At 43.7% G+C, this 120984-nt stretch overlaps 3 protein-coding genes across 5 annotated transcripts; 2 read left to right on the top strand and 1 right to left on the bottom strand.

Annotated features, from left to right (window-relative positions):
- The first annotated feature begins 2407 nt into the window (after positions 1-2407).
- TTLL12 (tubulin tyrosine ligase like 12) lies at positions 2408-61992 on the top strand. The gene is made up of 14 exons (XM_044994569.1): positions 2408-2552; positions 22659-22855; positions 35639-35837; positions 36894-37053; positions 37749-37882; positions 41891-41967; positions 52623-52739; positions 52839-53033; positions 54008-54119; positions 55732-55883; positions 55994-56075; positions 56588-56656; positions 60059-60197; positions 61256-61992. The coding sequence occupies exons 1-14, from the start codon at positions 2433-2435 to the stop codon at positions 61405-61407; spliced, it is 1905 nt and encodes a 634-aa protein (XP_044850504.1). The 5' UTR covers positions 2408-2432; the 3' UTR covers positions 61408-61992.
- Positions 61993-64361: 2369 nt separating this feature from the next.
- On the bottom strand, positions 64362-90521 carry TSPO (translocator protein). 3 transcript variants are annotated; one of them, XM_044994596.1, is made up of 4 exons: positions 90390-90521; positions 70604-70808; positions 65723-65861; positions 64362-64617 (listed from the first exon to the last, which is right to left on the bottom strand). In XM_044994596.1, exons 2-4 carry the CDS (start codon positions 70783-70785, stop codon positions 64444-64446), a joined length of 495 nt encoding a protein of 164 aa, XP_044850531.1. In that variant the 5' UTR covers positions 70786-70808; positions 90390-90521; the 3' UTR covers positions 64362-64443. The 3 variants fall into 3 exon arrangements, with proteins under 3 accessions (XP_044850531.1, XP_044850539.1, XP_044850522.1); XM_044994604.1 differs by lacking the exon at positions 90390-90521 and adding an exon at positions 90125-90223 and having other exon boundaries at positions 70604-70805; XM_044994587.1 differs by lacking the exon at positions 90390-90521 and adding an exon at positions 77406-77425 and having other exon boundaries at positions 70604-70805.
- Positions 90522-94430: 3909 nt separating this feature from the next.
- MCAT (malonyl-CoA-acyl carrier protein transacylase) lies at positions 94431-98501 on the top strand. The gene is made up of 4 exons (XM_044994575.1): positions 94431-94997; positions 95740-95827; positions 96692-96909; positions 97223-98501. The coding sequence occupies exons 1-4, from the start codon at positions 94566-94568 to the stop codon at positions 97643-97645; spliced, it is 1161 nt and encodes a 386-aa protein (XP_044850510.1). The 5' UTR covers positions 94431-94565; the 3' UTR covers positions 97646-98501.
- Positions 98502-120984: the final 22483 nt, after the last annotated feature.

The raw sequence follows: 120984 nt of genomic DNA, 5'->3' as shown, positions 1-120984 counted from the left end.
CACTTCATTTGAGAGGAGGCTTGGCGGTACCACATACCCTGTGAGCTCTGAAACAAACTCCTCCACCTGATCTAAAAATGACGGACTTTCAGAGCATGCTTCAAGGTGCATCTGTTTGCAAGGGTGGGGTTTAATGAGGGGTTACATCAATGTGGGGGTAGAGGAGTTTGGTGTATTAAGTTCTGTAGGGGATTCAGTGCTGTTGGCTATCAAGGGTAAGCTGCTATTTAAGTTTATTTTTGGTTTTGTAACTTATGCTGGGGGTACCTTGAGCTTTTGGACATACTGCCTTTTTTATTATGGTATGTAGGTAGGTAGGTATAGGGCCAGATCCACAGTTTCCAGCCCTTGTGATTTTACCATGCAACTCACAATACTTTATGGGGTTGCCATGAGTGCTTGCATCAAATTTGGGAATTTTCCCTTACTCCCTATGGCTGCCATCTCCCATTGTTTTCTATAAGACTAAAGTCAGGCTGCCCTCAAGGAAGAGGGCCGCCACTCTATGGCGAGGATGCTGGCCAGGAAACTGAGACAGAGGAATGTAGAGAGGATGGGTGAGGGAGTGCCAGGGAATATAGGGGGATTGGGGGCTAGAGACTGACAGGGAAACTGGGGAATGTGCGGAGAGCAGGAAGGCTAATGTAAAGAGTGGGAGGGGTGGGGGGAATGTGGGGCAGATGAATGTAGGTGGTCGACTTGTGACAAGAGAATGGATGACCATGGAAGGAGAATGTTAGGGGTCATTGAGACTGGATGGAAAAGTGAGAGAGACAGGATAATGATAGGGAAGGGGGATGGAGAAGGACACATGGAAGCTCCCCTTCCCAGGGATTAGGAGACGGTAGGTAGAGTTCCCTCCAACCATCCACCCGAGAGGCCTACATTTTGCATGTATATTAAATGTTGAATCTCGAACCGGAAATGTTTGTGTACACTTGGGGAGGTGGGGGGGAACTTGCCCCAATGGCTCAAAAAACAGAAGGCAAAGACAAAAACTACCAACTTTTTTTTACAAAATCATGATTTTAAAGCAAATTCATGATGATTTATGATTTTTACTGCTCAGTGTTGGCAATCCTGGCTCCATCACCTCTTGTATATTGAGCTGCTGGAGCAGACATAGGTGCTTACTCTATCTGTGGAAAATCCAGTGAGAGGAGATTGCAGCTGTACAAGGCATCCATAACTCCTGGAGAGATCCCAGGTAGCAAGAGGAGCTTAAAAAGGTGGACAGCTCTGGCCTGAGAAGAGTCTTAGCTACAGCAGCCAGGGGTTGCATGGACTCACGACATGACTGCAGCTTCATAACCTACTTCTCACTTTAGGTCAATTCCATCCACAAAGCAGTGCCTCAAGCAAAACTGAATTAAGCAGCTCCATCCCATATTAAATCAGAACATGTACAGATATAGCAGGAATTATTTCAACTAACAAACTGAAAACTTGGGGAATTTGCTTCCCTGCAAGAAGTGCCACCAAAAGCACATAATTTGCCTATCACATTAGTAAACAGAGACCTCCATAAAGGGAGATGTGAAGATTAAAAAAAAAATCACATTATGTATTTCCACAATCATTTAAAAAACAAATGTGTTTTATAGCATTGGTGGTGTCTCTTTGGTTTCTCCCTGGTTGGACAATGAAAATAGATTACTCAGTTTCACTATGGTTACAGTTAGGTTCCAGTCTTACACTTACTTCCAGATGGAGCTGATTGCAGGATTTTGGGGGGCCTTTCTGGAAAACTTATTAAAACCAGTAATTTGAAAAAGTTGCTCTAGTGTGATCAAGGTGTGGCTGGCACCATCTGGACTATGGAGAAGCATCTAAAAAACAACGCAAGAGGCTGTAGTGAAGTTAAATTGAATGTATGTGTTAAACATGGCCACATTGGCATATCTGCCCCTGAACCAACAGCCTGGCCCCAAACCCACCAGATCTTTGGACATTCAGATCTATATACCTATTTCACAAGGAGCCCTGCTGCCTTTGTAATGAGCCAAACCAAAACACCCTCCAAACCCTCCCCCACCCAAAAAAAACCCCCTACCACGCAGGTGTGGCTGAAATCTGGAGGTGATTTTTGCCGGTTGAATATTTGCCAGCCAGCGAAAGGGCTATTGCAGCAGGCGGGTGTATTCCTGCTCTTCCTTCACCCTCAGGCTGCTGCGCTCACAGCTCCGTGGCCGGCAGAGGCCCGAGGGCCGCGCTGCACGGAGGCGCGTGGGGAGGAAAACCCGCAGCGCCCCCCGCCCCCACGGTGCAAACAACCCTGCAGCGGAGGGGCCCGGGCGGCGGGAGCTCTGTGGTTTCCAGCCCCCGCGAGCGGCCCAGGAAGCCCTTTCCCTTTAAAGCGAGTCCCCGCCCAGCAGGCTGTGGTGTCGCGCTACCGGACTCTCGCAGAGAGACGCCCCAGGGGCGGCGGCAACATGGAGGGGGAGAGCCCCGAGGAGCACAAGGCGTTCGTGGCCCTGCACGGGGCGGCGCTGAGCGCCTCGGGGCTGCCCCCGCTGTACTGGGAGCGCCTGCGGCACAAGCTGGAGAACGAGGTGGGTGCGCGCGTCTGGCCGCGCCGGGCCGAGGCTCGGGGTGGGGGGTTCCCGGGAACACCTGGCACCGCCAGAGCCTCCGAGCCAAGAGGCGCTGCCTGCTGCCCTCTCCCGCGCCTCCCGCACATGCTCCCTGAGGCGGGTACTTTAGTGCGAGTGTTTCGTTAAAAGAGCCCCTGGCTGCAAGGGCTTTTCTCCCAGGTGCGGGTCCCAGGGAGCCTGTTTAACATCTCCCCGGCTTGTTTGGGCTGGTTTGAATCTTAACTCTCCCTTGTTCAGGCTGGCTTGGAAACGAAACTTGGCTCGTTTGGGTGCTTTAAAGTTAATGAAAGTGGTGGGTGGGTGGTCTTAAATCCTAGGGGGAAAACAGGAAGTGTGTGGAGAGCAGTTACTGAGGGATGTTTTTCTCTGGATTCTTTCTACAAGTGTATTAAAAATAATAATGATGATGATGATATTTGGCATGATCACACCTCTCTAGCATGTGAAATGCACCTGAAGTTATTCTTCCTTTGTCAGTATAGTTTGGCTTTTATTGGCCGGGGGGGAAGGGGGAGCAGTGACAAAAGAAAAACTCCAAAAATATTAAACCACACAGCAAATGCTCCTTGAGCCCATAACAAAATAATAGTATTTTCTGTATTTATATGATTTATATTGCAGTAGTGCATAGAGGCCCCAGTAAGGATTGTGGCCCCTTAGGTACTGTACAAACATACAAAGACAATGTCCTTGGAAAGCTTAAAATACAGACCTGTGCAGAGGAGGTTCCCCTACAACTTTGAAAAAATATGAATGGATGTATTGCTCCATAGCATGCGAGAGAGTGGAATTTTTTGTCAGCAGTGTTAATGAAGCTAAATATTAAGGTAGAACTAGGAGAGAAGTATTACTGGAAATATATCTGTAACATCACAATCATTAATAGAAGGCTTTAGGGGGGTTGGAAGTTGACGGGTGATGCTATGCAATAAATCAGATTTAAAGAACATTGGGGAGAGGGCCTCTCTATATCATGTAGCCCCCAACACATGGAACTAAAGGGGACATTAAGAAAACAGTGAGTGGTTATATCTAAATGTTGGTGTTTTCAGTACTTTAATGTATCATACTTTGGCTTGGCTTTTTAAAACAAACTTCCCCCCAACCCCTCCTTTACCCATTTGACCTCCAGATTTGCCCACTTGGCTTTCTGGTTAAGAACAGCTCTATTGACTGTAAGTGCCATCCTTTGAATTGGCTCCTGCTCTGGAGATCAGAGTACCGAACACTCTGTCCATATCCACTGTGGGAACATGTACTGCCACTTGACCAGTGGACTTTTCCCCTTCATGTTTTCTTATTAGAGACTGGTAGTAGCCACTTCAAAGTTACAACAGGAAAACTAACTTCAATTTTATGCTTAACTTGACCTTTTTAAGACAAACTGGGAGGGGTGGGAGATCCACCACATCTTCATTTACACAATTTCCCCCAAAATAATGTAGTGCCTGATAGCTCATCTGCTCATCTTATCCATGGGTATTAACTTCCTATGAAGTTCAAAAAATACAAAGAAAAAAGAGGTTCTAAATTGATGAGATTTAAATAATTTCTTATTGATGACTTTCTTAAAACATCACTTTTTTGTTTTGTTTTATCATATGTCCAAAATGGTTTGGCCTAAAAACTCAAAATTCTATCCCAGTCCTGAAAAGACTTGCACATGAGTTACTTCATACACACATGCTTAAGAGTCCTGTTTACAAGTCTTGTTTTGTTGGCCTTGCTGGGGAGAAATTCATGTACATGTTTTAGGGGGAATTAGTGGGGGAAATTGTAATCCTATTATAGGCAAGTCTGATAACGCTGCTGCTGCTAAGCTTGCCAGACATTTCTCTTTATAAGACCCTGTTTCAGATTGCTTATGACTTTGCCAAACTTTAAACATTTGGGCTGAAATTTTCCATGCTGGTGTCTGCCTCAAGCTGAACTTTGTGGAAAATTTTAGTCAAAACTGTTCATCTGTTTCAAACTCTCTTACACACACAATTTGCCCATGTTAACAAAAAAAGGGTGACTTTCCCATGATTGGAGCATGATCTGGAGCAGGGACTTGACATGGTTGGGGACCTTCATAAGTGGGGTGTGCCTGTGGAAAATCTGCCCCAAAATGGTATTTCACCTATACTCATTAGCCGCTTGTTAGATTTAACATCTAAATCTCTAAAGATTCTGTTTCCACTCAGCCCACTTGAGCATCTCATACCTCCTAGAGCTGACTTGCCTTTTCAGTGCCATCTGAGCATGCTCCCTCCAGCCCATGGCTACAGGGCTGAAGCTGGAATTTCCCTGTAGTGGCTGCTCTGGTCTGAGGTGGGGCTGGATACCAGAACTGAGAGCAGGGAATAAGTCTGCCCTGCAGGGGCGACTCTAGACATTTTGCCGCCCCAAGCAGGGTGGCATGCCGCGGGAGGCGCTCTGCTGGTCGCCGGTCTCGCGGCTCCGGTGGACGCGGGAGGTCCACCGAAGCCCCAGGACCAGCGGACCCTCCACAGGCATGCCACAGGAGGTGGCCTGCCTGCTGCCCTCCCGGCGACCGGCAGAGCGCCCCCCGCGGCATGCCACCCCAAGCACGCGCTTGGCGTGCTGGAGTCTGGAGCCGCCCCTGCTGCCCTGTGCTCTTGATGACCCCCTTACAGGGACCCAGGCAGCATGAAGGAGGAAGCTGTCTGTCTGATTCTAATGCAGAGGGGACAAAAGCCACACCAGAGGGGACAAAAGCCACACCAGAGTAGTGAAAGGAGTAGACTGAGACAAGGAGTCTGAGTCTGGAGGAGGGGGGAGAAACTGTGCCTGGGAGTTAGAGACAGGGGCGGCTCTAGACACCAGCAAAACAAGCAGGTGCTGGGGCGGCAAATTACCAGGGGCAGCATAATGCTGGGGCCCCAGCTCCGACCCGAGGCAGTGTCCTGGGCTGGATCCTGACTGCCCTGTTGTTCTCTGACTGGGTGCCGCCAGGGCTGTGCAATGGGGCAAGGCCAGCCCCCTCAGGTAGGAGCCGGTAGCGTGGCCCTGCCCTGGTCACGGAGCGTAGGGGGTGGCAGCGGAACATGGTGGCCAGGCGGGCTGCTCCTCCAGCGCCGGCTGCGGGCTTCTCTGGCTTGTCCCAGCCGCCTCCACCTCCTCCCTCCTTCACCGCCTCCTGCCCAAACTCGTGCTGCTGCACAGGCTGAGCCCGCGGCTGGCTCATGGGGATCCTGGGGAGCAGGAGGTCCAAGCACACTGCCCTGTAATTGCTGGCTACTCTACCCTGGGCCCCGGCAGCCGAACCCTGCAGCCGCCCCAGCTCACTCCGTGTGAGAGCTACAGGCAGTGCCCCCTGCCTGGCTGGCTCTGTCCCCAGCCACGCCGCGGGGTAACCGCCTGGAACTCTGGGGTGTTGCTGAGGTGCTCCAAGCCAGGCTTCCCGGGGTCTGCTGTCCCTCCAGCCACGGGGGGCCCGAGGCCAGTGTGGGAGCCAGGCTGCAGCCCTGCTCTCAGAGCCTCCTCCCCTTCCTTCCCCTCTCCCCCTCCCCTCCCATAGCAAGACGTGGGACCATGGGCAGGGCTGCTACAGCCATTTCAGACTGGGATTGGTGCCGGGGGTGTGGAGGTGCTTGTACCCTGGCTGGAGGGACAAGGCAGCCCACCCACCCCACCTCACCCTCCCAACGCCCACTGCTTGCTCCTGCCGGCACGGGTCTGTGACGCCCAGCTCTGGAGGGCAGCGCCAAGCCCCCGGGCGTGCTTGCAGGGAAGGAGAGACAGGAGGCAGAGCTGTTCGGTGTCTCCTATGCAGCTTCAGGCCCCTCTGGCTACTCTGCAGCAACAGCCAGGCTGGGTAGCCCGCCAGCAACGTGGCTTGGTCCGACCCACATGGACCACATGAGCCCTGGAGTTGGTGCTGACATCCTGCCTATGCCAAGGCCTCTGGCGCAGGGGCAGCCCTAGCTCTGCCCAAGCAGACACAGCCCAGCTCACTCCATGGCCGACCCAGTGAGTAAATGAGTACACGAGTCGGAAATTGTTTTATTTCACTAACTACAAATTCTGTTTTCATTTTTTTTAATTTTAAACAGTCAAAAACAAGACAAAACCACCAAAAAACATTGAAAAGTGCAAACGTGTAAAAGCCAAAAAAAAAGGGGGGGTGTTTGCTTGGGGCAGCAAAAAACCTAGAGCTGGCCCTGGTTAGAGAGAGAGAGAGAGAGAGACTAGCTTGGCAAAGAGGCTGGGAGCTAGGTGGAATGGCTGGGAGGGCAAGCGTTGGAGGGTAGGCTGTGGGTGGGAGCGCTTGGCAGGGAGGGGCAGTTACAGGCCTTATTGAATTCTGGGAGGCAACACTGAGATTGGATAAAGGAGACCAGGACTGACTAGACAAGCTAGGAACCAGTGGGAGGAACTGGGGTGGGACAGGGGAGGAGAGGTGACAAGGAAACGCAGTGGAAAGGGAGACTGGGATTGGCTGGACAAGGAGAGGGGGATGGGCGGGGTCAGGAGAGAGACAGACTAGATGAGGGAGCGGGAGGAGGAACTGGGACTGCTGGGCTAGGAGATTGGGACTGAGACAAGGAGCCAGGGGTGGGAAAGAGAGAGAACTGGGACAAGGACAAAGGGGACAGAGCAGAAGGTTGAGCAGGAGTGTCTGAGTCGACTAGAAAATGCTTCCCTGGAATGGAACCCAAATATCTGTGAACCCCCACCAGCAACGTGTCACATCTCCCTCCAGTGCTGGTCCACTCAGAGACTGACTGCTCTTGCTACAAGTTACTCCATTAGCCTAAGTGGCAGAGATCTGTACAGTGTATCTAATGGTTTCAGCCCTGCTGATGTGTCAATATGATGCCACTTGATGGAATTTCATTTTTTTTCCCCAATTTGCCTTTTTAAAAACCTAGGAAATAAAACACACAAAACTATGATAAAAGAATATTATTAAGGGCGCAAAGTCAAACACTTAAAAGTTAAGAAATTCCAGAATTAGGACCTGTGCAACCTTAATTTGTTCCTCTTGAACATATGGATTATGAGTAAGGCTACAATTTAGTCACGGGGATTGCGAAAGTCACAGAATACGTGACTTCCAGCGACCTCATTGACAGGGGCAGGGAGCTGCGTGGTACCCCCCACCACCTCTAGTGGCTCCTGGAGCTCCAAGCTGCCATGGGCGACAGGGTGTCCCGCAGCTCAGGGGTGGTGGAGGAACCTCCCTGAACTCAGAGGCAGCAGGGGGGAACCCCCCCCCCCGACTCGCAGCTGCTGCAGGCCCCCAGAGCTGCAGGTGGCAGGGGTACTCTGCAGCCCCCAGCTTCTGCAGGCATCTCCTAGTCCCTGCAAAGCAGCCTGCTTCCGGTGGTGTGGGGACTCACAGATCCCCATTTTGTCATGGATATTTTTAGTAAAAGTCATGGACGGGTCATGGCTTTCGTGAATTTTTCTCTTTTGCCTGTGACCTCTTTGTGACTTTTACTAAAAATATCCGTCACAAAATCTTAGTCTTGATTATGATTGTCTTTATATGATCACATTCTCTCTCACTCCCTCCACCCTCCCAGACCCCTGCCTCATTCAGTACATAGTCCTGAGGGGAAAAATAGTATGTGCTCATAGTAATTAAAGACTTTATCCTAATACATGTGCACAATGGAACTGAATTAAGTTTCCAAAGACAGCCTTAATTCTGGCATCTCCTAACTTTTGAGTGCTTGACTTTGCAGCCTTAATAATATTCTTCTATCATATTCACTCCCTATCACAAACTGTTCCTGTACAAAAATGCATATATGTGTGTGAGAGAGTGTGGAAAGAATAATAAAAATAAGAAGGCAAAGGAATGAGTTAAGTAGGAGAAGGATATAAACAGAAGGCAGTAAAAAACTGGTTAAGAGGCTCTGAATGCTAAGTGGTTGCCTTGTCATGCTCCATGTCAGGAAGCCAGGAGGAACTCATAAACTGACTGTTCTGTTAAAAGCAGACTGTGGCTTTTTGATTTTTGTTTTGTTTTTTTGCTAAAGAATGTCTGGTCCTGACCCCTTGTCTATTAGGACAGGGTTGAGAAATGCTTTGTGCAGAGAGCTGCTGTATGGTAGCAGGATGCTGTACTTGTTTCTCTGTTCCTTTTGCTCATGGTTGTGGTCCAGATCACTCTGTTTGTGTGTATACAGAGCAATGTTCAACATTTTTAATAAATGTATACATGGAAATTGGCCTGCTGCTGATACCAGGCTCTACTGCTGAAGATGCTAATGCTGCCATAGAACTAGAGCAAAGGGTCATCTGGGGGAGGGCTAGACATTCAGAAAGAATTATGGTGAGAAGGCAGTGGACTGGGACAGACATGTAGGGAAAAGAGTGACACTGAGTTATGTTTCCTTATGTAGACTGGGGAGCTCTCAGAGAGGCAGGATTAGGAGGGGCAGGAGAAATGGCAGGCCTGGGAAGGGTGGAGTGAAAGGGATTGTGGGGTTTTCTTGGGGCAGAAGTTAAAGAAAACCTGTTCCACTCCAGTGAGTCATAGAGTAGAACAGGGGAAAGTCCCCTGTGTTTAGTTGGGTGGAAGAAACCTTTTCTCTATGTTAACTTAAGCAAGGCCTAAAATTTTCTAGCAATATAGAATATTGAGTGTTTTAATGTAGATAAAAGTTCCCCTCTCCCCGTCGGTATCTCTACAACTCATCCAAATAGAGCTCTTTCCCAACATAACCCTCAAACACATGTGCATACGCACACATTCCTACCTTTGCTGAATGTGCCAAAACATGCAGGACCTCTGTTTTAATGGTTGTCATAAGACATGTTTGGAGCAGGTTTCCTTTCCTGTGAGTCATATGTGTCATTTGGACTTAAGTTGTTGATTTTTCTCATTTAAAAAAAAAAAAAACTTTTAAGAGTTTAGAAGTGTTCCCATGGGCTCTGCCAACAGCCAAAAACCATGTCACACTTAATTACAAAAATTCTACACTTCAAAACGTTGTTCCCTGAAAAGGTAAGATTGTCTTTTCGAAATAAACCATTTTCCCATCCCCATGTGAGAGTCTGTGAGTTCCCTACTGCTATATAATATTTCATCCTTTCCCCTCCTAAAATTTGCCTCTTATTACTAGAACATCATAAAATCCCATTTCCAATATATTGTAATGCACAACATTTTGGTACTGCAAAAAAGTTACGTCTAGCTGTTACGCAATATAGTTCAGTACAGACTTGCATGACTTACATAAGCCTATGAACCCCCACAGAGCAATCCAATTATATTTATAATCATTTTGCTACCACATGCTACCCTATGAAGAAGTCCTGTGTGTTCTATAGCAAGCTGAACTTCTGTTCTGTGGTAAGGCCACTAGATTTTGGGGCATTCATTTGTGGCAGACAGAATCTTTTGCAATAGTTTCATTTCAGCTAGAAATTGAGGCTATGATGAAGCAGGAAAAAGAACAATACAGCCAGTACTAACAGCCTTTGTCATTGAGATATTATTGAATGTATTGTACAGGGCTCCTGCACTTTCAATACGCTGAAAACTTCTGTGTTGGTTGGCAGCACAACTGCATTATGGAAATTGTCAGGGATGCTGGAAGCTTTGGCAGCTGGATAGAGGACAGTTAGGGGACATGCTTACATGAGGAAATAGGTTGGAATTGTGGGGTAAGCATGTTAACTAGATGTTTCTGCCAAGGTAATATCCAGTTAAATGCTTAAAAGTGTCATCTTTAGTTTTCCGAGGTTAAAACCCCAATTGTGATGAATGCAGATTACCTTGAAAATATGAATGAGGTGTAAACCAGTCAAGTGTGGCTTTCCTCACTTGGGAGCAAATCACACATCTCAGCCTTGAACATGGCTCTATCTTCACAAATATGGAGACTACAAGGGGTCATACTGAAAGGTGAACAGTCAGGCTGGGGGGAAGTTACTAATGGAGTTCCTCTGGGATCCATCTTGGGGCCAATCTTATTTAACATCTTTATTATCGACAGTGCAAAAAGTGGGATTGTGGTAATAAATTTACAGAGGACATCATTTTGGCAATACCTTCCAACTTTGAGGAGGACTGGTATATCATACAAAAGAATTTGGATGACCCTGAAAACTGGAGCAATAGAAATGGAATAAAATCTAAGAGTGCAAAGTCATGTACATAGGGCCTAACAACAAGATTTTGGTATAAACTGGGGACTTCTTAGTTAGAATCAACAGTAGAGGAGAAAATCCTGTGATCAACCAATATGCCCTCAACTATGAGCCGCCAATGTGATGTGGCCTTCAGAAAGGCTAATTCAGTCCTAGGATGCTTCAAGCGAGGTATTTCCAGTAGAGACAGGGAAGTGTTAGCTCTGTTATATAAGGCACTGGTCAGACCTCATCTGGAATACTGTGTTCAGCTCTGGCCTCCCATGTTTTAAAAAAGATGAATCCAAACTGAACAGGTGCAGAGAAGGGCTAATAAGGTGGTCAGTGGAATTGAGAACCTACTTTATAAAAGGAGACTTAAGAATCTTGGTTTTTTTAGCCTAACTAAACAAAGACTGATGGGAGATGCAATTGTTCTGTATAAATACATCAGAGAGCGAAACAATTGGGGGTGAGAGGAGTTATTTAAGTTAAGGGCTAATGCTGGTACAAGAACAAATGGATATAAACTGGCCATCAACAAGTTTAGGCTTGAAATCAGATGATGGGTTTCCAACCATCCGAGGAGTGACGTTCCGGAACAGCCTTCCAAGGAGAGTAGTCGAGGCAAAAAAACCTAAGTGGTTTGAGGGCTGAGCTTGATAAGTTTATGGATGATAGGATGAGATTGCCTACAATAGCATTTGGTCCATCTGCGACTGCTAATAGCAAATACCTCTGTTGGCCAGAGAGGGGACACTAGATAGGAAGGGCTCTGAGTTACTGCAGTGAGTACTTTCCCAGGTGTCTGGGTGGGATTTGCCGACATCCTCCATGTCCAACTGATCACCATATTTGGGATCAGAAAGGAATTTTCCCCCAGCTCATATTGGCAGAGACTCTGGGATATTCTTTTTATTTTTATTTTTTTGTCTTCCTGGCATTGGCCACTATCGGAAAACAGGATACTGGGCTAGATGGACCATTGGCCTGACCTAGTATGGCCGTTCTTATGTTCTCTTCAGCATGGGGCACACGTCATTTGCTAGTTTTAACTGGAGTAATTGGTGGATTCTCTGTAACTTTAAATCACAATTTGAGGACTTCCATACCTCACCTAGAGGTTATGCATCTATTACAGGAGTAGGTGGGTCAAGTTCTGTGGCCTGTGATGTGCAGGAGGTCAGACTAGACAATCAAGATGGTCTCATAGACTTAAAGGCCAGAAGAGGGATAGGAACTTTTTCAATGCAAAAAGCTTAGATTTTGGGGCAGACTTTGGTGTGCAAGGGTTGGTTGCCACAGAATCTCAGTTACATGGGGCCTCAACTATGCAAGAACCTAAAATGTTTACATCACTTAATGTACCCTGGGGTTATTTTCCTTTTGGATATTTAAGAAACAAAACAGAACATCAACACTTCTGTTAATTGTAGGGCAAAAAGCAGATGTAAAATTAACTGTAGGTGGGTTGGGTAAGCAGTTAAGGTGATAGCGAGTGATGAGGGATAATATTGCAGCGAGGAAGTGGATGGAATCCTTAACTTTTCACTTCCAGACATCTTAATATCTTGTCATTTAAAAAAAAATGCGTAAAGTTGTTTTGGGTGTTAGCTGGTTTCATTCTTAATTCACAATGAGTTTACACCAGGGGTCTCAAACACGCGGCCCGCGGGCCGCATGCGGCCCGCGGAGCTCTTCCCTGCGGCCCGCGGAGCTCCCCCACCAGGGCCGGCTCTAGAGTGGGGAGCCCAGAGCCTTTTAACTCCCAGCCGCGGCTGGGAATCGGAAGGCTCCGAGCTGCCCGCCGCGGCGGGGAGCCCAGAGCCTTTTAACTCCCAGCCGCGGTTGGGAATCGGAAGGCTCCGAGCTGCCCGCCGCGGCGGGGAGCCCAGAGCCTTTTAACTCCCAGCCGCGGCTGGGAATCGGAAGGCTCCGAGCTGCCCGCCGCGGCGGGGAGCCCAGAGCCTTTTAACTCCCAGCCGCGGCTGGGAATCGGAAGGCTCCGAGCTGCCCGCCGCGGCGGGGAGCCCAGAGCCTTTTAACTCCCAGACGCGGCTGGGAAACTGAAGGCTCCCAGCTGCCCGCCGCGGCGGGGAGCCCAGAGCCTTTTAACTCCCAGCCGCGGCTGGGAATCGGAAGGCGCCGAGCGGCCCGCGGCGGCGGGGAGCCCAGAGCCTTTTAACTCCCAGCCGCGGCTGGGAATCGGAAGGCTCCGAGCTGCCCGCCGCGGCGGGGAGCCCAGAGCCCTTTAACTCCCAGCCCCGGCAGGCTCCGAGCTGCCCGCCGCGGCGGGGAGCCCAGAGCCTTTTAACTCCCAGCCGCGGCTGGGAATCAGAAGGCTCCGAGCTGCCCGCGGCGGCGGGGAGCCCAGAGCCTTTTAACTCCCAGCCGCGGCAGGCTCCGAGCTGCCCGCGGTGGCGGGGAGCCCAGAGCCTTTTAACTCCCAGCCGCGGCTGGGAATCAGAAGGCTCCGAGCTGCCCGCCGCGGCGGGGAGCCCAGTGCCTTTTAACTCCCAGCCGCGGCTGGGACTCGGACCGCTCCGCGCTGCCCGCCGCGGCGGGGAGCCCAGAGCCTTTTAACTCCCAGCCGCGGCTGGGAATCCGAAGGCTCCGAGCTGCCCGCCGCGGCGGGGAGCCCAGAGCCCTTTAACTCCCAGCCCCGGCAGGCTCCGAGCTGCCCGCCGCGGCGGGGAGCCCAGAGCCTTTTAACTCCCAGCCGCGGCTGGGAATCAGAAGGCTCCGAGCTGCCCGCGGCGGCGGGGAGCCCAGAGCCTTTTAACTCCCAGCCGCGGCAGGCTCCGAGCTGCCCGCGGTGGCGGGGAGCCCAGAGCCTTTTAACTCCCAGCCGCGGCTGGGAATCAGAAGGCTCCGAGCTGCCCCCCGCGGCGGGGAGCCCAGAGCCCTTTAACTCCCAGCCGCGGCTGGGAATCAGAAGGCTCCGAGCTGCCCGCAGCGGCTGGCGCTTCCCGCCGCCAAGCCGCCAAACAGCTGTTGGTGGTGCTTAGCACTTTCCAGGAGGGAGGGGGGAGGAGCGGGGAGCCCCGCACTTAGGGGAGGAGGTGGAGAAGAGACAGGGCAGGGGCGGAGCCTCATGGAAGGGGTGGATTGGGGGTGGGGCCAGGGGCAGCAAGGGGGCGTGTCAGTGATGCGGCCCTCGGGCCAATGCACTAGTCCTCATGCGGCCCTCGGGGTCATTTGAGTTTGAGACCCCTGGTTTACACTGTGTGAGTTTATTGAGCTGGGGAGTAAGCTAATGAGCAGATCAGGAAAACGCTGGTCTAAGGAAAACTGCTGCAGGAGGAACAAAGCTTTAAGTGTGAAATGTAATCCCTTCTCAGTTACCAGGTAACACAGTGAACTACAAAATATTGACCTATATACACACAAAAAATTGGCATGTTGGGAGTTTCTCTTCTTTTATTAATACTGGTTAAACAAGGTTACAACCTCTTGCTAAACAACTGTATCTTCCACTGTGATCCAAACTACAACAGTGATTATCAGCATTAAAGGGAAACGGAAATTACTAGCTCTCTGGTCCTGGGGAACATGTAACAGCAAATGTACTCCTAATTAAAATATAACTTCAGTAATATTGCTTTAAAAACTCTAGTCGTCTTTACTCCAATAGTATGTATGTAATTCTAGCCAACACATCACTAATACCCTATCCCTCAACCCTACCCGAAGCAGAGTTCTGAGCCCATAGAGGGGAAGTGCCAGAGACTCCATTAAATCCACGAGGGATTTTGCTATTCCTATTGATTTTGCATGGATGGTGCTCAGATACTCCAGTGACGGGCTATACTATAAAACCCTTGGATATTTTTCCATCTTCGTCTTCCCATCTTTCCACCATAGCAGCCCACCCACTATTCCTTTTCCTGTAAACTTTGATCTACATTCTAGGGCAGGGGTGGGCAAACTACAGCCTGCAGGCCACATCCAGCCCACAAGACTGTCCTGCCCGGCCCCTGAGCTCCTGGCCTGGGAGGTTCGCCCCCAGCCCCTCCTCTGCTGTCTCCCCTCCCCCGCAGCCTCATCTCGCTCCCTCTGCTGCCAGCACAATGCCCTGGGCAGCAGGGCTGTGAGCTCCTGGGGCAACTCAGCTGCGGAGCCCGGCCTGACCCGGTCTCTGTGCTGCATGGCGGCAGCAGCAGTGGCGTGGCCTGTCTCCAGCACCGCCAGTCACTGGTGCTCCAGGCAGCGCAGTAAGGGGGCCCGGGGCAGGGGGGGTTGGATAGAGGGCCAGGAGTTCGGGGTGGTGGTCGAGGGTGGGGGTGTGGATAGGGGTCGGGGGGGGCAAAATAAGGGGTTGAATTGGGCCGGGGTTCCAGCGGGGCAGTCAGGAAGGAGGGGGGATGAGGTGGCAGGGGGCAGTCAGGGGCAGGGGTTCCGGGGGCAGTCGGGACAGGGAGCGGCATGTGTGTGGATGGGGCACGGGTCCCCGGGGGGGCCATCAGGGAACAGGGAGGATTGGATGGCGAAGGAGTCCTGGGGGGGAGGGAGGGGCAGATAGGAGGTGTGGGCCGGGCCACGACTCCCTACCCTAACTGGCCCTCAATACAGTTTCCGAAACCTGGTGTGGCCCTCAGGCCACAAAGTTTGCCTGCCCCTGTTCTAGGGTAAGTCTGGTTCCTGACTAGTTTTGCTTCACAGGTGCTTAGTTGGTTTTCCCTAGTTCTCCTGCTAGTAGGATTAATAGAAATAATTACCTTGAAGCAACACTGGTTTTTGAGGTGTAAAGAAAAACTCTTTGCTTAAGGGGAATTCACTCAGGTAGGAAACTGTTGGTGCTTAGAATTAGTGAGACTTTTGGGGGCTTGGTATTATTCCCAGACTTGACATGTTAAACCAATAATTCTTCAGTTTTTTCCACATATATTTTTTTCTCAATCAGATTAGCTTTGTGCGAGTAATTCTAATGCCTTCTTAAACAATGTGGAGAGAACTAGTGATCTACCTGATCCTGCCTGGTCACAGTGGCTTACAGAAGTAGCAGCTTTTGTACTAAGTCTCTGTCAGATTTGAAATCTCTTATGTTTTCCTTTATAAAAGTATATGTTGGCCTTGGAAACTATAAAAGCAGATCTATTTGAGACATTTCATGGTTGTGCAACAGACGTACAAGTTCACATCAGCTAGGATCTCAGGCTACGTCTACACTACCCGCCGTATCGGCGGGTAGCGATCGATTTTTCAGGGATCGATATATCGCGTCTCATCTAGACGCGATATATCGATCCCCGAACGCGCTTATATCGATTCCGGAACTCCACCACCGCGAACGGCGGTGGCGGCGTCGATATGGAGAGCCCCGGAGATCGATCCCACGCCGTGAGGACGGGTAAGTTATCGATATAAGATACTTCGACTTCAGCTACGTTATTCACGTAGCTGAAGTTGCGTATCTTATATCGATTTTTCCCCTTAGTGTAGACCAGCCCTCAGAGAAGACTTATCTCGTAAGCTATGTAATTAGTCTAGACCAGGGGTCAGCAACCTTTCAGAAGTGGTGTGCTGAGTCTTCATTTATTCACTCTAATTTAAGGTTTCGCGTGCCAGTAATACATTTTAACGTTTTTAGAAGGTCTCTTTCTATGTCTATAATATATAACTAAACTACTGTTGTGTGTAAAGTAAATAAGGTTTTTAAAATGTTTAAGAAGCTTCATTTAAAATTAAATTAAAATGCAAAGCCCCCCCAGACCAGTGGCCAGGACCCGGGCAGTGTGAGTGCCACGAATATGAGCTCGCGTGCTGCCTTCGGCACCCATGCCATAGGTTGCCTACCCCTGGTCTAGACTCTATATCATGATCCTGCAGCTGTGATAGGAAGGATTGAAAACAAACCCCAGAGAATCTCTGACCATAGTAATAGAGGTAAGTGCATAGAAATTAACTAGCAGCACTGCATGAAATCCTTCTGAATGCCCAAGGGTGAGTAAACGTGCATTTCACCAAGTTAGCCTACAATGTAAAATGCATTTTTATTAATAATATAACTTGTAAAAAGAAGCCAAGCTGAAAACTTTCTTACCACTTGAGAGCTGACTGTAAAGGCAGACTTCCTCTTGGACTAAATCAGGGCCCCTGTTATGCATCAACACCATCAAGAGCCTAGGGAACAAATTGCATTGATTGGTCTTGTATCCTATACCCAGACAGGTTAGGGCAGGGGTTCTCAAACTGGGGGTTGGGACCACTCGGGGTCGTGAGGTTATTACATGGGGGGTCGTGAGTTGTCAGCCTCTGCCCCAAACCCCACTTTTCCTCCAGCATTTATAATGGGTTAAATATATTTTAAGTGTTTAATTCATAAGGGGGGGTTGCACTCAGAGGTTTGCTATTTGAAAGGGGTCACCAGTTCAGAAGTTTGTGAACCACTGGGTTAGGGCTAGGTTCATGGCAGACTTAAATCTGTTGGATTTAATGGAGTTAAATCACAAGTGAATTTGGCCCTGTATTTTCAGCTTCTAAAAAGAGTTTTGTAACGTGGGACAAAGGGACAGAACTATTAATGACTGTGGAACAAAAACTTCCTGTCTATGGCCATGTCCACACTACAAACTTTGGTCCATGCAAGTTACTTACATTAACTGCTGTGGCTTTAAGTCGATCACTTGTGTGTGCGCACACTTGGCTCCCTACGTCGGCGTTGTGCATACTCCTCAGGAGTACTTGTGTCAATGCACAGTGCAGTGCACCATGGGTAGGTAGCCCAATATCCAACCTGCCATTTTATGATGCATTGTTTTTTGGGAAGTTTTGGCAATGCATGGTGGGACAAACAAGTAGTGCAGTGGTGACTGGGAGCCAGGGGTCAACTTCTAAGCATGCAACTGCCTCCATCCTGTACTGTCATTTTATATTCCATAACTTTTGCACCTTTAAAAAAAAAAAAATCCGATGAACGTATACAGCCCTCCTTGTTGGCCGCCATCTCTGATAGAAGCATGGATCCTGCACGGCTCTGCACTATTCTCATAAGCGTTTCAAAAGCACAGGATGCACAATCCTACTGTATTTGCTGAGCCAAGAAGAATCAAATCAGCGTGGAACACAGCAAGAACCAATTCAAGATGTTTGGTGGAGTTCATGGAGCAGCTGCTGATGGTGGAGTGCTGCTTCTGGGCCCAAGAAACTGGCATTGACTGGAGGGATCACATCGTACTGCAGGCTTGGGATGACAAGCAGTAGCTGCAGAACTTTCAGATGTGCCAGGTCACATTCCTGGAGCTGTGTGCCGAGCCTTCCAGGGCAGGGACACCAGAATGAGAGATGCACTGACAGTGGGGAAGTGAGTGGCGATCGCACTGTGGAAACTTGCAATGCCAGATTGCTACCAGTCAGTGGGAAATCATTTTGAAGTTGAAAAATCCGCTGTGGGGGGCTGTTATCATGGAGGTGTGCAGGGCCATTAATCGTCTCCCTCTGTCCAGGCTTGTGACTCTGCAATATGCAGGCCAGAGCAGATGGATTTGCAGCAGTGGGGTTCTGCACTGTGGTGAGGCAATAGATGGCATGTGTATCTCTATTTTGGCCCCAGACGACCTTGCACAAAGTACATCAACGAAGGGGCTACTTTTCTGTGGTTATGGAGGCATTGATGGATTCCTGGGACATTTCACTGACATCAATGTGGGCTGGTAAGGGAAGGTATGTGTCACTTGCCTCTTTAAGAACACAGGCCTGTTCAGAAAGCTACAAGCAGGGGCTTTCTTTCCCAACTAGCAGATTACCATTGGTGATGTTGAAATGCCAATAGTGATCATGGGGGACCCAGCCTTCCCGTGGCTCGTGAAGCCATACGCTGGCCACCTCGACAGCACCAAGGAAAGATTCAACTACCAGCTCAGCAGGTGCAGAATGACAGTTGAATGTGCTTTTGGTAGACTGGAGGGATGCTGATATTTATTTACTCACAAGATTAGATCTCAGTGTGAAAAAACATTCCAGTGGTTGTAGTCCCCTGCTGTGTCCTGCATAATATCTGTGAAGCAAAGGAGGAAAAATTGCTGGCAGCGTGGAGGGCAGAGGTAGAGCAGGTGTCTGCTGAGTTTGAACAGGTTGACGCAAGGGCTGTTAGAAAAGCTCAACGCAGATCTGTGTTGGCCAGGGAGGCATTGAAAGAGTACTTTAACAGTGAACCACAGTAATGCATTGTGGCATACTGTGCCCAACCTGGCCTGGCTGCTTTGGGGTCTGTTAAGAGTTGTGTGGTGCTTGGTGTACATCTGGGAATATAACACTGTCCATGCACCTATTAATTTTGCGGTGTTTGCTATACACTTATTATTACAATCAGTGACAGTGTATGAGTTGTTACATTGTAACAAGTGTTTTTTCAGAACTGCTTGGCACTCCGCTGCATATGTTGTAAACTAATAATGAATTTTTATTTTTAAAAGAATAGAATTTTATTCAGTAACTGACATACCCAGGGTACAGTCTGGACTGTAGAACAGCTGTGTCTCCTCAGCTCTCTAACCTGGGGTGCCTCTTATACTGCTTTGCTGTGAGAGCTGTCACTTCTGGTCTGCCCACACACAGCCTCCAGCATGTAAGTTACTCTCAGTTATAGTGTGTGAGTGCTGTAGCCAGCCACTCTTGAATTACACTGGAGAGTGACACTAGCAAACTCCCAGTCCCAGACTTTCCCCAGAAATGTACATCTTGTACTACCCAGATCTCTCCTGGACAATACAAGCTCATATAAAGTCCATTATTTTAGAAAATGAGATGCACAAATCCTGTTATCCCAAATGGAGTTTCCCAAACACTTCAATTCAAACACACTGGTTTAGATCAAACAAGTTTATTAGCTATAAAAGGATTGGTTTTAAGTGAATACAAGTAATGAGGCATAAAAGTCACAATTGGTTACAAGAAACATAAAACTCAACTAATGCTTAACTTAACAAACTAGAATAAAGCCAAGTCACTCACCCCACATGTTTCGGCAGCCCTACTAGCTGAACTTCTTTCAGTCAGGATCCCTCCCCCAGTGCAATGCTGCTTCCTTTGTTCTTCAGGTCTCACGGATGCTGTAGGTAGAGAGAAAGGCAGGAATGATTTGGGGCATCTGCCTTCCCTTCTTATAGTTCTTTCCTTGTGTTCAAGAAGCATTTCCAGTTGAGGTTCAGGAGATAAAAAGTCTTTGTGGACGAGAACCCCAAGCTGTTTCTTTTTAATATGTAGATTTTTTTCAACCCATGTCCCTATTCCTGCATATGAATACCCACTTAAACATGTGTTGGCCCATTTGACCTGCTGACACCTGGCTGAGGCATCCGCTTGTCTTTTGTCTCTGAGGAATTGGTTTGGCCACTCCCCAGACTCGGAATATGTCTTAGTAACACCATACTGTGGAATCTGATAACTTACAATGCTGCCCCACACATTTTCACTGGACAGTATTGACCAGCAAGTTATGAGTTTTCAAATGATACCTCAAAGGCATACTTGTACAAAGATTATCATAATAGAATGCACAGGGTGAATACACGGATACAGACCATCACAGTCATAAAACCAGTGCAAAGAAAAATCTGTGCAATTTTAAAAGCAAATATATTAAAAACTTAATGGAACAGACTTTAACAAGGGGAAAGAACTTTCACATCCATTTTGCCTACACATACGCTGACCTGTGAGAGCCATTGTTGCTGTATGTGACGCTGTGATGTTCCTGACAGGAGTGGAAGGGGTAGGGATATGACCCCTGATGCCATGTGGAATATTGAGGAAAGGTGTAGGGAGGTGCCATAATGGAGTTCATCATGGACTGCAAATGGAGGCAAGCCCACGATTGTTGAACCTGTATGTCCAGAAGAGTTTGCAGCATCCGTGTTTGCTGCTGTTGAAGCCCATTTGTGTCCTGGTGCATCTCCCTCTTCTTTTCCTGCTGGGACTCCTGGGCCTTTCTCCTGCCCACTCTTTCCTTCTCCGGGCTATCTGGAGATTAGGTTCATCCTCCAGGTGCTGTGCTCAGTCTGATGCAGCACTGTCTTGCAGGATCTCATTGAACACATCATCCCAAAGCCTCTTCTTTCTCCTCCTTATCTGACTCAGGCGTTCCATGGGTGTGGAGGGGGAAAACCCTCAAGGCCACGATGGCAGCAGCTGCAGATAAAACATACAGATAAAATGTCAGTGGAATGCAATGGAAAGCAAAACTTAAGATTCAGAACTCCCTTCCTTGGCTCCCATAAAGTTTTAAACAAGACGAGCTCATTGACATGCGTGCTTGTGTATGCACAACTCCATGGTGAGTACAGCCAGCCAGGGGTGAGGGAAACGAGGAGGGAATTTCTTGGTTGCATGAAACTATGAGTATAGGGCAATAGCACTGGATACTGGCACCATTTTTCACAGGCAAGGGTGATTTTTAGCTGATGCCTCTCTCCAGAGGGTAACAAAGGCACAAGAGAATAGAGCTGCTGCTGGTGTCCCAAAGCCCACTGGGCCCATGTGCTGCCTGCTTCCGTACTGCAGTGGTGCCTGCTGAAGTTATCGTGGACTGAAGTTATCACATACAGAAAGTGTCCTGCTGTGGAGGAAGAAATAAGGCAGCCCTCCCTAGAACCCTTCGGAGGAACTTTGCAGTGTACTTCTATGAAAATTTCATTAAGATATCCCAGGAGGATTCAAGGGATATAAACAAACTGCTTCCCATGGTGCCCCTCTCCCCTTGTCTGACTCTATAGGGAACCAAAAGCCGATAACTATGCTATGTCTCTTTGTTGTATCGCTTCCTCTTCTGGTACGAGAAAATTAATGCAAGTCAATAGCTGTGTCCTGTTAAGTTGGGATTGCCATCTCTGTAACGAGAAATAAATTTACACACTTATGCAGAGGAAGGAACCTCAGATTCAGCTCGCTCATGCTTGACTAGACTGCATTGGAGTCTCAAACAGATCCTGGTTCATGACAAAGCAGGACCACCCAATTACATCTTCCCCATCCTCGTCCTTGTGCTCATTGTTCACGCCAGGGGCCTGTGATATGAGCTTCTTGGAGGTATGCAGGGTGGTCTGTGGCATGGTAGTGGGGTCTCCACAAAATATGGCATACAGCTCTTTTTGTAAAAGCCACTAGTTTACAGCTCAGCATCAGATTGACTGTTGGCCTCCCTGGCCTTCTGATACACCTGGTGCAATTCCTTTGCTTTCACGTGGCACTGCTGCTCATGCCTGTCATACCCTTTCTCCTGCGCAATCTGCTCATAGATGTCCATGTTTCTGTGGCTGGTCAGTAGCTGTTTGCACAGCCCCTTCTCCCCATAGACCCAGGAGATCCTGTCTACTCCACGCTGGTGTGCATTGGGAACATGGGGCTGGCATGGTCAGCTGGGCAGTTGCACACAACAATGGAGAGCTGGTAGGTGTGCTCGCCAAGCTGGACAATCAGGGAAAAGGTGAGGGTCTTCAAAGGGGAGTGCAGCCTTCTGGTTTCCATGACCGTTGGGCAGTGGAGTTCACAACTGTGACTGGAGCAGACAGCGCCTGGCATTGTGGGACAGCTGCTAGAGGGCTGTTAGGGTTGACCTAAGTAATGAAGTGTCTGCCCTGAGGTCAATGCAGTGCAAGTACATTGACCATGGCTCAACGCTGCTCGAGGCGATGGTGTTACTGTGTCACTGTAATGGGGCCGTTACATCAGTGGGAGGCATGCACAACTATGTTGATGCAAAGCTGCTTACGTTGACCTAACTTTGTAGTGTAGACCAGGCCTATGTAAACTAAGGAATATTTTTAATAAACCCCCTCAAAATGAGAGAGAATAAGTATTGCTGTAGACTTTCCACCTCTTCCTTTCCAAACACAAAATGTTTATTGAATCACAGGCCAAACTTGACTAGCCAGAACCTATAAACGTTGAGCTATGTATGTCAGGTAACTTCAGGATAGATTGTAGTGCTACCACTTCAACTGAATGCTTCTGGTTATATGGTGCTTTCATTCTCAGGTGTTTGATGCTGGTGAGTTTTTTGGAATAATGCAAGTAGAGGAGGTAGTGGAGGAGGAGGAGGAGGAGGAGGAAGAAGACGATGATGATGAAGAAATTGAAGACGAATTGAAAAAGAAACCAAATCCCGGAAACGAACTCTGTTACAAAGTTATCGTAACAAACGAGAATGGGCTACAAGCAGCAAATCCCAATAGGTAGGTTCTGGTCTTAGATGTTATGCCAGATCTCCTTATTTGAATAACCTGAACTCCTGACGTGATTAAGTGTCACTCATTCTGAAACTTGTTGGTTTAACTGCCTTTCCGTAATGAATCTTTACTGAAAAATTTAGTTGTCTCAGAAAGATGAACTGGCCACATCTTGTAAAATGAGCCTCACAAATGGTATTTGGTTTGTGATCCCCTGTTTCATACCTTACACCAGGGTTCGGCAACCTTTCAGAAGTGGTGTGCCGAGTATTCATTTATTCACTCTAATTTAAGGTTTTGCGTGCCGGTAATACATTTTAACCTTTTTAGAAGGTCTCTCTCTATAAGTCTATAAACTATTGTTGTATGTAAAATAAACAAGTTTTTTAAAATGTTTAAGAAGCTTCATTTAAAATTAAATGAAAATGCAGATCTTATCAGTTTGGTGCAGTGGTTCTTAACCTGGGGTTCACGCACCCCCTGGGGCAGGGCCGGTGCAAGGATATTTTTGCCACCTAGGCGAAACTACCACCTTGCGCCCCCCCCCCACCTCATCAGTTCAGTTCATTGAGGGGCAAATCCTTTATAGACCCCAGGGGCCAGCCGTGCCTGGGGGCTGCTCCTCAGACCAGGTTCCCCCCCGTCCCTGCCACCTGAACTCCCCTGGAGGGTGCACAGCCCTCCCCACCCCACCAGCCCCTACCCCAAGTCCACTCACTGGCTTTGCTGGGCTTGGGCCGCTGCAGCAGCTCGGCAGGGAGGAGCCGCCTTCCGGCGGCACCAGAGAGCCAGAGTGTCCTGCTTGCGGCCCCAGTGAGCCCCAGCCATGGAGGAGCCTGCGCAGTGCAGAGGGGCAGCAGCCCTGCAAAGGCGGCGGTGCCCCTAGCGGGGAGCAGCCATGCCCTGCCGCCCCTCCTGCCCAGGCTGCAGCCCGGTGCGCGCCCCCTCCCCCCCGAGCTCCTGCAGGCTGCACTGGATGTATGTGGGTGCCAGCCCCCATGTGCTCCACTTGGCTCTCCCCTTGCCTAGGGTTACCATATTTCAACAATCAAAAAAGAGGGGAGAACCCTGCCCCCATCCACTCCCTCCCAGTTCCCACCCCGACTGCCCCTGCTCCTTGTCCCCTGACTGCCCCAACCTTTGTTCACACCCCCACCCCCAGACAGACCTCCGGGATTCCAACGCCCCATCCAACCACTCCCCGCCTCCTGACAGGACCCCCAGAACTCTGGACCCATCCAACCCTCCCCCTGCTCCCTGACTGCTTCTGGGGACTCCCCTTACCATGCCCATGCAGGTCAAACGCTGGCTCCACGTGGAGTGCTGAGGCAGTGGTGGGGAGGAGCTGCAGGAGGGGCAGCAGAAGCGGCGGCTCACACTCCCAGGAGCTGCAGAACCCGAGTGCGGTGAGGGGGGAGCCGGGGGGCGCTCCTGCCACCGGTCTGGGGTCCTGGCCGCTGGCCCCACTCAGCCTCCTGCCGGCCTGGGGTTCCGTTCACTCAGCTGGCAGCGGGCTGAGCGGGGGCCGGTGGCCGGGACCCCAGCTGGCAGCCGTGTGCCAGGCAAAATCGGCACACGTGCCACCTTTGGCACGCATGCTATAGGTTGCTGACCCCTGCCTTACACACTACTTCAATGATACCTCCCAAGGCATATATTGTCCAGGTATCCTTTAAAAACTAATAACCCACTGGTCAGTAACATCACTGTGAAATGTATGTGAGAATGCTCTATGTGGAATTATGTATAATCATAGATATTTTGGAGAAATCCTAACATCTGACACCAGGGTGTGGCCAAATTCAGTGTGTTATTCCTTTGTATCAAAGATTGCAGGAAGAAATCATTGCATTGTAAAACTCATCAGTGGGGGCGGGGGAGACAGCATGGTGCCCACACCCAGCAGAGACAAGCAACTTCATCTTGGGGGTGTATTTCAAAGATTTACTGGACTATACACAGAGAGGGAACAAATCCTTAAGTTATCCCTCACCCGAGAAAAGCCAGCAACTTGGACTGTGTGAGGATCCTGACTAAGAGCTAGTCAGCTGTTGCTAGAAAAGGAAGATAGTTTCCTCACCATCTCGAACAAAGACTGAAACTTATTAATTTAGGTCTTGGCTATTAGAAAACGTGTTTTTACTCATTTGTAACCCTTTCTGTCTTAACTCCTTATACTTGGTATCACTGAAACCTATGACTTCTTGTTTAATAAGCTTGTCTAACTTTTAATATAAACTAATTCAGTATTGTGATTGAAACAAGTGTTTGTCAAACCGCAATTAAATTAATGAGCTGCAGTGTATTGACTCTTTAAAGGAGTAACAACCTTAGTATATTCTGGGAATGTACAGTTATGGAGCTGTGCATTGCAGGGAGACATCTCTACAGAGCTCTGGGGCTGGAATTCAGTGACTGTTACTGTTAACCTAGGAAAGGTTAAGATTGGTAGAGTTCAGAGGAATTTTCTAGTGAGAGAGACTGGTGTGGCAGGGAGGTGACACACAGTTCACTCTTGGGCCTGGTCTATACTAGCCTGTTATTTCGGAATTAGCCGAGTTATTTCAGAGAAAAAAAAGATTCCGTCCACATGACCAAATGTTTTTTTTTCGAATTAAAGGACTCTTTAATTCGATTTCTGTACTCCACCTCGGCAAGTGGAGTAGCGCTTAAATCAAGATCTCAATCCCAAGTTAAAGGTATTGAGGATGCAGTTCGATGTTATTGACCTCCGGGAGCTATCCCAGGATGCTCCCTTGTGACCGCTCTGGTCAACACTCTCAACTCCAATGCACTAGCCAGATGGGCAGGAAAAGCCCCGGGAACTTTCAAATTTCATTTCCTGTTTGGTCACCAACATCACAGGTGACCATCAGCACAGTCCACCATCACAGGTGACCATGCAGAGATCACGCAGCCCCAGATTCGCAGACGAGCCCCAGCATGGTCCGAACGGGAGGTACTGGATCTCATCGCACGGGAAGATGAGTCTGTTATGGCAGAACTATGTTCCAAAAAAAGAATGCAAATATCTATGCTAAAGTTTCCAGGGCCATGATGGAAAGAGGCTACTCCAGGGACACAGAGCAGTGTCGTACAAAAATCAAGGAGCTCAGGCAAGCATACCAAAAAGCCAGGGAGGCAAATGAGCGCTCTGGGTCACAGCCCCATACAGTCCACTTTTACCGTGAGCTCCATGCAATTATGGGGGGGTGACACCACCACTACCCCACCACTGTCCGTGGACACCTGCAAGGGGGGAGTTGCACGGAGCAAGGAGGAGAGACATTGGAGGACGAAGAGGAGGAGGAGGACAGTGCATAGGCGGCAAGTGAGGAATCCGCTTTTCCCCCCCAGCCAAGAACTCAACGCTGGATTCAGTAGCCTCCCCTCACTCCCCAGGCGGGCTCCTGTTCCATGACCCTGGAGAAGGAACTTCTGGTGAGTGAGAGCCTGATCAGAGCCACGCAGTGGGGCAGGGGGGGACCCAGCCATGCTGGGTTCTTCGCGTTTAGAGTAAATGGCTCATTCCTGCTCTGAGCCTGACCAGAGCCGAGGGGGAGGGCTGTGGTTGTTGTGTGCAGTGATCATCCCAGAGAGCCCGCAGGCCCTCCTTTTATATGGCAAACCCACCAGGCATTGCTTGCTGTGGGAAAGGGGGCCCAGCAGTTTGAAAGCATTGAAATGAATGTAGAAGAAGCAGAACCCCACGTGCTCCTAGGGGCTGCCTGCAAGATTAATTCTGTTGCCTGGCCGTGTGTGATGGCTTATTCATATCAAAGTGCCCCCTTTGTTCTCTGCAATGTATCTTTTAAAATACAACCCTCCCTTTTTCTCCTCCTGCAGGTGCAAAAGTTTCAACGTGGCCCCCCCATCTACTCCGTCCCAGAGGCGGGTCCAGATTAGAAGGCAGAAAAAACGAACTCGGGACGACATGTTCGCCGAGCTCATGCAGTCCTCCCGCACTGATTGCCTCCACGCATTCAGCTGGGCCCTAACAATTGCGGAGTCCCGTAAAGCGTTACAGGAACACGAAGAGAGGAGGGAGGTGCGCAATGGGAGCAGGCAGGACGCTATGGTCAAGCTCATGGGGGAGCAAACTGACATGCTCCGCTGTATGGTGGATCTAATGCGGGAAAGACAACAAGACCACATACTGCTGCTGCAGCCCCTGTATAACCGCCCTCCCTCCTCCCCAAGTTCCATAGCCTCCTCACCCAGACACCCAAGAACACGAGGGGGGAGGCTATGGGGACCCACACACTCCACCCCCAAGGATCGCCCAAGCAGTAGAAAACTGGCATATTCGAACTTCTGATTTGGTTTCTGGACTTGTCCTTCCCTCCTCCTCCACACCCCTAACCCAACCCCTCCTGTCTACCTTCTAATTTCTCTCAATGTGTTGTGCATCAAATAATAAAGAACAGTTTTTAAACGATTCTGACTTAATTTTCCTTTTATATATATATAATATGGTGCGGGTAACTTCAAGAGAAACAAACACAACTGTCACACCCTGGCCAGTCATGAAACTGGCTTTCAAAGTTTCTCTGATGCACAGCGCGCCCTGCTGCGCTCTTCTAATCGCCCTGTTGTCTGGCTGTGCAAAATTGGCAGCCAGGCGAGTTGTCTCAACCTCCCACCCCGCCATAAAAGTCTCCCCCTTACTCTCACAGAGATTGTGGAGCACACAACAAGCAGCAATTACAATTGGAATCTTGGTTGCGCTGAGATCTAACCAAGTCAGTAAACTGCGCCAATGCCCTTTCAAACGTCCAAAAGCACATTCTGTCACCATTCTGCACTTACTCAGCCTATAGTTTGAACTGCTCCTTACTACTGTCAGGGTGCCTGTGTAGGGCTTCATGAGCCATGGCATTAAGGGGTAGGCTGGGTCCCCGAGGATAACTATAGGCATTTCAACATCCCCAACAGTAATTTTCTGGTCTGGGAAGTAAGTCCCTTTCTGCAGCTGTTCAAACAGACCAGAGTTCCTGAAGATGCGAGCATCATGCACCTTTCCTGGCCATCTCACACTGAAGTTGGAGAAACGTCCCTTGTGATCCACCAGTGCTTGCAGCACCATGGAAAAGTATCCCTTGCGGTTTATGTACTGGCCGCCACGGTGTGCCGGGGCCAAGTTGGGGATATGCATTCCATCTGTCGCCCCGCCACAGTTAGGGAACCCCAGCGCCTTAAAGCCATCCACAGTGGTCTGCACATTTCCCAAAGTCACTACCGTTGATAGCAGCTGCTCAATGATTGCGTTGGCTACTTGCAGCACAGCAGCCCCTACAGTAGATTTGCCCACTCCAAACTGATTCCCGACTGACCGGTAGCTGTCAGGCGTTGCAAGCTTCCACAGTGCTATGGCCACTCACTTCTCAACGGTGCAGGCTGCTCTCATTTTGGTGTCTGCGCTTCAGGGCAGGGGACAGCAAGTCACAAAGTTCCATGAAAGTGGCCCTACGCATACGAAAGTTTCGCAGTCACTGGGAATCATCCCAGACCTGCAACACTATGCGATCCCACCAGTCTCTGCTTGTTTCCCGGGCCCAGATTTGGCGTTCCCTGGCATGAACCTGGCCCAATGCCACCATGATCTCCCAATCGCCACATGCCGTGCTTCTAGGAATGTCTGTCCATGTCCTCATCAGTATAGTAATTGCACTGTCGTCACTTCCTCGCTCAGTTTTGCAGGTACTGAACAGACTGCTGGATAATGCGCGAGGTACTAACAATGGTCAAAACTGCAGCAGAGATCTGAGTGGGCTCCATGTTTGCCGTGCAATGGTGCCTGCACGGGTAATCCTTGAAAAAGGGTGCAAAATGAGCTGTTTGGTTCAAGATGGCCGATAAAAGGCGGTAAATGGTTGTCTTCTGTAGCTTCCATGGGAGCCCAGGACTGACAACATGGAAAAAGCAGCGTGAGCAGAGTTTGCCAAGAAACGGCAGGAAATGGTTAGATGAAAGAGTAGATAGAAAGAGGAGAGGACATTCGAAGTAGATTCAACATACCAGGAGACAGGCGGTGCACCGTCTGCTGGCAGCATCGCATCTACCGTAGCTTTCACGGAGGGAGGAGCGAGTGACAGCACACACCCAGAAAAACCTGCGAGAATGTTTTTGCCCCATCATGTACTGGGAGCTTTGCCGCCCATTGGAATTGTGGGTTGAGACTGCAGGAACTGTGGGATAGCTACCACAGTGCAACGCTCCGCCATGTGATGCTAGCCTCGGTACTATGGACGCACGCCGCTGAATTCACGTGCTTTAGTGGGGACAGATAACATCTAATGTATGAACTCGATTCAGGAAATTCGAATAAAATAACTTTGAATTAATTTCGTACTGTAGACGTACCCTTGCTGAGACAGAGAGGTAGCACGGTGGCCCAAAGCTCTGTGTGTTCCCAACAGAGTGTGTTACAGGTTGCAAGTGTCACTGTTGTCTCTCTTTAGAACTCAGGAGGATGTGATCAGAAATCAGTGTTTGCAAACTGGGGAGCAGAGACTATTGGATGGCTCGTTGGTGGTCTCTATTCAGTTATGAATAGTAGATGGCTGTAACTGATTAGTTACAGTTGCCTTATCAGCAGTTTCATCATTAGAGCCCTGCAAATCCGTGGATATCCATTTTATATCTGTGGACCATTTTTGCAGATTGTGGATCGAATACAGATACAAATTTTGTATCCATGCAGGGCTCTAAATATAGGATCTCAATGGCTATATTTCCCCCATGCTGACTTACTCTGCAGAAGCAGCAGCAGCCTTCCTCTCCAACTGACCTGATATGGCAATGAAGTCAGGAGAGGTTTCCTAAATCGCTTGGCTGCTTAAAACCCCATAATAGGAGCGGGGGGAGGAGGGAGGTTGCTGCCTGTCTTAATCTATCATCTCCCCTTTCTCCGTATGGAGAGGGGAAGAGGGAATGTACGATCTCTAAGGGCTTGTCTACACTTGCACATTTTGTTGCCCAAAACTGGCTTTTGGCGACAAAACAGCGATAGCGTACATACTTCAAGGTCATTTGAAAAAAAACAAAAACCACCTAATTTTGACGACACAAAACTTCCACTCCTGCAAGAGACTTTTGTCTTTTCCCCTCCCTTTATCGTCGACAAACAGCCACGTGTTTTTTTTAATAGCCTGCAGAAAGTATCCCACGATTCCCTTGCTGCCGCTCTGGTCAGCAGTTTGAACTCCACTGCCCTGCAGCCAACCCACCCCTCCTCCTTGCAAGCCTCTGGACTTTTACATCTCTTTTCCTGTTTGCTGGCTTCCCAAGTGAGCATGGCTGACTATCACCCCAAAAGCACTCCCACTTGGACCACCGCTGAGTGGTTGGATCTGATCATAGATGGGGAGAGGAGTCTGTTCAGTCACAGCTGCGAGTGACCCATAGGAATCGGGACACATATGGGCAAACTTCTCGAGGCTTGTGGGAAAAGGGCTATGATCGGGACACGCAGCAGTGCAGAGCGAAGAGGAAAGGAGCTGAGGCAGGTGTATCATAAGGCGCGGAAGGCGAGCCATTGCTCCGGTGGTGCACCTAAGACCTGCCGCTTCTATAAGGAGCTGAATGCTATCTTCGGTGGTGACCCCACCTCCATTGCCAATTGCCCTGTGGATACCTCGCAGGCTGCTGAAAGAAGGGGTAACCCTAAGGCTGAAATTGTGGATGAAGAAGTCGAGCTAGACGAGGCTGCGGTGCTCCCAGTGGGGTCGCCCGGTGGGGCATGCAGCCAGGAACTTTCCTCAACTCCAGAAGTGCTCAACAGGAAGCAGATGAGACTCGAGGTAAATTGCTGTGGCTTGTGTAGGGAATCGAAAAGTGGGAGGCAGGTAGTGTGTAACTAATCTTCATGGCTGGCAGGGTGTCAGTGGACGTAGAAACCTGGAGGGAATCCTCCAGAGAGGCTCTGGAAAGTTTCCAAGAGGTACTTGTTAATCCTCTTCCCCAGATTCCAAGGGATTTCAGCCTTGTTAGGTCCCCCATTGTAGGAAACTAGGGCGACCAGATAATAAGAAAAAAATATTGGGACACGTGGGGAGGCAGGGCGCCACTGAAGCAAAAAAACAAAACAAAAAACAGGAGTGCTGCCGAAGCCAAATATCGGGACCAATGGTGTCCCGACCATACATCCGTCGGGACGCGGGACAAACAGATGAATATCAGGACAGTCCTGATTTTTATCGGGACATCTGGTCACCCTATAGGAAACTGTACCATGCTGTTTAACAGTCACTGGAGCGGGGACTGAAGCGGCACATAGCTGAGCTGCAAAGAGACCGAGGTGAAAGCTGCAAGCGTTCAGCTACTGAGCCCTGGTTTCCCTAGTCACCCTCATCAGCGAGATGTCAGCCAACAGGTTGGCAGCCTGTGAAAAATTGTGGGATAATTTTATAATGAGTTCCCTGCAAAGGTCCTCTGCATGCCGAGACCTTTTTGTCCCTACTCACAACCGCCTTCCCCCCCATTCCTGAAACTCGCACTGATTGGGGTGCTCGCGGAGCTGTGTCCCTGCCTAGAGACTCAGAGAGAAAGTGATTTCTACTAGCAAAATGCCCTTTTTACTAAAATGCTTCAATCGTTTGCTGGAATGTAACAATCTCTCTTCTGTTCAGCACAGACCTTGAACACATCTCTCTCTCTCTCTCTCTCTCTCTCTCTCTCAGGCTGTGACAGATAAGAAAAAATTCTAGGCGTAGCAAAGAGGAGATGTTTTGCCAGGTGCTGCAGCATGATAAGAGACAGACCAGGGCACGGAAAGAGTGCTGGGAAGCCGAAAGGCAGGACAGAAGGGAGAATGCTGTATTTGCTAGGCAAGCGACAGAGCGGATGATAAGTTATGGAGGATCACACAAAGTTGCTCAAGTCCTTCATACAGCTGCAGACTGAGTAGATTAGTGGTCGAACTCCACTGCAGCACATGCAGATGCACAATTCTTTGCCAACCCTACTCCTCTATGCCCACACATTCCTTTTCACTCCACAGCACTCCGGAGTTTTCCCCATCACTCCACCCCCCTCTCACCGCTCGCACAATGATAGCTGGAGCTATACACAGTTGTGAGGTTTTACCCTTTTTAACAATAAATAAATGCTAAGGTATTTAATGGTACAGCGTTTTTATTCTGTGTTCTACAAAAGTGTATAGCTATCAATTCACTCAGGGAAAGGCTTCGAAAGCAAAAATTAGATGCAACAGGGAAGCAGCTCCAAAGCAGACGTGTTACTGCCCCTCATTGTCAAAGTGGTTCCTCAAAGCCTCTCTGATGTTAATAACAGCCCTCTCGGCTCCTCTGACAGCTCTAGCATCTGGCTGTTCAAACTGTGCAGCCAAGGGCTCTGCCTCAGTGCTCCACACCTGAGCTAACATTTCACCCTTCGATTCACACAGATAATGCAAAGTGCAGCACTCAGCTATGACCACAGGAATATTATCCTTGGTAAGGTCTCGCCTGCCATTTAAACACTTCCAGCAAGCTTTCAAACAGCCAAAGGCACGTTTGACTACCATGCCGCACCTGCTCAGCATGTTGTTAAATTGCTCCTTGCTGATGTCCAGAAGCAGCCTAAACTTGCCAAGGCCGCCCCCAGCAAAGTGTATATTTACTTCTGTTACTTTAATTGCCTATTCATTTCTTTAAGTAGCCTGTTGTTTGTTTTGGGGCTTTGCAGGGGGGAAGCTTCTGCTTTAGCAAGCCTATATTGGCTTCTTTGTGGATGTAATTGCCCATTCGTTTAAATTAAGTAGCCTGTTGCTTTTCTTTAAGTAGCTTTGTCATTGAAGTGTTGGCTTGTTTTTGTCTTCGTGATTGCCAGTGCCTCCGAAATGGGATTGGCTTGGTTTGGGCTTGCTGTGAAAAGGCAGTGCAGGTTTTTTTTATCTTGTAGACCTGGGAGATATGAGCTGCAGACAACTGCTTCCCTGCCTTTTGAGATCCCACTTCCAGAAAAGGTGGAAATACAGCAAGTGTAGCATAATGAGAGGTTTGTATCTTGACAAAGCTTTGCAACTGGGAACATACAACCTAGAAACCCATTTAATGCAGCAACCACACCACCACTTCTGCCTAAGGGAAATGAAATCCACTAGCGAGGGATCTCCATAGTACAAGAGAAATTCAGGGCTAAGTTTAGCCCTCACACTTGTGCAAATTGTCCTATGCATCTGTGAAGGCATAATTTGAGCAAGAGCTGACCCTTGACCCTTAAGTTGACAGGATAGGCTCCTTTAATGATGCTTACTGGGTGAACAGAAGAAGGATGACTATCAAGAGGCACTGGTTTATATGACTGCATGAGGCATTCACCTTGCGTGGTGCACTCTGCGGCTTGTAACATGCAATTTGTACCCTATGTACCATGCACCCCATTTATTCAGATTCAGCTAATACCAGTGAAAGTTCACTTGTGGGTTTTTTTTAAATCACATTGTCAGTTCATCAGCTCAAATTGAAATCATCACTGCATCACCCCTCTACACTTCCTTGCTGGTTGCCACCAGAAAAGTTTCCATACTCTGTATTTAAAAAGCCAGTGGTCAATGGAGAAAGAAATTAAGTACTGGTGCATACCGTTTGAAGGGAAATGAGAAAAGCAAATCACCCATTTGGAATACATTCAGATGTTTTCTTGATGAAAAGGGAGATACTGTGGCTGGATATGTTGCATGTGTCGCATGTAAAACATTTTGTACTTTTAGTAGCCATAAAACCGGTACTTCAAAATTACTTAAACATAAATATAGACCAGAATCGGGATCCAGTTTGTTAAAGATATTTACCAAGCAATGTATCACTGTCACACGAGACATGAAGACAAGTGTGACTCAGGAATTATTGAAGTTTATAGCAACAGACATAGTACCTTTCAAGGTAGTCAGGGGCAAGGGCTTCCTTGCATATTCTCAATGTCTGATTAACATGGATGTCGGATATGGTCAAATGGATGTGTGTGCACATTCCACAACATTAGCCCGGTATGCTGCATTTGTGGCATAAGAAAAAAGAAAACAAATTTCCATGGAGCTGAAAAACATTCTTAACACAGTGAGTGAAGGGATTACCCTCAATCTGTGGATGATTACAGAAAGGTTGCCTATTTGGGAGTAACTGTTCATTATATAGTCACAACATGGTGGAGCAGGTGCTTTGACTCTGAGAGCGGGAAACCAAAAACTGCAGAGAACATTCGATTGTCTGTTTTTCAGGTACTCAGAAGATTTGATTTACACAGCAGTACCAACCCAGGGGTTTTCATTACGGACCGGGGAGCGAACGTGGGGACACTGACTTGGAGTCAGGGAGCGCCTGCCGTCATTCTGCATCTAAAGTTAATATTTATAAATGGTATCAGAGGGGTAGCCGTGTTAGTCTGGATCTGTAAAAGCAGCAAAGAGTCCTGTATTCACCCACGAAAGCTCATGCTCCAAAACGTCTGTTAGTCTATAAGGTGCCACAGGACTCTTTGCTATTTATAAATAGAGACTTCTAGCACAGGCTCAAGCAGGCAGATGCATAGTAGAGGAAGGTTACTAAAAGTCTGTCACATTTATAAATCTACTCCCACACCTAAATTCTGATCTGTGAAACCCCAGCTAAAATAGCTTTGTGCTTCTTTTGAGTGTAAACTACCAACCAGTTGAAGTGTGTGTGTGACTGGATTAGGACCAGAACATCCACACATTCGTGACCTAATTAGAGTTTGAAACTAGATTTCTGAGATGTTAGAGCAAGACTTTTTCAAAGCAATCAATGAGATGTGGACACTTTAACACTAGTGGGAATTGGATGTTCATGACTCTTGAGCGGCTTATAAAAATATAGACTGAGATTTTCTAGTAAGTGGGATTGAGGAGTTGTGCTCCTGCATTTCTCTCTTTCTGTAGTGTCTGAGGTTGTTTGAGCAATGTGATCTTACCCAGTAGTTCCGTAATCAGTTATAACAAATAAGTTTATTAAATACTGTGTTCCAATAATATGCATAGGCTTGGGAGAATTCAATTTTTTTAAATAATTTTGAATGATATCAATGTTTATTTTTAAGCATTTTTTTTTCTATTTTAGCTATTGAAATGTTCACAGTTCTGGGACATTGTGGTGTGTTTCGGACAATAGGGTGTCAGCCAGTATTTAATAACAGTAGACACTGGGACTCAAAAAGTTATAGCCGTTAAAACACAGATTGTCAATGTATACAAAATAAATAGCCTTAAATCAAACTAAGTTCCTCAGCAGCGTTTTTCTTACTTTGCTTATCTGTACATTTCAATTATTATAGGAAATTTTTTTTGTTGATTTGTGTGTATATGGTGAAATTGACATTTGCCAATAAAAATCTAATCCTGTCAAGTCTAAATATATAGCACTTTCCTTCTTCAAACATGAATTGCTCTTCACAGGCTCATTGGAAGGTGAGCACTACTAGCTCCACTTTATAGATTGGGGGCAAGGGGGCAGGAAGATTGGTATATCAGAGGCCTCAGAGGAGAGCCAGGATTGTAAACTACGAGTTCCTTTTTCTGTACTTGACCTTTCAACCATACCTTTTATGGAAATTATAGTTACTGAACAGTACACTTTATTCAGCCGAGGATACTACTAGGAAGATAATCCTACTTCTAGCGATGCAAAAAAACCACCTCATTTTGGTGAAGAAATAACTCGGCTGTTGAGCCTTCTACAAGAAAGCATAGCCTTTCTCAACAAATGCATCTTGTTTTGTGTGTGTGTTGACAAGAGGTGTATTGTTGTAACATTACTAAAATTCTGTCCTTAGCATTTTCCTTATCGACCATGCCTGGACATACCGTGTTGAACATGCACGCCAGCAGCTGTTGCATGTTCCCGGTCTGCTTCACAGAATGGCAAACCTCATGGGAATAGACTTTCATGGAGAGGTTGCGGATGAGGGAGCTATTGAGCAGGTGTTGCAAGAAATGTGGAAATACAACCAGACCTACCAGCTGTCTCAAGGGGTAAGTGACTCCTCTAATCAAGGAAATTGAACTGCTCTGCTGGATCCTGAATTTAATCATACCAACACATGGATAACTAATACAGATGTCTCTCTTTAATATAAAAACACTTCTTTTGAGCCATTTAAGAATGGACTGCTGCTCAGAAGAGGGAGAGTAATTGCCTTGCAGTTGTAAAAAGCAGTGACAAGCTGCCAACATTTTAACAAAGGGGGTACCCATAAAGGTTTCCCTGTTAAACTATGATAGTTTCATGTAACAAGGAAGCACATTCAGCAAAGAAGAGGAGTTAGAAGAATGAGAAATCTGTTGGTTGTTTTTCCTTTCTTAAACATTTCCTTTAATTTACAAGAGAATAAACTCTCTCTTAAAACAAAATAAGGCAGCATACAGTTGGCAAGCAAACTTGCATTAAGTGTGTTTTTGTTAGCAATCAGTAGTCATACATTGTTTGTAAACTACAGTGAGTGTAGGTGTTCTGATAGATACTGTGATGAGGTATGCAGACAAACAAAGCTGTGAAAGGGAATCTTAGGATAACTCACTTCTTTAAGTGTTGTTTGTTTTGTTTTTGTTTTTTGTTTTTATTTTTTAAACGTACTCTTCTGGGAGGCAGAGTGGCCTAGAGGATAGAGTAGTGGACTGGAACTCGGGAGAGCTGGGTCTTATTCTTGGTTGGGCCACTGGCCTGCTGGATGACCTTGGGCAAGTCATTTGACCTTTCTGTGCCTTGGTTTCCCCATCTGTAAAATGGGGATGATGATGACCTCCTTTTGTAAAGCACTTCAAGATCTACTGATGAAAGGCACTATATGAGAGCTAGGTATTATTATTACTATTCTACACTTTCTGCTAATCTAAAATTATCTCGACTTTCATACTGTCATCAGTTCTTCCTTCACTGGAAAATCATAAATCTTGGTTAGTTGAAACAGAGCGCAGTAATACAGCTTTAGCATGAGCCCCTAACCCCTTCTGTCTTGCAGCATTCTTTTAACAGCATGCTTGTAAGGGGTGTCTGTCTTCTCTCTTCCCTTCTTCCCCACTCCCTCCCAGACTGCAGAGGAGAAGGTTCCTGTCTGGTATATTATGGATGAATTTGGATCCCGAATTCAGCATTCAGATGAGCCTACCTTTGCAACAGCACCTTTATTTTACATTCCTCAGCAAATTGCTTACACGGTTCTCTGGCCTTTAAGGGACCTTGAAACTGGTGGTAAGTGTGTCAGTACATCAAGTACGTGATCTGTTTTTAACCAAAGTTCAGAACTGAATTTACATACCAAACCCATTCTATCTTATCACAATTCCAGTCTGAGCTTAAACCACCCCCCACCTCTCCAACATCCTGCATGTCTTTAAAACACTTATACCTCTACCTTTTCAGTGGCAAAACATTATATAGCGATAACTTCTCACTCACGTCATGACTCGTATTAAAGAAGATGTGGAGGCCTTCCTCTGCCCAGAAATGTTGTTGTTACACCAAAGGATTGGAGAGTTTCTCTTTGTTGTCCAACTGAACTGCTTTGGTTAGAAAGCAGTGGATACAAAAATTACACAAACTACATTACAGGGACATTATTTAAGCTACAAAGTAAAGCGCTCAAAATAAGGAAATGACACATTTAAAATTGCCCAGGTAGCCTTAATTTGGCGCCCTTCATCTGTCCTGCGCACTGAATGAGGCGGAGCTCCTGGGGGGGAGGAAAATTAAGATTTGAACATGTAGCTAACCCTAAGTTACATTTTTAAATTACACATTTAAAAAAAAATTTTTTTTTTAAATCATTGCAGTTGTCCCATAATTTATGGTTGAATTATGTCATTTGCCTGAATGTGGTGTGGGGAAGGTTGTTAATGGAAAATGACTAGCAACCCTACAATTACGTTTATATCCCCCCCCCGTAGAGGAAGTGACTCGTGACTATGCCTATGGGGAAACTGATCGTTTAATCAGGAAGTGTATGTTGTTGCCATGGGCGCCTACTGAGGTATTGGATGTTAACTATTCTACATCAGAACCGTCAGAAGATCACTACCAGGTATAATTATAATGAATTTTTTCTTTAGGATCTCTCTCATTAGGACGATCTCTTAAAACCTGGAATTACTTTGGTTTTGTTTCTCTTCCTGACTGCAATATGAAGTATCAAGATTTCATAATCTAACAGATTGCCTAATATAAATTTAAATTCTATATAAGACGAAGGAGATGTAGTGAAGTCAGAAATAAAAAATATATAGCAGTTCTAAAACTAAAACAATAGTGACTTGCCACATCTTGCAGTTCCCTTTGCTATCTCACATCAAACAGAGGCACCGAGTAGTCTAGTTCAAAGGCTTCTGACATGCCATAAACCCAAATTATGTGGAATTCATCATGCTAATTCAGAGGTTGGAGCAATTGCTAAATAGGTTCGTCCCTATTGGATTTATTATTACAGAATATTTGGTCAATCCCATAATATAGGAAGATTAATCTTTGAATGCAAGGAACAAAATCTTATTTCCAGCCTCATTATTCATTTTATGTTACAATTCTAAAGCAATTAAATACTACACTGGGGACAGCATTTCCAAGCTGATGACTCTGCTTTTCAGGTATCTTTCCCACAAATACTTCCCTTTTGAGCTTGTGTGCTGTGACAAAGAACTTGGTTATATTTTAAGGGTGTGAAGTGAATGTCGTGTGGTGTCTTCTCTTTTGGCAAATAGGCTACAAAAAATGTGCCAAAACTTTCCAAAACAGGAGACTAACTTTTATGCATCAGTGAAAACTGTTGGTTGCTCATAGGGTGGATTGATTTTAAACATGGTTTAAATCAGCTGTCAGGAAACTTTAAATTTGAATAATTGATTTTAATCGTGTTTTGCATTTACACGGATTTAAGAAAATAACTTACCCCATTTAAGAGAGGCTGAATCTCATTGGTGGATAACAATTAAAAATGCTAATTTGCAACTAAACATAACCTTTACACTAAATTTGGTGCTGCTTTTTGCTAACCAAGAAGATGTGTTTATATCTATGTACATTTATTTAAGCAATTATATAGTTTATCTTTTTACCAGGTGATTAATTTTTTACTTTTTCAAGTTCTATTTGGATGGAAATACTAATTCAATTAAAAATGCACAGAACAGTGTTTTATTTTTTTTTATTAAATAAAGCTACCTTAAATATGGTGGATACATAATCTGTGATAAGAAAAAAAAAAGTTTATCAAAATATGTTTTGCATTTAAAACTAATTTATTAAACAAAGGAATTAATATTGGTAGCTAGTGAACTGAACTGATTGTTTCTGCTCACCGTGTCTGTCAACATTTTAGAACTAGTATATTACATCTGCTTACACCTAGCTTTTATTCATAGTTGGGAAGAAGAAAACAAATTTTCCTGCTTTTTCAACTCCCAGTTGGCATCTTAATTTTGAATGAGCTAATCCAGTGAACTGAATTAGTAGAAAAAACTGAAATTAAGAAAATATTCTCTGTGTACCTTCAGAAGAGGCTACTGCTGTCAAGAACTGATTTAGCACTTCATCAGACTCTGGTACCAGGTGCTTAGCCTGTGACTTCCACCAGTTCACTATATTGATTTTCTTTAAAACTTGGCAGCAAACAGACTGCTTAATATTATTTTTTTAATTTAATTAAATGATGTTAATAGATATAATAAATTTAGGCTTTAACTTGTCAATTTTACAAGTCTAATTTTAAATAGCTTTTAAAAATACAATTTTAATTAAAAAATAAATAGAAATAGGTTTTTGATTTAATCTTCCTCTTTTTTAATCCATGCTGGGTGCTCAGAACTTTCAAAATTCAGGCAGCGCCTTTGAAGGCACCCCTCCTGCACCACAGTGGTCTGCTACTTTGGGGCCATATGGTGAGGGGTGGGATAGCTGTTTAACCCCAGTTACTTTAGTGACTGCAGCCAGTCAGAAACCAGGTTAGCTTGTTTCCACCCAAACAAATGAAAATACCAAAAATAATCAGTCTCTTATTACATATGTCAGACTTTTTTGAGGAGATAGTATTTGTTTTTGGAGGGCTGTATTTTCTTGGTTTAGAGACTGGGAGCAACATTTCACTTTTAATTTTGATCATATGTTTGCTTTTTTGAGCAAAAGTGCCTTGAGCCCAGGATAAGGCATTTCTGTATGTGGTTTAATTCTGTTTTATAATTATCAGGTTAAGTTAGAGAAGTAGTGTTTCTTGCAGCTGGTTTGTCATTTTATCTATGATAACGCAGTACATCTTTACAAGGGAGATGATCTTCAGATCCCAGTTATTCTCTTTTTTGTCTCATTCTGATACCCATAAGAGTTGTCATGGGAACAGTTGGCAGAAGCACCAGCCACCTGAGTGCATGTTGCATTTCCATACCAATCAGTTAGCTGCTGAACTTCCTCAGACTGATGAAATACCAGTGCAAAGTAGCTCTGGGTGCTTGGTGCCATCCTGTACACCAAGATAGGACACCATCTATTTTATGTAGCCAAGCATATTAGAGATGAGTGCAAAATATCTGAAAATCTCCCTGAGCACATTTGCAATTCATATTTTACATAAAAAATATTTTTACAACTCAGTTTCTGCAACTTGAAAATATTTTATTTATAATATGTAACTAACCATTTACAGTTTATTAAACTTTTATGGTATCTTAATTTACTGATGTTTCCTTCAAATTCTGCTGCATAAACTTAAAATAGTAATCTGTCCTGCCTTGAATCAGAAGGCCAATTTCCTCTTACATTGATCTGAAAGGCTTTAATATTTTGTGTAGTAGAGTCACAAACATGATGCTTTGAACACAGAAGCATGTGGCTGCTGGATCACTAATCTCACTGTTACTAACAGTACAACACAGTAAACAGAAAAGCTATAACTTAAACTGGGATCTTATTAACACTGAGTAATTTGATTTCTGCAATAGTATTTTGGAGTATTTTAAGAGCAGAAGATTACAATTTCAAGTGCCGATTTTTTTCTCACTATGTAGTGAAAACAAGAAGTAATTTATATTCCTGCAATCCAATCTCTTTTGGAGATGGCTAGGGTTCTTTTTTAGGCTTTTTGCTTGCACCTTTTAATTATAAGTAATTGAATCTCCAGCAACAATAATTTTAAGGATTGGAATCCTGTATCTGAACTGGATTGCCTGTCCCAGCAGTGTCCTATGTGGGGATAGCGCAAGTGTATGTCACAATGGAATCTCCATTCTCAAGAGCTGCTGTAACCGTATCCAAAGGAACTAATCCATAGGTTCAGATGCTCCAGTTCCATGAGAGACCCTTTGCTTCTCATCCCAGATATCCCACACAGTTCCTTTTGATGCAGACTGTTGCAATGAATGGAGTGTGACAATTTTCCTTTTACAATCAAATATGCCAATGACATCATGGATGGGGTTTTCTAAAGCACTCAGTGTTAGCCTACCACTAATGCCTTTGAAGTCAATGATAAAATTCCCATTTATTTTAATAGGAGCAGAGTTAGGTCAACACCACCTTTTGATATTCTGACTGCCTTCCCAGTTTACAGTACATTAAACCATCATTTATTCAGTTAAGCTATACCTTGGCTGTCTTTTAAAAAAAAAAAATCAATGTAGATTTCTCAAAGTAGAGTCCTAAGGGAGTTTATCTTTTGCTAAAAGACAACGTGATTGCCCAAGTGTGCAAGGGCACTTCTATCTAACCTGATATTTTTCATTTTTTTTTTTTAAATATAGGAGTGGAGAAGGGAGAGAGGATGAACTCTGAAGTGTTTGTGCTTCAGGGAATCTTTCATATACCAACACTAATAAAACACCCAAGCATTGTTGTTTTACGTCCTGTTGAACTTTTTTCTCTCTTGCATTAATTTCTTTTTCACAGCTTCTCTGTTTTCATGCACTTTTGTAAAAAAAAATCAACTCAATTTTGGCCCAAATTACTGTACACGGTCCTTTAACACTTTAAGATTGTGAGGTTTGATAGAAGTTTGCTTGCACTACTTAACATAAACGTGTTTGTTTTTTCTTTGTTTTGTTTTTTTTAGGCTATTTTAGACAAAAACAAGGAGAAACTACCTGTGGCTATAAATCCACCAGTTTATGACAAGAATAAAATTTTCAAGTATGTATCTACAAACAAAATGCCTTTAAAATGCTTCCTGACAGTTGAAACGTATACAACCTGAATAGGAGGCTTATCCTTTCCAGAAGGTTGGCACAGATGCTGCCACTGCACCCCCTGGCTTCAAATGGTTCCTATCATTTACAGGGTTTTCAGTTTGGTTCTGTGGCTCTCAGCATCCCCACTATACAAATTGTTCCAGCACCCCTGCACAGGTGGTATTATATTGATCCATGCTTGGAATTCTGACTGCAGGAGTTACTAGTTCTTTAGTTGGAATCTGTCTAGGAGCAATGGATATTGCCACCTTTATAACTTTTACTCTGCGTTTTAGATTCTTGAAGAGATGCCACTGTCAGGATGAAAGGAATTTAGCACAACATCTTGGTGCTGGGAATCTCTACATTTTATTTATTTTAACTAGTGAATTTAATGTCCATGGGGAAAATTTTAAGTCTTCAGTCTATCCACAGAGCAAGTACAGCAGCAGTGGTACAAGTTTCCCCATGCCGCCTCATTGGATTAGACCATGCACATTCCATTTCTGATCTCTTCAGTTGCCACTGCTACCAAAGGGTCACGTTAAAGCTGGTCAGTATATATATGGGGAGGCAAGGGGAGGACACAGGTAATTCTCTCCCCCCCACCCCTTCCAACTATCTTTGGGATATACTGTATATACTCATTCATAAGCCAAATATTTTTGGTAAAAAAGTGATGCACCAAAGAGTGGGGGTCAGCTTATAAATGGTCTACACCAAAATTTGATGATTTTAAACTCTGTGGAATCATTGAATTAAATATCTAATACATCGTCATTTTGTTTACTTGGAGCGTTCACAGGCACGGAGCCCCTCAGCTCCCAGTGTCTGCGGTTTGCCGTTCCCAGCCAATGGGAGCTATGGGAAGTGGCTGGGAACAGCAAACGGCAGACACTGGGAGCTGAGGGGCTCCGTGCCTGTGAACGCTCCAGGTAAACAAAACGTCCAGGCCTGCTAGCGGCTTACCCTAATGGGCCAGGAGCCAAAGTTTGCCAACCCCTGAAATGTAGGGTCAACTTATGAAAGGGTCATACAGTTTTTGCTGTTTTTACCTAACCATCTTGGGGGTCGGCTTATAAACGAACGGGCTAATGAACGAGTATATACGGTATGCCTTTCTGTACAACAGCAGCAGAATGGCCCTAATCCTTCAGAGGCGGGCTGGAGGAAGGGCCTGGTTGTGAAAGGTAGTTCAATAGGATTTTAAACCAGGATTTTAAACCAGGATCAAAAGGTATGGTAGCATTGGATGCTAGAGGGAATAGCTCTTAGCCATAACCCCCACTCCAGTATGACGTGTGCTACTGCAAGAGATTTGCCATTAAACTTCTTGTATGATTTCAGTATTTGAGGCCAGCCACCCATCCTCAATAGAATGAAAGGATCGTTTCAGTTAAGTTATAGAAGCATATCTCTTAATTAATTAATTAATTAATTATGGACAGTATAGTGGGATACAGAAACCTAAAGTACAAAGATGGCAGTTTTCTTATTTTCAATTAGAAGCCCAGCACCTTATTTTGTGGGTTTTTCTATACGGATCCATAGGTTACCTTTCTTTTCCTGAGGAGAGATGATTATAGAAAGTCTCTTTTTCAAGTTGGGCTTCCCCCAGTTGTTTCAGTTGTCCAGAAACAGTTGAACTATCATGTTGGAAAACCTGCAGAGGTAAGCAAGAGTTTCTTTCTCAGTGGGATTGCTGCTGCATGCAATCACTGAAAATTAGAGGGGCAGAATATGAAGTATAGTTAGGATAGGGACAACAGTAACATTGCTGAGTATACCAGCTGCCTTTTTCCCTATTAGAACTTCCATCCACCACCTCTCTTTCCCCAAGGTAAATATGTCAGTTAAATGCCATTCACAGCAGGAATCCAAAGCCTTGCAGCATTCTTGATACTCCCTGTTTTCTCATTCTTAAGGAACATCATCAGTACTCGTATCTTCCCCCACACAGTCCGTGGTGTGGTCTCTTCTTGACATTAGATAACATCTCAAATAACTTATAACAATCCATTGTAGGATGCAGCTTCTTTCATGGGTGGGATATGCCTGTTGGCGTGACAGACAGCTACGTGGTGTGTATGTGAGAGAACTTTCTCTGCTGTGCAAACTGCTATGTGGGCGCTCTGCTTCATGTTGTAGGGGGTTAAGGGAGCCCAAGAAGGAATCAGAATCCATACCTTGTTGAGCCACTGACATTTCCCCCCCATCTCAGTGGCTTTCAGATGCTGTGGAATGGGTTTATCTCGGGGCTGGTGAGCCCGCAGGTAGTGGCAGCGCTGTATCCATGTACACCTTGATGTTTGTTGCTGGGAGGAAAATCAGGCGGGCATGCAAAAGCAGAGGGACGTGCACAGCCCAGATTTGGAGTTTTATGTTCTGTGCCCCTTTTGTACAGGGAGGGGTAAAGTTCACATCCTGAAATCTGTTTCCAGTCTGAATTTCTAAAAGGTGTATCATAGTCATCTTGCCTCAAAGTAGAGGTAGAACGCAGAGCATGGGGAGGTGACAAATGTATAGAGCAAATTCTAAAACTGTAGAATAAAGGAAACCAAGAACAAATATCTCTAAAGGGGAGGTTAGTGATTACTGTTTTATGTAGCTTGAGCTATTTCTACAGGGAGAATTTTATTCATTGGTGGTTAATGTTGGCTTTTTACTTCCTTTTCAAGCTCGTTACAAATTTCAGAGACAATGCTGTTGCGTAAATTTTTGGCACGTAAAACACTCTTCAATTTGTGTTAGATCTGTTCTTTTTCTCTTTGTGTTAAGATCTTTTTCCAGCATTTCTCATCAGTGCTATCAATCATCCTTAAAGCTTCCAAAAGTGCTTAAAGAGCTGACATAAGAAGAAATCTTTTTTGTCTTGATCAGTCACTTCAGATTTCAGCTGTAGCAATTCACTCTCAACCCCAGACCAGTTCTTGGCATCATAGACCTTCATGGAGACAGTTTAATTTGCTCAGTGTCAGTGTTTTGGTTCAACATTGTTTGCACAACAACATTAGATATATATAAAAAATGCAATCAATCTTATTCCCTACCCCAATTTGTGTTGTGAATATTCAGGCTTCGATATGTTTTGGAGGTGGAAGGGAGGAAATCATTCAGAAAACCCAAATGTATGCTGTTGCTTACTTTCCTTATTGGTTTTGAAGTATAATTATAAAGCTTCTAAATCATTCAGATGTAACTTAGAATCATCGAAATGTAAGGCTGGTAGGACCTTGAGAGGTCATCAAGTCCAGCCCCCTGTGCTGAGTCAGGAGCAAGTAAATTTGTTTCTATGGTGAATTTTAAGACTTGTCCTGTTGATTTTTTATTTTCCCCTCCATGTGTCAGAGTTGCAGTTAGAGACTCTATCATGTATCATAGGCTCTAAAATGAGATTTTGTGCATTTTTACTAAGAGGTTTTAAAAATTCTAATACTTCCCTTTGCATGCAATTCAAATTTGAAGAAAGTACTGTCATGGAGGTCTGTCTAGTCCAGTATCCTGTTTCTAATCCCTGGACCGTTCCAGATGCTTCAGATGGAGGTGCTAGATACCCCCTAGTGGACCTTTGTAGAATAACCTGCTTGTTGGGAAGTGTCTCTTGCAAGCCACAATAATTGGTTATGCCATTAATTGTGAGGCTGTAATACTTTCTGGTGTGAATGAGGGAGAGGATATACTGGAGGTACTGGAAGTCTGTCTCTGGATGTAATATAAACTGTTTGTTATCAGACAAATGTCTGGTTTCTTTTAATCCTGTTACGTTCTTGTCCTCAATGATATCGTGTGGCAGAGGGCTTTATAGTTCAATTATGTATTGTCATATAAAAGTTTCCTTTTCAATCTTAAATGTTTTGCCTTTCAATTTCTTTGCACTTCCCCAGACTTCTAGGGAGTGGGGTGGAGCTTCAGCATCTTAAAAACATGATCCGTTCCACATTTGATGTGAGTGAAAAGGTCCTACTCTTTGTGCAGAATTGTCTCCTCTGCAACTAATAGAAACACAGACTCATTTGAGTTTGCTTACTCTAGTAGGCTTCCTGCAATCATTGTCGTCAAAAGGGAGAAGTCACCTTGAATGTACTTTGGTTCATTCTTTTGTGTGGCTTAGCTAACAAGAAAAGCAGTAGTATAGGACTTGTGGTGCTCTATGCATTGTAACCCATATTTTAAGAACAACTTGTAATTCCTGGGTTAGATAATATGTTCATGAATCTTATGGCTTAGTTTATGCCATTGCCAGAACGATGAGTTAAAACTGCAAGAGTGAATATGGTGGTGTATCCAACAATGGCCCTGACTTCCACCTGCAGTCCTTTCTGCATGGTTCTGGAAAACCATGTTGACTTATGTTTGGGAAAGGAGGTACTGGAAGGCTATCCTCCCTACACAGTTTAAAGATGAGGTTGGTGTGTAGTCTGTAGCCAGTAGATGCCTAACTTTCAACTCCTTGGTAGTATGAATGTCCTTTGGCCCAGCCCAAATTGGACACACAATGTATTGTGCTGGGGTATGAATTTTCCTGGTGTTTTCTTAATCTTAAGAGCCCTGACAAAGCAGAGGCTTTTTTTTCATGAAAGCACCCAGCTGGCTCAGGAGCCCTGGTGCTCATTGAAAGAGACAAGAATGACTTTAAAATAAATGTTAGGAGAGCAGTATTCCTTACAGTTGTATCTTCCATGTGTCTGTAAATGTAGGTCAGTGTGAAGAACTACCGTGACAGTGTTCCTTGATAGCTGGAGATTTTTAGTTTTTTGAAAGGATATTGTTTTTGTGCTTAGAGGATTTTTTTTTTTTAATCCACCTTTTAAATTGTACCTGTGGAGGGGGAGCTTACTCTTTAAACCAGAAGTATAGAATAACCATATTTAGATCAGTACTTGCATTTCCTTGTGATGCAGCGCAGTACAGAGCTTATGCAGACCTCCTACGTGAATTAATGCTCATGAGAAATTGATTTATTAATATGATACCCTGCTGGGAGAAGATGACCCACTTGTCAATTGAATTAATGACTAGCAAAAAGTACATTCAGCTCCTGTGCTGAGGAGAGCAGATGTCTGATGCACAGCTAGCAGCAGAAGTCTATTAAGATTTATTGGAAATGCTAAAAAAAAAAAAAAAGTAATGTAGAGGCGAACAGCCTGACAAAATGATGTCTAGGAGTGACGCGGAATGAAGACTTACCAGAGGCATCAACTGTCACTTGGAAGGGCCAGGCACCTTCTCCCCCCCTCCTTTTGAAGGCCAAATGCCTTGTCTTTTGGCCCAGTATTAGCCACCAAATGGAGGAGTTTCCATCAGGTGGGTTTCCATTAGGGCTGTCAAGTGATTAAAAAAATTAATCGCGTGATTAATTGTGCTGTTGATAATAGAATATCATTTATTTAAATATTTTTGGATGTTTTCTACATTTTCAAATACATTGATTTCAGTTACAACGGAGAATACAAAGTATTCTGCTCACTTTGTATTTATTTTATTATTACAAATAATTTCACTGTAAAACAAAAGAAATATTATTTTTGAATTCACCTAATACAGGTACTGTAGCGCAATCTCTTTATCATGAAAGTTGAACTTACACATGTAGAATTACAAAAAAAAAACCCTCAGTACAATGTAAAACTTTAGAGCCTACAAGTCCACTCAGTCCTACATCTTGTTCAGCCAGTTGCTCAGACAAACAAGTTTGTTTACATTTGCAGAAGATAACGCTGCCTGCTTGTTGTTTACAATGTCACCTGAAAGTGAGAATAGGTATTTGCATGGCACTGTTGTAGCCAGCATTGCAACATTTTTACGTGCCAGATATGCTAAACATTTGTATGCCTCTTCATGCTTCAGCCTCTTCATGCTTCAGCCACCATTCCAGAGGACATCCAAGCTGATGACGCTCATTTAAAAAAAAACGTGTTAATTAAATTTGTGACTGAACTCCTTAGGGGAGAATTGTATGTCTCCTGCTGTTTTACCTGCATTCTGCCATATATTTCATGTTATAGCAGTCTCAGATGATGACCCAGCACATGATGTTCATTTTAAGAACACTTTCACTGCAGATTTGACAAAATGCAAAGAAGGTACCAATGTGAGATTTCTAAAGATAGCTACAGCACTCAACCTAAAGGCTAAGAATCTGAAGTGTCTTCAAAATCTGAGAGGGACAAAGTGTGGAACATGCTTTCAGAAGTCTTAAAAGAGCAACGCTCCGATGCGGAAACTACAGAACCTGAACCACCAAAAAAGAAAATCAGCCTTCTGTTGGTGGCATCTGACTCAATGATGAAAGTGAACATGTGTCAGTCCATGCTGCTTTGGATCACTATCGAGCAGAACCCGTCATAAACATGGATGCATGTCCTCTGGAATGGTGGTTCAAGCATGAAGGGGCATATGAATCTTTAGCACATCTGGTACTGATTAATCCCGTGTGTTAACTGCAGTTAATCGACAGCCGTAGTTTCTTCTTCGAGTGCTTGCTCGTGTCATTTCCATTCTAGGTGTGTGCACCATCCACATGCACAGTTGTCGGAGATTTTTGCTGTAGCAGTATCCATAGGGCCAGCTGTTGCACCCCCTTGAGTGCCATGCTCATGGACTGGAATAGTAGGTGCTTCCAGCTTAACGCACTCTCAGTTCTTTCTTGCTGCCCGTGACTATTGGTCGGAGCGCCTCGTCTTGCTTTGCAAGAGCGTTAGCAGTTCTTTACAACTCATTGGTGATCATCTTTATATATAGTAGATTGGTACTTAATGGCTAACTAAGTTAAGTGTTGGGTTAGTTTGGTAGTAAGGGTCCTGGTTGGGACTTCGCCCCAGAGTAGGGCATTCCCCGTTCCCCTCGGCTTCAAACGATGCTTGTCATGCAACAGGCCAGTGCCTGTTAGTGTCCCCCATGACAGCTAAGTGAAATGCTTGGGGGAGTCCCATAGAAAGGATTAGCGCAGAATCTGTAAAAACTTTCAGCCTAGAACCCAGAAGGAGCGGGATATCCACTTGAGGGCCCTCCTCATGGAGGCTGCCCTTCGTCCTGCATGGGAGCCCTCCCACTCGGGCTCCTATCTTGGCATCAGTGTAGAGCATTCCACCTGGCACCTTGCCGGTGCCCAAGAAGCGGCAAAAGAAGAGGAGCTCCTCCTTTCCCCTCCTCCCCCCCCCGCCTCGGCACCAGAGGGGAAGGGGGCTTCAGGCAAAGGACCTATGTCAGGCCACGTGCCCGCCCCAGAGCTTCACGGGGGTACCACTGTGGTCTGACCCCCTAGCCCAGCCAGTGATCCATCTCCAACTCCTAAGAGTGGCAAGGGACCCTGGCTTCTCCTAGGGCCCTTGTTGCCTGAAGCAGCCCCAGGGGCTAAAGAGCAAGCAGTTCATCTGGCACTGCAGACGCAGTGGGCAGCACAGCAAGTTCCAACACCTAATGAGCCATCCCTGGACAAACAAGGGGAACCGAGCCCTCCCCCTGTGGTGCAGTCATTTTTGTCATCTCCGAGCAAAGCAAGGGCGGGCCCCTCCCAAATGGGCAGTCCCCCTCGATGACTTCAAGGAGCACCAGGCCCTCCTTAAAAAGGTGGCTACCAAATTGAACTTGGAGATTGAGGAGTTGGTGGAGGTTGGACTCCTTCGCCACCACAGCCCGGGTCGTGCTGCCCGTCCACCCAGGGGTCCTTAAGATTGCCAGATCGCTGTGGTAGACCCCCTCTTCCATTCTGCCTACTTTTAAGAAGGTGGAAAAGTACAACGTCGCTGCAAAGGAATTTGAATATCTGTAAGTGCACCCTCCAGCGGAGTCATGGGTCATGTCCACTGTTGTTGAAAGGGACAGGCAGGGGCAAGTCAGTGGCATGCCGAAAAGCAAAGACACCAAGAGACTGGACTTGTTTGGCAGAAAAATTCATTCAACGGCCAGCCTGCAATTTCGGGTGTCTAACCACCAGGCCTTGTTAGGCAGATACAATTTTAATCTGTGGGACTCCCCTTAGCAAATTCAAGGAGACCTTCCCACACGACCAAGTCCAGGAGTTCACCACTTTAAGGAGGAAGGCACAGTGGTGGCGAGAGGGGCCTTCCAGATGGCCTGGGACACTATGGACTCGGCAGCCAGGGTTGTCACCTCTGCGGTGGTCATGAGGTGCAGCTCTTGGTTACGGTCCTCCGGATTACCCCAGGCGATGCAAACCACCATTCAGGACCTCCCGTTTGAGGGAGTGGGGCTCTTCTCTGAGCTCACGAATGCAAGGCTCTACAGCTTTAAAGACTCCCGTGCCACCCTCCACTCATTGGGCCTTCCTAGCCTGCTAAGGAGTATGAAGCCGTTTCATCTTCGTCCACTTCCCCCGTCTAGGTCCTGGGGGACTCCCTGGCTGAGCACCTACAGGAAAAAGGATAGAGACAAGGGGTTTAAGCAGAGACACGCGTTGTCTTCCCATTTGCCTACTCAGCCTGGCCCTTCCAGAAACCGAGGAAGCCTGAAACAGGCATTTTGAGGGTGTATTCGAGGACGGCACCCCAGTCACATCCCAGGATCCACCCTCCTACTCTTTCCTCAACTGCCTGCACCCCTTCCGGTCGGCCTGGTCACAGTTGACCTCGTATTGTTGGGTGCAAGCCTCTTCAGCAGCTTTCATAGCCCAAGTACCAATCCAGGACATCTCAGTCTTATTCTCTATCCCCTTTTTAATGATTCCTAACATCCTGTTTGCTTTTTTGACCGCCTCTGCACACTGCATGGACATCTTCAGAGAACTGTCCACAATGACTCCAAGATCTTTTTCCGGACTCGTTGTCGCTAAATTAGCCCCCATCATATTGTATGTATAGTTGGGGTTATTTTTACCAATGTGCATTACTTTACATTTATCCACATTAAATTTCATTTGCCATTTTGTTACCCAATCACTTAGTTTTTTGAGATCTTTTTGAAGTTCTTCACAGTCTGCTTTGGTCTTAACTATCTTGAGTAGTTTAGTATCATCTGCAAACTTTGCCACCTCACTGTTTACCCCTTTCTCCAGATCATTTATGAATAAATTGAATAGGATTGGTCCTAGGACTGACCCTTGGGGAACACCACTAGTTACCCCTCTCCATTCAGAGAATTTACCATTAATTCCTACCCTTTGTTCCCTGTCTTTTAACTAGTTCTCAATCCATGAAAGGACCTTCCCTTTTATCCCATGACAGCTTAATTTACGTAAGAGCCTTTGGTGAGGGACCTTGTCAAAGGCTTTCTGGAAATCTAAGTACACTATGTCCACCGGATCCCCCTTGTCCACATGTTTGTTGACCCCTTGAAAGAACTCTACTAGATTAGTAAGACACGATTTCCCTTTACAGAATCCATGTTGACTATTGCTCAACAGTTTTTTTTCCTATGTGTCTGACAATTTTATTCTTAACTATTGTTTTGACTAATTTGCCCGGTACTGACATTAGACTTACCGGCCTGTAATTGCCGGGATCACCTCTAGAGCCCTTTTTAAATATTGGCGTTACATTAGCTAACTTCCAGTCATTGGGTACCTAAGCCGATTTAAAGGACAGGTTAAGCTGATACCTTTCACCTGCACTAAACTCACACACCTTTTTAAATTGAATATTAGCATTATGTACAAATACCTTACAACATAAATTGTATAATGTGTTACACTTCGAGTTGCACAAAACTTGGCCGCAATGTATAAACATCTGACATTTTTCTCTCCTGAAGGATGTATTTTTCTCCCCCTTAACAATCATGGAATGTATAAGGGGTCCATTTGCAAAGACACATCCCTTGATGTGTTCTGTAATTATATAGCAGTAGAAAAGATAGAACAAAGTCATATATAGCCTGACTCTGCATCACGAGCCAGTAGAAATGGAGAGGAGATGAAATGCGATGGCTCTTTGAGGAAGTGATTAGCTGTTGTTGACACTCTTTGTCTAAATGTTTGCAAAGGCAATTTTGAACTATTTTTTTGCTTGTCTCCTCCTTCTCTTTAATGTTTTTTCTCTACATCTTGAACTGTTAGTCTCACTTCCAAGCCACTCTAAAATTCTCTCCAGATTGCATTGCTGCTGAATTATTTGGACTTGACAAATAGTGAGGTCACTTGTTAAACTATCAATCTTAAACTGGGATTTTGTGTTGGAAACTCTTAAAAAGTATCAGACTCAAAACATCTCATTTAGTTTTTGTTTATGCTTCATAACTGATTTTTGCTACATTTTAAAAATAGCTCTAAATGTGAACATGTTCATTGAGGGTTTGCTGTGTCCAACCGTACTTGATGCTGCAGTGCTGCTTCTGACTCTGTAAGATCAAATTCACTTCCTCATTAGCAGGACTGTGATGAGGCATGCACTGGAATATGACTTCTCTGCAGGCTTACATTTTTCAGTGTGGAAAATAAAGACCTGATGCTCTGAATAAGAACTGAGGGTGCTCAGCTCTTTCTACTTACCATCAAGTATGTTTGCATAACTAAAAAAAAATGGCCTCTGAAGTTAGTCAATTAACAAGTGTATTATTTTGTGTTGCATGTTTTCTATTGAGATAGCCATTAGTTTTGGTTTCAAGAGGGGACACTGCTCTCACATTGACAAAGCATGTATGTATCTTTTTCCTTTCTCCCAGGGTCTACACAGACCTTCCCCAAATCCTCAACAACTTGAAACACCCACGTTTTGAGTTCACCGAAGATGAGGGAGAAGCAGACATCCTCTACAACTTTTCCCACTTCAAAGATTACAGGTGACAGCTATTTCCTTGCAAGTACAAATTATCTGGCTACCATATAAAAAGCTCTGTTCCATTGGAGTGGTCTTTTTAAGTGACCTCCATCTCTTGTAGGAAACTAAGTGAAGAGAGGCCCCATGTGATGTTGAATCAGTTTCCATGTGAGAACCTCCTGACAGTCAAGGATTGCCTAGCATCCATATCTAGACGAGTTGGAGGGACGGAGGGGCCAAAATGGCTGCCTCGTACTTTTAACCTTCACACAGAATTACCCCAGTTTATCAGCTATTTTCAGCAGCGTGAGAGGAGGTAAGTTATATTATTGCTGCTGCTGCTGCTGCTTGTCTTGCAAATTCCTAACCAACTTTCTCCAAGTACCAGCAAGTGCATGTTTTGGGTTGTTGGATTAAGCAGCTACTCTGCTGCCATTAATTTGTACTAGCTGCATTTCACTTATGTTCTAGAGGATTTTATCTGAAGTGTGGGCTTTACTTATGTTTTTTAACTCCAAAATATATAATGTGACGTACCTTGAAATATATAGGGTGAAATCGTGACTCCATTGAAGTCGGTGGCAAAATTCCATTTTACAAATGTACTAGGATTCCCAACTTTTGTGTGGGCAGATAGCTTTCTCTGTGTGCCAATGTCAATTAAAAGCAATTTAAACTAGGGTAGGGATTGTGCCCAATTTTCTTGGTTAAAACACATTTCTATTTCCAGCCTCTTCAGATCTCTAGGTAGTGGAAAGAGAGTGAGGAGAAGGTATGCTCTCCTGAGCTTGACAGATGCGTTTGGGCAAGGGGTTCATGTTACTACATTCAGTGTTCAGTCCCCAAGAGAATAGCTGTATGTTATGTAACTTGGCTGGCGCAGAGGTGGCCATGGGGAACCTAATTTACAAGTTTTAAAGCACCCACCTAGAATGTTCTCAAACTTCGTGATTGCCTGATCAGAATGATCTCTTGACCTACAAACAAGTACTTATGATGTAGTCATGGTATGTATGAAGGAAAAAGGGATTTACCAGTGGAAGTATGGTAGGCCCTTGCTGAAAAAGAAAGCGAGAGCCCCCAAAATCCTAGCTCAGATCAGCTGTGATCCAGGTGTCCTTGGTTCTTGCACCCTTGCCTGCTGCATCAAAAAACACTGGGATTGGTAATGCATCGGGCAATACCAGCATGTGGTTCAGAGTGGAGGTTTGCCAGTAAAATATGTAAAGATAAATGAGGTGCGCACTGACATGATGTGGCCTTGATTGGGTTGTATTTTTTTTATTGTAGGGGAGAAGACAATCACTGGATATGCAAACCATGGAACTTGGCCAGAAGCCTAGACACCCACATCACCAACAATCTTAACATCATCATCAGGCACAGGGAAAGCAGCCCAAAGGTTAGAGGAAAGTGGGCTTCCCATTTGGTTTGAAGCAAGTTTTTTTTTTAAATGTTTATTCTTACAACAAGCATAAAAAAAAGGGGGGGGTGTAATTTTGTTCAAGAGGTTGTAATGGCTGGTATATGTTTGTGAGCATTTGTACACTAAAAGGGTGAACTCTTGATGAATTCAGATTGAAATCTCTTAGCGTTGTGCAGTGCAGTGTTAGAATATTTTTCTATTTGCTCGTAGTAGACCGTGTCTGTTTCTTTAGGACAGAAATAAAATTTTCCCTGACAGTAATAAATGATTGAATGTGTTGCTGCTTTTATGCTACTCAGTAAGAAATCTAAGATGATGAATTCTCACTTTCATGTAGTTTCTGTTGGCTGTAAATATAAGGAAGTTATTGCTGCTTCCCTCAGGTTGGTCATTTCTAAGTATGACTGTTCATACGCACAAAATGCTTCTTCCACCAATGATGGATGCGTCACGTGGCTTTTTATAGGAAGCCAACAGTGTGTGGTCTTACATCAGACTGTCACATAAGCTTTATGTCCCATGACTTAATAGAATATCTCTTTTGGACTGTATGCCTCCTTTTGAAATTCCAACCTCAAAGAAAAAATGCATGAAGAATTACAGCACCATTTTAGGTCAGAAGAAAGCTGATAATATATAAAGTGAGACTGTTTTGTTTGTTTTTAATAGAATACATCTTTAAAAAATCTGTTTAGTTTTTCTATAAACTAGCCATTATTTTAAAAACCATCTTAGAACTGTGTTTCTATACCAGTAAACCAAAACTAAGCAGTGTGTAGTTAAGATACAAAACAAAATGCTTTGACTCACTATCAAGCATCTTGTAAACAAAGGGAAAATATGTTTTTAACAACATAATCAAGGTCCTAGGTATTATGAATCTGGTTTAATGTGCTGCAGGACATTCTTAACTTTTATAGCATCTCTGGGTAGGGTGCAGGTAGCATTGCTGGCATCCCTTGATGGCTGCCCTTGTTCCTCACCCCATACCCTGAAGGCTCACTATCTCCCCTCCCTCCATACTTACTTTGTCCATTGGTAGCTCTGTCACACACCGCCTCTCCCCCTAGATAAATGAACACCAGCTCATGGGGCTGAGGGAACTGAGGAGTTGGAGCAAAGGTAACTTCAGAGTAATATTAATTATGCTGCCATTTGCATGGCCATATAATTGTATTGCAAGTGAGGGCCTGAATTTTCTTGATGGTGAAAAGTATCCTTGGACAATGGGAAGATGTCCGGTCATCTGAGGAGGGACAAATGTTGGGTTGGATTGGATTTTATGAAAAGGTTTATAATGTAAGCACAGAATTTAAATAGAAGATTTCAATAGAGTGAGGAGGGTAGTACTTTAGTTCTGTATACTGACCTGATAAGAGAGAGCGCGCTCAGGCTATTTGGTTACAAACAAAGGCTACATTGCTAATATTGAGAAACTTTTTAAAAAAGGAAACTTGGCTTAATGTGTGTTTGGTAGAATATCTTGGGACTGTCCAAACCCACTGATAATTGTTTCTGTCATCATCTATTGTGCATCTTCATTCCTTAGGGTTTAATTGTGTTCAATCTCTGTTTGTTTTTGTTTTAGGTAGTGTCTAAGTATATTGAGAGTCCAGTATTGTTTCATCGGGAAGATGTGGGGATGGTTAAATTTGACATTCGTTACGTTGTGCTTCTGCGATCCATAAAGCCACTCAAGCTGTATGCTTATGATGTTTTTTGGCTGCGGTTCTCAAATCGGTAATAACCTTTTTTTTCTAGGAGTGAAGGAGTTAGCGGGGTTAAATTGTGATGCCTTGCTTTTCCAAGATTTTATGTAAGTAACACTGTCGCTTTCCTTTATTTGTTAGCGCATTTTCACTTGATGATTTGGATGACTATGAGAAGCATTTTACTGTCATGAACTATGCTTCTGGTGTAACCTTAAAACAGGTAAGCAAGTGATACATGCAAAGCAAATGTCTTCAGTCAATCAAGATACTGATCCTTTATCTGTGACTGTCACTAGATGCCCTGAAGCATATCCACCCAAACAAACTTGACAGGCTATACCTGTTCTGATGCAACTGTTTTCCCAGATTGGGGATCCAGAGGAAATAGTCATAGATTATGGCACAAATTTTACATCTCTAATCAAATCCATATAAAAAGTATTAAAAGGACATCTTACCACTCCCAAATTGATGGTTTAGTGTAGAGTTTTCACCACATAGTAAAAAGAACTGTCTGGTAGAAATGAGAAAAGCTTGGAACAAATAGTTCTCATTTCTGCACTTTCTAGGCAGTGAAATTTCCCAGGACCTTATTTGGAATTTGTACCATGTGTGTTTATAGGTTCTGCAGCTCATTACTCCTTCCTGTTCCAAAAAAAAAAAAAAAAATCCTAGCTCCTGGTGGGAATAATCTAGCAAATCCCAATCTCTAATGCCATTAAATTATTTTAGGTTCACTATGATGAATTTATTCCTCTGTTTGAGAAGCAATATCCTGAGTATTCCTGGAAAAGTGTGCAAGTAAGTCACCAATCCCTCTTATCCATATTATAAGATGTTGACTAAATTTTTCTTTTAGGCAGAGGTGTTTTTCGAAGGTTCAGGTGTTTTTACCAGGTTAGTGAGTAGTGAGCAAATGTCTCTTCAGTGCAGCAAAAGTCAGTAGTCCCAAAATTTTAAAGTCTGGAAATACAAAATGCTCAGTCATCTATGTTACTATTATCTTAGGGTTTTAAATTTTCTCCATGAAAAGTTGTCATGGTATACTGTGCTTGGGAACAAAATTAGTACTGATGGACAGACAGCGGAAGCAGAATGCTGCATGTTTCCAAAATGTTGCAGAGCTCGTTGGAGGACTCGCCCCTAGTTGCAGAATGGTGCATAGAATCTAAGCTTTCATTTAAAACACTAATTTGTCACAATCTCAAAGGCTGGTAAAACCTGGATTGTAAACAGTCAGTGGCTGCAGTGATCTATTCACAGGAATCTGCATGAAGCCTAAAACAGTACTACTTAACTTGTGGACCAGTCCTTCCATTTCAGTAGGTTAACGCTGGTATTGAAAGATGACAATTTAAATAGTAACATGGTTAACTTTTTTTTTCGCTACTGCACTTTTAAGCAAACTTATTCAGAAACTTTGCTGACCTCAGCCCCTGACTGCTTCCCCAAGATAGGGAAATACAGTAACTCCTCACTTAACATTATAGTTATGTTCCTGAAAAATGCGACTTTAAGTGAAACAATGTTAAGCGAATCCAATTTCCCCATAAGAATTAATGTAACTATGGAGGGGTTAGGTTCCAGGGCAGCTTCCCCTACTCTACAAGCACCAGAGGCGGGAGGTTCAACCTTCAGCCCACCCATTCCACTCCTTCCCCCAAGCCCCCACCCTTGACCTGCCTCTTCTCCCCCCCCCCCACCTCCTCCCCCTTTACTTCGCTCACTGTGTCCTGGCTCCACCCCTCTTCCTCCCCTCCCTTCTAAATGCCAAGCCAGCTGATTGCCGCATAGGGGAGAGGGGGGAGGTGCAGGCTTGCCGTGTTCAGGAGGCAGGGGAGGGAGGGGGAGCCAGTGCACTAAGTCTTCACTCCTCCCCCCTCATTCCTGCCTCCAAAACGCCGCAAGCCAGCTGATTGCCGCTGGCAGGAGAGAGGGTGGAGGTGCGCCAAGTCCTCGCTCCTCTGCCTCCCTCCTGCCCAGGGTAATCAGCTGGCTTGTGGCATTTTGGAAGCAGGAGGGAGGAGCGAGGACTTGGCGCCCCTCCACTCTTCCTCCGCCTCCTACCGGCGGCAATCAGCTGGCTTGCAGCGTTTTGGAGGGAGCGGGGAGGAGCGAGGGCTTGGCGCGCAGGCTCCCCCTGCCTCCCGAACACAGCAAGCCAGCTGATTGCCCTGGGCAGAAGGGAGGGGGGAGGAGTGAGGACTTGGCGCACCTCCCCCCCTCCCTCCCCTGCCTCCCGAACACAGCAAGCCAGCTGATTGCAGCCGGGAGGAGGCGGGGGGAGGAGGGGGAAGTCGCTGTTCCGCAGAGTCTGCCCGTGGGCAGGAGGCACTTGGGGGAGGGGGCCGTAGGGAGGCTGCCAGCTGTGGGGAAAGCAGGCAGCCAAACAACGTAAGAGTGGAGCATTGCACAACTTTAAATGAGTATGCTCCCTAATTGATCAGCAACGTAACAATGTGAAGCGGGTTGACTTTAAGTGAGGAGTTATTGTACAGTAATATCAAAACAACTAAGAGTCTACTGTACTGGCTGAGGTTTTAGTATTTATTCTCATATTTAGTCTCTTAACTACATAACGCTGCTGCTTAATTTGTAGCTGCAGCACTCTAACAAAACAGCTCTGAGGACCTTGTTACAGAATTTTGGTCCTTCTTGCTGTGTAGTATACGCCAGGTTGTTCAGAAGGGTGTGAATGCACATACTAGCCATTCTGGCATAGCAGATGGAAATGAGTACTTTCCAAGTACACCTTTCTGGTTACTGCTCTTGAGGTCATTACGCCAGGTTGGCTAGCAGAGCCTACGTGTGGATGCCTTTGGGGTTTTTTACTACAAGAAAACAAAGGGTAAATGAATAGTTTAAGTCTGTTTCTGTTCTTATAACTCAGACCCTTAGCCAAACTTATTGAACTAAATTTTTTCCTTTTGGGTTGAACTTTCAGTTGCTGTCCAAGCTAACTCTTAATCTTCGCAAGTTTAGAATTCCATGTTATCCGAGCTTAATATAAAAGGCAGAGACCCCTTAATGTCCTGTCACCACAAAAGTGCTCTAACATTGCCAGTTCCCTAGTGCCGAGATATGTTTTAACTATAGAGCTGCACGGAAGCTCCAAATGTGGTAACTCTACAAATGAAAATGAGTAGAAGGTGGATTGTGAAACAGTCACCTAGGGTTATTTTGTGGTGTTGGGTGGCTCTCAAAAGAACAAGTTGAATGCAAAGGTAACTAGTCAATAGTTTGTTTTCCTGTTGATCAAGAGCCAGGAATTACAGAGGTGGTTAACTAAGCACTTGATGCTGCAGACACTTACTCGTGTTTTTTCAGTTGATTTCACTAGAACTACTCACTAAGTAAAGCTATTCAGGGTATGAGAGTGGTTGTAGGATAAGTCTTAAAATTACACAAAGGAAAATCTTTTTTTAAACAGTGGCAGACAAAGTATCCCTCAAGGAGTATTCTGGGTAAAGTACCAAGAATTAGACTTCTTTAATGTTTACAGTAGGTGTATTTTACTCTAATGTGGCTTGGATATTAAAAACTCCATGTACCATAACTCCTTTACATCTCTTTATTTGGTCTCCATATTATATCCCGAAATGTCGTCATAGTGTGTTCAGACTGGAAATTGTTCAGTTTTTTTAAACTTTGGAATCTTCTTTGTATGTTTGTAAAATGGTGAGAGAAAAGTGGATTGATTTGACTGGATGCCAAAACTTCTGAGCTGTAACTGTTGGTATTCACAGAATAACTTTCCTTTCCTTTTTAATTTGCACTCCATGCACTGCGGTAGATTCAGAAGTGTAGTGCTGTACAAAATGACCTAGACATGGATTCAATTCCAGCATTATACTACTTTTTCTTTTTAGGATTTTCTGTAGTATATAGTCATGAGGTAAATTCTGGGTGCTCAGCACTTACAAAAATCAGACCAGGTATTAGGTACATAAATATAGATCTAGCAGCTTAATTTCAGGCCCCTATTTTTGAAAATCTTAGATGTGGGTGGGTGTGAGGGAACAAATATTAAATTATTCCTGAAGAAACTTGACCCCTTTTACTGAAATGCTGAAGGTTCTTGTTGTCTGCAGGCTTGTCATTTCTGACTCATAAATGAAACTTTCACCTACAAAAATCCCTTTTATAGGGTTCTCGCAACTGTTTGCATTTTATTCAGAAACTGACTTTTCTCTTTGGCAATAGGCAGAGATTTTTAAGGCATTTGCTGAATTATTCCAAGCTGCTTCATCTAAACCTGCACCGTTTGGCATCTGTGATTATCCATCATCGCGAGCAGTATATGCCATTGACCTGATGCTTAAGTGGGATGCTACCAGAGATGGTAAGATGCTTCTGTTCCTTGAGAGATTAAATTTATTCTCTTGGGTTTTTTGCTCAAAATTTTTGCTGTTTAAAAAAAAAAAAAAAAAGTAGGCCGGGCTCCATGATATTTATATTTAAACAGATTGTTTTGATGTCCTTTGGGTTGCATATGTGTGAGGGTGGAATCTGGTCTCCTTGTTAGTAATAATAGTGGAGCTGCTGCCATGCATCTGTCTAATTCTTTTTATTGGCTCTATACTGCCATTGTTTCTGCTAAACATTTGAAGTTGGGTGGGCATAATGCTTTGCAGCTATCTGCTCATTCTATCAACGAGCACCCTTTCCTATTGTGGTGGTGGTACACTTATACAAGGAGAGCAGTCTTTACTAAAAGTAATTATAATAAATCCCATGGTTTAATTCACCTATAATCAGTACAGGCAGGAAAGAGAATCTACATTTTTGTCTTTATTTGTACAAAATGCATTTTTCTTACTCTTCAAACATTATTGCAATTCAAAATGGAAACTCAACCTCCTGCCCTTATTTTAGGGGTGAGAGGAAATAGATGGCTAAGTGAGGGGGTTTTGTGGCCTGTGTTGTACAGAAGGTCAGACTAGAATCTTGATCACCATGTCCCCTATAAGTAGGAGATGAGAGATTTTGTGCTGCAGCTGAGAAACCCAGCTCTGTTTCTGTACCAGGTGAACTAGAGAACCATAGAGCAATACAAAGAGCGAAGGAGGCTTGGTGCCTAAAAATAAAGGGGGAAGCAGCCTTTTATGGAAGGTGTATCTCAAAGTTGTGGTTAAATAAGAAAGATGTACTAATTCTGATGTAGTTAAACTGGTGCACCTTTCTCATATGGGCAAGGCCTCAGATTATGGCATTTGCCCTAGAAATGGGTTTGGTGTCTCACTTCCTCATACTGTAGGCCTCAAAAAACCCTACCTGGGTATGTAGTAAGAGTTGACCATCTTCAGCCTCTTTCTACGGTCTCTGCTACAGCAAAGGGAGACGGCTCCCAGCGTCTCATGTATACTTTGTAGTAAAATGTAACGTTTTGTTTCTCTTCAGGGAAAAGAACTATGCAGCCTCAGGTCCTGGAGGTGAACTTCAACCCTGACTGTGATAGAGCCTGCAAATACCACCCTACCTTTTTTAATGATGTCTTCAGCACCCTATTTCTGGATGAAACAAATAATTGTCATGTGACGTACATTGTTTAGGCCTAGAAGGCGTGACTTGGTTATTTGTTTCCTTTACAGATGTGCTTAACAGCAATATTTATATTTCAGTTCTATGAGCTGCTTATGCAACTATTTTCCTATAATGGTAATGAAGAAAAACTTTTATCATCATCTGAATGGGCATATACTGTTCTTGTAATCAATAGTCTGCAGTTTCTTGTCTTGTTCAGTTCTAATAATCAACTTATGTTGACTTACATTTTTCTGGGCTTCAATAAGTCATTTAATAGTAACTAGAGCAATCAGCTGTTGTTTCTTAGGTAGCCTAGTATACCTGATTTGCATAGCAGGAAGTGTTGTACAAATTTTCTGTGTCTGCATTAGAGTAATAATTTCCTGTATCAAAATGTTTGAGGTCATGCATCATCTCTTCCTTTCTGTATAATACCATTGTCTTCCAAGCACTAAAATGCTTTATTCCACAAATTGATGTAAAGCAACTTACTTTAGGGTTGCATCTGATAACTCCAATGAGCGAACATTTATTAAGCTTGTTTGTAATAAAGTATTACAGCAACATTAGAGTTAGTTTTTCAATTAAAGGTCACGATACTTTCTCAAAAACTAGTCATAGCTGCTGTCGTCTTTTTAAAGTTGAATGAGGTCTATGAATATATCCCAATCTAGTAGTTTTGAGCTGTTTTAGCATGCATGGTAATGCTGAAATTAGATTGAAACTGTAGCTCCTCTGTCACATATCAAACAATTCATTCCTTTTTGCAATGCAGTTAAGGTTGAATATCATCTGGCAAAATTCTCATTGAGGTCAATGCCTATCTATGGATTTGATCTCAGATAGCAAAATGAATAAATAAGGAAGAACCACAGTACAATGAGAGAATGGGGAGGTGAGAGGAATGGTTTAGGGGCCATTACCATTGCCAAAGGTCTGAAAAGACATGGAACAGTATTTTATTTTGAGTCAACAATGCAAGAACAAAGGATCCTTTTAATCTTTGGCAATGTCTGTATCAAGAGCTATGGCTCAGAATTTTACCCCTTCCTAGTAGTACTGGCCAAATTAAACTGTTTGTGTGTACTGAGGAACAGTTAGTTCACATTAGTATTATGCTTTAGCCAACACAAGTTACACTATTGTCAAATGAGCTATTGGGCTCACTATGCGGGTAACTGGGTGAAATTTAATGACCTTCAGCCTAGATGATATAAGGGTCTCTTCTAACAAACTCTAAGATTTCAGCATCTTACACTAAACCTTAGAGATGATTTACATTGTATATGTGCATTATTTATTTCTTGAAGTATTATAGCATTATAAAATTTAATATTACCTTTTTTGATAACCATTGTAACACAAACTAATCCATTTCAGATTTTAAGCAAAGTGTAAAGATACAATTTTAATCAATCTTAACCTGCAGCAATCATATATAGCTTCTAGCCTTGCACTGATGTCAAGGAAGCAAGGAATATAACCAGTTATCTTTCAGTCTTCATATAGAAAAGGGTTGATTATGCCATAGAATTTTTTTTTAAAAGCAAATCCTCCTAATGCTCAGTCCGAAGAACTAATGTCTGCCAAGCACTACCACATATTTCAGATTTCTAAGACGCTTAGTTTAAAGTTGCTTGATATACCTAGGAAACATGGCAATGAAGGAGAGAGGCAATTTCAGGGTATCTGGCAATAAAATGGGCAAGTGAAAATCAGTCACTGCTGGAAATTGCTGTGGATCTGGGGCAAAGAGGAAGGTTTTAAATCCTAATAGTGTAAGGGGGGACCGGGAAGAAGGGTCATAAAAGTAATAGTAATGTGCTAGCAATAGAGGAAAGGTAAAACTTCCTGTCCCAGGTACCTTGTACAAAAAGTTCCTGTTTCTAGTTCAGCCATTTACAACTCAGTGTCTTCTGGCTTAAGGCTGCAACACTAATCTTGAAGCAGCAGAAACATCTTGTACCTGTCTCCAAGCAGCTAAAGGAGGAACAGATAATCAGGAACGTAGGTAAGTATTTTAGCAGGATGGTCATAAGATGCCTGTGTATTTAATTGGGGCCACCAGCAGCCAGACATCCCTCCAGGGGAGGCAGCTTGCTCTGATAATAGCTGAGAATACTAGCAATCTGCTAGTGAAGCATCCAGGTTCCAAGCAGGTTAAAGGCACTAATTCCTCTTTTTGTGATTTCCCGCCCCCCGCCCCCCCTTCGGTGCTCATTGGATACTCTTTGGGCGCTGTCATCAGTTCCTGACTGTGTGCTCTGGATTTGATGTTGTCTATTTTTTTTAGCCAAGTAAATTACACTAGTTGTAGTGGCAAGGAAATGGAGCGGGGAGGCAGCTTTCTTCTAGGTTGCAGCATCCTTTTGGCTTTAGCCCTTTAAAAAAATCATACTGTAAGAATAGTAAGTTACTTATTGTTTAATATGTTTGAAACCTTCCCCTACCTCTCAACTATAATGGTCCAGTCTGCAAAGTATACTATGTCCTTAAAGTTTATATGTGCAAGTATGGGAATTCTTCCTCCTAATCGTAAACATTTCTAGGCACAGCGCTTTGAAGACAAGACACTGAAGTCAGTACAACAGCTGACAAGAATAAGCACTATGTCAAGTGGTATATGGCTGAAGGATCAGGCCCATAGTGAGTAAATTAATGTGAGGAACAATCTTCTGAAAGTCATTAATGGACTTTAGTTTCTGGACATAATCAGCCCCCAATTCACATTAATTGCCAGTAGTAGTTAAAAATGCTATCCATTACATTCTTTTTTTATATGTAATCAACTGGACGGGCAATAGGAGAGCATGCAGATTAAACCACTTCATTTACTGTGCTACTAAATTCACTCGTGCACACATTCCATTCGGATTGTGTAGTAAACCAGCATTTGAATGTTGAAATGAACACCATTCTGACTGTATTTAGATGTGACCTATTTTTAACTGTCTAATACAGCAAGTACTTAATGCAACAGTAAAACAAGATTGTAATTTTATTTGAGAAATGCATAAAAAAAAAATCTTCTGCCTTGATATTCTCTTCCAGAAGGTTCTGAATTAAGATTGCTTCTTGTTTTTATTGTCCTTCCAGATGCGGTAATTGAGCACAGAAGCCAAAGTTAACCAAGCTAAATAAGGGAACATCAAATATGCCGCTTTCTTGTTGACATGGTACCAGGTGACAGTTGTAGCTGTGGCTGCACCACTAGTGAGTAGGAGATTGACCAACCCCTGAAATAAAATAAGGTGGTTAGTGTTATTTTACATGCTGCATTTTTGTTCAAGACAGTATGTAGATATTTGCACAAATTCATACTAAACCTTTTTTGTGAAGAGTTCTGAAACACAGTGGAAAGTACATGCAAAAAAAAAACGTAGAATACCTTTTGCTGATACATGAATTTGTGCAGAGTGGAGACCAATGCTTCTTGTGATCAGTTTGGAAAAGGAATCATTTGCTCTTAACAGGGCTGAGGTGACTTTGGAGACATTTTCATACAAATATCGAATAAATGCAAAAAGCTAAAATTAATGCAACATTAAGCCTAAAATGTCGTGTATTAAATTCATAGCATTCACATCAATAATACTAAATTAATGACTCAAAAAATTCCAAAAGTTTAAGTTTGTGTTTTTGAATTTCTTGACTGTTCAGTATTTCAGGGGTGGTGGTTAGGGTGATCTGCAATTTAGGAAACTGCTTCTCAAATCCCTGCAGTGCCGCAGATTTCTTGTGTGACCTTACGCACGCACGTTTAGTGTTCCCATTCCCCATCTGTAAAATGGGGATAATACGGCTTCCCGACCTCACAGGGGCACTGTGCAGGTAAATACATTAAATGCCCCAAGGCGCTCCATTACTATGGTAATGGGGTCATGTAAGTATCTAAGAGAGCTGTGTAGTAAAAGAATCAGTCAAGTGGTTCATAGGGTGGTTTATATCAGAGACTAGCTTTTTCCCCCCAGACAGCAGAGAATTATTAGTGCTATCAATAATAGTAAATTAATTTTCACAAGAATTTGTCTAAAGGACCCCTAGGCATTTTACCTTGGCATAACTGTATTTACTTTAGTCACATGAATTATAACTTCTATTAACAAAGGGTTGGAAAAACACACACTTGAGCTAACACTGTAATTACACTGTAGATAAATTATGCACAATCTCATATGAGAGTATGAAAAATAAAGGAATTTCAAAAATCTGCTGCTCAAGCCAAATTTTACTTTTCTGTATGTACCAAAGTTCATTTTCAGAATAAAAAATGCTAAAGTTGGCACCTTGTAACTGACAGTGCAAGGCTATGACGAGACTTTAAATGTCAATATTACTTACCCATCCTATTTTGTGAGCTCCAAAGAATATGGGAGTCCATGCCCAGTTTAATGCCAGCTGCCCTGCATACAGCCCAAGTGGAACCATTGACTCTTCATTGAAACCTCCTAACTCCTTCCATACCAGGTAAGAACCATATCTGAATAACAAGAACATGACAATGCAAGTATTCTGGCAAATTATACAATATAATATGTAAATAAATACTTTGTCAAACTAGGTGACTTTCATAGGTAGGGCAAGAAAATTTTTCAAAGAAGTCTGTGACTTAGAGCTCTCCATCTTATTTTCAAAAGTCACAAGAGTCTAAGTGCATTCACTTGCAAGAGACTTGGGCTTCCAAGTGATTTTTGAAAATAGGATGGAGGATCGTAAGTCACTTAGGCACTTCTGAAAATGTTACCAAGCATGAACTAGAGCAGGGGTAGGCAACCTATGGCACGCGTGCCGAAGGCGGCACGCGAGCTGATTTTCAGTGGCACTCACACTGCCTGGGTTCTGGCCACCGGTCTGGGGGGGCTCTGCATTTTAATTTAATTTTAAATGAAGTTTCTTAAATATTTTAAAAACCTTATTTACTTTACATACAACAATAGTTTAGTTCTATATTATAGACTTATAGAAAGAGACCTTCTAAAAACATTAACATGTATTACTGGCATGTGAAACCTTAAATTAGAGTGAATAAATGAAGACTTGGCACACCACTTCTGAAAGGTTGCTGACCCCTGAACTAGAGGTAAGAGCAATGGATTTGGGTTAGAATCCAAAATTGAAGTGCTGATTTATTGTGGAACCTTCCAATAAGTGGTTGCACACCCCTATGCTATTCAGGCAAAATGAGAGCATACGTGGTACTGAACCATCCGATAAATGTAGTAAGTAAAAATTGTGCTGTGGCTATTTTCATTCTTGGATATAGGGGAGCAGAAGAACTACTGCATTTTGGACAAATAGAAGTTTGAGTTAAGACCTGAAGACTATAAAGGAAGCAATTGCATTAGTCTAGATGAACAGAATACATTAATGAGTTTCGGTAACAGTGTTCATTGTGTGGAGTACAGAGATGGTTATTTCAGAAGTTATATAGGCAAATTTTCAAAACGGAGAGATAATTTGGGGATCAAGTTGAATGAGTAGGTTCCTAACTGGAGCATGAAGTGTTGGATTTAAATATCGCTTCACCTCCCTCTATTTAATGAAGTGCTTGTCACTTTAAGGTATTAATCTTTTTTAAATAAGTTAACAGAAGTTGAGGCTGAAACAGGCAAGAACTGAGGGGAGAGAGAGCAGTGGTGAATTTGGGTAGCGTCTGCAGAGAAGTGATATTTTTATAACCACATTTGATTTCAGAAAGGAGGTATCAAAAACAATCACCAGCGTGAAGAGAACTAGGGGCGAGGAGTTTTTCTCCTGTCAGTGAAATCCTCTTAGTACTGGTTACTGGAAGATCTTCCAGAATAAATTGCAAACGTACCAGAATTCTCACTGCAATCCATGCCCTTTTAATGCCCATGAGATAGTGCATTCTGGGATAACGTCTTAGTTCACTGAAGGTAAGACAGGATCACTCATAGGTGGGGGATATGAAACTAAAGCTTATTGTGTGCTGAAAGCCTCCCACACAGGGCTGCCAGGTGTCCGGGTTTTCACCCCAAACACCCAGTCAAAAAGGGACCCTGGTGGCTCTGGTTGGCACTGGGGAGCCATGACCAATGGGAGCTGTGGGGGTGGTGCCTATGGGTGCGAGGGCAGCGTGCAGAGCCTCCCTGGATAACCATGTGCCTAGGGGCTGCAGGGACCTGGCGGCCGCTTCCTGGGAGCCGCAGTAAGTGCTGCCAGGACCCCGCTCCCCCAGCCCAGCCCAGAGTCCCCTCCCACATTCAAACTCTCTCCCAGAGCCTGCACCCCAAACTCCTCATCCCTGGCCCCACCCCAGAGACTGTACCCCCCAGCCAGCACCCTCATCCCCCTCCTGCACCCCACCCTCGTGCCCCAGCCTGGTGAAAGTGAGTGAGGGATGGGGAGAGTGAGCAATGGAGGGAGGGGGGATGGAGTGAGCAGGGGCAGGGCCTCGGGGAAGGGGTGGGGTGGGGGTGTTAAGTTTTGTGCCATTAGAAAGTTGGCAACCTTAATCCCACAACCTGGTTAGCTGGATCATTCAGCACAGAAGTCCACTCCTTTTTTACTTTTGCTTTGTAGTTCACTTTTAAGTGTTAGTGGGCGCTTGACTTCAGGGCCAGATGAGTGTGTATTCCAAAAGACAATCTGCTCCTTTGTGTTCGTAATTTGCCAGCTGTTTCAGTGTAGCTTCATATTGAGATGAAATCTACATTCTAGGTAAGAAGGCAAATTGAATTGTGCACCTCGCTGGGCAATGAGGATCTCCATATGCAGGCTCTGCTCCATGAATATTATTGAACTCTTAAAAATTCACCTGCACGTTTTTAAGCAAGATAGATTTTTAATTGTTTAGCTGTAGATACACATCTAAGACAGCCACCTGACTTTACCAGAGTTCAGCTTCACTCACATGTAGCATGAATAAGTTTATTTTGTATGTGGAAGTAAATAACCCAAGCTTGCATACTGGCTGTTCCTTTTCTAAGGGCACAATTTGATCACTATCCCGTCAAACAAATGCTTTAAAAAAAACTTCACATCTCTCCATCACTAGGAGGCACCTAGATACAATTCTACTTCCAGCTGATTTGCAAAAATGTTAACAAGCAATTGCACTTGTACACAGATAACTTTGGCTTCTGCTCTTGATCTAGATTTTCTTGCAAATTTGTAAAGTTCAGGGCCAGACCCTTAGTTACACAACTCTTTGGGAGTGCTCCTGCTCTGCTAGATAATATCAGTATTGCATGGCACCATCCCCAGAATCTTTTGCATGTGTTAAATGCAAATAGAGGAACTGGATTTGTTGGGCACTCTGAGAAATCTCTGTGGCGTTAGGTATACAGAACGTAGTGATCTGTTTTTGAGCATGATTGAGGCTCTGAGAAGAAACACTTAACGCCTCCTGGGATGAGGATCATCATTGTGATTCGTCATCAAGAATAGGTATGAGCAGGACATTAACCACATCTAAGTATCTCAGAATGCACTGTTCTGAAGAGGACATACAGGAGTGTATGAAAAAACCTTCAAAATGTGGATCTTAAATCAAAAAACCTTACCTGGATCTCCTGGTTTATAGTCGGAAACCCAGACACTATTGCATACTGTACAGTTCATTCAAAGGCATACTTCAGGGACAGCCATTTAGTTACATAACTCTTAGGATGTATTTTGCCAGGAAATCATCTGACAGCCTTTCTATGGAAATGCTATCGGGTCTCGCTTCAGCGATCTATTATCCTATTTTTCAACAAAAAGGGTACTTCCTGACTAATCTTACGACGCTGTGATTTCAGAGCTAACTAAATGAGAGACTTTACTGAATACATGGGAGGGAACAGAATAACAAAAAGATACTTTCTGTTTGCATGGAGAGGGGGAAAGGGAAGGACACTGTTCTGAGCTGTAAAAGACTAGAAATTAAGGCAAAGGCAAGAAGAGACATTCAGCATTTATTTTTATGCATATTGCTTCACTACAGTATTTTGCAACAGAGAGCAAGATAATTAAGGAAATCTGTAGCATCCCATCATAACTACTTACTCTTTTCTAAAGTTTTCCTTTTGGGGGCTGAACTTTCCAGATTTAATAGGCCCAAGGAGTGCAAATTTGAGGAAAATCCCTTCTGTTGTAGTTTAGTTATGGCAGAGTTGAGGCATTGTAGTAGGTTTGGGGGCAGAGACACAACTCAGCTTCAAAGAAAAATTACTTTTTGCAGGGATCCACGATAATGCAACTATAGCTGACCAAAAATGAACTAAGCATGGCATAGGGCTAGTCCTGCATAAAGAAGATGTGAAACAAATGGGGGGCGCTGAAAGTCACTTTGGAGCTTGCTCATTGCGCATTTGCTATGGTTCTCATAGCCTCCCCTCATGTGACATCAGTTAAGGGGGCTGGGAGAAAAGCACTCTCTCTTGGCTGGGCTGTTGCTGGGACACTGGGTGTGAGGGAGATCATACATGTCTAACACACACAAAACAGTCCAGAAAAAAAATCTATTTTATAAATAGTTTAGTGGGTTTTTTTTGTTTTTTGTTTTTTTTAAAAGAGCTGTCTATTTTTGTATTACCCTTCAGCTTTTCTTTTAAAGTACCACTAGGTCTGATATTTGGCTCAACACACTTGTGTGACCCTTTCACCACTGCCAATTTCTTTGACAGTAATAATCTAAAATACTGATGACTAAGCTAATTTAGGCTAATTCAGTTAGAGGGCAATAGATTGTACCAGATAATGACACAGTTTAAAAGCAAGGGGTTTTATTACAGTGTTTTATAAGACAAGGGCTCTAGATTCCAGGAAATTTAACTTACTCTTTACTGGGATAGTCCAAATCTCAATCCCTCTTTTTTTTTTTACTAATGCAGTTAATTTTAGCTAGAACTGTAAGAGGACACATGTACGGTGGGGTGGAGGGAATAAGATTAAAAAACTCTTTCAATCAGTCAGCACATTACTTCACAGCTCTATTTCTCTTATTGGGGCGGTCAGAAGCAAATCAAACATTCCTGCATTTAATACACCTCCCTTGTGCATACACATAAAGGGCAGTGTTTCCTAAGCAACTACTTACTTGTTGAACAGTGCAGGAACAACATTAAGTCACTCCTATAATCTAATGTACATACATCTCCAATAACATAGCTAACTAGTGCTATGCAGTATGATTCTTTGGAACAATCCAGCTTTGCTAGTGTACATTAAGCAACCATCAGACTAGTTAAGTGTATATACAAAATATAAAAGACATACCCCATTGATGTATACAGAGTTCCCCAGACAGGGCCAAACATCCAGTTAGGTGGCCGCCAGGATGGCTTTTCAAGAGATTCATACCATATAGGGATCTCTCTCTTTGTTATCATGCCTCCCAAAAACCCTCCTGCATGGGGCAAGAGTGTGAAACCAACAGCCGGGGCCCACGTTGGTACCATTTCCAAGACAGACGCTGAATCTGAAATAAACCCCAAACACCTGAATGTTCATTTGCAAAGTGATTTTTAGAATAAAACTCTGGCAAAACACTTACAGATTAAGCAGACTTATTTAAAAGATAATTATTGTACTACTTAACTCCTCTTCTAGGATCTGAGCTAAAGCCCATTTAAGTTAAAGACTCCTGGCTCACAGACAAGCTGGAACACCTCAAGGATTCTTTGCAGTTTTTCTTTTACAGGCACTTTTAATCTGATGCATTGTTTATGATTCTACCAACAAATATTTCTTGATCAATTATTCAGTCAATCACTGCACCTAATACACTGCTTCCTTACTCATTCATATCTCCTTCCTTGAGCTTGCTTAGCAGAGGTTTCAGGTTCAAAACCAAACATCCATCTTAAATAGTCTCTCCAATTTTCTGGGGCCAATCCTCAGCTAGTGTAAATTGTTTTAGCTCCATTGACACCAGCTGAGGATCTGCCCCTATATGTTTATCTCTCCAGTCAAAAGGCTTCAGTCTTGTCAGGTGCTGAACATCCACAATTCCTTTTGAGCTCAGTGGGAATTGTGGGACATTAGTGCCTCGCGTCACGCGTGATCAGCCTAAAAGAGACTCACAAACCCATATTTGGATGAATTGTCAGTCATTCACCTCTTACCCCAATTACTTGTTTATTGGTGACACTACTAGTTTTTCTTGGCATAGCATTTTACATAGATGGACGGTTTGGTGACAAGATGCAGAACCCTTAAAAAAAAAAGTTTTAGAAGTACAATTTACATCAGGTATCAGAGGGGTAGCCGTGTTAGTCTGGATCTGTAAAAAGCAACAAAGAGTCTTGTGGCACCTTATAGACTAACAGATGTATTGGAGCATGAGCTTTCGTGGGTGAACACCCACTTTATCAGATGCATGTAATGGACATTTCCAGAAGCCAATTACAAAAGCACTTTCTCCTCCCTTGGTGTTCACACCTCAGCTGCTGGAAGAGGGCCTCATCCTCCCTGATTGAATTAACCTCGTTATCTCCAGACCGATTCTGGCATGCGTATTTGTACCTGCCTCTGAAAATTTCCATTACATGCATCTGACGAAGTGAGTATTCACCCATGAAAGCTCATGCTCCAATACATCTGTTAGTCTATAAGGTGCCACAAGACTCTTTGTTGCAATTTACATCAGGGGTCGGCAACCTTTCAGAAGTGGTGTGTCGAGTCTTCATTTATTCACTTTAATTTAAGGTTTCACGTGCCAGTAATACATTTACATGTTTTTAGAAGGTCTCGCTCTCTATAAGTCTATATAGATTCTAGGACTGGAAGGGACCTATAGAGGTCATTGAGTCCGGTCACCTGCCCTCATGGCAGGGCTAAATACTGTCTAGACCATCCCTGATAGACATTTATCTAACCTACTCTTAAATATCTCCAGAGATGGAGATTCCACAATCTCCCTAGGCAATTTATTCCAGTGTTTAACCACCCTGACAGGAACTTTTTCCCTAATGTCCAACCTAAACCTCCCTCGTTGCAGTTTAAGCCCATTGCTTCTTGCTCTATCCTTAGAGGCTAAGGTGAACAAGTTTTCTCCCTCCTCCTGATGACACCTTTTAGATACTTGAAAACTGCTATCATGACCCCCTCAGTCTTCTCTTTTCCAAACTAAACAAACCCAGTTCTTTCAGCCTTTCTTCATAGGTCATGTTCTCAAGACCTTTAATCATTCTTGTTGCTCTTCTCTGGACCCTCTCCAATTTCTCCACATCTTTCTTGAAATGTGGTGCCCAGAAGTGGACACAATACTAAACTATATAATTATATAACTAAACTATTGTTGTATTGTAAAATAAACAAGGTTTTCAAAATGCTCAAGAAGCTTCATTTAAAATTAAATTAAAATGTTGATCTTACGCCGCCGGCCCGCTCAGCCCACTGCCGGTCTGGGGTTCTGTTCACCTAGGCCGGCAGCGGGCTGAGCGGGGCCTGCAGCCGGGACCCTGGCTGGCAAGGGAACGGCAGCCAGAATCCCAGACCGGCAGTGGGCTGAGCGGCTCAGCCCGCTGCTGCTCAGGGGTTCCATCCGCCGGCTCCTGCCAGTCGGGATCCTGGCTGCCGGACCTGCTCACCCCGCTGCTGGTCTGGGGTCCCGGCCCTGCCCACATACAGTGGGTATCTACCTTCTCCCTGGTTCTGGCCCATTCTCTTCCTCTCTCTGCACTGAGCTGAGGGTGGGGGTGCACTGAGCACAGGGCTGGGGGTGCAGGAGCTGGCCAGGAGCTAGAATGAGGGAGGAGGCTCAGGGTTGGGGCAGGAGGTTTGGGTGTGCAACGCTTACCTGGGCAGCTCCCATTTGGTGCGAGGGGTACAGGTGGGAATGTGGGGGTTTTGGGGTTGCAGGAGCTCCCGTTTGGTGCTCAGGGTAGGGGTGGGGATGTGGGGGGTGCATGGGGTGTGGGAGGGCTGGGTATGTGAGGGGGTGCAGGTGTCAGGGCATGGGTATGTGTGGGAGTGCCAGAGTCAGGGCTGGGGTCATGGGGCGGGGAGTGAAGGAGTCAAGCAGAGGGCTGGGTGTGTGTAAGGGGAGCATCAAGGCAGAGGTCTGGAGGTGTGGGCTGGGGATATGCCCGGATTCCACACACACACCCCTTCCCCAAGGCCCTGCCCCCCGTTTCTTCTCTGCCTCCGCAGGGAGCATGCTGACTCTGCTCCACCCCTTCCCCCTCCCTCGCAAGGGCCATCAGCTGATCAGCAGGGAGGGAGGAGGAGGAGGGGCAGGAGCCCAGCACACTGCAGGAAGAGGCAGGGGAGCTGGCAGGACCAAGCTTCTGCCTCCTGCCCCTTGCTCCCGTGGGAGGGGCAGGATGGGCAGGATCTTTAATGGGACCCTGGCAGGCAGCAGCGTGCCATTAAAAATCGGCTCATGTGCCGTCTTTGGCACGCATGCCATAGGTTGCAGACCCCTGATTTACATAGCGCCAAACTGCATTATCCCTCACACAGATTTTCATCCATGGATAAATAAGCTATGTGAAATTCACCCACGTGGAGCGGGTCAGCACAAGGTTCAGGAGCAATATAAGCCCTCCAACCAACAGCGTTGTAGGCATTGGGGGTGAAGTTTGGTTGCCCTAGCTACATTAGCAGAGCAAAGGTAGCATTAAGAATAAATAAATAAACTGGAAAAGCTCTACCCCAAGTTTTGTGGCCATAAACCACCTGCTGTATACAATCCATATATAGGTTGCCAAAATGATAAGGGATTAAACTCATACCAAAAAGGATAAAATAGAAAAGACGGTTTTTGAATGCACAGTAGCCAAGTTCATGCAACCTTTTACTTTTATGATTTGCATAGGACTATAATCTTGCCCAGTGCTTTATGTGACGTAGGGTCAGATATAGTCCGTTGTTGTAGCTGTGTTGGTCCCAGGATATTAGAGAGAAAGGTGGATGAGGCAATATCTTTTACTGGATCAACTTCCATTGATAAGCGAGAGAAGCTTTCGAGTTTACACAGGGTATGTCTACACTGCAATTAGACTCCCTTGGCTGGCCTGTGCCAGCTGCCACGGGCTCAAAGGGCTCTGGCTAAGGGTTGTTTTAATTGTAGTAGAGACATTCAGGGTCGCGCTGCAGCTAGGGTTGCCAGGTGTCTGGTTTTCAACCGGAATGCCCAGTCGAAAAGGGACTCTGGCATCTCTGGCCATTAAAAGACCAGTTGGCTGCCCGCAGTGGGGCAGACAGAGTGCCTGCCGGCTCCACATGGCTCTTGGGAAGCTGCCAGCATCTCCCTCTGGCCCCTGCCCCAAGTGCCGGCTCCACATCTCCCATTGGCCAGAAACTTTTCCTACAACATGCCTTTCAAGATCTAGGAGTTGTGTACACGCCTATCACAACGTGTGCTGTACCTCATCCAGTGCCCTCAATGCCCCAATAACCACTATATGGGTGAAACCAGACAATCAACTGCACTCTCAAATGAACTCTCACAGAAAAATAAGACAAGACAAAAACACCTTATCACTTGTGCATGAACACGTTTCATAAAACAATCGCTCTGTATCTGACCCCTCAGACCTCATTCTGAAAGTAAATCTATGCAACACCTTCAAAGGATTAGCCTGGGAACTTAAATGTGCAACTTTGCTAGACACTAATAACCATGGACTGAATACAGACACTGGATTCATGGCTTTTTACAACAATCTGTAACCCACTAACCCCCCCTCCAGCAGCTTCTCCCCCCCCCCTTCCCTTTTCCTCCCTATGACTGGGAGGCTTCACTTTGAATGGTCCCTTGAAATATGTGTTTACTACTTATGCTAAACAATGTGTTCCACCTTGTCTTTAGTTGTGATATTGAGTATGTTTCCCAGACCGGAAGAGCAGCTCTGTGTAAGCTCGTCTCTCTCACCACCAAAATTGGTCCAATAAAAGATATTACCTCACCAACCTTGTCTCACAAAATAAGAAACTAATCCTGAGGAATAGCTACAGAGTGTAAAAGAGGAGAGACAGATGAATAACAAGAGATACTGAAGATCAGTGAGGTAAGAGGAAAAGGAAGAGCTGTGAAAGTGCGAAAAGGAGAGAAAATAAAGGTGCAGGGGGTGATTAGTTGTTTCAGAGGCAAGTCAAAGAAACGTGGCCCTTCGATTTGTTAGGGACCTTGGTGAACGTGATGTGAATGATTGAGAGCAGAAGCCAGATTGGAGAGGATCAAGGAAAGCCCTGTCAATAGCCGAAGGACATACGGACAAGGATTTTATATGCAAAGGGGAGAGGGAAGGATAGACTGGAAAAGCAGCTGGGATTGAGAGAAGAATTTTTTCATGAGTGGGTAAACAAGAATGTGCCTTTAGCCTGAGAGAGAAGCCAGAGGGGAGAAGATGTTTTGAAGATAAGAGAAGATGGAGAGAGCTGGCATGCCCAGGAATGGATAAGAGTCAGAAAGGAGTGGAAGGGTTGGCGATGGAAAGCAGGAGGAAATCAGAGCCAGAGTCTGTGCACAACAGAAGAGGGGAGAACTGTGGAGAGAAGAAAACATCCTGCTGCACAGTGTCAATTAAGTCTTTGATGGAGGAGGGAAAGCTGGGAGGAGAGTTAAAAACCTGTGTAGCTTGTTCCTACAAGTATTGTTGCCGTGCCTCTTATCTAATATATCCTATATGCAGAGTTCAAAACTTATTTTTACCAGGTCGTGTTTTACATGCAGCGCAAGAATGGCAAGTTCTCACATTCCTGCAATTTTTATATTTTTAAAATACCCCTGTGGAGAAGTATCTCTGTTGAAGCACATACTACTTCTCAGGAGTATTGGCGGCATGAAAGTGACACCGTGCTACTCACTTTCACTATCTACTTCTACTGGGACCCAGGGGAGTGATTACGGATCTGCAGGACCAACAAGCTCTGCTAGGAACAGGAGCGCCTAGTAGTTGTAGAGGATCAGACCTCTGCTGCTTTTACAGAGTAATTTGGAAGGAGTCCACTGAGAAGGTGAAAATGACTGTGATCCTATCACTCCGATGCTCTTATCCTCGTTGCTGGGGAAACATGGGGCCCAGTTCTCCACTACCCTGCAGTTTGTAGAGTCACTTGTACAGTGGATGTAAAATATCAAATCAGAACTGTAATGTTTTGCACCCAAGGTAAGTGAGTACACAAAGGAGAATCTGGCCCAATATATAGAGGAGCAGCAACACAGGGATTATTCTGGAATGGGAGAGAACAGGAAATGAGGGAAGACACAAGACCAGGAAATAGCCACAAAACAGAAAGAGGAAAGAAGTGCACAAGCAGAGGGGGAGGAGGAGAGAAAGGGAAGGGAGCACTGCAGTAGTGGCAGGACATATTTGGGATTGATTTTGGTGCCCTGCCCTTTGGGCTAGTAATACTAATTAGTAATTATATAGCACTTTTCAAACAGAACTCAAAGCTTTTTTGCAAGGGTTAGTAAGCTTCTTTGTCCCTATTTTCAGAGCTGTCCCTAGGGAACGGCCAATCAGGTTCACTGCCCCGGGCCCTGCACTTCATGGGGAGGTAAGAAGGAGCTCTCCTACCAACCTCCCTCCACCCCCCAGCAGCTCCTGCCCACCGATCAGTGCCTCCCCCTCCCTCCTAGTGCCTACCACTGATCAGCTGTTTTGCAGCATCTGGAGGTGCCAGCAGGGAGGGAAGAGGAGTGAGGGCGCAGTGTGCTCGGGGGAGGGCCGGAACTGGGCGGGGAAGGGGCGGAGCACAGGTGGGGCGTTGGGGGAAGGGGATGGAGTTGGGGCAGGGCCTGGGCAGAGCCAAGGGGAGCACCCCCCGGCAGATAGAAACTCGGCACCTATGTCCCAGGCCTTGCACCCCCCTAGGGGCAGCCCTGCCTGTTTCACAAAGGGGATAACTGAAGTACTGTGGCTTGCTCTAAGACCCACACACCAAGTCAGTTGCAGGATTAAGATTAGAATTTAGGTTTCTTAACTCCCAGCTCCAGGCCCTGTCAACTAAACCACAACCATCCCTAGACAGTGGGAGCACTACAATTCAGGTATTCAATCCCTGGGAATTAGCAGCTCGTACCAATCTCTACTGAAAATCAATGGCTGAGTGAAGGAGCAGCACTGACCATGTCCAGCCCTCCATAAATGCTCCATGTGGGCCTTTAGAAAGAGAACAAGTGAGTGAAGAGAGGGATCCACCCAGACGCTGTTCCTGCAAAAAAGAGGAGAGCTGGAAACAAAATGGTAAATAACTAACCAAGGATGAAAGAGGAGAAATGCATAACAAGACAGAGGGGCTAGGAGAAAAGAAGTAATGCATAAAATCCAAACGTGGTGATCAGAGGAGAAAAATATTAAAAGGCCTGATTCCAGAAAACCTTACTCTTAGGTGTATCCCTTACGCAAGTTTTCCAGTTGTAGGAGTTTGTTACATACAAGAGTGTAAAGAAGTAGCTGACACTTAGACCTGAGATGTATAAGCACTGGAATAAATTGCCTAGAGAGGCTGTAGAATCTCCATCACTGGAGGCTTTTAAGAACAGGTTAGACAAACACCTGTCGGGGATGGTCTGGTTATGTAGTCCTGACCTGAGTGCAGGGACTGGACTAGATGACCTATTGAGGTCTCTTCCAGTCCTACACTTCTAGGATTCTATGTTCTCCTACCACACCCCATCCTTGCTCTAGATTTCTTAACACCATGACAAATCACATATAAAAGGAGAACCTGCATTAATTCCAAGCTTTTCTGATTTCACTTTTAGGGGAATTGAATGGTTTTCAGTTGCATTACTTCAGTAGACCTTTATTTTCAGAGAGGGAACCAGTTGTAGAGCTTACAAAATACATTTCATAATAGCTGCTTGATAGGGAGTGTTTTTTCCAACTGTGTGATCGTTAAGGGGACACCAACTAGATATTTTGTCACTTTAAAAAAATGTTCAGAGTGGATTTAGGCACTATACTTGTGTTCTGTGCTGTACAGCACCTAGCACAAGGAGGTTCTGGTCCATGACTAGGGCTCCTAGGTGGCTCCACAATACAAATACTAACAACACACCTGCTTTTAAGTCTACTGTCCTGTTTTTGTAGTTAAACAATCACATTTCCTATTTTGTATGACGTTTTTCTCAGCCCTATTCCTGTGCGAAAGACCCACACAAACAGGGGGAAATGATTAACAGGGTGAGTATTCTCCAGTAAATCATGTTGTTGAAAAAATAAAAAGTTATGGCTGGAAGTGTTTCAAGGGACTCCATCCATCATCACTAAGAATGTTCCATTTTTCTTTACTCCAGGCTTTTGAACTTAAAAAAAAAAATTGTAAACATAGAGGAATCAATCCATTTCCCACACTGCCCTGTAATTTTTCATCCCTAGAACACCAACCACTCTTAACTGTACCCCATTATTTGTTCTGTCCTGGAAATGTGCAGTTAGGTGTATAATGTTTATTAAATGTGTAGTATGTATTTTAAAAAGTAATATACTTGTAGAGTATATAAAACTGTCAGCTCTGACTTGTCAGAGTAGAGTAAAGTATGTTTAATATAATTTGAATGACTGATATTTGCTGTTTTGTATCTAAACCTTGAAAGAGAATGTATCTTTTAACTATGGTGTAGCAACTAAGTTATGTCACCTTTTTGTACTGAATAATACTGTAGAATGGGTTAGTGATTTTATAACCTCCAAGTAAATTTGTTATTTTGACCTTTGTATATATCTTTGCAAACCTTAGAGGATAAAGCTAAGGCTCAGTGGGTGGTGTAAGTTAATTGAGGTGATATTGATGGATGAAAGATTATATAGTAGAGAAAAAGTGAATGGATCTTTTAACTATTCATTTTCTAGACTTAACGTTTTGGGATTATTTTGTACTTGTAGGACTTTATAAATGATATGTGGGTGTCAAGTGAATTCCCCTGAAATACTTTAAACCTGAACAATTTTTTCTTTACTCATTTTTTGTTTGACTGGTGGTGGTTGTTTTTTGTTTTGTTTTGTTTTGTTTGTTTTTTTGGCTTGGGACTTACCCTGTTTTGAATTAGTGCCAAAAGCTTAACCTGGGATGGTATTATATCAATATAAGGAGAGGCCTTCTATAATGGACCCAATGAGAATCACCAAGACAGGGGTCCGTCCCTTCCTTAGACTTTATCTCTAAAGGAGATATGGAGAGTTTGGGGGGGAGGAGGAAGGTATATCTTGGAATAGAGGACATTAGAGGGAAATGCCTCTCATGGTTGCCTTTACCCAGGGGTGAAAGTAACTTAAAGAACTTACCGGTACTCCGGAGTCCTTAAGAGAGGGCGGGGCCTCAACCAGAAGAGGCGGGGCCTTTAAATCCCCAGGTGCTTTAAATCACCCCCGGAGCTCCCAGCTGCAGAGGTGGCTGAGAGCCCCAGGGCTAGGGGTGATTTAAAGGGCCCGGGGCTCCAGCTGCCCTAGCGCAGCAGAGCCCCAGGCACTTTAAATCACCATCGGAGCCTGGGGGGCTCCCAGCTGCCACCCCAGGCTCTGGCAGAGCTTTAAAGGGCCCAGGGCTCCGCTGAAGTAGCAGCAGCCAGGAGCCCCATGCCCTTTAAATCACCACTGGATCCCCGGTGCCGCTACCCCAGGGCTCCAGCAGCCGGACTCGGGTGGAGATTTAAAGGGCCCCAGAAGTAACAGCAGTGGGAGCCCTTTAAATCCTTCAAAAGCCACCGACTGGGCAGGATTTTTGCAGTTTCTTCTCAATTGCATGAAACTAGTCCCTAGATTGCTGGGGAGGGGGGGGGAGGACCCAAACACCTATGAAACATTTAAGATTTTCACTCAAAAACCATCCCTATAGCTATTGAGAGCAAACACCTTGCACGTTCTAGAGTTCTGAAATTTCCTGTATTTCAAATTGCCTTGTGCTGCCCCGCCAGCCGGTCTCCCTACCCCGCGCCCCCAGCAGCTCCCCACCAGCGGCTGGAGCCCCAGCCCTTTAAATAGCCGCCAGGGCCCTGCTGCCGCCTCCCCAGGGATCCGGCAGCAGGGCTCGGGGACAATTTAAAGGGCTGGGGCTCCAGCCACTAGCGGGGAGCTGCTGGGGGCAGGGGGGGGGGGACCGGCTGGCAGGGCGCTGCTGGGAGCGCGGGGTAGGGGAGACCTGTCGGGGCGCTGCTGGAGGCGCGGGGCAGGGAGGACCAGCTGGCGGGGCTCTGCTGAGGGCGCGGGGTAGGGGGCCCGGCTGGCAGGGCAGCACAGGGGAATTTGAAATATAGGAAATTTCAGAACTCTAGAAAGTGCAAGGTGTTTGCTCTCACTAGCTATAGGGATGTTTTTTGAGTTAAAATCTTTAAATGTTTGATAGGTGTTTGGGTCCTCCCCCCCGACCCCAGCAATCTAGGGACTAGTTTCATGCAGCTGAGAAGGAACTGCAAAAATCCTGCCCAGTCAGTGGTTTTTTGAGCAATTTAAAGGGGCCCCAAGCCCTTTAAATGGCTGCCGGGGGAAGCAGATATGCCCCGGTAGAGTGCACCGGCTTACTTTCACCTCTGCCTGTACCTCCCCTTGCATGTATACTTCTATGCCCTTGTTCCCCTATAGCTCTTATCCCTCATCCTCTGTTCCCTACCATTATCCAGGCTCTCCCAAAGCTTCCCCATTCTGAGACCAGGAGCATGGCTCTATGTTACCCTTTCATATCCCCTGTCCCAGTCCAAAAAGGAACCCTACAAAAAGTGAAAACATGGAAAAAGTGCTAAGGAGGAGTACAAAAGAACAGCACAAGCAGGTAGGGACAAAATCAGAAAGGCTAAGACACAAAATGAGTTGCACCTAGCAAGGGACAAAAAAGCAATAAGAAAAGGGTCTTTAAATAAATTAGGAGCAAGAGAAAGACAAAGTATAAGTTGACTACTTAGCGAGGAAGGAGCGCTAATAACTGATGACATCAAAAAAGCTAAGGTTTTTGAATGCCTATTTTGCTTCAGTCTTCACTAAAATGGTTAATGGTGATTTAGATTCTAAACACAATTGATATTAACAACAAGAGGGAAGGAATACAAGCCAAAATTGGGAAAGAGCAGGTTAAAGAATATCTAAATAAGTTAGATATATTCAAGTCACCAGGGCCTGACGAAATTCATCCTAACGTACTTAAGGAACTAGCTGAAGCAAGCTTGGAATCATTAGCAAGTATCTTCGAGAACTCAATGGGTGGGTCCCAAAGGACTGGAGAAGGGCAAGCATAGGACCTATCTTTATAAGGGGGAACAAAGAGGACCTGAGCAACTATAGACCAGTCAGCCTAACTTTGATATCTGGAAAGATACTAGAACAAATTATTAAACATTCCGTTTGTAAGTTCTTAGAGGATAATAAGGTTATAAGCGTAGATTTCTCAAGAACAAATTATGCCAAACCAATCTAATTTCCTTCTTTGACGGGGTATTGTCTTTGGGGAGAAGCAGTAGAGGTGTTATATCTTGATTTTTGTAAGGCTTTTAACACAATCCCATGTGACCTCTTATAAACAAAGTAGGGAAATGTAGTCTAGATGAAATTACTATAAGGTATTGAATAACTGGCTGAAAGACTGTACTCGAAGAGTAGTTATCAATTGTTCACTGTCAAACTGAGAGGACATTGGGACTGGGGTCCCACTATGGTCAATCCTGGATCTGCTTCTAGTCAATATTTTCTTTTATGACTTATGATTTAGAGGGGAGAGCCATTATAAAATGTGTGGATGACATCAAGCTGGAAGGGGTTGCAAGCATTTTGGAGAACAAGATTAGAATACAAAATGACCTTGGGGAGAATTAATCTGGAATCAACAAGATTAAATTCAATGAAGACAAGTGTAAAATACTTCACTTAGGAGGGGAAATTCAAATATACAACTACAAAATAGGGAATAACTGGCTAGGTCGTAGTACTGCTGAAAAGAATCTGGGAGTTATAGGGGGTCACAAATGGAATATGACTCAATAATGTGATGCGGTTCTGAAAAAAGGCTAGTATAGTTTGTAACACACAGGAGGTTGAATTTGTCCTGCTCTACTCAATACTGGTGAGACCTCAGCTGGTGTACTGTGTCCCATTCTGGATGCCACAGTTTAGGAAAGACGTGGACAAGTCAGGGAGAGGCCTAAGAAGAACAAGAAAAATGATAGAAAGTTTAGAAAACCTGACCTGTGAGGAAAGGTTAAAAAAACCTGAATATTTAGTCTTAAGAAAAGAAGACTGAGGGGGGACCTGATAACAATCCTGAAATATGTTAAAGGCTGTTTTAAAGAGGACTGATATCAATTCTTCTCCATGTCCACTGAAGGTAGAACAAAAAGCAATGAGCTAATCTGCAGCACAGGAGATTTGGATTAGATATAAGGAAAAACTTACTAAATATAAGGGGAGTAAGGTTCTGGAACAAGCTTCTGAAGGAGGTTGTGGAATCTCCATTACTGAAGGTTTTTAAGAACACAGTGGATGCGATCATCAGGGATAGCCTAGGTTTACTTAGTCCTGCCTCTGCGCAGGGGGGCTGGACTTGATGACTTCTCAAGGTCTCTTTCCAGCCCTACATTTTTATGATTCTATGTCCCTCCTCATGTCTTCCCAACGAGCACTTCTGCCCCTCAGCATTTCTCCCAGGATCCTACTCATTCACCCATCCCCCCACTTCTGCCAGTTGCAGCAGCACACTCTTAGGCTGCAGCAGGTCAGTTTATACTTTAAAAAACATGTTAAAATAATTAAACTTTTGTGTACTCATGGTAACTGCACTAGAGTGACCCCAGTCATCGCAACAGAAACCAGAAGAAATAAGGAAAAAGAAACAAAATACAACATTCTGCCACTTAAGGCAAAACGCCTCTGTGCAGGGTGTTTCTCCACCATGGTCTAACACATAGGAAGCCATACTCAAGATTTTCTTCAGCCTCTTCCCCCTTCTCTTTGAGTGGAGGCTGGGGGGGAGAGGCAGCAGAAAGGGAGCAAACCACAAAGGAAGGGATGGTTTGCTTCAGCCCAAAGGAAAAGTAAATAGTTAACATAGGCACTGACTCTGCAGGTGCTCAAGGGCTGGAACACCCATGAAAAAAAAATAGTGGGTGCTTAGCACCCCCCGGCAGCCAAGCTCCCCTACCTCCCGCCCACCTGCGGCCCCCGTCTATCAACTCCTCCCCCTCCCTCCCAGTGTCTCCTGCATGCTGTGGAACAGCTGTTCAGCAGTGTGCAAGAGGTGCTGGAAGGAAGGGGGAGGAGCAGGGATGGGGTGCAATGGGGGAGGGAAGAGGCAGGCAGAAACAGGTGGAGTGGGGCCTGGGGCTGAGCGAGGTTTGAGTACTCCCGGGGAAAATTGGAAGCCATTGCCTGTGGTTCTTAACTTAAAAGTCTCTTGTAAACAGTTTAGCCTTTCTGTGGAAGCAAAAGAGCGAGCTTCCCACTTCCCCTTTCTTCCTAGCCTGGGTGTTTCCTGACCCAGTTACCTTCCAGCTCAGGGAGATGAGCAAAAGAGAAAATGACTTGTTGCCTCCTCTTTTAATCCCTGTTTTACTGAGCTACTGGATAACCCCTTCTTTATCTATCTTTGTGCTGGGTATGTATACCCTAGCACAACATCTTTAGATTTTGCCACTAACATTACCCTCATCTAAAATTAAAAACACTAAAGGGCACTTCTTGCAGCATGGCCAACAAAACAAATGGTTTTGGTTTTGTAGGCCTCACCCTTTTGGGGATGTGAGGAGTTGGGAGAGAAAAAAAGCATTAGGAATAGTTTCAGAATATCAACAGCAGGGAATATTTTTCAACATCACAATTTCATAACTGCTTTTCTTGTTCACTCCCTCTCCAAAAAACAACCACCCAAAAACAGAACCAGAAATTCTACCATGGAATGAGATATGGCATGCAAAATCTCAGGGGTGAGGAGGGAGTGATTTTTTTTTCTGAGGTGTTTGCTGGAAGAGTGAATAGTTTGTACTGAGAATCCAGTTTGTTTTAATTATGGAGTGGCTACTACAGCAAGGTAACTCAGAAGAAACCAAGACACTGACTAAACAAAGAAAGTTGTCAAAATACACAAAGTAAAAAAACAAATCTAGAGAAATGTTTTCTTTCACTTGTAATAACCTTAGATGTTATCTGTAACAATAGAAGGAAATAGCACTGTAAATTTAAGTTGGTGGTATTTCTCTAAGGACAAAATGTGTGCAATATGGCTTGGAAGGATTAGATTTTTATTGGTAGTATACTAAACATCGATTTCACTGTGCACACACAAACCAACAAAAAAAATTCTATCAAAATGTACAGATAAAGTAAGAAATACTATCTGAGAACTTATTAGATTTTGATTTAATGATATTTACTTTGTATATTTGGACATGTGATATTGACAATTTGTGTTAACTGTTATAATGCTTTAACTTTTTTAATCTCTCATTTAAATAATTGTCTGAACCTTCCCCATAATTTTCTACAACTGTAAAAATTTAAATCAATAAAAACAAACTCTGAAAACCCATAATTTTGCTCAACAAAATTTAAATCAGTAAAATTTTAAAAAGCTTGGATAATATTGATATTTATAAAAAATATTTACAATAAATTTAAATTCTATCAAGCCTAGGCTCTCAACCTTTCCAGACTCCCTTTCAAGAGTCTGATTTGCCTTGAGTACCTCCAAATTTCCCCTCACTTAAAATCGACAAAGTCAGACATAAAAATACAGAATGTCACATCACACTGTTACTGAAAAATTTCTTATTCCCATTTTTACCATCTAATTATAAAATAAATCAACTGGAAGATAAATATTGTACTTACATTTCAGTGTATAGTATATAGAGCAGTATAAACAAGTCATTGTCTGTATGAAATTTTAGTTTGTACTGACTTCACTAGGGCTTTTTAATGTAGCCTGTTGTAAAACTAGGCAAATATCTAGATGAGCTGACATACCCCTCGAAGACCTCTGGGTACCCCCAGGCTACACCCTTGTTGAGAACCACTGGTTTAGTAGATGTACTTCTGTGACATTTTGTACTAGCTGTCCACTTTCAGGACATACTTCACTCCTAGATTTGAGCTGTACTATTCACACCTGGCAGCAAGGATTTCCCTAGACACCCCCAAACACACCCAAATTTCCCCAACACACACCCCCTCAGTTACATGCAGTGTTGCCAATTTAGTCATTGGTTGGAAATTTTAATTTAAATGGAAACATTCATACACACTTTAAAAGCATACACAGCATATGAGAAAACACTTGAATGTGAGAAAGCATAATGGGTTTGAAAAGTATGAACACAGACTAGCTTCCTCGTATAGCTGTTATTTATGAAATGTCGGCACATTTGTTTCAGCTATTTTGGCCTACCTAACAATTTCAAATTATGATGTGTACACAAGGTATGAATGAGCTCTCCCCTGACAGCTAGTGATGAGCCAGTGGTGGGTGAAAACGCTTCAGGACCAGACTGTATTTACATGAACTCACCTACGCTGCCCAAGTGATCAACTTTGGCTGGGGTTGGGTCACATCACTTAAGTATTAAATGTGGGGGTCATGAAATGTTATTATGAGTAAAGGGCAGCAGAACTGTACTTAGCCTGACTGAATGAGGGGGTCTCCCTCCGTGCTTAATTTGTGCTAGGGCTTGCCAGGGTTGAGCCCCGGCACCTGTAAGCTCGGCAGTTCAAAGCCCAGGGACCTCTGGGCTTGTCACATCAGTTATGAAAGTAACAAACTTGCTTGAGCCTCGGCACCTCTTTCATTACAAATTAAGCACTGGTCACCCTCAACTGAACAGGACTCCCTAAGCAGGAGATTTAGATGCTAGATCTTACTGGGGAGGGGGGATGGGACATGGGTGTTTTGCTTGGTGGTGTGGGCTCTGCCTAGGAGTCACCACAGGCACTATTTGACCTGCCCCTCTCCTGTTTAGAGAGAGAGCTGATTAGGCTTCACAGAAAGTCTTTTGGTTTGTTAAGTGACCACTAGAGCTGAAATCACTGATAATCAGGTTTAAGTGCTTAGACCTGCTGTGGGAGTGTTTCTGTGGAAGAGATAGCCTAGCCTGCACTAGCAGTGAGGTTCCCCCATTGAGAGCTGAAATCACTGAGAGCTGGTGAAACCTCCAGAAACCTACTCACAGAGGTCACAGTGGCAGGTGGCGGCAGCAGGTGACAGTGCAGAGCCATTGGGGACAAAGCGGTAGAGTGAATGCTGGCATAAACAACAGCAGCCAGAGCACTGGACTATGTTTTAGTGACTTCGCTCCAGAATGCTAGATTTGTGACTGTACGCCAAGATTTTTAAAATGCATTATTTGCCAAGGTCATTATCTCACAACATCACTATCTCAAGAGGTCATTATCTTGGGGAGTTTCTGTACTAAAATTTTTTATTATAATAATTATTTTTTATGTAAAAATGGCCATACTGAGTCACACCAATGGTCCATCTAGCCCAGTAGCCAGTCTTCCGACAGTGGCCAATGCCAGGTGCTTCAGAGGGAATTAACAGAACAGGGAATCGAGTGATCCATCCCTTGTCATCCACTCCCAGCTTCTGGCGAACAGAGGCTAGGGACACTCAGAGCATGGTGTTGGATCCCTGCCCATCCTGGCTAATAAGTTCATGGAGGTTAGATCCATCAATATCTATCTAGTTCTTTTTTGAACCCTGTTATAATTTTGGCCTTCACAACATCCCTGGCAAAAACTTCCACAGGTGACTGTGTGTTTTGTGAAGAAATACTTCCTTTTGTTTGTTTTAAACTTACTGCCTATTAATTTCATTGGGTGACCCCTGGTTCTTGTGTTAAGTGAAGAGGTAAATAACACTTCCTTATTCATTTTCTCCACACCAGTCAAGATTTTATAAGCCTCTATCATCTCCCCTCTTAGTTGTCTCTTTTCCAAGCTGAAAAGCCCCAGTCTTTTTAATCTCTCCCCAGATGGAATCTGTTCCATACCCCTAATCATTTTTGTTGCCCTTCTCTGTACCTTTTCCAATTCCAATATATCTTTTTTGAGATGGGGTAATCAGAACTGCATGCAGTATTCAAGATGTGGGCATATCATGGATTTATATAGTAAAAGTGGAGGAGCTTGGTTTGCTCGATCAGCTAAGCCAATACTGACAACCTATATGAAAAAGCTGCAAAACACCATGCCTCTGGACTGCATCAACATGCAGAAAACCTTATAAGCCAGTCACTGTCAAAGCCAATTTTAGAAGAACTTAATGAGACTGTTAAGAATGCTGGAGAGACAACTCAGTTTATGTGAACGAACATGGCTGTTGCATCATACTTTCTATTTAAGCAAGAGATACCACACACTACAAACTGGAGGCCAATGTTAAAGTATCCACCAAGATAGGACAGATATAAGTAGTGAGGCTGGTGGACTACTTTTGTTACTAAGTTCAGAGAGCAAATTCCCTTGATGATGGGGGATGTTATAGGAGAAGCAAGTTACTCAAAGCATTTGCCTTTTCCCACCAGCATTGTCTCAGTAGGGCTTGGGTTCAGCTTTAGCCAGTTGCTCTTCATCCAATTTATCTCAGTTCAGCATTGAGAAAGAGGGGAGAAGATGCTGTTTATATTTCATGAAAAAAAAAAAACAAGCATAAGGCTGGGTGGTATCCCTATACTGTTGTCAGTTCAGCCCATGTTGTCTCACTGACTCCTCCAATGACGTCACTTAGATGTTGAATAAGATGGCGGGGAAGACTGTGATTCCATGGAGGAGGGTTCTGGAGGAAGAGTAATATTTTCCCATAATGACCCTTTGGTCTGAGAAGAAGATCTAGCAGTATTACTTGCTATTCCAATTCATTTTCATTCTACTGAGTTAAATGACCCAATTCCTTTTATTAAACTGCTCTATGAAATGACTCACTGTTTGATGTTTCATAACACCAAACCAACGCCAAATGATTACACAAGTGCAAATCAGGTTTGCATACTTTCACTTCTTTTCTTTGTAATAACTCCATTTGGTGCTCACTTTACTAAAATGTGTTTCACTTTAGCCTTTCATGAATTCACTCCATTTCATTACATATAATCAATCAAGAGAGCAAAAACAAGCATCCTCCTTTTTCCCCTCTAGGTAACAGGTAGAATAAGCTTGAAGTAAATATAGCAATTTAAGAAGTGAGATGTATTAGAGAGGAAATGTCACTAGTTTAAAATCATACTCAAACTAACCGGAAAGAGCAAATATTGACAATATGAGAGGCTGGAATTCAAGGCCCCCATGAAGCCAAATGAGATAGGAACTGGGACAGGGAAGAGGAGTAATGCTGTTACTCTTGTTAAACCACATGCAACAGTCTACTAGCTAGGGCTTGATTCATTGCTGTTGGCACAGGAGCTAAATTGCCCCAGAGATTCTATAGTAGTAGGGCAGCTTAAAACCACTGTGGGTTTTAGCACCAAAGGCTAAATCAGTGAATATTCTGGCTCCCGTGGTCTCATCCTCTCCCTGTGTGACACCACCCACTTTCTGTGCTTTGCTGGCAGCTCCAGGTGCCACAGTAGTGAGCATTTACACTGCTATAAACCCCCTTCTGGAGATATTCTGCCACCATGGTGCTACAATCCAAGTTCCACTAGTGGAAACCTGTATTACGTAAGGGAAGGTTACTAAGCAGTATTTCCCATCCACTGGCTAGAACCAGCAATCCTTCCCAAATGTTTTCTTGCTGTGTTCATATAAAAATAAATGCGAGGGAAAGAAAAGGAAACTTTCCTGAACATTGTAACTGTAATACTTCAAATGACAGCAAGCCCCTATAAATTAATTGCTGATCTAACAGGAGCATTATTAACATACATTTTATAGCATTTTTATTCATAATTATCAAAGTGTCCCTCAAACTGTACTATGTATCTATAAGGAATCATTTAACCCAGCACTGAAATGAAGCCATCTCGGGTCTGTAACTCAGTAACCAGGAAAATGAAAGGTACATAACAGGCAGGGCAACACTGCAGGGTTGGCAAAGAACAGGAGAGAGAATCCCCTTGCAAAGAGGGCTGTGAGAATAGTGTGGAAGTAAGAGCCCCATGGACACACACCTTTCCCCTCCCTGAAAGGGGCATTGCTCCCAGCATTTAAGCAGCATGGTCTGCACCTGCCAATGGAATGAGTGGGGGCAAGACACATTGTAAGGATCTCTCCCCCAGTTCCCATAAGATGGTCAGAAAACACACGGTAAATGTTAAATTCCGTGTAGAATCACAACAGCGCTCTCTCTTTCACCCTGTATAACCAAGCTAAGCTAACATGGACCAAATAAAGTAGCGCTGGTAATAATTAAACTCCCCCCATCTCTGGTGTACCTTATCTGAGAATCTCCACGTGCTTTATCCACAGGTAAAGAGGCCTCCCAGCCAGGGCCGGCTCTAGACCCCAGCGCGCCAAGCAGGCGCGTGGGGCGGCCCTTTCCCTGGGGGGCGGCATTTGGCTCCGGTGGACCTGCCGCAGGCATGCCTGCGGGAGCTCAGCCGGAGCCGCGCGAAGAGGGGACCGGCCGCGGGACCGGGGAAGGGGCGGCGCTGCGCACGGCTGCTTGGGGCAGCCTATTTTCTAGAGCCGCCCCTGCTCCCAGCACTACTATGAAGCAGTCAAGGGTTGTGTTTTACAGATGAACTAACCAGGGTTAAGTGACTGGGTCGAGGCGAGGAATCCCACTCCTTGGCTCTCTCTCACTACTAGGCAGCGCACATAAAAAAGGTGCGGCTGTTACTGCCGTCCCGATGCTGGCTGCAATATGTGACACCAGAAGACACAGCCTCCGTGTTGCCATTCCCAGCGCTGTGTGGCACCCTGGGGCTAACCTTACCCGTCTTGCTGTTACCAGTGTCTCATCGGCCACGAGGTGCGGTACAACGAGGTGCCATTTCCCTCCGCCCCTGCTGCTACAGCCAGGCCGATCGACTAGCACAGGTGACACCCTCCCCTTGCTCTGCTGCAACTGTGGTTACTGAGAGCTGCTTCCCTTTGAAATTAGCAGCTTCCGCCTCCCTGCGCCTTAATTCGGAGCCACTGACTAAAAAGTCTCCGGCAGAAACTCATGTGCAGGGAGGCAGGGAGAGACTCACCTGCTGCTGCTGCTGCAGCCCGAAGTTCGGCGAGGCAGAGGAAAGCTCAGCCCGAAGCCGCAGCTCTATGGACCCAGCAGGGGTGCGGCCTGAACGGGCCTGTCCCTCCTACGCGCACGGGAAGAGCAGTAGTTGCAGCAGCATGGCAATCGGGGGCGGAGCTGGCTGCTTCGGTGGTGGCCCGTCCCTGCCCAGCTCCAGCACGCAGTGGGGGAGAAGGAGCGGGGTGTCTGGTTTGGGGAAAGTCATTATTCACTGTGAGGCTTTTGTTGTCGTTGTTTGTCTCAAGTCTGCCCCGCTGCGAGAGGAGATGGAGGAGTTTGCAGAGACGTTTGCTGTTTGAAATTGCAGCGCACTCATAGGAGTGGCCTACCCTAAAGGATCGCATAGCTCCAAGGTTAAATGGTCTAAGTTACTGAGCCTCTTTGCTTCTGAAATAGTTTAGTGTGTCCACGCTATCAGAGGTAAAAGGTTTCAGAGTAGCAGCCGTGTTAGTCTGTATCCGCAAAAAAAAAAACAGGAGTACTTGTGGCACCTTAAAGACTAACAAATTTATTGTAGCATGAGCTTTCGTGAGCTAAAGCTCACTTCTTCAGATGCATAGAATGGAACACACAGACAGGAGATATTTATACATACAGAGAACATGAAAAGGTGGAAGTATGCATACCAACAGGCAGAGTCTAATCAATTGAGATGAGCTATCGTTAGCAGGAGGAAAAAAAACTTTTTGAAGTGATAATTAAGATGGCCCATAGAAGGTGTGAGGAGAACTTAACATAGGGAAATAGATTCAATTGGTGTAATGACCCAACCATTCCCAGTCTTTATTAAGACCACAGTTAATGGTATCTAGTTTGCATATTAATTCAAGTTCAGCAGTCTCTCTTTGGAGTCTGTTTTTGAAGTTTTTTTGTTGCCGGAAACCCACTGACCGCTATACTTACTTACATGCCTCCAGCTTCCATCCCGGACACACCACACGATCCATTGTCTACAGCCAAGCTCTAAGATACAACCGTATTTGCTCCAATCCCTCGGACAGAGATAAACACCTACAAGATCTCTATCAAGCATTCTTAAACCTACAATACCCACCTGCTGAAGTGAAAAAACAGATTGACAGAGCCAGAAGAGTACCCAGAAGCCACCTACTACAGGACAGGCCTAAAAAAGAAAATAACAGAACACCACTAGCCATTACCTACAACCCCCAACTAAAACCTCTCCAGCGCATCATCAAAGATTTACAACCTATCCTTAAAGATGATCCCTCACTCTCACAGATCTTGGGAGACAGGCCAGTCCTTGCTTATAGACAGCCTCCCAACCTGAAGCAAATACTCACCAGCAACCGCACACCATACAACATAAACACTAACCCAGGAACCTATCCTTGCAATAAAGCCCGATGCCAGCTCTGTCCACATATCCATTCAAGTGACACCATCACAGGACCTAATCACATCAGACACACCATCAGGGGCTCGTACACCTGCACATCTACCAACGTGATATATGCCATCATGTGCCAGCAATGCCCCTCTGCCATGTACATTGGCCAAACCGGACAGTCTCTACGCAAAAGAATAAATGGACACAAATCTGACATCAGGAATCATAACATTCAAAAACCAGTGGGAGAACACTTCAACCTTCCTAACCACTCAGTGACAGACTTGAAGGTGGCAATTTTGCAACAAAAAAACTTCAAAAACAGACTCCAAAGAGAGACTGCTGAACTTGAATTAATATGCAAACTAGATACCATTAACTGTGGTCTTAATAAAGACTGGGAATGGTTGGGTCATTACACCAATTGAATCTATTTCCCTATGTTAAGTTCTCCTCACACCTTCTATGGGCCATCTTAATTATCACTTCAAAAAGTTTTTTTTCCTCCTACTAATGATAGCTCATCTCAATTGATTAGACTCTGCCTGTTGGTATGCATACTTCCACCTTTTCATGTTCTCTGTATGTATAAATATCTCCTGTCTGTGTGTTCCATTCTATGCATCTGAAGAAGTGAGCTTTAGCTCACGAAAGCTCATGCTACAATAAATTTGTTAGTCTTTAAGAGGTAAAAGGGTTCAGCTTGTCCACACCCAGCACTGCCTCCAGCGACTGCTGTGGCTGAAGATTGCAGCAGGCAACAGCTATTCTACTATTCCAGACCTAGTTCTCTCTTCATATTGTGTTTCAGATGGAGGAGACCTGGTGGTTTAAAAAAATGGGGAGAAATTTTATTTCAAAACCAAGTTTTTTAAAAAGTCAAAATAATAAAAATATACAAGTTTTACTTTTAATAGGATTTGCTGGGTCTTTATTGCTGTAAGGGAAGGATGCCAGTCTGAGCCAAGACCAGCCATGTACAACCTGGACTTCTGATAGGTCTGTGTGGAAATGGTATGGGAGGTGTAGGTAGCAAGTGCACGAAGCTGTCACTTAGGGGTGGGCAGTAATATCATGCACCTGCGCTTGGCGGATCACTTGAACTCATAATGTAGTACCTTTACTTCAGTCTAGACTAGCACAAAAATGGTTCAAACTGAACCAATACAGGCTGCAGAGGGTAAAAGACTTTCTTGGATCCACTGTACTTGTAATGGTACTTACAACATTTGTGAAACATTACAAGCGCTTTTGTATGTGCAACCCCCAATCCCCACATGTAAATCTCAACTTATCTCCATGTAGTGTTCCAGCACCTAGTGGATGATACTGCTCCCTCAAGATCCAGTACCTTCCCTACACCCCAATTTATCAATTAAGGGAAGAGGGAATTGAGAGAGACTAGCTGGCCTATCTGAAGTGGACCCTGTCCATTTCCATCTCTGTATCCTAGGAGACATAAAAAAAGAAGACCATTAGTTCACCAATAAAAGACACATCCAATCCCTCCAATATTAAGGGCACAACACCTAAGGCTTATGTAATAAATATTTGGGAAAGAAAAAGAAACTACCTTGCATTTCCTATCAACGATAGGAATATCCCAGAGGATTATGAAAATCAAAACAGCAGCTCTCTTCAGCATTCATTTTCAGTAATGACTATCAATTATTTGAATATAATTCCAGCTACATTTTCTTCTCAGGAAATATATATATATGAATGTAACATATTCCGGCTGATCTCTTTGCTGTTTAGTTTGTCTGCTTACTTTAACCCCTAGCTTATGAGGTATGCAACCATGTATCTCTTAGTAGGCCTGCTTGAATTTGTAAATGTCTTTGGTACAGAACCCACCTAAAAGATTTGCCTAAACTGTTACATTAAGCTGAGTTAAGGTTTGCAGTTACAATCCACTTTTCGGTACATCCGAGAGGAAGGAGTGGATTCGGACAAAGTGCAGCTCCCTTTACTCCTTAGACATCTTAATAGCATGCTATTGGCACTTGGTTGTCAATAGTAGCGAGAGCCACTCAGTGATCTCAAGCAGTATGAGCATGGTATGGTGGTTTCTGTCCAAAACAAGACTATGCAACCCCTCTCTCTGTTTGCATCTTGGCCTGAAGCCTGAGTATGAATTTTAATCATGTTGTAAAGGTTCTGCAGTCATTTGGTAAACAGGTTGCTCCAATAAATAATTTACAGGAACAGTTTAAGAGCGAGGTCAGGGATGGCCCTTAGTGAAGGGTGGGTGGGGAGCCCTTGGTGTGTTATAGCTAGTGCTTACAAGTGGTCTGGAAAAAGTCAGGGGGACTGTCAATTTGGGAGCAGGACTTGGGGAGAGCAGCGCTCACAGTGCATCCCTCAGCTCTATTTCTATTTTATTGTATTGCCTGGGCTGGGAGTTGTGACTCCCACCCACCCCGAAGCACTGTTGTAGGAGACTGACGGGCCTGAGGAGGAGGTGGTGGGACTGAGCGAAAGGCAGCCCCTGTTATGATTACGGAGAGGGGCGGCCCTTGGCAGGGGGAGGGGACGCTCCCGGCGTGTGCGGTGGGGTTCTCCGGTGGTTACAGTGTACGGGGCGGGGGGACTTTTTAGTTGGGCGGAACCTTTCTCTCGCATCCTGTTTCCCGGCGCGGGGAAGCCTTTTCCCAGCGGCCTCAGGCGCGCGCCAGGGGCTCCATGTGGGGCCGCCACAGCCGAGCAGTGCCGAGTCCGGTTGCCGTAGCAACGCAGGCTTCGGTGTGGGCCTGACTGGGCCTCGCCTCCCTCGCGGGACCCGCTATGGGCAGCTGGGCCGCGGCGGGGCGGCTGCTGAGCGGCTGCCGAGCGCGCGCCGCGCTCCCCGGAGCCCCCGGGCGCGGGGGCAGCTCGGGGCCCGGTGGGGGCCGGGCCGTGAACCTGGCCGAGCTGCTGCAGAGCTCGGTGGGGGACGAGGAGCCGGCGGCGGCGCGGCGGCGGCGGCCCCCCCAGGAGGGCACCGTGCTGCTCTTCCCCGGGCAGGGCAGCCAGTTCGTGGGGATGGGCCGGGGGCTCCTGCGCTACCCCAACGTCAGGGACATGTTCCGGGTGGCCGAGAAGGTGCTGGGCTACGACCTGCTCTCGCTGTGTCTGCGGGGGCCGCAGGCCGAGCTGGACCGCACGCTGCACTGCCAGCCCGCCGTCTTCCTGGCCTCCCTGGCCGCCGTGGAGAAGCTCCACCACCAGCAGCCCAGTGTGAGTGGCGGGGGGCGCCGCCCAGCCCCCGCTACCCTCCTCGACTGTAACGTGCCCAGGCCCATCGCAGGGTGCGGGGTCAAGGCGCTGGTGTCCAGAGGTCTCGACCACCGCGGTTTGCATCACTGTTGGGTGGACCAGGGCCAGGTTTCCAATTAGGCATATGCCATGGGGCATCGGTGCTTAGGGTTGCCCGCTGTCTCTAATCACACAAACCCAAACATCCTTGCCCTGCGCCCCTGCCCCCATTTACTCCATCCCCCTCCCTCTGTCACTTGCCCTCCCCCACCCGCACTCATTTTTACCGGGCTGCAGGAATGGGTACAGATCTGGAGATCTGGGAGAGGTGTTGAAGATGCTGTGCCTAGGAGTGCCTAAGGTGTTAATCCGGCACTGATGAGGACTGACAGGAGACATTCGTCCAGGTCCATCGTGTCACTATGAGTTCACTCCGCGCGTGTAAACCTAAATCTTCCCAAGTGACACCTCATTTTAGGTGTCTCTCTTTTTGAGTGTCCAACTCAAAACATGATGTGCCTGTTACTAGTGCTGAGTGACCTCAGCTGCAGTTGAAGTCCATGGGAACTGTACGTGCTTAGCACCTTGAAAAACCAGGCCCAAGGTGTTTAAAGTTGGGCACCCAAAAATGACATGGTTGCTTCTGAAATTTTGGGCTTTGTTTTTTCTCAGGATATCCTGATGTGGTCTAATTTGTTGGCTTGTATTTATTTTATTAATTCAGGTTATTGAGAACTGTGTTGCAGCTGCTGGGTTCAGCGTTGGAGAGTTTGCAGCCTTGGTGTTCGCTGGAGCCTTAGATTATACAGAAGGTACTTAAAGGAATATTTCTAATTTCCCTCCACACATGTACTACCCTTCCAAAACACCCCCTATGGCAACTTTTCCTTGCTGCTTCACCTCATTTCCTTCTGAATATAAATTTCTAAATTCAGTTTCTGCTTAAACTACTTAATACAATATTTCATATTTAAATAGAAATGATTACATATTATATACACTTAGTCATAAAAGAAACATATTTTAAGCTTGATCCTGCAGCTTGTTGCATGTGGATGAAACATTTTTCCCAGTTGGAATGAAGTTGTGAGAACAGAATTGGACCCTCCACTTAAAGCTGGCTTAAATAGTTACTTTAGATATTTGGGTTGTAGCATACAGAAATTGTTTCACGTTGACACTAAAAAACATTTCCTAGATTTATTATTGATGAGGATTATAACTGGTTATAAATAAACTAAATTTATTATAAACCTAGGAAACTTGTAATTTAATACATTACAAGAGGATTATATTCTTAATATTTAAAAAAAAATTAAATTGATCATTTGTGAAAATAAATAAACAATGTTAAATGTTTTCGTTTTTGCCTTAAACTTGCTTTCAGCAAATTCAGAAATGCTAACCTACAGATTTTTAGGAGAACATATGATTACTGACTCTAAACAGTGAGAAATGTAAATTATATGTAACTATTTTGAATTTAATGTTGTGAAGCATGCACTGTTGGACTTCTGTAACAGAAAGAGATGTATATAAGAGGGATATACACAATTTATTTTAATGTTCTTTTTTGAAAGGTTGCTAATACTGGTCTACAATATAACATATTTTAATAAACTTAACCATTTTTCTCTGAGGTTTATGTTTATTTAGAATTTTTGTTCTATCTCTAGCCTTGTATGCAGTGAAAGTGCGTGCTGAAGCTATGCAAAAGGCATCAGAAGCTGTCCCAAGTGGGATGCTATCAGTTATTGGTCAACGTGAGTCAAATTACAACTTTGCCTGCTTGGAAGCTCGTGAACACTGTAAATCATTGGGTATAGAAAATCCTGTGTGTGAAGTTTCAAATTACCTGTTTCCAGATAGCAGAGTCCTTGCAGGACATTTGCAGGTATTACTTCAAAATAAACATCTAAACACATTTTAATAATAGTTTACCATTCTATAGATCTGTAGGAAGGTTAACAATATTGGCACAACTTTGGCCAATGTGAACATGTCAAAACAAAGTATATGGTTTGGGTTTCTGCAGTCTATGTCCAATCGTATGTTGTGGTCAAGTAGTACTTTTCTCTGAACTGCATGATTTAGGACCCTGGGAGAGGATAAATTTAGTGTATGTTTTTGAAAGACAAATCAAATTATTTACTTTACACAATTCAGGGCAAAGTGGTATTAATCAGTGCTTTTTCTTTTTCTTACAGGCTTTGGAATTCTTGCAGGAGAATTCCCGAAAATATTATTTTAAGCGAACAAAAATGCTTCCAGTCAGTGGTGCTTTTCACACAAGACTCATGGAACCAGCAACAGAGCCTTTGGCTGAAGTTCTAAAATCAATTGAGATTCAGAAACCATTCATCTGTGTCTATTCGAACGTTGATAGCAAAAAATATATGCATTCAAAACACATTCAACGTTTGTTAGTAAAGCAACTTGTTTCACCTGTTAAGTGGGAACAGACTATGCATGCTATATATGAAAGAAAACAAGGAGTGGAGTTTCCTTATACATATGAAGTGGGGCCTGGGAAGCAACTAGGCACAATCCTCAGAAACTGCAATTTGAAGGCCGGGAAGCTCTATAAACATATTGATGTTTCAGACGATGAGGAAGCAGAGGAAACGTAGTTTTGAAGGAAAATCCATGATTTTTTTTTTCCCCTGCTTAATTTTAAATGATTTTATTACTCCTGAAAGGCAGATACGACAACCCTGAAGACTAAAGGCCCCTCTTTATCTTATCCCCAGAAGAGCTCAGCACACACAACTGCAAAGCAAGGTTTCCTTCCCCATATTACAGTTCCAGCATGCATCAGACTTCACATGGAAGGACCACTTCTGAGGTTCAACCTGTGATTTCTGAGACAGCCAACAAAGATGCCAGTTTACTATTTGATTTGGGCCCAATCCTGCTAGCAAATCCACACATGCAGGCCCTTTTACCTATGTGGAGTCAAATTGAAGTCAGTAGGGTTCTGTCCCTATGCAAAGGTCTTTTTGCTTGGATCTAGTTGCAGAATCAGGCCCCTTAATAGTATTTTCTTATGTGGACTTCTGTTTATTAGGATCAAGAATTCATTTTGATAAACTATTGGATTATAACAGCTTTCAGTCACTACTATGTTTTGTTTTATAAAGTATCTAATCAGTGGGACAAATAACCAAAATGCTCTTTTTAAAATTTTTTCCTATGAATCAGATAAATTAGAAAATTATTATTAGAAATACAATTTTCTTAAGGTTGCACTGTTAATAAATTATTTATAAAGCTCTTCCTCCATGAATTAATGCCATCAGTGTAGTAATTACACAGTCCATCTGTGGAAGGAAGTGTTTTCCTTCCTCTGTGCTCACTGTGTTTCAAGATGGTTGCAGGGCTGGTGCAAGGATGTTTCGTGCCCTAGGTGAAACTTCCACCTTGCGCCCCGCGCCTCCTCCCTGAGGCGCGCCTCTCCCTCCCCGCGGCAGCAGCTCCCCACCCTCTTCCCTGAGGCACCCCCCCACACCCCAGCTCACCCTGCTCTGCATACGAGCATGAGCACCCCGTGGCTGCTTCACTTCTCCCGCCTCACAGGCTTGCGGCATCAATCAGCTTAGGTGCAGCAAGCCTGGGAGGCGGGAGAAGTGAAGCAGCCACAGCGTGTTGGGGGAGGAGGCGGGGCAGGGGTAAGCTGGGGCGGGGAGTTCCCCTGCGTGCCGCCGTCCCCCCTTACTTGCTGCAGGCAGCCCTCCCCGCGCTCCTCTGCCCCAGCTCCCTCTGCCTAAATGCTGGCGGTGACCAGGGCGGCCGAAGATCCGGCCACTACAGTCGCTGACCAAGAAAATGGCACCCCCCAAATCCCAGCGCCCTAGGGGACCACCTAGGTCGCCAAAATGGTTCCACCGGCCCTGGATGGTTGTAGAGGGTTTCCTCTTCTAAGTTGCCAGAGGCATATATGACCTTTCACCTTATAGCCACTACCAGCCCTATCAGAAGCTTTACCAGAATTCTCTACCACCAGATAGGTGTAAATAGTAGGCTTGAGTTCCCAGTCTGTGGCACTTTTTTAGATAATACAGCTCAGCCAGTTATTTACTGGGCCAAGTTGATCTTCTGAACCTCTTTTAAGGAAGCAGAAAAATGACTACTCAATCTTTGCATCTTCTCCTTGCCCCTGCGCTTAGACTAGGGGCGGTAAGGAGTGTTGGAAGGTTAGTGCCAGAAAATGCTCTATGTACATCACCCTGCTACAGCCCTGTACAGAGGGTCTTGGTTGTTTTGCCACAGCAATAGGAGAGGAATTCAGGTGCTGAAGGAGAGCTAGATCCCTCTGCAGCAACGGTAAGATGATCTTCCCATTCTGCTTGTGGGTTGGAGTGTGCTAAGTTGATGAGCAGATCATACTGGTCCTCTGTGCCATACTAGGTGCAGCTGGAGCATAAACAGCGTTATCTGGCCTCTTCTGCAAGTTCCTTCACTTCAGATTAAACAACTGAAGCAGCCCCACTGAAGCCTCTGCACCCATCAGTGCCACTACAGGCTTACATTGTATATGGGGTAGGCTTGCTCTGAACGCTGCGGGTAAATAATGGTGCTTTGGGCCCCCTTTCCATCTACTCAGCCAACTAGTGGAGGTGCCCATAGAGGTTATGTGGTGGCTGTTTTCCTCCATAGCGAAGGAGGCAGGCTCTACTTTCCCTCTAGCCCTGCATGGCATTCCACTATATGGGATGATTGTTGTACTTAAGGCATATTGGATTATACAGTGCCACTCACTGATCCTAGCAAGGTTCTCTAAGGAGCATTCCTAGCCAACGGTTGATGAATTAGGCCCTTAAATGAAACAGATTATTTTCTTGTTGCTCAATGTATTAATATCCAGCTTCAAATAAGTATTCATTTAAAATAAAGTGTATTGTGTTTAAGAATTCATCTTCCCCTGTGGAATCCAGTCCTCTCAAACAACAAATCTGTTAGCAGTTTTAAATGTAATCCAAAATCAGAAAAGATTATTATTTTGAGCTCAGATGCTGCATCTGATTCAGTCTAAACTCATAGCCACAGGGAAATACGACTCTGAAGCTTATTGTTAAAGAAAAGATGTTGGTGGCTATCTTCCTCAGACATTACCAGACTGCCCACAGAAAAAATGTAGGTTTAAAAAAAACCTGAAAGGAAAGAACAAATAATTCTCCTCGGGTTAATTATCCCTGAGGCTCTTGTGACAGAGCCTTGAGTCAGAACTAGGGAGAAGAGGGTAAAGACAAGCTATTTCCATGGTACCTATTTGAGACTGTTAAAACAATCAACATCCTGGATATTCAGCCCAAACATCTAGAGGTGCTTTATTTAAAAAAATTCAAAGCTCCATACGTGTATTTCCATCAGATTAAAAAAGCTGTGCAAGCCTTTGTAATTAAAGGCAGAATAGAAATGCTCCACTGAAGTCAAACCAACTGAGGTATTAAAAAGTTTATTTTTTATTGAAGGACAAAAAGACTTGTTACCAAAGGTGGCAACAGTTGCAGCAAAGGTTAAGGACATCATCTCTTTTTCCAAGGCAGAACTACTAAAAGCCCCTGAACAGGAAGATTTAAATCAGTACTGAGGTCTGACTGCAAGGTGGTGGTATCAGCCTTTTGACTTTCTGTAGCTACATCTTGCTTTCCAAGGGCCATTCTGGCATGGGCAGATAAAGTGACTAATCGGAGTCCATCAAAATGCAAGAGTTTAAAAATAGTTTTTCAGAAGTTCTTGTCACAACCTAGCTGAGTCCCTATAGTAGAGGGTTACCAGGCTGTGTTAATTGGATCCAAACTTTGGGTCCCACATGCATCTAAACTGGCTGGGTCTGAGTAACATCCAGTCACTATTTCTGGCTCTGGGATTCTTAGGCCCACTTGGTGCAGGCTTCCTATCTGAAACCCATTCTTTGGACAGGAGACTCTACTGTGCTGAAACCCAAGTCCATTGCTGAGGCTTCCCAAATCACTTATGGATCCTTCCCCAGAGTCTTTACCCCCAAGCCCTCTGGTATATAGTTTAATTAATCAGGACATGTGTCAACTAAGGAACACAGTGTTTGCACAGACATTCCTTCAACACATGCATAGTTATTCATAGATACCACAGGAGAGTTACAGAGCTGTGCAAAGGAATGAATGCCTGAACACAATTCCCACCCTCACCACTTTTGAGAGGCCTTGGGGTTTTGTCGGCATACTTGGGGAAAGGCAGTGCTGCTCCACAATATCTTGTATTTCTTGTGATGGACTGGCTCACTTGCTTAGAGAACTTGATCCTCTTAAGACATTTTTTCTTTTCTTCCATGAGGGCTGTTCCATACTCCAACTCTGTATTAGCTGTTAGATATAGGGTAATGAAAAGTCAATTGCTCTTCTGATCGAAACCCCATTGCCTCCCATGGTAAAATTATTCAATTGTTAAAGGCTGTAAATGGGTAGGTGGCCCCTTAAATTAAATTGGGCTCGGTGCTCTTGTTACAGTCCAGGTGCTCACAGTTGAGCCAATTAAGAGGGTAGTGCAGCAACCCAGGGGCTATAAAAGGTCAGTTGGGCATCAGAGCAGACTGACTGAGTCAGGAGAAGACAGCTGTTAGAAACAGAAGTGGGTCCTGGAAGAAGCTGAAGGTAAAGAGAATAGCTAAGGTGTTTACTGGCTGGTGTCATTCAGGCTAGGGCTGGAGGCAGAAGCAACAGCAGCAATGGGAGTTGCCTCCTGGTCCTGGACAGATCTAAGAGCTTGAGAGGGCTGAGGGTAGGGAAGCAGCAGGGAAACATATGGCTGACACGTCTAGTACTAGAGAGTTGGATGCATGGCCATAGCAAAAGGGCCAATGGGAATAAGGAATGCTTCCCTGGTAAAGATCCTCTTCCAGCATAGAAGTTTTGGGAGGTTCCCCCTAGGAAGAGCAGGGCTGTACTCTAGCTGGAAGGATTGGGATGGCTTGCAGAGGGATAGAAGAGGATGGACAAGGAGCCTGCATATGATGGAAGACACTGAAGTATGGTGAGGATGATCTCCTGGTAGATGGACTGTGCGGGTTCCTGCTGGAAAGAGCAGGGTTTAAGGACTGTGCACTAGGGGTTATATGGACTATATTTTAAGAAGGTTGTTATGGACTACTTGCACTATGTTTTGTTAACAAACTTAACTGACTAGAGGATAAGCTTGTGTGGTGTTACTGGGGACTCACAAGGGAAACTGAGGGCGGGGGCACTTACAGGGCTGCCAGGTGGCCACGCGGTTTATAACTGCCTGGTTTCAGCTCCCCAGACACAATCTCTTCCTGCTACAAAATGAAAATTCTAATCCACATTGAAGACTACAAGCATAAATGCTATTCATAAAACAAAAAGGAATTACTGTAATACATAGACATAGCCACGTCTTCCAATCTTGTTATATGCACTGAGGGCAACAGTGAACAGTTACCCATCTCCAGTCTCTGAGATTTCCAGTTTTATCAGTGGCTTTGAACATTGGTAGACAAACCTTTTGCTTTGTTGCTGGAAAACTGATACATGGGCACAATGGCTCATTGATCACCTCAAATAATGATCCTAAAATCATAGAAAAACCTATACAGCAGACATGGCAGATAAAGTTCCTCTCTTTTACCTAGCAACAGAAAAAGAGCTACTAGTCTAGATTTGTGAGATAAGACTACGTAGAGAGAGATTTAGAAGGGGAGGAAAGTAAAGAGCAGGCAGTACTACCAGATGTTCTGCAATTAAAATAATTTAACCTGAGATCTCTGGGGAAGTAGTGCCTTTAGGAGACAAGACAAAGGTTTGCACAAATATAGGAGATGGCCAGTGTACGCTACAGTTGAAACTTTACTAACAAATGCAGCATTTAAACATGGTTTTTGCTAGCACGACTTCTCTGATTGGAGGGCCAGATGGGGGTTTTACCCCTCCCTCCAAAAATTGATAAGGATGAAATTTAAAAAAAAAACCTAGAAAAATGCAGGAAAATAAAGGCCATTACTTATTTTCTTCTCAGTGGTTGCATAGAAACCAATACCGTCAAATAAAGAATCCTCTACAATGTACTTGATATTCTTTGTGGTCCTGAAACAGAATGGGGTTTCAAGGCACTCAGTAGATTTAGTCAGAAATCAAGACAGAGATCTTAAATAACATCTTGTAGCAGCTCTATCCCTTCAGAAAGTTTACTCTTTAGGAGACCTAAAAGCAGCGATCAAGCAGATAACATGCCAACACTTGAAATTACTGGATATTCTCTTGTCACAGGAAGTGCTTCTAGTATAGGGCCCTCCCCTTTAGAATACTGACGTTTCTGAAAGTTTAAAAAAAAAAAAAATCAAACAAGTTTGATTCCTGGAGGGCTGCTGTGTCTACCTGTTCCTGAATAACCTTCAACTTTACTCTGCCCACTATATGTATTTGTATATACACCCCTACCCTGATAGAACGTGACCCACTATAACACGAATTTGGATAGAACGCGGTAAAGCAGTGGGGAGCCCTGGGCCCTTTAAATCACTGCTCGAGCCCAGCTGCCAGAGCTCTGGTGGTGATTTAAGGGCCCAGGGCTCCCCACAGCAGCTGGAGCACTGGGCCCTTTAAATTCCCACCAGGGTTCTGGCAGCCAGGTTTGGGCAGTGATTTAAAGGGCCAGAGGCTCCAGCTGCTGCAGGGAGCCCCGGGGCCCTTTAAATCCCTCTCTGAGCCCTGCTGCCAGAGCTCTGATGGTGATTTAAAGGGCCCAGGGCTCCCCGCAGCAGCTGGAGCACTGAGCCCTTTAAATCACCACTGGGGAAACTGGTCCCGGTATGCCATACCAGACTGCACCTGATATAACATGGTCTCATCTATAAGGTGGTTATAAGATTTTTTTTTTTTTTTGGCTCCCGAGGACCATGTTATATCATGGTAGAGGTGTAGTAGGGCTGTCAAGCAATTAAGTGTGTGTGGATTTTTGTTTGTTTTTTGTCATGTTGAACAACAGTATACTATTTATATAAATATTTTGGATGTTTTCTACATTTTCAAATATACTGATTTTCAATTACAACACAGAATACAAAGTGTACAGTGCTCACTTTTTTACAGTGCAGATATTTATAATATATAGTATTCAGTTCACCTAATACAAGTACTGTAGTACAAATTCTTTATCATGAAAGTTGAATTTACAAATGTAGAATATTGTACAAAAAATAACTGCATTCAAAAATAAAACAATGTAAAACTTTAGAGCCTACAAGTTCACTCAGTCCTACTTCAGACAAACAAGTTTTGTTACAATTTACAGGAGATAATGCTGCCCACTTCTTGTTTAAAGTGTCACCTAAAAGTGAGAACAGGTGTTCTCATGGCACTGTTGTAGCTCGCGTTGCAAGATATTTACATGCCAGATGCACTAAAGATTCATATATCCTTTCATGCTTCAACCACCATTCCAGAGGACGAGTCCATGCTGATGAGTTCTGCTCTATAACAATGCAAAGCTGTGTGGACTGACGTTTATTTTCATCATCTGAGTCGGATGCTACCACCAGAAGGTTGATTTTTCTTTTTTGGTGGTTCAGGTTCTATAGTTTCTGCATTGGAGTGTTGCTTTTTTAATACTTCTGAGAACATGCTCCACACCCTGTCCCAATCAGATTCCGGAAGGCACTTCAGATTCCTAAACCTTGGGTCAAGTGCTGTAACTGTCTTTAGAAATCTCACATTGGTACCTTCTTTGCATTTTGTCAAATGTGCAGTTAAAGTGTTCTTAAAACGAACAACATGCTGAGTCATCATCTGAGTGCTAGAACATGAAATATATGGCAGAATGTGGGTAAAACAGCACAGGAATCATACAATTCTCCCCCAAGGAGTTCAGTCACAAATTTAATTAACACTTTAACAAGTGTCGTCAGCATGGAAGCATGTCCTCTGAAATGGTGGCCAAAGCATAAAGGGGCATACGAATGTTTAGTATATCTGGCAAGTAAATACCTTGAAATGCCAGCTACAAAAGTGCCATGCAAATGTCTGTTCTTACTTTCAAGTAACATTGTAAATAAGAAGCAGGCAGCCTTATCTCCCATAAATGTAAACAAACTTGTTTCTCTTAGCAATTGGCTGAACAAGAAGTAGGACTGAATGGATTTGTGGGCTCTAAAGTTTTTTAGATTTGGTTTTTTTTCCAGTGGTTATGTAACAAAAAAAAATCTACATCTGTAAGTTGCGTTTTCCTGATTGAGATTGCACTACAGGACTTGTATGAGGTGAATTGAAAAATACGGTTTGGTTCATTTTTACAGTGCAAATATTTGTAATAAAGTAAGCACTGTACACTTTGTATTGTTGTAATTTAAATCAAAATATTTGAAAATGGAAAAAATCAAATTTAATGAATTTCAATTGGTATTCTATTGTTTAACAGTGTGATTAAAACTGCAATTTTTTTAATTGCAATTTTTTTTAATCACGTGAGTTAACTGCAATTAATTGACAGTCCTAGTACTTAGAGATCCCAGTCAAGAGTGCAAACCCATTGTTTCAAGCTCTGGGCAAATGCAGAGGAAAAGAGAGTCTCCGCTCCAAAGAGCTTTCAGTCTATGAAGAGAGACCAAGAAAATAAGCAGACAAAATGTAATAACGAAGTAATATAGGAAAAGCTTCAGTATGTAAGAGTACAATATGCAAGACTTCATCTACAAGTTGATTTTCTTAAATAACATACAATTCTATAAAACTGTTACTGGTTTGTGTACATCTATGATCATACAAGATGTGCAGAGAATGAATTCTTGCCTTATTCACTCTGCATGCACAATATGTACTTTAAGGTTGTAGAAAAATGTATAGGATATACTGTATTGGGAAGTAGTCTGATTACATAATTAAAGGCTATATTAAAGAGGCAAAATTGTGCAGCCTTAAGCTTCTCCTGAATTTGGTGTCTTAGTGGTTCAACCTTCCCATCCTTGTAATAGGAGAAAACTGAGTCCACACAGTGAATAAATCTATTATAATTATATAGATATTTGAAGAGTTTAGAAAGCAGTGCTAAAGAAATTAAATTTCTATGCAACTCATCATTAAAATATCATACAGATTAAATGAATAGATTCCAATGGTAATCCAAAAGCACAATACTTCTGAAAGGCAAAATTAACTGAAAATAGTAGGCCCACAATCGAATTACTGGAGTAAATTAAGAAGTTATTTCTGTGGTCTGAAATTGCTGTCTTTGCCCAGACCTCTCAGTACAAATTCCACTCTTGGCATATGTAAACATTAACTGTAATAAAGCAGACAAAACCCTTCTCTGCACTTTATCATCTACTATTATAGACTGTCAGTTCAATGTTTAGATACGAATGGCTTCAGCAAGCATTCAGTAAAATATGCAGTGGATCACTAGATGGGTAATAGATTTTGCTGGAAAAGGTCAAGAGGGGGGAAATGTGTTTTCTAAAGGTTGACTTGCATGCCATACTAGGCATGTCTCTGAGATGCTAAATGTAATGTTAGAATTTTTACAATCTAACAAAGTGAGGAGTCCTACCTAGTTTTACTTGCTGTCATCTCTTTTGTGATGTTTCTATGCTATGCCTTCACCTCTAAAATAAGAGGTATTACATGTGACCCAGATCTTCCTAATGAGAGGGGGAAGGAAGGACACCAGTCTCTACCTACAAATGCACTTTAAAAGCAAACTTTTGTATTGCAGCTGAAAGACAAGTGACGGTAGTGTTGTTTGTTCCAGGGAAACTATCCTCTCCTAATCGTAGCTTAAATAATTTCTCCTAGTCCTGAAAAACCATAATTTCTTCTAAAAAGGTAGACTGCATCATTGTTAAAAACATCACCTCCACTTTGCCCTAGGCCATCCATTATGGAGGAAATTTGGGCTAGTAGTCTTGTTTGTGGCTGTGCATGGTGTGTTTGTTTTCTTACTAGAGAATTCTTGTGTGTTTCAACACCCTGGCTGCTTATAAGAGCAGGTAGAGCTGGGCATAGCACAGTGTGCTTTTGTGCTCATAAACCAAACCATAAATAGTATCAAATCTCATCTTAGATGTACCATCTAAAGTCCTATCGCCACTTTTTTTCTGTTAGTTTTCCAGGAATCTGAAATGCCAAATTTTTAATATTAGTTTGTATCATAATGACCATTTATGTATGTTTATACTGCAGGCTTAAACGTGAACAAAACACTATTGTTCAAGGGGAAAGCATGGTAAAATTCTTCCTTAGCAAAAGTGCCCAATGCTAGAAGGAAAGAGCAAGAACATAATATACAACCTGATCTGAGACAGAACACTGAAGTGCGGTTTTCAGCTTGAGCATGTTGCACTCGTGCAGTTCCTGCTTAATCAGGGAGAAGTAGAAACCAGAGGAAAAAGCACTGATTTGTCTAATATCTAACTTCTGTAAAGTAGGTTTAAACCAGACAAATATCAGTGAAGCCCATAGCAAGACATGGTTGAGACAACTCTCTCAGAAGTGGGTTTTGTTTTTTTTACTGCTGCACTTCCACAAACAGAACAAGCAGCACCAGCACTCTTAATTCTGTCCCCATCAATTAGGCTGACATGACACATTTTGTAAATATTCCAAAAAGCATGCCTAGATAAAGCAGGCAAGAGGATGCCCAGAGGTATTTGGCAATTCCATATCATACTTCTACTGGAAGACTAAACAAGAGGAGGAAGAGTGTGTGTTTTAGTATTTTTCTCTACTGGATAGGAAAATAATGGAAGACGTTCATATTTAACTAAGAATCTTACATCTGTGATGCCGAATTGACATTTTCTAATGTTGTATGCTCCAATCCTTCCACCTGCACTGACACAGAGCACAACAGGAATCAAAACTAGTGCAGTTCCTCAGCACAGGGGAGACGGCAAGCAGGATGCAAAAAGGTGCACTCAAGATTCAAATGACTTGAGTTTATTATCCCCTGAAAATGCTGCTAATAAGCTTTTCTTAAAAATAGCCATTGTCTGATGATTTTTGGAATCTGACCACAGCCACTCGTGGCTGTTTAATTAGATATTCTCCTAATTTCTGTGAATTTTAATTGTTCACACTTGCTAATCAACAGAATGGTCTTGTTGCTGCTGCTCCATTAGTGTGATTGCAGCAGAATGCATGTAGTTCAATAGTTTTAAAATTGTAAATTCATTCACTCTAGCTGCGGTCTTCACACAAAAAAGAAAACATGGGTTTCCCCTCTATACACCCCTGCTTCTGTGTAAACAGCAGCTACCATGCAAGTTGTGCGGAGCCAGCAGGAAGTAATGCAATTCTTTTTATATTGCTAAAATTATTCAACCAGGAAGACCATGTCAAATTGCAGGCTGAACTCATCTAATATAGACAGTACTTAGAACATAATCAATATGGATTTTTTTCATCTTCCACTGAGTATTTACTTTAAAATATTTTCTTTACGTGATCTACTGCAAAATCCTCTTCCTGCAGACATGGATAGAGCAAACAGTTCCTGAACAAAATGTTCCATACTTTTTTGGTTATGGACCAAAATTTCACTGATCCCAGATCCATTTAGACAATTTACAGCATTAGGCTGAACTCCGACTGAGAAGAGTTGGCATGCTTAGAAATCTGATACAAATTGAATTTTCATATTCTGCACCGGTTGTGTAAACTTTCTTTAAAGACTGAGATTTTAGAATTTCAGTGAACCACAGTAACAAATGACTGATCAAAGGTTGAACAGCCACCATACCATAAGTATGCTTCTCTTTATTCATTTCAGTAAAATTTTCTTAATGGCACCTGTGCTCTGATTGCAAAGGAGAAAACAAAAATAAACTTGCTAAACTGGATTGGTTTTTAGTATACATTGAACTCACAAAACAGTTGTGGCTTCCAAAAGACTAGGATATATTTGAAAAGAAATTCCCAGGAGTTGATTCTTCTTAACCCCTGTACATGATTTTTTTTGGGGGAGGGACCTGGCACAGCAGGGTAAAATCCTGGCTAACCTGAACGCAATTATAGAGTTTGCCACTGACCTCTATAGAACCCAAGATTTCACTCCAAGATCATAGGCACTGGCCTATATAAAACTCTTAATTCCTCTCCCTGTCCCACCAGGGAATCCTTGCAGACCCACTGGGAAAAGACTATCCAAGGCATGACTGGATCTAGGATAAAGAGGCAGAGCTTCAGATAGCTTAGTTGCTTACCCTTAGCCTAGCTCATCTTTCTTATTTCTAATGAATTGTCATTCTACATGCTAGTTTTAGCTGACAAATTATGAGACCTTAGTCATATTAAGACAGTACAAAATGTCCCATCTTCCACTGTACAACAATATATACTCTTCCACATTTTGAAAAGTAAAACAGATGACTCTGGAAAAATATTTCAAGCAACAATTTTCATTTTAATTAAAAATCTTTACGATTTTAATCTTTGCTATAAGTTTTACAATGTAAATGTTAAAGGATGACCAGCATTCCTTCTGCCTTCCCTAAACCAACATTTTTTTTTTAAAAAGAGAACTTTATGTAATAGGTAATTTATATTGCATAAAAGAGACAGAAACAGACTCTTTAATCACCTCAACTTACATATTTCAAAACTAGCAGTTCAGGCAGTTATCCAGCAACAACCCCATGTTATTTTAAACATTTTTCTTTAAAAAAGTATGAAACAGCAGTGACCCAGCACTAGCCTAGGTTTTAAATACAATAGGGATTTCATTAACAACACTTTAAAAAACAAACTAAATGCCACCTCCTGGGTGTTAAGTACAATGGCCATGTCCAGCAATGACCTCCTATTGCAACTCTTTATATTAGTTCTGCAATCCATAACTGACAGTCCACCAAAATAAGATGACAAACAGGGCTGCCGGCATCAACCTCTGGCACATGGACTTAAGAGGAAGCCTAGAAATCTGTTGGGGAGGGGAGAGAGAAAAAGATGCTTTAATTAAAAAAATCACAAGGAGTAGCACTGAAAAGAGAACCTGCACACAGAACAGTACGCTTAATATTAAAGTGAGACAATGGACAAGCTGCTGGAACAAGAGACTGAGAAGTGGGTGGGACTCCTGGGTTTTAGTTCTGACTATCAGATGTATATGTAATTTGTAAGGTATTTAAGGACTCTTCAGGATACAAGATTAGACAAATATAACACAGTTAATCTAGAATAGGAATCATTGCACCCTTTTACACTGAAAAGTCCCTTATTTATACAAGCTAAAAAATCCAGATGCTGATGTCACTGAGATTCTGGACAGGCACAAGGATCTGCCCACATGAATCCAGCTGCAAAATCAGGAGTCAGTGCTCTAAAGGCTCTTGGGGGGGGGGGGGGTGCGTGTGTGTGTGTGTGTGTGTGTGTGTGTGTGTGTGTGTGTGTATATATACATACACACACACACACACACTTTTTTCTATATCAAAAGGGAATTTTCAGAGTCAAAGGCTGGGCAAAGAACACAGGCTAAACAAATAGGCCCAATCCAACAGTCACATTACATGCTTAACTTGCTGATGTCTCAGTGAGTTAGAGGCATGCAAAGGAGACGGGACCCAAAGTCAGACTCCACTTTCTGCTTTTTTCTACTCACTTTCCCAAAACAAAGTTGTGAGGGTAAAAAAATTAACAAAACAAAGCTTACCCAGCTTCCATAGGCAACAACTCTCTTAGTCCAACCATTGTTCAAAAGACTTCTGAAACTTTTTATAATACTTTTCCAAACATGCATATGGAGTATTTTTAAAACATTCACAGCCATCCTGCTAACACAAAACAAAAGAGTGGGATAAGAGTTATCCTGCTAATTGAGATTCAATTTACAAGTGACAGAGGGGGGAACAAAGAATTATTTGTTTTAAAATCAATCTAAACTATCACATCATTCTCTTAAAAAATTAAGAACTGTGACCAGAACATAGAATTAAAAGCTGGTTTTTTTTCCCCTCACACTGACCAGACTTGTATTATCTAATACCCTCTACAAAATAAACTTGAGGTTCTGCCCATAATATGCAAAGGGATGGGGATGGGTTTCCCTCAGTGTTCTGCCCTGTAAAGTCCCTAGCACAAATAGTAAATCCAATAACCTGGGAACAGGGGTAACAGATTTTGTTGTACTTCATAGCTTCTTCGATCTGCTTATTTATTCCCCTTCACCATAGGATCTCACCATCTCAGTCTTAATGTATTTATGCCCCCAGGTAAGGAAGTATTTCTATTTCCATTTTATAGATGAGAGAGAATGGGATTTGCTTAAGATCACACAAGGAAATATGCAATGGCATGGAGGAGAGAATCCAACACACGACCTCAATCGCACGACCAGCCTTCCTCCCTAATACGTAAAGCTGAGCAATCTAACAATTACTCTTGACCTCCATTAAATCTGGTCCCAGGGCAGCAACATAGGGCTGGATTGTGCTGTTCTTTTAATTGGCTGATCAGGGTAGCTTCTTGGTCAAGACAGACCTACCTGGATCTTGGTTCCAGGTTTGGTGTGAAGTGCAGCCCCCTACCCTGTGGGCATTCCACGGGTGAGTAAACAGATGGGAGGGAACAGAGTCAAGTGCCCCACTTCCTACTGAGTAGCTGCCCAGGCATGAAGGGGCAAGTGCGCTACGTGTCTTCAAGGGTTGCAGTCAGTTACTTCCCCGCCATGGAGCAAGAGGCAGAATTGTGTCTCAGGGATGCCTGAAGCATAAGCTTCTTGGGGTGGTGCAGCTTACAGACTTCTTCCTGCTCAAGGATGTGTCTAAAGACACTCTAGCCAGTGTGGTACTCAATTTCAAATACTAGTTTAAAAAATACTTGTTTTAATCTTGTGAGTTCAGGCAGATTGAGTTAAGGGAAACCAAACTTGCATTAGGCACCATTATACTCTTTATTCCCCTCCCTCAGCCCCTCCAGAAATATACCAGAAGCAGAACAATCCAAGACAACTTCCTTTTTTAGATATTCTATGTACATTAATACTAGTAAATAAGATATACATTTTTTATCTGTTGATGCAACAGAAAAGTGACTCATTACAGTGCACTGACTTTATCAAGTACTGCATATGACAAGTCTATTTAGCTAATGAAAATCTAAATACTAATAAAGTATTTGAACACTGAAAATATCCAATAACATGTTTTACCCCTGTGCAAGATGAAACAGCATGTCCTCTAACTTCCTAGTGTATGTGCTGTTAAATTCATCCCCAATGACTGCCAGCTGGTGGCCAACTTGGGTGGCAGAGCTGTAAGAAGTATTCAGCACATGTTTGTCAAAGAGGAAAACAAACGGTTATAAAATTATGATTGTTCATAAAGCACTCTGAAGATGTTAAACATTACATACAAGTGCTGATTATCAAACCTTTACAACTATTTCACTAACAAAGCATACAAGTAGGGCACTTAAATATTTAGCACCAAGATTTTTTTTTTTAAATGGATACCTAGAACTGGGCTCTTAAATCCATAGTTGGGTGCCTACATAAATGGCCTGATTTTCTGAGCTTTGTATTCAGCTCTTTTGAGAACCAGGCCACTTATTTAGGTAGAACTATCAGAGGTGATTGAAAAACAGACTTTTTGTCCTGTGGGAAATTGCGATATTTCAACATTTCCTGAATAGGGATGAAAAGTTGGAACAGTGAAACTTTTTCTGGAACAAAAAGTTCAGAAAATTTTAATCTGGACATGCCAAAATTTCAGTCATTAAACAACTTTTGCCATGGAAAAATTCTGATGTCCATGAAGCCCCATTTTCTGACAAGAGAAACTTTCATTTGAAATCTTTCAGCCAGCCCCATTAAATATGGAGATAGGAGCCTACTTGTAGGCACTCATTTTTAAAAAACCTCGCTCTAAATGCATACATATGATCGATCCTGTCCTTAGATACACTGTCAATCATGGATACGTATCTTGTTTATAAAGCATCTTGCAAACCTTTTATGTAAGGAGTAAGTAATGTAAGTGCAAAGCATGATGGTTTGGGATTTGGAGTAGGAATTTCAAAGGTGCCTAAAAATAACTTAGGAGCCCAAGTCCTATTGAAAGTCTATGGAACTTGTTGTCCTAAGTCATTTAGCGATTTCTGAAAATCCCACCCTTTGGCATTTAAAAGGCTGCCTCTTTTACCAGTCATGATAGTTCAAGGTGACTGATGGTCTTGCTGTCAGCTTCCAGAGAGACAATTGCTGGGGCTGTAGCAGACCTCTTTGTGGGCAGTGGGCTCAAATAGATCGCCAAGGGAAATTAATCAGAATTCAGTAAACTTCAAAACAAGATACAATACAGGCACTTATTTTGTGCAGCATTTTGATGAGTGTTGTCTGAATAACAAAATGTCAGTAATAGAATTTCTATCTGTGGACAGTTCTGCCAACCCTAGTTCTCTGAAAAGTGCAGTCCATCAAATAAATGATGCTACCCTTATGCTCCAAAAGCATCTGTGAAAATACTGCACATCCATGAATAGATATTAAAAAGACAATTTGACAGGAAATATGTAAAATGATTTTACATCCCTCTGCTAAAGATATACATTCATTAGTTGGGGTATGTAAATATCTACTGTTTGTTTAATCATTTATGAAGAGTCTTGTACTGGAAGAATTATGGAAAAAGTCTCAGGAAAACCTGGATTGAGGTTTCAAAGGCAAAAAGAAGGATTAAATCAATGGCAAGAAAGCAGGTAGATTGAGACTGAACACCTTTATCAATGGTAAACCATTGCTTTTTGGAGGTGAGAGAATGTTTTATTCTAATAAACTGTATAGAAATTTTCATAAGCACGGAAGACAGCTTAAGACCCCCTGAAACAAAGTATATTTCAGAAGGCCTTAATAAAAACCAGGTCTCTATCCCCAAGCAGCTCCCCACAAGAGGTGGCTAGGGAAATCTGTAAAATATGGCTTCCTCAGCTGCTTGTTACAACAGCTGGGCTTCTAATGAATAGCCACATCTGCGACTTCGTGCAGCATAGAAAGGTGAAATCTTTTCGTGCAGGACAGTTGTGTGTGATCAATATTAAGTGCAACAGGTCACTACAACCATATTTATTCTGTTTTTCATGCGTTTTCAGGGTAATCATTTGGCTTAGTAAATATATCTAGTCAGAGGGGGATTTTGTATGTGGGTCTGGGAGTGGAAAATTAGTACAATATGATACCTGATATTAAACGCCATTTGCTCTGTGTTGTCTGCAACAGTTGAGAGTCTATTCTGGCTTTCCTCGTTTGGTACTGCTACACCATTCTGGTCGTGAGAGAGAACAAAATGCCTGGGGATTCTTCTTGGTTGAGACATACTTTATACTGAAAAAGGAAAGTAAAGAAAATCCTTAACATGCTGTTCAAATGTGTTGTAATGTGCAATATTTTCATTTTAGTCACAAACACTGTTTTAAATATCTAGCTATTCTTCTTTCAGACGTGAGCATTTCTACAGAGCAAGGCAGAGACAAAGGTAACCATTGGCTTATTTTAAGCATTCTAAAAATTGTCAATGTATGTTCAGTAGCTAACATTTGAAAAGAAAGCAATTTCTCTTACTGCTTTTTGATTTCAGCTCATTACAACAGAATATTCTAGAAATAGGAACATAATTAAAAGAGGTGAAACTACTACTAAGTTATTCCTACATCAAGATGCCCTCCTGTAATGTTTGCAGCACTACTACAGGGAGCTGCCTAGACATGTAAATCACTCCAATTGACTAAGGCCCCAATCTAGAAAGGCACGTAAACACACACCTAACTTTAATGGGACTATATACATGCTTAAAGTTAAGTACCTTCCTGAACTGGGCCTTAAGACTCCAACCCTGCAATCCAAGCTACAAAGAACTCCTTGCAGAATCAGAGTTTAGAGTCTCAGTACTGCAAAGATTAAAGCATATGAGTGACTTTGTGCACATGAGCAGTCAGATTGATCTCAGGGGGTTTGTCTACACTGTAATTAAACACCAGCAGCTGACCTGTGTCAGCTGACTCGGCCACATGGGCCTCAGGCTATGGGGCTGTTTAATTGCAATGTAGATGGTCAGACTTGGGCTATAACTCTGGGATCCTCCCACCTCACATGATCACTGAGCCTGACTGTCCACACCTCAGTTAAACAGCCCCGTAGCCTGTCAGCCCACGTGGGCCAGCCACAAGTGGTTTTTAAATTGTAGTGTAAACATACCCCCTAGGACTACTTGTATGCACAGTTACTAGTCTGCTTAAATCTTTGCAGGATTAGGGCCTGCGGTAGAACTTGGTCCTGCTCTCATTAAAGTAAATGACAAAATCCCATGGATTTCAGAAGAGACAGGAGCAAGCGCTTAGTACTTCTCAGTAGCTTTACCTAGATAACCAAACACACTAAAGATCCATTAATCAGCAATCAAGACACCTACAGTAGAATATAATGCTTCTACTGTAGTGTTCACTAGTGGGTTTTTTACTTGGATTCCATTACAAAGTAAGATTATAAAGCCGTGCAATGAGACAAGTTAAGTAAGTGCGCAAACACTTGAGCAACCACCTGACTCCCTTAGGTCATTGCTAGGTAGTTACAGTTGGCTACAGTGGCTCTCTTTTTGGTCCTTGGGGCTCCTGACTACTGAATTTATTGGCTGTCTTTAGGGCATAATTCATTTTTGGATGGCATATTTTTGGACTACCTGGTTTTTGCCCCCTCCCTTACCTTTAAATCCCTAATTACATGATCTTGTATTAGTCTGCAGACCAACCAAAGGAATTAGTTCTCAGTGACAATGGGTTTCCCCCAGGCCAGATTCCTTTGTCCTTTTCGGCACTCTATCTCTGTGGTCCAAATAGGGTGACCAGATGTCCCGATTTTATAGGGACAGTCATAATTTTGGGAGATTTTTCTTATATAGGCACCTATTATCCCCCACCTCCGTCTCGATTTTTTTACACTTACTATCTGGTCACCTTAGGGCCAAATAACTAACACAGACTACTCAGTTACAGAACTAAATGAGGCAAAGATATCGGTCATGTTGCTGATCATGTTAACTTGTTGTTGAATTTCACATAATGCTAATAAAATGATGTGAAAATTGATTTGAATTGCTTATACGCAATTGCTTTTCAGATTGTACGCTCTTTGGGACATGGCCTATGCCCTTCCTCAGTATTTGGAAAATGTCTTGTAGTTAATGGGTACTACCACAATATAAAATATTTAACCATTATTACATACACATTCTTGCATAAATAAATGGCCATAAATACAACTGGAAGCTGCCAATGAAAAGCTGATAATATAAGGGGGGGAGGGATAGCTCAGTGGTTTGAGCATTGGCCTACTAAACCCAGGGTTGTGAGTTCAATCCTTGAGGGGGGCCACTTAGGGATCTGGGGCAAAAATTGGTCCTGCTAGTGAAGGCTGGGGGCTGGACTCAATGACCTTTCAAGGTCCCTTCCAGTTCTAGGAGATTGGTATATCTCCAATTATTACCTTATTACCTAGTATTTGGCTCTACAAAACTAAAGCAGCTTCCTGTTAATAAAACTTGACATGATTACCATCTTTTATATAAAATAAGGAATTTCATGACTCAATTATGTGTGGCAACAATTGAAGTACAGTTATAGCAATTATTCGTGCTAAATAATTAGATTTTATTTGCATCATTTACATTGTACTTGCCAAACTCTTCATATTCTAATTTTGGTTTTTTTTTTAAAATGTATCCAAATTGCCAAGAGGCAGCATGGCTTCGCAGTAAGAGGTAGACCCTGGCAGTCAGCAGTCCTGAGTTTTATTCCAGACTCTGCTACTGAGTTGCATTATAGTGGACAAATCACTTAAGGCGAGATTCTGCCACCCTTATTAATGAAGAGCAGTATCCTATTCCTTTATTTCAATGGGCCTACTCATGGAGTAAGGTATTACTCAATGAAAATAAGAGTGATTAAAATCTGGCCCTATTTTAGAGAATAGCTAAGTTTCCTAACCAGCCATCTTTTACAAAATAATTAAAAGTAGTTTTAAGTGATATACACCTCTACCCTGATATAACGTTGTCCTCAGGAGCCAAAAAATCTTACCTCGTTATAGGTGAAACTGCGTTATATCGAACTTGCTTTGATCCGCCGGAGCACGCAGCACCATGCCCCTTCCCCCCGGAGCGCTGCTTTACCACGTTATATCCGAATTAGTGTCATATCGGGTCGCATTATATCAGGGTAGCGGTGTATCTGTTTCTAAAATCACCCTGCCAGTCACCTTTAATGTTTCTACCCCCTGTTTCTGTATGAGTAGTCTGCGCAGAAAGATTCAGCATTGACTGACTATACAGGGAAATAGGGAAATTGATTAACAATCCAAAAAGTGCTGTCAAATATTTTCTCTGAAGTGTGGTGCTTCTTGCAATACTAAGGGCTAGTCTACACTTACGAGACGGGTCGACGCGGTGAGTTCGACTTCTCGGAGTTCGAACTATCGCGTCTAATCTGGACGCGATAGTTCGAACTCCGGAAGCGATAGTTCGAACTCCGGTATTCCACCACTGCAAAAGGCGGTGGTGGAGTCGACCTTGGAGCCGCGGACTTCGATTCCGCGGCGTCTGGACGGGTGAGTAGTTCGAACTAGGGTACTTTGAATTCAGCTACGCTATTCACGTAGCTGAATTTGCGTACCCTAGTTCGACCCCGCTTCTTAGTGTGGACCAGACCTAAGAGATAAAAATCACACTTCCATTTGAAAATTTAAGATGACTGTCTTTTTAATGCTTTTAAAGCACTTAGAGATTCTCTGATAAAGGTGCTGTGGAGGTGTAAAGGATTATTATATGGAGTGAAATATAAAGGTATTAAATTCTGATATTAAAACTGCATGTCACTATTTTTATAGTAACTGTCTGTGGACTGAACAATAGCACATTGAGGAAACGTCTCTAAAGAAGGTTTTGTTTTTTTTCCATATCTAGAATAGAAAGAGGTTGGTTTCGGATTCACAGAGCCACACAGTGGAAATGTCTATATCTGTAGGAGATGAAAACTGAGTTCTGAAAATGACCTATAATAAGACAATGCACCACAGAAATCAGACATGTAAACAAACCATACAATACCATGGCAAAAGCCTAAAGCACAACATATGCTACCTCACACCTGTTATGATAATACCTTCCTCCCACAGGCTAAAAAAGAAACTGTCATATATATATATATATATATAAGGTCATGCTGCTCAGAATTCAGCTGCAGCCTGGTATGCTGTTTTTGCCAACCAACTTGTTGAATGTTAGAGCAAGGAAGATCTAACAAAGAGGGTATTTATAATAGTATTCCATGGTGTTGGGAATGCCCTGTCAGAGGCAGCCTTACAATGACTACTGACATGCTGAAGACATTCAAGACAAATGAGTTATTTAGTGTCAAAGCGGAAGCTTAACAGAATGTTTTTGTTTTTGAAAATGTCGGGCCAAATCAGGCCCTATATTGATGTAAAAATTGGGTGCAAAATGGCATAGATAATGCTGCAAAAGCAGCATTAATCTGGCCTGTTTTCTTTCCCGACTATAGCCCAACAGAGAGCTGGGCAAAGGAGCATCTCCCTTTGCTAGAACAATTCTGAAGCTGCTCTGGAGAGTCTGCAGAGTGTGAATCTGGACGCTGGGGAGCCCAGCGAATGACATAACTATGATGCTCCACTTGTCCCGACTTTTTTCCAGATATATATGTGGAAAAGGTAGACTGAATTTGACTTGTAGAATGTAGGTAGGTTGTGAATACCTTAACACTTATATAGCACTTTAAACACTATCTAACCTTTTTAACTCTGCTGTGAGAGAGTGATGTAGAAGCCCCATATGGTCAATAACCTGGTCAAACTAGCATACGTGCCAAAAAGGTCATTCTCCTGTGCATGGTCCTGATTCAGCAAAGCATATGCTTAACTTTAATGGGACCATGGACTTCAATGGAACTAATCATGTGTTTAAAGTTAAACATGTGCTTTGCTGAATCAGGGCTTAAATCCAAATTAAAAAAAAAATCTTAATACCTAACTACAGGATAGGTATAATGGCTCCAAATGAACATAATTATGGTTGGATGATATAGCACCTTTTGGCAGAGTATCTGAACGGTCTTCTAAATTTTACTGGGGCACAACTTCGATTAAAATATTGTATCTACTATTGTTATAGGTAACATCTAAGATTGTTAGAAGAAATAGGAGGGGAAATCTTTCCTTTGTAGATTTGACAGCACTGTGTGTTTAGTCAGTTATCTCTATTTGTGGTATTTCCACTCAGCAAAAGGGGACAGAAAAACATTTTTTTAAAACAGGAAAATGTGGTGGTGGCAGGAGGAGTTGGGGACAAACATAGGACCTGAAATTAATTTTAACTCTTCTTCAATTTGACTACATTATTTGGTTGGCAGTATCCTTTAAGAAGGCAGTCATCCTTATCTTTCAATCCAAACAGTTTAAAGAATGTATTTAATATGAAGTGAAACTAAAGATATGCTATAATGTGTGTGCATTCATTTTAGAGACAGTTATATGGGGAGGAAACATACATGCCCTGAAAATAGTAAACTAGGACTCACTGATCTAGTTCCACTCTTGGGGGCACAATCCTGCAGTTTTTACTCACTTGAGTAGTTAAATTCTTTTCCAGGAGCCTACCCATGTAAATAAGGACTGCAGGATGGGACCTCTTACTCCTTTACATTCAGGTATCAAGGCATATCTCAAACTGTTTCAGATTCTACCAGCTGCCTATGCAAACTGAAATTTAAATGGAAAACAAACAAAGGCATGGTTGTTTGCATACATGTCTCTACTATATATCCTACTATTCCAAAACATGACGTCATGCTCACCTTTGCAAACACAAATCCTATTCATTTTACAAGGACAACTCTTTTGTCGAATGGCAAAGGATTAAGTGCTAATTAGCATAAGAGATAAAGTAGTACATTAGTATTTCTCTCTATAGGACAGTACTCTTAAAATCCCAAATTATTACATTTTAGGAAGCTCTATTAGTGATTAAAACTCAGGCGTAAATGACCAGTGTAAATTTTTTCTGGTTAGGCTTCAGAATTAATTCTCAATTCCCTAACAGGTCAGACGCAGCAATCTGCTCATCCTTTGCTTCCCGCCATTTTCTCTGTCACCTTAACTTTAATGATCTTGGCCACAGTTTAAATGCAAACAGTTCTTAACACAGCCTCAAACTGTTCTTTAAGGCACAGTTTCCTAGGACTATAATATATGCATTGTATTTACTTTATTCATTTCATTTCCATTACATTAAATTAGTGATATAAAAATCACCCCTGAAACATTTTGTACAACTAAGTTTGATATAAATACCTTTACCTCAGAATTTATGAATCAAATGGTTGATTACATTGAAAAACCCACTCCTAAAGTAACACTGATAACCTGCATACTGGAAGAAAAATCCCATGCAGCAGACTTTAAATGGCTGCTGCTTTTTAAACTACAGGTCTTAAATACATTGACAGTATCTGCTGAAAGCATGCAAAAGGCCTTAGGATGAAACCCTAGCCCTACTGCTGTCAATGGCAAAGCTCCCACTGGCTTTAATCGTGCCAGGATTTCATTTCTGATTTTACACTTAGATATTACAGTTATGGCCACCCTCTAAATAGTTAGAGTACTTTGCCAAATGTCTCACAAATAATCATTTTCCCTCTGAATGCCTGATAGGCTATTCCTGCACTGACAAGACTGCCATTTTTTTATTTGTTGGTTGTAAAATTATTTAGGAACAAAGATGGATTTGTTAGTCCTCTTTTTAGGAAAAAATTAAATTCTTATGGTTTCTTAGGTGAACTGAGTTTATTGAAGTGAGCTATAAAGGAAACCCACACATTATCAATGAATAGGTACATGAAAAAGGTATTAATATCTCCCAAAGAGATACTGAATTTCCTTCATTTTGTGACAATTCGATGTATTACAGAAATATCACTGATCTTTTCAT

This window comes from Mauremys mutica, chromosome 1 (genome assembly GCF_020497125.1).
Source record: "Mauremys mutica isolate MM-2020 ecotype Southern chromosome 1, ASM2049712v1, whole genome shotgun sequence".
Taxonomy (NCBI): domain Eukaryota; kingdom Metazoa; phylum Chordata; order Testudines; family Geoemydidae; genus Mauremys; species Mauremys mutica.
The sequence above is the reverse complement of the archived record's forward strand: the minus strand, read 5'-3'. Positions and strand labels throughout refer to the sequence as shown.

Bases quoted from the DNA above. Each gene is read 5' to 3' on its own strand.
- TTLL12 (XM_044994569.1), top strand. From the start codon at position 2,433: ATGGAGGGGGAGAGCCCCGAGGAGCACAAGGCGTTCGTGGCCCTGCAC. The intron at 37,883-41,890 runs GTATAATTATAA...TGTTTTTTTTAG, and splicing joins CGTCAGAAGATCACTACCAG to GCTATTTTAGACAAAAACAA. The intron at 56,657-60,058 runs GTAAGTCACCAA...CTTTGGCAATAG, and splicing joins ATTCCTGGAAAAGTGTGCAA to GCAGAGATTTTTAAGGCATT.
- TSPO (XM_044994596.1), bottom strand. From the start codon at position 70,785: ATGGTACCAACGTGGGCCCCGGCTGTTGGTTTCACACTCTTGCCCCAT. The intron at 65,862-70,603 runs GTATGTCTTTTA...CTTGTTATTCAG, and splicing joins ACTCTGTATACATCAATGGG to ATATGGTTCTTACCTGGTAT. The intron at 64,618-65,722 runs GTAAGTAATATT...ATTTTATTTCAG, and splicing joins GAGCTCACAAAATAGGATGG to GGGTTGGTCAATCTCCTACT.
- MCAT (XM_044994575.1), top strand. From the start codon at position 94,566: ATGGGCAGCTGGGCCGCGGCGGGGCGGCTGCTGAGCGGCTGCCGAGCG. The intron at 94,998-95,739 runs GTGAGTGGCGGG...TTATTAATTCAG, and splicing joins TCCACCACCAGCAGCCCAGT to GTTATTGAGAACTGTGTTGC. The intron at 95,828-96,691 runs GTACTTAAAGGA...TTCTATCTCTAG, and splicing joins AGCCTTAGATTATACAGAAG to CCTTGTATGCAGTGAAAGTG.